General features: G+C 38.4%; 2 protein-coding genes across 5 annotated transcripts; both read left to right on the forward strand.

The window, feature by feature from the left end:
* The first annotated feature begins 8,065 nt into the window (after window positions 1-8,065).
* Window positions 8,066-120,126, forward strand: elfn1a (extracellular leucine-rich repeat and fibronectin type III domain containing 1a). Of its 4 annotated transcripts, none has more exons than XM_084408996.1 (4): window positions 8,066-8,522; window positions 10,885-11,020; window positions 74,019-74,082; window positions 115,483-120,126. In XM_084408996.1, exon 4 carries the CDS (start codon window positions 115,888-115,890, stop codon window positions 118,279-118,281), a length of 2,394 nt encoding a protein of 797 aa, XP_084265122.1. In that variant the 5' UTR covers window positions 8,066-8,522; window positions 10,885-11,020; window positions 74,019-74,082; window positions 115,483-115,887; the 3' UTR covers window positions 118,282-120,126. The 4 variants fall into 4 exon arrangements, with proteins under 4 accessions (XP_084265122.1, XP_084265121.1, XP_084265123.1 ...); XM_084408997.1 differs by lacking the exon at window positions 10,885-11,020 and adding an exon at window positions 30,463-30,521 and having other exon boundaries at window positions 8,094-8,522; XM_084408995.1 differs by lacking the exon at window positions 10,885-11,020 and having other exon boundaries at window positions 8,081-8,522.
* A 20,733-nt stretch (window positions 120,127-140,859) lies between these two features.
* LOC311288915 (uncharacterized protein) lies at window positions 140,860-142,532 on the forward strand. Its single transcript, XM_084406562.1, has 2 exons — window positions 140,860-140,979; window positions 141,154-142,532. The coding sequence occupies exons 1-2, from the start codon at window positions 140,922-140,924 to the stop codon at window positions 142,464-142,466; spliced, it is 1,371 nt and encodes a 456-aa protein (XP_084262688.1). The 5' UTR covers window positions 140,860-140,921; the 3' UTR covers window positions 142,467-142,532.
* The last annotated feature ends 1,647 nt before the right edge of the window (window positions 142,533-144,179 follow it).

Genomic DNA, 144,179 nt, shown 5'->3' on the forward strand with positions numbered 1-144,179 from the left:
CGAGGTATCGCACACCGGACGCGCATTTTCTCAGTTTATGGCCAGCAATATTGTTATGTTTAAGGAGATTATGGAATTAAGATAATGTCTGTACTATGTTATGATTGTACTGTACAATTAAATACAATCATTGCAAACTAAAGTCTGCAGTCTGAACACTTTACCTCAGAGCGTCCGTTAACTGAATGAATTGAGAATATCTCCTGAAAATCCGATAACATCAGCAGTTTTCATCCACGCAGTTGATTTCTGTAAATGAATGTAAAACTAAATGTATATTGCTGGACTTGAAGTCAGTATATACATTAACGACGATTTGAGACAAATATGAGACGAAAATGTAAATGGCGCTCTGCGGCGCGGCAGGATTTTGAACAAGGTCCTGAGCCGTTGCTGGGCGCCGCGGACAGACGCCGAATGGTGCCGCCGGTTTGCACTGCGTTGAGATTTTATGCAACATGAACTTTTCTGAATGCTGTTGGTGACACAGTGGGTCTCAGCAAAGCTTCTGTGTCTGTTTTTGTTTTAAAAAGTGTCTTATTTTACCCAGAATGCACTGCAGTGTAGTCCTACTTAAGACAGTCAGGGCCCTATTTTAACGATCTGAAACGCAAGTGTCAAGCGCAAAGCACAAGTAACTTTGTGGGCGGGTCTTGGGCGCTGTTGCTATTTTCCCGGCGGGATAAACGATTCTTGCGCCCGGCGCAAATCTAAAAGGGGTTGGTCTGAAGTAGCTCATTATTCATAGGTGTGGTTTGGGCGTAATGTGAAATAAACCAATCAGAGCGACATCTCACATTCCCTTTAAGAGCAGGCGCGCTTGTTCTAAAGCGGATTCCTATTATAACGGCGGGTTTGCCAGCCGCACGCGAGGAGCGGTTCACAGCCGAGGAGACCGACGTTCTCATCAGGGACGTTGGGGATGGAGAAACACACCCAAATTAACTTCGGTTAAACAGGCGTATGATAATTTGGGTAAATGTGTAAGCTAGATGTATGCTTTTATAATAAAATGTCTATCTATCTATCTATCTATCTATCTATTGTAATAATGTATGATTTGCAAAAATGATAACTGCTGCATCTGTGTGTAGATGAGAGAATCAAAGTGTATGCTCGTTGTGCACACGCTACATTGATTAAGGCCAAGCATGCGCCCTTAAAATAGCATATGAATAACATGCGCAACGCGCCACTGACTTTAAACAGTTTTTTTTCGGTCAGTGGCGCAATTGTTTTCTAAACCTGTAAAATAGCATGAGGGAACGTTTGCGCCGGAACACGCCTCCTCTTTGCGCTGAACCGCCCCCGGGAGCACAAGTGTATTTCTTAGTTAACCGACGTGCGTCTGTGGAGGGAAAAGTCCGCTTTGCGTGGGTGCAAAATAGGAATGATACATGCGTCGGTGTACAAAGTCAATTGCGCTGGGTGCAAGATAGGGCCCTCAGAGTCTTAAGTGCTTTGTGCAACGGTCTGATTTACATGTCTATCTGAAGTCTGACTATCCAACGCATTCTCATCCTAGGGCGTCATATACTGACGCTTTTGACATTTCGTCTACATCGAACGTACATGGCACCCTTTAGCATCAATATGACACGCACAGAGCTTTGTTCGGTTATGGGTAGGTTTTGGTCTGGTGTTAGGGTTAGACCGCTAGGAGGCACAGATATAGCAGAGAAGAAGACCTTTTTTTCTTTTTTTTTTAATAGATCTTATAAAGTGTGTTTGTTTGAGAATGAGAAGATAAGTGCTCGCAGAAGAGATGCTATTTCTTGAAGGTTGTGAGAGGAGGTTTGGATGCTCAACCAACAATGCTTTCCAGTAACCGGTTTCTAGAAACTGTGTTTATTTCTACATACGTTTAATTTTTATTAAAGGTTGAAAGCACCAATTTACCAAAGAGATGTGTACTTAACTGTCTCAAAGGAAGCACAGTCTGTGGCAAACTCGTCCGGTGTCACTGCATATTCAGATCTATGCAAATGTAACTCCTACGTAATGAACCGCTGTTACCTCACAGAGTGAACTCGGCATGTTTATGTAAATTATGGTTCATCACACACCTCAAAAGATGCTATGATTTCTTTCCAATTGTTAGAATTAAATATAGTTGTTAAAAAACTCTTAAAGTTTAAGGCATGATAACCCAATGTCATTCTTTCCACTGGCTCGTGCTGTATAATTGTTAGTAAAAGCCTTGATTATTTTTTATTTTTTTTTATGCTGTTACATCATTCTTGCTGTGCTTTTACAATTCTGCTGATGTCGAGGAATGCGGCACGACTGAAACTCACAGGGAACGTTACATATTCACCAACTTACATTGCCGCTTAACATTTATGCAGGCTGTCATACTGTTGCATTATTCATGAGACTTTTAAATCCAGAGGGAGGAGCAAGACAAAACACTTATCAAAGACAATCCACCTTTTTTTTCCTCACACTTTTGCAGAGTGAGATGGCGGGAGATGCACATATACAGTTCGACACACTCACTTAAACAGACACCATTCATTCATGGAATGTAATTCTCATATTTTAAACACAGTAATCCTCTAAACATGGATTTGCATAATGCAATTCTGACAATAATAGCTGAGAATTAAAAAAGAAATGGAATAATAACAATTACATTTCACTTTCAAATTGAAAGTCCCATGCATTTTCCAGTAGCGACGTATGGAAATATTAGAGGTGCCCTACAAAGAAACATCATGGAAGGCCCATATGGCATGAAAATCTGTAATCAATGAGCACTTCACACCACCAACGGCAGTCATCCACATCTGCTGTGAAGGAAAAATGTTGAGTCACTTAAACAAATGGACTACCATTGCTACTACGACACTTAAATCACGCATTTGAATAAACCTGGACCTAATAGTATCTCATCTTTCTGACATTTCCCAAGCACTAGGAGGACAGCTGCAGGCATCTGTCCTACTGTCCAGATGTTAAGATGGATCTGCCACGTTCAAGGGTGGCAGATGCTCCATTATATCGACTGCCACTAAACATTTCCTCTTCTGAATTATAACTAGCCTCCTCTTTCTCCTCGCCATCTAATAGGCTTAGCAAATAAATGGAGGATTTGAATAAATCACAACCAATAACTCACCTCACAGCCTGTCTTCTCCTCTCCCCAAAACCCATTTACAGACATTAGAGTCTGCTCTCTATAATATTGACAGCTATTAAAATATTTAGCCTTAGTTTAGACAGCTCAGCGCAAATATAATAAAATCCCATATCCATACTTTGTAGACTGATTGTAGGTGAATGGACAATTTGCAGAGTGTCTGTGTGCATCTTCTCCCCACCACACTGGCTTCACATTTAATCAGTCAGATTTTGTCATTCTGTTTTGCAATCACTGCAGCTCGGATTCAGGCGGAATAGTTGCTTTGTGATATGCGCATGCCTTAAAATGCCTCATTTTATTTTTCGATTGTAGAATACATGTTTAACCAATTGTGCTTGATTTTTGATAAAAACCAGTGAGAAGCACTACCATGTGAGCCCTGAACTGATATTTTCAGTATTATAATTTTTTTACCATTGAACGATTATAATACAAGAAATATTGGTTCCATTTATGGATCTTGCACTTTTTTTTCCGGCTGATGCAACTGAAACATTGTTACTAACCACTCTGACATAGATTCCTGTACTATTCAGTGGTGCCACATAAAAAATAAAAATAAAAATACATATATATGTATATATATATATATATATATATATATATATATATATATATTCAGTATATATAAATATGTATACTGCACAGTGTAGTTTGATTAAAGAATGAATAAGTTACTTTTTAGCGAATAAAAAGATTCAGTGCCATCAGAATTGTCCAACTCTTGAACAAATGACTCTTGTGAGCTCATAAAATAGTTGCCCAATTCCCGATCTAATAAGTTGATTCTTTTTAGTGAATCCAACAGCCTACTGCGAGTCTTAAAGTCAGCATGAAATAAAAGTTGCAATGTTTTTTTGTGATGCGTTTTTTTTCCTCCCTACTATGATGCATATCCAAGTGGCTTCTCGAACAAGACAAAATGTAGTATGGGACTTGATTTTGTCCATGGGGGACTGATTGGATGGTTGTGGTTTGTTATTGGTCGATCTTGTGAGTGACAGGTTGTTCCGCCCTCACACCAGTAAACGCGTCTTCAGAGAAGAGATGTCGCTGCAAGAGAGATTGCTGTTATGCAACTGCTATGAAGCAAAGGTTGAGGATAGTGATGAGTCGCTCATGAACATTCATTTGGTCATTGCGTCTGTCACGTGACAAATGAACGAAAGACTCGGAAGGTAAAGTAATTATTTATGTTCCCTGTAAATTATTTTTGACTGCATTGTAATGATTTCATAATTCAGAATATGATCAAGATTGCGTAGGTGGATGTGTTCGGGTGCCTGTTAAAAGTATTATATTTAAAGCCCCTGAAATGACTCGAAAAAAGATTCGTTCATTTTGATGAACGAGATCAAACGAGAGTCAGTAAAATGATCCGAACTTCCCATCACTAGTTGAGGATCCAAATGCAGTTTATTAGGGCAATACAGAATCATAATCCATAAAACAGACAATAGGTCAAAACCACAGGGCAAGCAATCCAGAATCCAAGACACAGGCTAAATCCAGGGAAACAGGCAGAAGATCAAGACCATAACATAGGAACCAGAGTGAAGCGCTGAGAATTGCTGTGCAACACAGACAAGACTGAGTGAATGAAAACAGAGCTTATAAAGGCAAACCCAAGTGAGTTAAATCACACACAGGTGGAATTAATCAGACCATAATGAGTCCAGGCAATGGGTTATGGGAAATGTAGTTCATGATGCCCTCTGGTTGCGATCATGGGCCCTCCAGCTGGTGGATGTGACAGGAAGCTATTTTGATAAAATATTATGAGGGCACATTAATTTAAGATGTACATTGACAAATCATTTATAATAAATACTGCAATATTCCATAAAAAACAAAAATAGTCCATTTTGATTTCATGGTGACTTCAAATAATGTAGTTACCGGCTGGTTGTTCATAAGTAATAAAAAAAAAAACGTTTTTATTTTTAATATTTATTCAAAATAAAATTATATAAAAATAATTTAATTATTGTATTTGTGGCCTCATTAAAAAATATGTAGACACCTTTTGCAAGAATTGTTAAAAAAAATATAAAAAAAATATATAATAATAATAGTATTCACTTATTGAAAATATTTATTTCTTCTGTTTATAGTGATGATTCTTTTAATGTTTTTAAGCAATTGGAATCATTAAGAGGAATAAGAACTAGGAACAGACTCATTAAATATGATTCCCATCACATCATTGTATGGTATTTAGGGACTTAGGGACGATTTACATGACACCGTTTAAACTAAAACCGTAAAACTTTATGCGCTTTGGCCGTTCATTTACACGACGACAACAACAACATTTGGGTGCCTGAAAACACAAACTTTTGAAAACATGTTTCAAAGTGCAAGTTTTTGAAAACGTGCTCTGTGTGTATTAAAAAAAAAAAATCTCTGAAGATGATGACGTCACGCACATGCGTATTACACGTTCAGTCTATAGTGTTTCATTGCCATCGAATGGCCTGACAGCAGAATACAGCGTTTTTAGTCGAACACACGGATCCATGTGAATGGTGATCGTTTTGACAATGGTGTCGTCAGTAAGCGGCAAACTCAGAATCGTAATCCACATATCAGGCAAAAGGTCAAACACACGGGCAAACAATTCAAATGAGCAACCGGGCAGAAAACACATGAAAAAGGGTATAATCCGAAAAATAGGCAGAGAATCAAAAACAAAGACACAGGGAACTAGGATAACGCTCAGAAATGCAGTGTGACAAGACTTCACAACGAGAAAATGAACACATAGGTTTAAAAAGGCAAACATAAATGGGGTAATGATGGACAGGTGGCAGTAATCAGAACGTGATCAGTCCAGGCAATGGGAAATGCAGGATATATAGTGGTGCCCTCTGGTGGCTATCACAGGCACTCTTGCTCATTGGCAAGTTTTACTTGCACTTAATACTATCAAATTAACTAGCATATACAGACCAATAGGTATTTAGCAGTAGAACTCTTCCTTTCATTATTAATTAGCTGGAATTCGTTAGAACGGATACAAATTACAGCCCTGTCCACCCTCCTAACTTAAACATAGCTTCAACTAGTATTAGTTTGAGAAAGCTAGTATACTTTTAAATAAAGTGAAAATGTGTGACACAAGACGAGCACAGACTCCCTACGACATTTGCTGTGTTGCATAATACTTACGAGGGATCAATTTACACCCCTTGTCTCAGCCCCCGTTTGATTCTGTGAGATTGACTGCTATACCTACAACAGGAATAGCAAGCATTTAACCTAACCTCGTCACATGAGCCTGCCCACTCTAATGAGCAGTCAGCGCTGACAGCCCCAGCCCTGCAGCTGTGCGGACGGCTGATCCTCCGCAGGAACACACACAAAAGCACGGCCACTCTGTAGGTAATGCACCAGATCACCAGCGTCTCTCTACAGATGGATGCCCACTCAGTGCATGCGTACTTCTTTGTGAGTGCTGCAGAGAGCTTGGGAGCTTCAGCCTCACAATGCATCCATCCTGTGCCAGACACTTAGGCAGCAGCCCACAGCTCCCTCCTGCCCTCTTCTTCAAGTACAGCCCCCCCCAGAGAGTCAAGGCTACAAAGTATGAAGAATGGCTGTCAATCGTATGCCTCAAAAGGTTTACCAACCTTAAATTGTGACTGAGTGCATTTGGAGGATGTGGTGGATTGGTGCTGTTCCTAAGAGTGCAGAAAGTAAATATGAAATGATGTTTCTCATTCTTTTCCCTATACGATTACGACAAGAAATTGTAAAATTGCATTTTACAGTAGTATGTGTGGACACGGGATCTGAATTGCTAAGGAATTTAGTGATTATATTTCTGTTTTCTGTTAACGATTCTGGTTCAATAACAGTTCCATTAATGATTGTTTAGCACTTTGAAGAAATACAATTAAAAACAATTCTTATTACATGCCCTTAGCAGTCTGTTGAAAAAGGATAGCTAACAGAGATACATTGAATAGATAAAAAAATATTTTTTTACAGATTTTTAATGGCATTTCCTAAAATTCAATAATTGGTCCTAACTACATATTAAATTTGTCCATTCATTCACAAATGTGTAGGCTATTCATTCACCCATGTGTATCTTTAATTGAACAATTGAATCATATTAATCGGTCAATTTAGGTGCACTGATGACAGTGGTGTCACGAGACTGAAGTACAACAGTTCATAACAGTAATCGGGCAACTGATCTGAGTCAGATTAACTTAATAAACACTGAGTCATAAGGGTTCATATGACTCGTTTATTCATTTATGCAGGAGTCGAAATCCTGGTATGTTTTATTCAAATACATTATAACGAACTGCATCACTCTTTCAGTATTTGTACCATACTTGCGCTATAGCCTATTTGATTCACTAAAATGACCGTCTTGTAAGAGTCCATTTTTGGCACTGCGCTGTTTTTGATTCACTAAAAAGAACTAGGTCTTATTCAGAGTCAATTCGCGAAATCGGGCGAGATTTGTTTAGTAGTTAGATTTCTTTAGATGTGTTTAGTAGTGGTAAAGCGCCGTTAAAAAGTAGTGCGTGCGGTGCTCTAGTAATGCAAAATCTTCAGCTGAACCGAATGACGGTTCGAGTATTATTAATTTTTAAAATGTGTTCCTGCACAACAGGTATTGTGGTAGCTATACTTTGCAAGATAGTAAATAGTTTATATTCCTGCCTCGATCAGCAGCCTAAATAATTTAGTGTTTGCCAAAGGTTTATTCTACATAGTCTACTATATTTTGCTCCACGTGTTGCTTATAGAATTACAAATTCGAAAATAACTCGCAATTTTTAAATGCTTTCTGCGTACAGTGATGTGTTAAAATCTCAGATCAGTTCTCTCACGTGGCACACAGCCGTTCAGTGTCGAACCCACACCATTTATAGCCTCGCAGTAACCTACAATCTTATTATGAGATTTAACTTTGCCCCAACTGGACTTGTGGATGAGCAGTGCTCTAGTCCCGCTCCTCAACTCAACTCAACTAATAAATGACTGGAAATAGTTGTAAGGCGCTGTCGCTCGCGTTATGACAGACAAAACAACTCTGCCATGTCTCTGTCTGTGCGGAATACATAAAGGCTCTGCCTTGAATTAATCACTCGCTCTTTAGTGGATCTTTGAGGATAGCGCTTGACGCAGTGAGGAGCTGCAGCTCTTTGTATTCCGAGGCCAAGAGGAACCTTGTGTGTGTGTGTGTGTGTTTTGTTTTTTTTGTTTGCTGTTTGCTTTTTTTTTCTTTGCTTTTTTTTTTTTTTTTGCCCCCGTCCGATATCTACTGGCTCTTAGAAAATGTCAAGGGGATACATGGTGACATAGGGACCCCGGTTTGGTTACGGAGAGACTCTCGCTTCGCTCTGCGAAAAAGGTGAGTGAGAAATGCTTTGGAATGTCGCATCTACGTCGCTTCTAACGTTGGTTTTGTTGGACTAGAAATGAAACGAGTGCAAGTGTAGGCTGTGACATGTAAGTTATACGTGTGGCTTTTGTACACCCGCGTATTTGCAACAAATGCCTCGGTGTGACTTGTCTAACTTATAAATGCATCGTCGAATGTGTTGAGTTTGACAGCGCGCCTTACCAGACTCGAAATGAACATGAATTCGCTTCGTTTTGCACTAAGGCGTGATTGTATATCGACGTTCAAATGTGCACGCGAGTTGTGAGCGGGTTTCTTTTGGAGTCATTTAGTATTCTGCATGGAATAATTTGACATGTATACTGACATGATGAGGTCATATATGGAATTCTAAGCTACATTAACCAAGGAAACACTATATTAATGTTAGTTGATGGGTTGTTGAACTCTAAAGCGTCTCACTTAGAGATGTTTCAGGACTAACATCTCCAGAATGTCGCCAAATGTTTCAGGACCTCGGACAGCAGACAGGTTTAGTTTGCCGCTAGAGTTCGCCTTTAGCCATAAAAATGACAACTGATTGCCCCTTTCAGCCCTCAGTCGCTAGATTTTATTGAATCGCGTGTGTATATGCTATTTGTACATGGCAAATACGCTTATCGCAGCTAATCGTATCCGTTTACACCAACAGAGCTCCGAAAGTTTCCCAGTCTAGTAGTGTTCATCTATTTCCAGAATGGTTATAACCATGAAAGTGTGCTGCTTACTGTATATCTAAAATACAATTGGTTTACCAGTTGTGTGTAGAGTTCCTGTTGAATGAAAAAGCCGTGCATGAGATTCTCTCTGAGGACTGCACGTTAAGATTGCTAAATTAAGAAATCATTTGAAGCTAGTAGTCTAATAAATTATTCAGAGACATTATAATTGAGTTGAGATTGAATATATGACGCAGACATACTTTGGAGTAAGTCAGAATTCAAAGAATTATATGGAGTAGATGCAGTGATTTCATAAAACTTTGAGATCAAGAAAAATAACACTTTACAAACATACTCTGTTTAAAGAAAAGTGCTAAAGGGGTTTAAAAAGAAAAGACATGAAAAATGACCAAACCCAATCTGTTTTATATGACTGTATACTGAGGAGTATCAGTGCAAATGCCTAGTTATCTGTGAAATGTAAGTGTCGCATGCTTTAAACTGTGAAATATGTGCATCCAATTGGAAATGCGTTTTATTCACCTTGACTGACATAACTGTACAGTTACATGAACTTTGAAACTCACTCTCAGAAATAGAGTCACCGACTGACACAGTTCATAAGAAAAGAGCTTAGTCTGGCATGTTACTGTCAGAGCAGTGTATTGTAAGAACTCGATCAGCAAACAGAGCAACGGTGTCTCAGCTTGTAAGTAAAGCACCTTTCCCCTTTAAAAGACGCAAATGCATTTAGCAGGACAAAAATGCACATTTGGAATGAAAGATTTTGTATTTTGAGACTGATAAATGACTCTCCGAGGTCTCAAAACCCAAAAGATAGGATTTTAATAGATTTTTCAAATGCTAAGTGCAAATTAACTAAATAATTTTGGTCTTACAGAGCTGTTTTATTTTGACTATAACAGGTTGCCTATCCTGCAAAGTATTGTTGTTGCCTAAAATAATCAATGTTATTCAACTGAAGCAGGCTTTTTCAACCTTTATAGACCCAGGGACCCCTTATCCAGATTTTGAGCCAGACCCCCAAAATAACAAAAATATATATATTTTCTAGTAACAATATATATATAACTGCTCTAAATGCCATGAACATGTAATTTTTATATGTTTGAAATATCTTACTCAAAGACCCTCTGGAGTACATTCAGGGTACCCGATTGAAAACCCTGTGTCGGAATGATTATTCATATTTTTATTATTTTGGATCTTTGTGCATGTTGGTATCATTGCTGAAATATCATTCACTACAACCTGTACATAGATGACCGATGGTGAATCACACTCTTTAGGCTACATCAGACACACTGAGAATCTCCACCCTCACTTTAATTAATTGGTAAAAGGCAAATCTAAATCATTCTGGATCCAAAAATCAAATCTAAATAATTCGTCAGGAGGAATTACTCAAGAGCTGCGCCTAACCATAACCTAACGTTCAACAAAGAGTTGCGTTGTTCAAAAAACAAAAACAAAAACATAATTTGCTAGATGTGTGCATCTGTCTCTTTCTCTCTCTCTCTCTCTCTCTCTCTCTCTCTCTCTCTCTCTCTCTCTCTCTCTCTCTCTCTCTCTCTCTCTCTCTCTCTCTCTCCATCTCTCTTATCTTGATTATGCAGCTTGAAGATTGAGTCAGCTGTTTTGTATGCAAGGTGTCTGAGCCAGGCTCTTTGTGGAGGAGAGAGCAATCGTGCCGCGGATACAGAGAAAGAGAGAGAGAGAGAGATGGATAGACAGAACGATAGACAGAGTGAGCGGAAGATGGCAAGATGGGGGTGAAAGAAAACGGTATGTCTATATGTGCGGTGTTGGATTAGCACTCTCACATTAATATCATATTATCTGGCTTTATAAAAAGCATCCTTTATGCCTGCAACACTCACATATGGCATAACGAATGATAAATTATAGCCACCCCAATGTTCTCACTTAATACATAGAGTCATAAAACACAAGTGCAATTGTTGGTGATATGTGAGGTAGAAGGCTTTTACAGCCCCACTGAGTGTGTTTATAATGGATAAAGACAGTTCTGAACCGATCATTCTGAGAGATGAGTGCCGTGATCCAGAGTACAGAGGAGAATAAAAGAGAATATTTACATATATAAGGCAGAAGCAGACATTTATAGCAGTCAAAACTATGAGATATTTGAAATTATAGCTTATTCATTATTATAATGTTGGTTTCTTTCTGTGTCTATTATAGCTGCGGTATAAATGTAGTATTGTAAGTAAGCTAATAAAATAACTACTGAAATAGTTTCCTTGCTTTGGCTGTTAAGATGTTAATAACTAGAATATAACAAGTATAACTCTTAATCAGAACGGTTTCACTTTTTCAAGTTTGGGGTTGGAAAGATTTTATGTTTTTGAAAAAAGTCCTTTTTGCTCACCAGTGCTGAATTTATTTGATAACAAATACAGTTAAAATAGTAATATTGTGAAATATTATTACTTAAATATATATATATATATATATATATATATATCTTTGTTAATATATTTTAACATTTAATATATTGCTGTAAAGCTGAATTTCCAATGGCTATTACTCCAGTCTTCAGTGTCACATGATTCTTCAGAAATCATTCTAATATGCTGATTTGCGGCTCAAGAAACATTCATTTTTATCAATGTTGAAAACAGTTGTGCTGCTTAATATTTTTGTGCAAACCAGCATCATACATTTTTTTTTCATGATTCTTTGATGAATAGAAAGTTTAAAAGAACAGCATTTATTTGAAATAGAAAAATAAAACTCTCCACTGTCGCTTTTTATATATATATATATATATATATATATATAGTAATATAGATCTCTTACGCTGCTGATGTTGATTATTGCTGCTGCTGCATAAATAAACACATAAATCCCATAGTAGATCTAGGCAGGTGGAGCTGGGGGAGGTGGAGGGTTTCAGAGGACCCCTGAAACCTCACTGCAGGACTAGCTTACAGCAAACAACAAACTTTATATAAAAGTTGAGCAAGCAATCTCATTGGCTGCAGATTCATTATTCCAGATTACCTTAATACATAAAACATTCATCTGATTAATTTTAGACATGCACGCTTTATTCATAACTTAAGATACCAATTTTACTTGTAGCTGTATTTTAGGAAAGCTACAGGTATAGGCACTTATACATAGCTGAGATTATACATACAAAAGTATCTATAAACACAGTGGATAGACCTCTTGGTATCATGCAGGAATGTGACGTGACTATATGAGACTGGAAGGGCCCTATTTTTATTCATACGCCAGTATCCTAGAACTGAGGCGGAGGAGGTTGAATAGGAAAGGAGGGGCTGTCCGTGGTCCTGAACACCCATGAGAGGCTGTTGGACTGAAGTGGCATATTGGGCTTTGATTTGTTGTGATATGAAGTATGTACTTTTGATAGACGTTTCTTGTTTACACATTGAGACGGCAGCCTTTTGATTTTAAATTGATGGGGATGTTGTAAGCCTGTGGCGATGTCCCTTGCGCTTCAATGCACATTAGCAGCTGGATATGTCTTGTAGCAAACAAAGGTTTTACTATACCTGAATGCTTGAGGGCCTTCAATACAGTGACATGGAGATTCAAGACTAGGTCTGTTTTTGAAGCTTTTTTCTTCACTTTTCTTATCCCGAGCACAATACCTCTTGGCAGCAATGCACTGCCGTGTTGGGAGGGACTGACTGGGAGCTGACAGCAAGTGTTAAGCCTTGGGACAGCTTAAAATTGACAAGTAATTAAAATTTAAAGCAAATGTTCAGAAAGGGGAAATGGAGGTTTCAGTGAGCATCCGGTGGCATCTACAACGTGTTAAATAAGTGACTGGAACTTGCAGATAAGGTTGAATTACAAAGCTGATGTCCTTACATCCTTTGCCCTTGAGTGCTGTTTTATTTCAATTTAGCAAAGCAAAGATTGCACAGTTGTTGCGATTGTATCTCTTGGAAAGCACACAAATGGCATTAACAGCTTCACCTTGAATCAGCAGCTCGTATGAGTCATTAACCGCATGGCTAGCGATTACCGAGCGGTATGGGCCATTCCAACCCTGCAAGCACCATGGCAAAGTTTGCTTTGGAGATTGCAACTCTAACACAGAAGATGTCACTGTCAGTCACAGCTGTCTTTAATACTAATTATGCTCTCAAAGCTATTAGGATAAGATAATATTGACTAAGTGGGACCAGTGTTTTGGAACTGTCGGTGAAACAGATGGTCCCTTTAAAGAACCTATGTGAAGTTAGTGAAGGCTACAGTTCTGGACAGTACATGCAAATTAGTTTTGCAATAGATCTGGAATCTTGCTTACAGCATAAACTGGATGCAATTAAGTCCAAACAGTATTTAATATAACTAAATCGATGTGGCTATGGCATGGGTCAATGGGGCTTATTTTTTGTCTAATCTATTAATTGATTCAAAAATACAAAATGCAATTCATACATGCAATGACTTGAAAACAATTGTTCTGCGATTATTAAAATATGTATATTTGAATACAAAATGACACACGCACGCTCGCAAGCACACGCACACACGCACACACACACACAGACACACACACACACACAGTTATATACATATGTATATAAATATATATATATATATATTGTTTATTTTATTTATTTATGTTTTTTCCTTAGTCTCATTGAAATGCCTGTTCTCATGTTATACAGTGTATGTTTGTATGTATGTGTATCATGTACCAAGAGCTCCTGTAAAAACCATAACAGATTCCTCGTGTGTTTGCGCACACTTGGCAAATAAAACTCAGTCTGATATCAGAAGTAGGTAAACTGTAAACATATATATAAACAAAATAATATATTTAAAAGCCTCATTAACAGAGTGACATTCTTAAAAAAGGGAACTTTTTTAAAAATATTGTGGTATGAAATTATTTATTTGAAATAGAAATGTCATGTGGTGCAACCTATACATACAGCAAAAATAAAAATTAAAAATAAACAGGAAATTATATTATCATAGAGACAATTTATTTATTTATTTATTTATTTATAGTGTCCAGTCGCATGTATTCAAAGTGTAATGAAAATACGCTATTGCTACTTGAAACGTTTTCCATCTTTAGCACTTACATATCATTGACCCATACACTGAGACCAGTCTGAAGTATCTCTTTTCATTAATGTCTATTGCTAGAAATTACCGTGCGGTTTGCTGTCGGCACTCTTATTATGGACAAATCCTTTAGTGATCAGGCATCACGTCCAGGAGCATAAGGGATATTGAACATTTCCAATATCCCCCCCCACCCCTTCGTCGTTGTCATCCCTCCTGCGAAGTAATTAGAGGTCTGGATACAGACTAGCATGGCTGTATACCTGCAAAATCCATTAAAGCTGGTGATACATAACAGGTTTGTCAATGCTCACTTCAGAGGTTCTTTTATTGATTGAGTTTTTGAGCAGCCAGCCACTCTCCTCAAAGAGTTCTCTCTCTCTTGCTGTCATTTTCTCATGTGTGCTTGACTGATGAATATGCACACAGAGCAGGTATCAATCAGATTGCCATGCTTTTAGGCGTTATAAGATCAGTGAAACCATAAACCATTGGTGTATCGATAAAATGTGTGATTCATGCAAAGCAAAAGTTGTGCTTTTGGGGACATAAAGGTAATTTTGTCAAAAATACAAACTTTTACATACATGCTGCTCACTTATTATTTTAGGACAGTTTGTGCAGAATACAGTGTAATCAGACTTCAGCCATTAAAAAGGTTATAAGCCTTCATGTCAACTACCAGTCATTAGAGTATTAGTAGACTGTCTGCTTAATATCTGCTAACTCTTGATTTTGATGCTCCACAACAGGCATTCTACTGACTATAAGTAACTTTGCAACTACATGTCAACTTATTACTAACATGAACCCTAACCTAACAGTCTACTACATATACTATATACTACAATATAGTATAGTGTGTGTATATATACTACAAACGTAAAAATAAATAAAAAAATAAGAAGTTTCTTATGCTCACCAAGGCTACGTTTGTTTAATCAAAAATACATAAAGATTATTTAATCAAATGAAACCATAATATTTGAAATATTATTACAATTTAAAATAACTGTTTCCTATTTTAATATACAGTATGTTAAAATTAAATTTATTCCTGAAATGGCAAAGCTGAATTTTTTGCTGCTTAATTTGAGCTTTTTAATAATAGCTTTTATTTGAAATATAAATATTTTGTAACAGCATCAACTTATTCCCTCTTTGCTGAATAAAAGTATTAATAATAAAAAAAGAAAATCGTACTTAACCCAAATCTTTTGAATGGTATCACGTTTTCCATAAAAATATTAACAAAAACTTTGTTTTCAACATTAATAATAAGAAATATTTCTAAAATCCTTTTAGAATGACGAACAAACTTTAGTCAGGGTTCCATCACAGTGTCATTGTATTTAACAGGATCAATATTCTTGATCACTCTGCATGTCAAGCAAGAGCTGACGCTTGCATATACTTCACACACTCACTGTAAAATTGCTTCCTATTGAAAGAAATGTCCATATAGCAATCACTCTAATTAGTTCACATGGAAACTCAAGGCCTGTGCAATGACTCCAAAGCCAAAGCCAATATAATACTTGTGCAGCAGTCCAAATACACTGCATAAGAGTATTTCAGGGTAGACTCTCAATATAAAGCCTGAGTCCAGTAGTGTGCTCTTGTAAATTCCATGTGCAGTTCTTAATAATGCTTTTGGCTGGACGGAAAAGCATAGTGTCCTCAGCTGGTCCCTCACTGAGATATACAAGGGCTTTCATACTCTTGTCATGATCAATACTTTCTAGTTCTACTTTATATCAAATCTTTTTGTAAATGAACGACACGCTGGCTCACTGTGAATGCTGGGTTTTTAGTTTGGTGACAGAAGCCATGGACTGTGAATTTAGTAGTAAAATGCATAGTTAAAAAACTGAATGTGTGTGTTTGTAAACTGCAATATAATAATGGAAATAATGATAGTTTTGATGGTGATGATGATAGAGTTTCAGAAGTAAAACTCCCATCTCAGTCATTTTCTTCATAGAAATTATATATCACTATTATTATTAATTACATATCAGCATCATTGCTAATAAAAATAAAAAAGTGTAGGCGAAATCAAGTCTGTCTTCTTACATTCTTAAACAACTCATATATTTATATATGTATTGTATTTGTCATGTGGCGAAATCAGAGACTATCCAAATGCAGGTTGGATCCAAAATGTTAGTAGGTTTATTAAATGAACCATCAAATACAAACAATTCAAAAGCTGCAAAACAAAACCGTGAGTAAACAAAACCGCGAGTAAACAAAATTGCGAGTAAACAAAACTGAGTGCACCAACATGACAGCTATAGAAAGACCTGACAAACAACATGGGAAACACAAGGGCTATAGATACAGACAAACTAACAAGATAACAGGGTAATGACACACACCTGTGGATACAATCAAGGGGAACCAAAAGGACTACAAAACTAGACATAGGAAACAGGAAACTAGAAATACATTTACAACATAAAAGTCCAAACAAACAGGGGACATGTAACATAACTGAATATTTTACACTAATAATCAATTACTGTATGTCAGTACACGCTAATAAAAAATATTTTTGAAGTAAATAAAACATTATTTGCATATGTTTCTACTTCAAAATGTCATGTTTAAATTGAATGTGTGACTTGCTGTTTGTTTGTAATTAGTTAAGATATTTACTAGCAATTTCTGAGTGAAAACTGTATCTATGCCATTTTTTCAGTGTAGTTTAATATTTTACAGTCATTTTGATTGTATATGTTAATCAGACTACTTTGTTAGCTGTGTATTTCATTCTCCTGTAAAAAAAAAAAAAACATTAAGTACTTGGACTTTGTATCGTTTTCAAATACTTTACACTTTATTTTGACAGTCCCTTTTGAACAATCTGTTGGCTATACGTAACTTTGCAACTACATTAGCAACTACACATTCTTATTAGAGTATTAGACTGCCAGCTTAATATCTGCTAACTCTTTATTGTGATGGTCCTCCAACAGACTGGACTATATTGACTGTAAGTAACTCTGCAACTTATTCAAACCCTACCTGTATACTGATACTCTACTTGCACTCTAATGAGAGTTATTAGACATGTAGGTGCAATGTTACTTATAGTCAACAAAATGTGTTAAAGGGACCATCAAAATAAAGTGAAACCAAGTTTAAAATGTCATGACTTATTTCAGAGCTGCATTGTTTATTTCATGACTAGAACTATGTATTAAGCAATAGTTTGAAATCTCGAATACTTCTGGAATCAAGACGGCTGGAAACATGGTCTGTCACTTTGCACTCCATTTGAAAATGAAAAAATTGCACCGGTTCGTTTATCACGTTTCAAGATTTGACTCATTGCCTAGTGGGACAGAATAGGATGAGATATTAGAAATGTGTTGAGAAAGAAAGTAGAAATAAATTGAGAAACAGGTGCATGGAAACAGCCAAACTGCCATCTGCTAGAAAATGCTTTTGGCCTCTGGAAGGAAAAATCAAAACAAAAAAAAACTCAAAACTGTCTCATACTTGCAGATCTGATTAATGTCTTCGTCTGCTCACCAAAGACAATTCAAACAGATTGGGATATTGTGTAAAATGGGATGTCTCTCAGGAAATCAAATGGGAAGCAAAGGTAATATCATTCATCGTGTGGTGCTGCTGTACATATGGCTGTAGAGGAGGAAAAAGCTGTGAAAGCAAACACCATGTCTGTCTTTGTGTCAAGTGTGTCACTGTTTACCCTCTCCTGGGGAAAAGCTCATTTATAATCTGACTGTGTGGCTTGTTCATCACAGTAAATAATAGGCTACTTCATGCCCACATGACAATTCAAAGAGTCCACTCTTCAGGTTTCCCTCAGTTCCATCCTGCCCCCCAATTGAATCTGCAGGGCAATTTATCCGTGTGTAGAGCCGTATCACGTACGGACAGAGCGCCTTCCTTTTTTATTTCTGACAGACTTATCTTGTTCATGGGGAGAAGTATACGAGAGGATATTTTCCTCTGACAGCATCACAAAGGAAAGAGTCGGGCAGGTCATCGGTCCGTATTCAAGCACGCCGGTAGCGTGAACTATGCACTCTATACAAACAGCGGATATCAAATATTTTCCATCCTTTTGAGACGTCTTGTTGTTTTCTTTTGTCAGCGGCCACCAAGACATTTACACAAAACTTGAACTTCAAATACAAAGCTGGTGGCATAAATGTGTTATGTTGGTCAGTTGGAAGAACGTGTTTCTATAACGTATGCAAATAAATTAGCCTACAAATAAATAAAAAAAATACAGTTAATATAGCCTATGTAGAATTGATTAAATATGCCTCTTCATGGATGAGCATTTTACCAGTTTCTGAATTAAAATGGATTTTGATTATTTTTGTTGTTTAATTCCGTTTGGAAAATTGTCATGGGGTGTTATTCCTTAAACGTAACGATATTTAGGAATTCACTTTTATAAACGTAATAAAAAAAATATAAAAAAAACCTTCAACTGAATGGATAGTTCACTCAAAAATGAAAATCTGGTCATAATTTACTCGCCTTCATGTTGGTCCACACCTGTATGAATTTCCTTCTTCTGTGCGGGGAAACCATGCACCATAAACACAATGATCACATTTGTATGAACTTTGTTTTAAACTATCTGTAAAAAAATTATATGATCAATAAGTTATGACAACATATGTTTTTACATTGCTTTAACATTGCTAATAAGTTATACAAATTCAGCTCATTTTTAAGTCAGTTTAATGTAATTTAAGTTGCAATGACTTAAACATCCAAGTTGATTATACTTAAAAATTTTAAGGCTGCAACTTTTTCTTTTTTACAGTGTAGATATTTTCCTAGATTGTTTTTGAGAACCTCTTGACACAGTTGAAATGACAGACCCACATTTCTCATGTAACTTATCAATGCCATTTCCTCCAATAAATAAATAAATACAAAATACAAAATCAGCACTGTGGAATGTTTAAAGTCTGAGGAAACATTTTCAATAAGACTCTTGCAACCATCTGTCCATTTACTGGTTCAAAGAAATAGCTTTGATACTTAACAGGGAGGAAGATTTTCAGGGCTGTCTGTAGAGTTCTCTAGCAGACATGTGGAGCATTGTTGATGCTGAATGTGACCAAGCGCTTAACAAGAACCTGTTACTAATATGCTATTAATATGACAAAGCCAAAAGGACAGAGATTCTATGACCAGTCTCTTGCTAATGTGCAACATTGATCCCTGCTTTTCCGGAATACCATTAAGGACTCCTTTAGTTGTTCAAAGTTCAGGAGATAATTAAGTAAACTGTCTTTTAAACTCTACTGACTGCATATTGCACCAGCTGCCAAGATGGGTTTTAATGCATCAGATTTTAAGGGCCTCTAAGCATTTCTGCCACGATGGACCATAAATTTCACTTTTGGCTGGCAGAGGCTTACCTCAGAGCAAGCATCTGTCCATAATTAAGGGCTGGGGATTGTTTTATATCATTTATCTAATGCCTAGTTAAGAGGTCACATGATTAAAGAGCACTACTTTCATTAGAAATCTTTGGGAAATCAACTGATATTCCCTTGCAGTGTGGAGATAAAGAGCACAGTTGCCATAGAAACTGTCTCTGAAGTTGCCGGAAAACATACAGTCCTAGCGTCTACTTATTAAAAATGTGCCAATATTCACACAGTTTGTTGGCTACGCTGTATGCTAACGCTCCAATTAGACTATCTCGCTGCTCAGCGGATGGGACCTCTGTTTGCTCAGACCTCTTTTAGCGTTAATTTCATTCAGAGGTTTACATGCATCTGTATATAATTACAGTGCATACATCACTCTTGAAAGATTCAAGTTCCATATTCATTGAAAAATTTGTTGTTAGCTTGATTTAAGCCTGCTGGTTTGACAATCTGCTTTAGTATTACATCCAGATTTTTACAGACACTCAGGGACTCTTTGAAGTGGAGGCAGACCTCTTAATTGCATTAATGATTTGGAGTTTATTGGAGACTCAGGAGATGTAACTGAGATTTCTATCTATCTATCTATCTATCTATCTATCTATCTATCTATCTATCTATCTATCTATCTATCTATCTATCTATCTATCTATCTGTGCTTATATTTATATCTTTTTTCAATTTAAAAAATATACACATATTTAATTACTTTCATCACAACTCTCTCATATTATCCCTAGGCCATCTTTTTTTTGTTGAGCTCTGAGAAAGAAATGAGGTGTATTTGACAAGGTAAGAGTATAGAGCTACAAAATGAACCAGATATCACCGTTCAGATAATTTGATCTTGGAAGAATTTGATGAAAGATGTTGGAGTTTATATCTTGGCAAATCTAATCACAGTGTCATTGTTGCTATCTCTTTTGAAACTCCGGAGGACACATGTCTGAGAAAAATCAGAAGAGAAATCTCACAAGAAGGTGATTTGAGCATTTAATCTCATTGTTGTCTAGCAGAAACAATTGGGATATTATTTGGCGATTTTTCTTTTTCCTGTGGTCTTTTCTTGGATCCGTTTTGGGAATAGGTGAGACGAAACGGCAAAAAGCTACAGATTATTTTGCAGCCTTTTAAAAAGTGTTTGTCACTTGTTGTTTTGCCTTGAGTGGTTCCAGCCATGTAGACCTCTGCCTAGTCATTTCCACAAAAGCGGCCAATCCGATGATGATGGATTGCAGCCTAATGAAGGTGGACGTAGCATTGGGCTTTCAGGGCAGCAACTTCACACAGCAACACCTACTGAATTAAATCAATTTAACTCAGTATATTTGTGTGCCCTTAGCAATAAATTCGATCTCACTGCATGCCAAGCTTAAAGAAAGCCTTTTTACGACATTCCCAATTCAGATTACACTGTGACATTCATTCAACCGCCTTTTCTTCCCCCGTCTGTTCACATGCTTTGCCAAAGTCCAGGTGGATTTCAGTAATTACGTTGGCATGTCGATCCGAAATGATCAAAACCCATCCCTCGTTTTCACGTGAAAACGTTCTTGCCAAATGAGGCGATAATACGCGAGTCCTTAACGGCAGCCTTGCCCGTGTTGTATGAAGATGATTTGCAGGCCTGCGGTTTTAATGATTATTATCCAGGCCCGACAGCTGGTAGAAACAGTGGTGCCTCCCCAGCTGCAGCGCGTGAGACTGATGCTCCACCTGTTGTCTCCTTACCCACATGGCCACTGCTTCTCATTAAACAGCGCCGGCTTTCACAGCCAATCAGAATGACCCGCTGATTACCTATTGTGAAGGCGGGAAAAGACTGGAAGAGAGAGATACTGTAAAAGAGAGAGAGAGAGAAAAGGGGAGCACGAAAAGCACTTTCTCACCATGGGATTGTAGATTGTAGCGCGCGTGAGGTGTTATCCTGAAGATAAATATGGATATTCACGGAAGCACTGCGTACCAATTACAGCTTCTCACTTCAGCGCTGGACCACCTGAGCCAGAAAGCAGTAAGAGAGTTAAAGACGTGAGAACGATCTCCTCTGGGTTCTGCTTGAGTAGAAAAGCAGGAAAAAAGTAGAACGTGATCAGGCTGTGCTGTGGGTATTTACCTCCATCTGATCCTATCACTTTTACACAGCCATGGAGTAAGTGTACACGCTGTTAAAATGTCCTATAGATTTAAAGCAGCGCAGAGAAGCACACTCCAGTTTTACAGAGCTATCAGATGCAAGTAAAGAAGGATATTCCAGCCTAATGTTGTCTTTTTTGTGCTTGTGTGTGTGTGTGTTCTTGAATACTACAGTAAATGTTCAAGCCATTCTCAAATGAGGCTTTTAAAGTCTAGATCGATTAGTAATGAAATATTTAACATGCAGGGTTATAAAAGGCAATCAATGAAATGCGCAAATGATGAAAACTCAGGGGTGGTTTGATGCTCTATTTTTCCATTTGTATTTTTTTTCTGGCATCTAAAAATGTAAAGAAGAAATTAGTCTGTAAATAAAGGCTCTCAATTTTGGACTGGATTGAAGAAAAGCAAGTAAAGAGGTTACTGTTGGCCTTAAATGGGAAGGCTATGCCATGGCCAAAAGCGTTGTCTTTCTTAAAAGGGCTTTGGATTTTTGTGGATCATTGCTCTAATTCTCCTTTTCTTGTTGATATTTCCCTCATAAATGCATGCAAACAGCTGTCAGCAAATGTTCTCTGCTGTATGTTAGCTTCAACATTTTGTGCTTGTACAGAAAAACAAATTGTACAACCATTTTGAGTCTTCACAAACATAAATTTGGCACTCGCATCTTGGCACTTTCTGCAAATAGGGTACAAATGGTGTACAAATCGTCCAATTTTTTTTTTTTTTAAGGTTACCTCTCCCACCTCATCAGAGGTCTTGGCCTTCTCATCTGAATCCAGTGATGATCATACAACAGTGTCATTTTTACACAATCTATTGAACTGATATTCAATTGTTACAGTAAAAATATATTAATATTTATAATTTTTCTTTCATTTATTGCAAAATATAAAGTTTATGATTTACAACAAATCAGCATTAGATCCCAAGCTAGCTTAATTTAGACTAAATTAAAATTTTTTTCTATCTCGTTTCCTCATTGTGGAAAGGGTAATTTGCTTACAAACATGCTGCAGTTTGCCCACACTTACCTTCCCAGTAAGAAATTCAATGCATTGTCTATTCTCCCCACCCCCAACAAACCCAGACCTTTTCCTTCCTTCATTCGAATTTCCTAAATGTAATAACCAAATCTAAAAATCCCTCCAAGGATGTGCTCGGGTAATCGGCAAGACAATAACAGAAGTGCTGTCCTTCCTGCGGCAAACCAAACCCAATCTTATTTGATTAACATTACATAATTCATCAGATTAGCTATGATTAATGACCTTTGAATTAATAAATCCACTCAGTTCATACGCTGTCAACCTTGTTTGTTATGAGTGTGACTTTTATTGCTCCTCTCCACCCATGAGAGTGAAGCATGCTCGTGAAAATACAGTAAAGCGCTGAGGCTCTTAAGGCACCCAGCTGCTTAAAACGACGAGGGCTGGGCACATTAATCATGTTATAAAAAGGCAGAAAATCCAATTAATTCTATTTGATATTCCAATAAGATCTGGGTCTGATTAAAAACTCTAATCTCTTCTGACCACCATATAAATCTACATTACCCACATTCAAAACAGTAGGGAATATCTCCCTGAGTGGAAAAGAGACTTTATTTATTTTTTATCCAAACAACTGTATCCCTAACTGTCTGATCATATTTTCACGGTTAAATGCTTATCTCTGGTGGTTCGCGTTTTTTTCCTGTGTACTTTTAATTAGGGCGGTTGTGTCTTTCACCTCTCATTACTCACATTGCTCCAGAAACCGCCAATGCAATGAGCCTTGGTAGAGCCAATGCTGGTTTCATCGTATTACATTTACATTTACATTTAGTATATACATATATATATATTAAATATATAAACATGCAATCCTGACTCTGCCTCTCTGTATCCCAACATAAAGCGGTGTGTCTCAGTGTGGGAATGTTCTGAAAAGAGCATGGCGAAAGCAGGTCTCATCTCATCAGCAGAGAAAAGTCCTGGTTAAATATGCAAGAAGCCTTTCTGCTAGATATTCCCTCAGGAGATGGACCAGAAGCTGCTCCATCTAACCCGTGAAGAAGAGGAAGGGTGCTCTGAAGGATACACTGTCCCTTGTCGCACATATCTTACACATCACCTCTGTTTACACCAAATCGGCTGGTCACAAAATTAAGCTGTGTTGAGTGACGTATAAAACTTTAATCACATACTCAGTAATTGACGTTTTCCTCCTCAATTTCTTCTTCACTCTCCCATCGGACTATTACCATTTAATCACAAATTCATCTGAGAAATGTAATTCTCTATAGATTGAAATATAAATATGGCCTTAAAAATGGGCTACGACAGTCTGAGTCAGGCTAAAGCATATGAAGAGATGTTTCTGCCATGAACCAGTTCAGTATTCACAGATTTCAGTTTTGATTTTACTACTTGCTTTTAGTTAGAACATTTTTTTCTTTTTGAAGTGGAAATCGATACAGTACACTGCGCACACCAGGACATCATTAATACACTGGAAATGTTAATTCACAACATTACATCTTGCATTGACACAAATGCATTAAGCCCGGCGGGAGAGAAAACAATCCAGTGCAACTAAAAGGCGAAACACTAAAGTGTAGAATATTTGCGAACACACCGAGTCCAACAGTTTGTATCACGCCTTTTTGCGCATTCCAGACTATTAGTCTTTATTAGTGGTTGGGATTTTTCAGTGGCTCGTTATGCCAGTAGGTGGCAACAAACGACTGTATTTATGAATGAGTCATTTGAATCATTCATTCAACCAATTTGTTAAAAAATGCTTTTTATATCAGAGCCATAGCCTTGCGGACATTGCTCCGATATCAATGCAGTAGCGTTTCAGGGGGCCTGAGTTTGAGTCCTGGCTCGAGGCCCTTTCCTGATCTGTTTCCTGTCATCTGTACACTGCTCTATATAGGCAAAAACAGCAAACATATAACATATAAAAAAATATATATATATATTATTATTATATATTCAGAAACAATATAAATGACAGGTTTCATAAGTAAGCCACTGAATCATTTACTCAACCGAAATGTTCAAAAGCACCAAATCTATCTATCTATCTATACACAACACTGCTGTAAAGAGCATGCTGTAGATATATATATATACTGTATATATGCTGCTCTTTTCAACAGTGATATTGTGCAATTTTTGGTCACAAAAATTGGATTTGGTGCAGACCTCAACATTTAAAAATCTACATCCGTCGTGTTACGTTATCATCATTCTGCAAGGCACATCTGTTGTATATAACAAAATATAAGAAAGCCAGACAGTTCTCCATGGCTCCATGTCCTTGCCGGTGTATATTTTGCTTGTATATGTGTGTGTGAACAACACATTTTGGCAGCAGGTGCATAGTTCTAGTGTAAGACGCTGGCAGTGGGCCCTGAGGATACTGCTGCCTTTGTCATGCCCATGTTTGCGCTGGACTGCATCTGCGTTCACTCCTCTCGGGCTCTGAACAGCTCATGCCGTAGCAGATCTCTGCTCTGCTCAGTGGTAATATTAACAGTTAGTGTGTAAGACAATAAAATGCAGATTGCTTTGACCTCTGGAGTTGATCTCTCTTGCTTGGTCTGTTTGTATCATGGGGGGGAAACAGGCATGAATGGAAGCTCTATTGCCTGGAGAACCGGTTGTCTTTGCTGATACAGAATAATTAACTCAAAGTCAAAACATTGCTTTACATGACATCATGTAAGACAGATGTCCTATGACCCCTGGAAGGAATTTTGGAAAGCACAGATATCAAAGGGAAAGTCAAAAGACCATGGCTGTGGAAATCAGTATATGGCTTCCTCTCTGCTTTACTTCTGCTTCAGTGAGCCTGGGGATATTTAACAGTGCCACGGCTCATTGGATTTGACAATTTTTACATGCTGTAATTTTGGAGTTTTGGTGCAAAGAGGAGCAAAGGCACTTTTGAGAGCTGTTTAAGAATTTAAGACATTTGTGCGTGTATTATTTCTCATCTGCAGACTTGATTTTCTGTTGACTTGGTTTTCATGTTGTAGTGGAGACTGGTGCTTGTTCTCTCACAGGAATATAAAATGTAAAAAGTCCAATTACAAAAGTCCATGCTTATCTAGCATGTACGTCGGCTTTAAACATCTAGTTCATTTCATCTTCAAAACAAAATAAGTACCCCAAACTTTTGAACAGTAGTGTAAATTATAATATTTTTGCTGTATAGCTATCGGGTAACAAGTGAACACAATAAAGACACACTGGTGTTCATTAAGAAAAGAGTATTTTTCTTGTTATTTGTTTTATTGTCACATAATCGTCCCCCTCCCCCAATTTTTTTTGTCTTTTGGAGTATGTTTTATGTTCACATTTTTGCTTTTTCTTAAATTGTTTTGTTTCAAAATTGTTTCAAGTTTGAAATGAGTCTGAAATGCTATCATAGGTTGTTTAATGTGACAACTTACCCCCTAGCCCAATACGCCTAACAAAAGAGGAACGTGTTCAGTGCCTTTTTCCCCCCCCTGGACGATAACAATGGAAATGTTCAACAGCTTTTTTTGTAGCTATGACTTTAAAGTAAGTGCAGATACAGATATTGATGCATATATGCTGGAGTAAAAGTGTTCATCAGGACTGGTGTGTTGTGTTTTCTGCATCAGCTGATCAGGGAACTGAGTCTCAGCAGAGGCTGGAGAGGAGCCAGCAGCAGGTGAGAAACCCCAGTAAACCACCTGCTCGGCCCACGACTGATGACAGTAATGGAGAGATACAGTACGCACATGACTCATCTAATGGCATTCGACTGAATGCGTCCAAAGCCAGAAACAAATACGCTTGTTGTCTTGTCTTTTGGAGGGATTCATTTACGAATCCTCCCCGAATGGTTTCAGTTCTTTTGAGTCATTCTCAGTTTCCCGATTTACATGCCAAAGAGCTATTGGTATGTTTTCTCGGGGGTGATCTCTGGCAGGTTAGAACAATTAGGGAGTGAATATAGGGGTATTAAACACAGTTCTGCTCATCACTGCTTGTTATTAGTAATCTCAACCCTGGCTCATGTGGATGATTATGTTACATAATACCTGTTGTTATTGCCTGCTCTAAGTGTGTTTGATTAAATTGCTGTGGGTGTAGACGTGTGTGTGTGTGTGTGGGGGGGGGGGGGGGGGGGGGGGGGGGTATGTGTGCCTTGCAGTTGCCATGCAGCAGCGCGGAGCTGAAAGCAGTAAGCTCTCTCCTGCTCTCATTTGAATTACCTGTCCACATTGATTAGAGGGACTACGCACGAATGGGATCTTAGATTTTCTAGCCTTCAGAATTAAGATAAGCCTCTCTGTGGCCGTGCGAGTTACACCCAGTTGACCCTCCTTCAGAGTGGCACATCTGCTGCTGTGGGGCCTTTAGACTCACAAATCACCAAGGGTCTCGCACTGTTTGACTAACTAGCACCGCGCCTGTTGTTTTCCCCATTTCTCTCTACCTCGTGCACTCAACCGTTTCTTTCCAACCACTGCTGCCTCAAATCCTCACCTGCTTCACAGCATCCCTCATTGCTAGCATCCCTGCACTGGAAAAAACAAATAAAATAAATACAGTGCTGGACAGAATTATTTGCCCCCTTGGTAAATATGATCAAAGATGGCTGTAAAAATAAATCTGCATTGTTAATCCTTTTGATATTTTAATAAAAAAAATCTAACCTTTCATTGAAGTAAAAGAATTGAAAGTGGGGGGGAAATCACATTATGAAATAAATGTTTTTCTCCAAAACACATTGGGAACAATTATTTGCCCCCTTTTATTAAATACTTTTTGCAACCTCCTTTTTCCAAGAGTCTTCTCCTATAATGCCTGATGAGTTTGGAGAACACCTGACAAGAGATCAGAGACCATTCCTTCATACAGAATCTCTCCAGATCCTTCAGATTCCCAGATCCATGCTGCTTCTTCTCTTCAGTTCAGCCCACTCATTTTCTATAGGGTTCAGATCAGGGACTGGGATGGCCATTGCAGATGCTTGGTTTTGTGCTCAGTGACCCATTTTTGTTTTGATTTTGATGTTTGTTTTTGGATCACTTGTCCTGTTGGAATATCCAAACATGGCCCGTTATAAGATTTCTAGCACAGGCTGTCAGGTTTTGATTTTTTTATCTGTTGGTATTTGATCGAATCCATGATGCCATGTATCTGAACAAGATGTCCAGGACCTCTGGCAGAAAATTAGGCCCACAGCATTAAAGATACAGCAGAGTATTTCATTTTACACATGGGGTACTTTTTTATCCCTGTATGAACCAAACCCATATTAAGTGTTTGCTGCCAAAAAGCTCTTTTTTGTTTTTGTTTAATCTGACCATAGAACCCGTCTCGTTTGAATTTCCAGTAGTGTCAGTTACTTTTCAAACGTTCTATGGCCATAATATAATTAGAAATGTATCTTGAGCATCAAATCATCATATTAGACTGATTTCTGAAGGATCATGTGACACTGAAGACTGGAGTAAAGATGCTGAAAATTCAGCTTTGCATCACAGGAATAAATTACATTATAAAATAAAATATTTTCAAATAGGAAACAGTTTTTTTTTTTTTTTTCTAATATTTCACAATATCATGGAGAACATTTGGAGACTTACAAAAATAAAATAAAATAAAATAAAAATAAATTCAAATTATTACAGACTGCAAACTGTGTATCCTGACCTACTGCATTACTGTCTGGTATAAACCGTTCCACCTCAAACAGAAGGGCCCTGCAGCCAGTTGTAAAAATGACCAAGTCCATTACTATTTTCTGGCTATTATGGACACCTACATAGAGAGGTGTAAAAGGATGGCTAGCGGCATCAGGAAAGATTCGTCTCACTCGTCCCATTGTATGTTCACACTCCCACCATCTGAAATGAGGCAAAGGATAATCCAGTCCAGAATAAGCAGGCAATGGAAGAGACTTTCAGAGCTAAATGATAGTTAGCATTTAAATGCAGCTGATTTGCAATTAAAGCTAACGTGTATAATCTCTTTAATGTTAAAATACTTTCTCAACATACAGAGACAAGAATAAGTAAGCCATTTTAAGAAGATTTTAAGAGTACTAAGAGAAGCTAAGAAAATACGAGCCCGATCTCACGGGAAAACGTACAAATTCTACGAGGTGGCTTATTCGTACGAATTCATACGACCTGACTCGTACGAATTAGTAAGATTTTTGCAAAATCGTACATATTTTACGAATTGGCCAATTCGTATGAATTCATACGAATGACCTACCCCTGACCCCGCCCCTAAACCTACCCATCACGTGGGTTTAGACAAATCGTACAAATTCGTACGAGTGAGGTCGTACGAATTAGTACGAATTAGCCAACTTTTTATCATTCGTACGAATTGGTCGTGAGATAGCGTTGGAAAATACACATCTTGACCAGCTCAACTCAGCAACATTGCCCCAACCAATGGCGTGAGGTTTGGGCAGGACTATCTGTTTGGCTAACCAATAGCAAATGGGGTAAGTATTTTGCAACCTTAGAAACTTGTTTGAAAAATGTTCCTATATATATATATATATATATATATATATATATATATATATATATATATATATATATATATATATATATACAGTATTCACTGTTCAAAAAGTTTGGGGTCAGTATGATTTTTTTCATGTTTTTGAAAGAGGTCTCTTATACTCACAACGCTGCATTTATTGGATCAAAAATATACAGTAAAACAGTAAAATAACTGTTTTCTATTTGAATATATGTTCAAAAAATATCATTTATTCCTGTGAGGGCAAAGCTGAATTTTCAGCATCATTACTCCAGTCTTCAGTGTCACAAGATCCTTCATAAATGCGCGTCAATTTCGCTCTGGACGCGTGAATGGATTCAAAATGTTCAAGCGTCCAAATAGACGCGGTAGACGTGAATTTGACACGCTATTCGCATTTGGTGTGAACACACAGTAATATTATGATTTTATTATGTACTCCAGTCAGTGTACTTTGTGTTTTTGTTATTTGTAATTTTAGTTAGTCCTTTCCTGTTTCCTGTCCCATGTTAGGCCCTGTCCCAAATGGCACCCTAAGCACTTGTGGTCTTCCTACAAGGCTGCGTTCCAGTCCATTTTTAGACACGCTCTTGCAAACTTCCCTAACCACTTCCCCTCGGGGAAAATCTCTGCCGCCATTTTGAAGTGCGTTCCACTTCGTGAAGTGGGCGAGGGAAGTTTATATGGACAGACCCTCGCTCCCTCGATTTTGACAGAGGGAGCGAGTCTACTTCATATGTATACTTCAGGCACCTATATGTCCCACAATGCAGTAGTGGGCACTCGTGCAACGTAAGCAATCAGCCTGTCTGGATTTACTATGTTTTTGCCTTGTGCCTGCATTTACTTTTGTCTTTTGTTGCGTTTGGATCCAACTGCCCCTCGTTTCTGAAACAGCTCGCATTACAGATTTGCTCCTCAAGAAACATTTCATACTATTATCAATCTAAAAACAAAACAGCTGTGCAGCATAATATTTTTTGTGTAAACCGTTTTAACAGTGTAAACCTTTTTTTTCATTTTTTTTTTTCAGGAATATTATAGACACCAAAACTTTGAATGGCAGTGTATACTACTGTTCAAAAGTATGAGGTCAGTAAGACTTGTTTTTTTAAAGAAATTTATATTTTTAATTAGTAAGTATGCATTAAATTGATCAAAAGTGAGAGTGAAGAGAGAGTTTTGTTTCAAATAAAATCAGTTCTTTTGAACTTTTTGTTAATTCATATTCTATTTCTGTTCAGAACGATTAAACTTGATTTCGTTTTTGTTTATGTTCCTGTTAAAATTGTGTTCGTTTCCGTTCCTCGTTCCTGACGTAAACTGCTATTTCTTTCAAATGTTGTGTGGTTTTTCCCCATTCATGACAATCTCTTAGTGACTAGCAGTTTAGCACCACATTTCCGATTTCATAACAATGATTCCCCACTGGAAGACAATGAACATGCATGTGACACTATAGGCCGATGACAGGAAGTGCCTAGCTGTTGTAATTCGCATTCAGTCAGGAAGTGAGGAGTCAGTAGTGCTATTGTTCTTCCTCCTCTCGTCTTCCTGCTTGTCGGTGTCCTGCAGTGGCCACTTCTTCTGCTATTATTCTCCGTTTATAAGCCATTCATTCCCACAGGGGTTGCGTTGAAGAGCTTTATTGTCTGCTTTCAAACTTGGCACAGTAAAATTAAAGTGTCTTCTTAAAGTGGGTTTGTTTCCGTACTTATCGTTTCTTAATCCCTGGGTAATCGTTTTCTTACCGCCAATCCCATGAGCCTGGCGGCCCTAGACACTTCGCTTTGGTGGCTCCTCGGATGCTCCAGACCGTCCTAGAGTAGGATGGGCATATGTTTCTATTAGAATCGGGAGGGTTGGCCAGCTTGTCCGTGTTTCTTTCGCAGGGTGACCGTAAATCCCTGAGGAATACACAGTGATTCATGGGGTCTGAGAATAACAGCTTCTTAATTGGATTCATTTAGTCCTGATCACCGTCCTCATTAGCACCATTTGTGCGTAGCGATGTCGACTCATTCTTTTATTGCCTTTCACTGCCTCTTCCCTTCCCTCCGGAAATGTACAATTATCTTTCGTAAATGAATTCTCGCCTTACGCCGAAGCACGGCGGACCACGAATGCGCCGCCCTCTCTTGGTTCGCCGTATCATTGCAACTGGCGACATGCACACACATGCAGGCTTTATCTCTCCTTCGCATGCACATACATCTAGGTCAGGAGGAGGTTCGAGACATATGGCTCTTCTCATGTTCGCCTGCCTCTAATCCCCGTAATCCATTATTTGTCATGCTCGATGTGCAGGGTACGTATTGGAAGTTCAGGAGGAAAAGAGGATCAGGGCAGGTCTGAGAACAGAGCTAGGGGCCTCAGCAGCTGGCGTTATCTGATCAGAGGCGACAGAAACTTTTGCATGTACCTGCATCCCTGAGGCTGCCGCTGCTCCTCTCTTCATGCGGAACATACATCTGCCAGCGCTCGCCATGATGCACTTGTGCTGTTCTATTAAAAGCTGTCATGAGCCGTGACTTCTCCATGTCAGTCATGACTCTATAAATGCACGTGTGTTGGGCGAAATGTCATAGCTGTATTAGGGCTGTCAAGCAGTTACTAATGTGTTTATATGTCATTTATGAAACTGAATTAATTGCATTTATATTTGTAAGACTTTACAGTGCTATTCAGTTTGTGCAACATGAAATATCATTAATAAAAATGCATTTTTACAGCATGAATTAATCTTGGTGAATATTAATTTCTTCATGCACCAAGTAATATATATTTTTTAACATTTTTAACATTAAATGAAGTTTATATATTATAAACAAACATGAATTAGCAATGAACAATATTTTAAATTAGCATTAACCGATAGTGATGGGAGTTCAACAGTTCACCCCAGAATGAAAAGTTCTGCCAACATTTACTCATGACATTTACATGTCGTTTCTAGTCTTGCATTCTTCTGTGGAACATAAAACAAGATATTTTGAAGAATGTTGATAACCAAACAGTTTTAGTTCCCATTGACTTCCATTGTATTTTGTAGTCTATATAATGGAAGTTGGTTCCCAAACTGTTTGGTAACCAACATTCTTCAAAATATCTTGTTTTATGTTTCACAGATAAAATAGAAAGTAATAACAGTTTGGAACAAAAAGAGTGTAAGAAAGCAATGACAGATGTTTTTTTTTTGTTTTTTTGGGGGTTGAGTGTTAGTTAGATACTTATTGAAAAGTGTTACTAATACAGTATACTAATAGTTGAGGAAAGCCCTCTAATGAATATCATTTAAAGATAATACACTGTGGAAGAAGAAAAAAGCATTGCATTGACAGAAGCAATCTGAGGTCGACATTCACAGTTCACTCAGCGGCTTATTTCGCTCATGCAAGACCAACTCTTATCTGCTTCAATGGATAGATACTGAAATCTCAAAAACTGTTTGCCATATTCACATTTAAATAACATATTTCAAATTTGACATGAACTGTTCCATAAATGTTGTCTTAAGCTCTTTTATAGGTTGGTCCAGCTAATGTGCATGTGCAGTCCCAAATGCGTATCTCTGGACACCATAGTGACACGATGATTTTAGCAATTACAGAATGTTTTTTTTTTTTTTTTCTGGTGGCGTTGAGAGATGCGTTTTCTGGATGGCGTTTTTTTTTCACGTTGAGAGAGCTCAACGTGATACAAAGAAAAACATGCAGGTAGAAAAAAACACATGTGCTGCAAATACTCACAATGCAAACAAATGCAGAAACACGCTACAAATAGCACAGACCACAATGGAAATGTTTCAAGGGTACCCCAACAAGTGACGAATGCTTATTGGTCAATGTCTACTCATCAGTGGTGTTTTTTTACATTCTGATTGTATGCGTTGTGAGTATTTGCAGCACTTTTCTGTATTTGGTTGCGTTGTGAGTATTTTTCTATTTGCATGTGTTTTCTTCAGTTGCAGCGCTTTAAGCTCTCTCAGCCACCGTACTTTTTCTTTAAAAAGGCAGGACTTCTTATTCTTATTATATTTCTTTCATTGTTGGGCAATGTTAACTTGCAGACTTAGGTCTTAGGCTGTTCTCTTTTATATTGTATAACAGTATGCAGTATTTTTTTCTCAATACTTTGTTAAGAGAACATTTTCAGTTTGTACCCTGTGTGAATGGTTTCTGCTCTTGCTAAGTCTAAGCTGCAAAAAATTATTTTGTAGAATTTAAATACAGGGCATGTTTAATTGTGTTGATTTTTTAAATAATTATTTTTATTTAATAATAATATAACAATGTAAATTATTTAATATTAATAATATTAAAAATAAATATTTTTATTTTGTAGAAATTGCATTAAATTGACCATTTTTATATCAAGTATCAGTATTTGACTTGTATTTCAATAGATTGTGAGACGTCTTGAAAAAGTGAGCAGTGAGGAAATTACAGTCATGTACCGGCATCAGTTCTTTTAAATTAGATATTGATTCGTATATCTAGAATACATCATTGAAATGGTTTCCTGTGTGTTATAGATGATAATATGAGGGCATGCGCTGATGATGTGTGAGGTTTTGTGTGATTTGCACAGTGCAGTGTGAAGCTGCGGGGAGATGAGCTCTGTGTGGGTAGCTAAAACACCCTGCGACTGTCCGCGCTGGTACAGACTCATGTCAGCGCGCTTGTAGAGGAGTTCCTGTCTGACTTTGTGGCCCAGTTGTCACAGTAGGGTTTGTGCCCTATGCTGTTTACACCAAGAAAATTGAGAAAGAGGAGGGGTAGTCTGCACACCGTACACAAATAAGACCATAACTCAGTCGACTCGCACTCCGGGCTCTTTCCATCCATGCATGATTCAACAACTGCTGGATCCACGTCACCAATCAAGACTGGAGTCGCGATCGCTCTTTGAGGGCATTACACTGATGGACGCATGTCAGGCGGTGCATATCAGTGGCGTGACATACGGGGATAATTTGCTGTCTTACATCCCAGCTGCTTAATGGATTCAAAAGGCAGGAGTCTAACTGGCAGAACAGAGAGATATTTCTGTCTATGCCCGTCTCCTTCTGTGGTTTACCTGTCAAACCAAGGCTATACGCAGCTCTCGCTACAATACAGAGGGGAGGTCGTTCAGAATGGCTATGTTCACACAGCAGCAAAATATGGTTGTCAGTCCTGTTTTACCAGCCTAAAATACAGTTACATTCGCACATAGTTTAGTTCTAAGTCTAACCCAGAGTGACGTGCCTTTATGTAACCAAACTGACTTCCTTGAATCTCCAGGGGTGAGATGAGGTTGTGCTTCGTCTGAAGCTTTTAGATCCAGCCGCTGTTTTCCACCAGAGCTGCTCCTGTCACTTTTGTGGTCTGAGCACGAACCAAATGATGCACTCTGCAATTCAAAACTGCTGGTGGTTAATTAAGATTTGATTTGACTCATTTATTAAATAACATCCTGTCAACTGATAAGACTTTCCAGTGTTGTGGATGTCGCCATCTTAGATATTTACCTCTGTTGTTATGGTTACAGCAGTGGCAGAGATTTTTTTTCACTACGTGGGTGCAAACTATAAATAACAGTCAAAACACTATGTAAAACTGTGAATATAATACAATGATATAGAACAGATTTTATAGACCCCGTTTCAGCGCTGAGCTCGTTGTGTTCTGTCTTCCGGTTTGTATTTCCACAGCATGAAGGTATCTTGCGGATTTATGAATGAGCCGCTATTTTTTTTTTCTGACATTAGTTATGATATCCGCTTCATACATTACAGTGCTCATGATAACTTTTGTTAACTCTACAATAAGTAAATCCACTGCAGCAAATTACTCTCCGACAGCGAAGCCATAGAAATATATAGAGCTACCACAAAAATCTCAATAGATGGCTGTGCTTGTTTCTCTGGCGCATTAAGGTCTATATCACACAATACAAGAGTTTGCTGTTTAAAAAAAAGGGTGTAGGCCTACATGTACAATAAAATGGTATAGTATAAAACACTTGTTTTTTATTTGTTTAGCAATGTTTTTTTGTGTTTTTTTTTTTTTGTAACAAAAACTAGAAGTACCCATTGATTAAAATAACCAACTAAAATATTTAAATGTTTAAGAACTTTTAAGAGCTGAATGTTCTTCAAGGTTCTCTCTCTTTTTAAACAATGAATTTACATGACATTTCCTGTTGTTTGAGATTTAATGGATAAGGATATATACTCATTTAAAAATACCAATGGCATTTTAAAATTGTATTAATTTACATGACTTTTCCAGGTCTAGAATTAACACTTTTAATATTAGGCCAACTCATATATATTTAGGGGTGTAGCAATACATGTATTCTTCCCGAACCGTCATGGTACCGACGTCACGGTTTGGTGCATGCAGTCAGACGGTGAATACAATCGATCACAGGCGATCCACACTCCAATCCAAAAGGGGGTGCATGCGTTAATGCAACGCTGTTTGCTAACCGCCACAACAGGAAAAGCGCAGAAGAACAGACGATCTATGCATAGACAGAGCCCGTCTATGGAGAGCCTGCCCACTCCCTATTAAAGCGGGGCTCAGTAGTTTCGGGATTTCTTTGCTGTATTCTCGCTTTTTGCTCGCAGGTTTCTCTCTAGAGCTCCCCCCACAGCTTCGGAATAGATATTTGACAATACTGTTGTAAAAACTCGTTGTAAAAACTCGTTGGCGATTCTCAGACACCAGAGGCTATCAGATCAACGACATCAAAGCAGATGGGACATTCTTTAAAACGTCTTCTTCATTCGGGTTCGAACAGCGTGAGGGAGCGCAATAATGACAGCATTTTAGCAGATTTCTTTTGGCCGTAAAGCAGTTGTTTACATCGCGAGACCTGATATCACGCGATACTTCCTGACGCGGTGGCCGGTGGCCGCCCCAAAGTTGCAAGTGCGAATTTTCCGCTCACGGGCACCAGGGGGGTGCGAAACCACCACCATTCAACCCGAAATAAGTAATATAACCATTCCAATGACTCCGAAGCTGTTCAGTTAAGGTAAAAAAAGTTACTTAGTTCACCTTTAAGTCCTATTGTACCGAATTTTGGTTGTAGTTCCACCAGAGTTCCACTGGAGGCGATCGCCCATGAGTGCAGAATGAATGGGAGTCTATGGGGCTAGACGGCTAAATTTGTCTCTTTCACCCGATTGCCGTTGAGAAATCTCAGATTCGATTGTAGGTTTTGCAAGTTCAACATGGGTTATAGGTCGAAAGTTGAATGAACGAGTACTTATGTCCTTTCGATTTCTTACAGGTTGAGTTGTTGTTGCCCATAACACGCTAGCATTCTGCTAATGAACGCTGATTGGTCAGTGAAGGACTGATTACGACCAGAGATACCACTTGATGGCATTGTGGCATCCGAAGCGGGACCAGAAACAAACAAAACAAAAACTCTTCTAGCACGTGTATTTACCTGTGTCAGATGTGTTGTCGATGCCTCGACAGAAAAGAAAGTGCAGAGCACGAAAGCACCAAAGTGACTGAAGGATTGCCGTAAAGCAGTATCTCTGGTCGTACGATGTGTATGATGTCATTGACACTTTAAAAGACTTTTTAAAGCAAATAAGTGACTAAAAAAATCGAACACCCAGCAATGTGTAATTTCTTTGCATCTCCTTTCGAATACAATATTCAAATTACTAGACAAAAAATTATATCCTGAGAAAAGTGGATTTTGATGGGTATACTGCCATAGACCTCCATTCATTCTGCACTCGTCCTGTGAGCGCCCTCATATGGAATCAAAGTGGAACTGCAACCATTTCAGAAGCCGGAAGTGTACTGAGAGTGAAACTTCTCGCCTTATTAGACATTCTCTGGCATAGATATGTTTACTTGTAATCTCTCAACCAGTGTTTCAAACGCGGAAAGACATCAATAAAACAGCTTGAGAATAATATCTCATGTAGCATTACATTTACCTTTCACTAGAGAAATGAACTCTAAAGGGGAGCATTTCTCTAAATATATGTACTCAAGACAGGGCATGTTTAATTGTGTGGATTTTTTAAATAATTATTTTTATTTAATAATAATATAACAAGATCAATTATTTGATATGAATAATATTAAAAATAAATATTTTTATTTTGTAGTAATTGCATTACATTGACCATTTAACATTTTTATATCAAGTATCAGTATTTGACTTGTATTTCAATAGATTGTGAGACGTCTTGAAAAAGTGAGCAGTGAGGAAATTACAGTCATGTACCGGCATCAGTTCTTTTAAATTAGATTATGATTCGTATATCTAGAATACATAATTGGAATGGTTTCCTGTGTGTTATAGATGATAATATGAGGGCATGCGCTGATGATGTGTGAGGTTTTGTGTGATTTGCACAGTGCAGTGTGAAGCTGCGGGGAGATGAGCTCTGTGTGGGTAGCTAAAACACCCTGCGACTGTCCGCGCTGGTACAGACTCATGTCAGCGCGCTTGTAGAGGAGTTCCTGTCTGACTGTGTGGCCCAGTTGTCACAGTAGGGTTTGTGCCCTATGCTGTTTACACCAAGAAAATTGAGGACGAGGAGGGGTAGTCTGTACACCGTACACAAATAAGACCATAACTCAGTCGACTCGCACTCCGGGCTCTTTCCATCCATGCATGATTCAACAACTGCTGGATCCACGTCGCCCATCAAAACTGGTTTGGTGCATGCAGTCAGACGGTGAATACAATCGGTCACAGGCGATCCACACTCCAATCCAGAAGGGTGTGCATGCGTTAATGCAACGCTGTTTGCTAGGGCTGTGTATTGGCAAGAATCTGGCGATACGATACGTATCACGATACATGGGTCACGATTCAATATATTGCAATATATTTCGATACTGTGCATAAGGCGATATATTGGGATTTTTTTAAAGTAGGACTATAATTTTAGAAAAAATAATATTTAAAAAAAGACATGATGTGCATAAAAGTCAAAGAAGTTTACTTTAGGTTAACAATTCAGTTCACAGAAAATCAGACTGCCAGTTTGGTATTGTGGTTCACAGGTTCTTAGTGAGCAAATTTTTATATTTCTCAAGTAGGCCATACTAAAAGAAAATACATAGCCCCTGTCACAATACAAAACAACAACGTGAACTGGACGAAAATGAATGAAAGTGAACAAAATGAATGTGTCATATAAGCCTATTGAAATCAAGTTTTTATGTGATAAAAGATTTTAAAAGAACTGGACGCGCGAATGAGGCAAATTAACGTCTGCCGCGCTAAACGCCTCATTCGCGCCACAGGACCTCCAGACGCGCGTAAACGCGTCTTTGCATTAACTTAACATTGAAATCACTCGCGCCAGACACTCTATTCGCGTTTGGTGTGAACGCAGCTTCACGGTGCGCGTCCACTACAGCGGCAAAACTACGCTCGGTGCCGCTGGCAACGCTGTAACGTCTCCGCTTTGGGGTGTGTCTGTTACGAGTGTGTTTGTTTTTTTCAACACACGGACAGTATAATAATCATCATGCACGCGATTACATTTAGAAATAGACAAGCTTTGTTTCCAAATGCACCAAGCAAAGATCCTTTCAATTTTATAAACCCAGCCAATATAATAACAATAAACACATCCAAAATAAAATCTTTAACATATATAAACAACTGCAAAGCGTCTAATTTGTAAACAAAATGATTTACGCACTAAATCCATCATAAACTGCCGACCGCGTTTTTCGGTCTGAACTGCCCAACCTTTTGACGCTCTCAGTCGCTCTCAACGCTTTCTCCGGTCCGCTGTCAATCCCAAAATGCACTGCTGAGCGTGAAGCTCGACTTCCATGGAATGAATTGAAAACGCTTGCTCCGCTCGCTCCGTGGCCGTGCCAGTGGACACGCACCGTTCGGCGAGCCTTTTAAACAACATAAACGTGAACCACCGTCTTACCATGAATATTTTTGGACGTAAAAAAAATCAATTAAAAAAAAAAAAAAATCGATATTGCGTTTTTGAAAATCGATACAGTATTGCAAAATAAAATATCGCGATACTCATGTGTATCGATTTTTTCTTACACCCCTACTGTTTGCTAACCGCCACAACAGGAAAAGCGCAGAAGAACAGACGATCTATGCATAGATATGTTTACTTGTAATCTCTCAACCAGTGTTTCAAATGCGGAAAGACATCAATAAAACAGCTTGAGAATAATATCTCATGTAGCATTACATTTACCTTTCACTAGAGAAATGAACTCTAAAGGGGAACATTTCGCTAAATATATGCACTATATTGGCTTATATAATCATTATATATATATTACCTGTTAGTAATGTCTTAATTATCTTAATTATTTTGTATATATATATATATAGCCTATATAATTTTTAATTAAAGTCATGAAAACAAGTTATGACAGGAACTGTGTAAATGATTAGATTTCAAAAATGAATTGGAGAAGTTAATGCAAAACCTGCTGTATGTGCAATTTACGTTTTTTTTTTTTTTTGAGTGTTGATTATGTCTAAAAATAATTAGCAACTGAATTTAATAGTTTGAGTTCTGATGTTAATTGTAACCTTTAATATTAAAGTGATGTGCAAGAAAGAGCTCCCTATATATAGTTTACTGCATTAGCTGAGATAGATTTGTTTTGTCCTTAAAACATTTTTAATTATAATTGAATTTATTTAATAACAGAGAAGCAATTTTTTCAGTAATCACTGTTTAATAAATTTTGTGTTTAGTTTTCTCCCCCCTGCTGTACCGAACCGTGACTTCAATACCGAGGTTTGTACCGAATAGTCATGTTTGTGTACCGTCACACCCCTAATATACAGGCTTTCCAATATCGTTTGAACCCTGTTTCTTGAAATACATAAAACTGTTGTTTTAAAGCTTGTTTTATGCAGGGTTCAGAATATTTTTTGTATGTTACGATAGTCAATGTGTCAGATTATGCGATTTTGACTCCTCAATTCTTGTCGTGTTTAGGACAAGAAACTTGTCAGGCTATACATTGCTCCCGACCAATCATCGTCTCTTTTTCATTTTGCCATGTTTGAAAGCTCTGTATGGAAGAGCTTCTGTGCTCCTACTGGTTAACATTACAGATTTAACGGAACCCGTTGTGGTGGACCAGTAAAAAAAGAAAGTGTACTAGTCTTTCTTTCATGACGTCATGAAGCGTCAGAGATGCGCCAATGGTTATTGTCCACTATGACACATTAGACGAGATGAAACGATTGATTCTTGTGTTCCGACACCCATTGTCTTTTACGAATGACACTCTATGCCAAACAGATCATGCCAAAATCGGGCTGATATCTTAGTCTGAACCTGGCATTATTTTAAATCATTTTAAGTAATCTTGAGTCCCCCTAATGGCCCCTCCGGTTGATAACCACTGGTTTAAGGGACATTTCAGTTGGTAAATTAGCTAAACACCAGCTTGGCCAGGTTGGGAAATCAGTTTAGTTGGTTTAAGCAGTTTTTTTTTTTTTTTGCAGGGGAAGTTCCACTATAGAGTTACAGGCATTATTTACTGCTAACACAAGAATATAAAAGTGTTGTATGAACAGGATCGTTTGAGAGTCACACCTGTTAGTAAATACAGTTGTCAATCCCAAACACTTTGATTGTGTGAACATAGCCAATTATCCGAGCCTCATTAAATGAACACCCAAACAATAGATAATTAGCTATTTTCTCTTAAGATCTTGTGTATTGTGTAACTAATTACATTTCAAATCAACAGGATGATTAGAGTGTTGCTCGTGATGCCTGGCAGGTGTGACTAAAGGAAGGGGGAACCATGGTGACTTTGAGAGTTTGAAAGTCTTTGTTTTGGAAGAAACAGCTGAGCTGACAAATCTTTTCTTCGTTCATACCGTGATGTTGCTGTAGGACTTATCAGTTGAAAAGAGAGATGTCCTTTGTTGTTCTCCAAACGTTTCCCTACGTTACATCACATTTATACTACTGTGCCCAATGAAAGGGAAGCGGCCCATAACACACAGAGAGGCAGGGACAACCAATCAAATTGTCTAAAATACTATTCCATATATATATATATATTGGAAGTGTCAAAAGCTATACTTTATCCCCCGGTTTCACAGACAAGGCTTAAGCCTAGTTCCAGAATAAAATGCATATTTAAGCTGTTTTAACTGAAAGCAAATTGCACTGATATATCTTAAAATATGTCAGTGCCATTGTTTTTGTCTTAAGATGCACATCAGTAATGTTTTTTAAAGGCTATGAAACCAGGTCTATGACTGTTTACTTGATTAAAATTATATTTAAATTGAGTCATGCACTCATTTTATATGTTCAGGACAACAGTAGAAGAAATCCATTTCAACCAAGCATTAACAAAGATCACTTTGAGGGGAGATTTTGAGCATCATTAGTTGTGTACATTTCAGACTTATTTACTGACTGAAGGCATAGGAAACTAATTAAGTGAAAGACACTGAACGGGCACTCATTAGGCAAGCTATCCATTTGTGCGTGCAAGCGTCCTGCTGGCTCCTACTGGAATAGGCCATTTGCGGATTCATTGTTCTAATGAAGTTGGCAAAAGCCACCCGGTGCCAGTATATTGACAAATCACTGTCAAGCTCCCACCAAGTGAGACATTTTCAAGACAAACAGTAAAAAGTCAAGCATATTCATTACTGAATAGTGATAAATGACAATATGTGACCATTAGATGATAGTTGTTATAGTTTACCAAAAAAAAAAAAAAAAAAACAGGAGAAAGAATTTAGACATTTAGTGTCATGGCCGGCTCGCGAGCCGTGACAAAGGAGACAACACGTTGGATAATGATCAAAAGGAATAACATTTATTAAAGTAAGAATAATTAAATGTGAAAAAATACGAGACGAAAACAAACAACTGAATCAGGTACGCAAACTGCACGAGGATGAGAGAGCGCGCCCTGTCACAGCCGAAGAGAATTACTTTAATTGCCTGCATCAGCTCCAATGCAGGTGTAACTCCTCAGTTACTCCTTAATGCATTTGCATTGCAAAACAAAATGTCAGTCCAAGTGCCAAATAAGAAATATAGGATAATGTATTTCATACTTTTTAGGTGTTGTAATGAAATTCAGACATTGTGACTTAAGTGTGTGGCAATATCCAAATACTGTACACTATACCGTTCAAAAGTTTGGGGTCAGTAAGACGTTTTTGAAATAAGTCTCTTATGCGTACCAATGCTGCATTTATTTGATTAAAGACACCGTAAAAACAGCAATACTACTGTGAAATATTATTACAGTTTAATTTGAATTTGAATTCTTGGTATGATTTTTATGTTGTGGGCATAATTGGATTTAAACAATTCCTCTAAAATCACACTATGGAATGAATGAATGAATGAATGATGAATTAATGAATGAGGTAAAAACAGTAAACCTTTAATATTAATACTTCTCACACATTACAACAAAAATAAACATGAGAACAAATTATTTTTAAATCTGTATTTACCAACTGTATTTTTAACAATTTGTTTTAAAATAATATGAAAATTATAAACGGTATAGTAACTTTTTTAAAATTTAAAATATATATATATTTTTTTTTTATGTTTTCGTTTCATTCTTGTGTTTTCCTAAAGCTCAAACCGTAGAGCATGGTGCTAGAAACACCAAAATCATGTGTTCGATTCCCAGCAAAATTAACATGCTTGTTTTTACCAACTGATAAAAATGTACGCCTTCAATGCAGCCGTCTCAGGTTACGACTGTAACCCTCGTTCCCTGAGAAGGGTACAAATTGGGGAACGCCTTCAGCGTGATGCGTCTGAAGCCTGTATGGAACTAGTCCAATCTCGATTGGTGTTGCGTCATTACGTCACTCGTGACGTCGCATGTGATGGTAATGTGGAAGCTATAAAAGGACGCCGGATCACAACAGCGTCAGCTTCTGATAGGTCGAAGCAAGTCGTTCTCAGGAGCGCAGGAAGTTTGGCCGAGGGACGCAGTGTCTCGTTCCCTGAGGGTTACAGTCGTAACCCGAGACGTTCCCTTTCGAGGGAACTCGCGCTGCGTTGAGAATCGACAAATTGGGGAACGAAATGCCCACTGCGCCACACTGACTAGTACCCGCCCTGGTGTGAAGCAATCTGGCACACTCAAGACGAGAGAACTTGTGAACCCGTTGTAGAGGGCAGATCCAGACTATAATGTTTTATGAAGGTGTGTGGGGAGGCCCAGCCGGCGGCATCACAGACCTCTTGAAAGGAGACCCCTGCTAGCAGGGCTTTAGAGGATGCCACTCCTCTAGTTGAGTGGGCTCTCATCAGGAGAGGCAAAGGCAAATTGCGCGCCTCGTAAGCTGAAGAAATGGCCTCTACTATACATCTGCTAATAGTTTGTTTAGAGGCAGGGGAACCCCTCTTGGGTGACCCAAAACACACAAGCAGCTGGTCCGACTTCCTCCAGACCGAGGACCTGTGTACATACTGTAGGCCTACAGAGTTGGACTGGGCATAATATTTTTAGCTTAGCTTGATCAGCCGACACATGCGGTGGAGGATGGAATGCCTGCAAGATTACAGACCGTGCTACATTTGTAGGCACCTTAGACACATAGCCAGGTCTAGGGTGGAGAAAGGCTCTCATTATGCCAGGAGCGAACTCGAGGCAAGAGGGAGCAACAGATAGCGCCTACAGGTCCCCGACTCTTTTTAGGGACATGATAGCTATCAGGAAGGCTACCTTCAGTGTTACATATTTCTCGGACACCTCGTCCAAAGGTTTGAAGAGTGCCAGGGATAACCCTTCAAGAACCACTGCCAGGTCCCACGTGGGGACCCTGGTCTGGACGACAGGCCTAATCCTTCTAGCTCCATGAAGGAAACGTACTACAAGTGAGTGTTTCCCCAAAGTGCCCACCACTAGAGGTGTGTGGAAGGCAGCTATGGCCACCACATAGACCGACTCTGGAGGTACTCCAGCACTGAAGCCACTGGGCAGTTAACTGGGTCCAACTGATGTTCTCTGCACCATAAAGAGAATACATTCCATTTTAATGCATACAGTTTCCTCGTGGAGGGGGCTCTAGGGTTTAAGATGGTCTCAACAACCTCAGTTGAGAGACCAGCATTTACACAGGGGCCAGACCCATAGCTTCCACAGCTCCGGCCGAGGGTGATATATTGTGCCCCAGGCCTGAGACAGAAGGTCCCTCCTGACGGGGATTTGCCACAGAGGGCCTACTAGGAGAGCTATTATGTCTAAAAAACATACTCGGGCCGGCCAATACGGGGCTACTAGGAGCAAGCTGATCCCGTGCCGCCGGACCCTCTCTATAACCAGAGCTCTCAGGGATGATGCAAGGTCGGGTGAAAGATATGATGCGAGAGTCACCCGCGGCATCATCCCATAACCATTTTATTTCGAGCCCACAATGGCTCTGTGTTGTTTGTCTCCCAGACAAACAACACAGAGCGAGAGTGTGTCACCCTCGCTCAAATAGCGCGGGCAAGGGGACACGCACTTTCTGAACTGTTTCTCTTTATTCGCCATAATAATATAAGAGTGAGTGCTTAGACAGACAACACCAAATAAGACAATACAGTCACACAGAACGCTTGCTGTAGACCAGAAAGCTGACACTGTTGTGATCCAGCGTCCTTTTATAGCTTCCGCATCACTGTCACATGTGACGTCATGAGTGACGTAATGACGCAACACCAATCAAGATTGGACTAGTTCCATACAGACTTCAGACGCATCACGCTGAAGGCGTTCCCCAATGTGTCGATTCTCGACGCAGCGCGAGTTCCCTCGAAAGGGAACTACATTTCTTTGGATAAAAGTGTCTGCCGTATGCATTAATGTAAATTTAAATACCCTCGGGGGGTGGTTAAGAAACTGATATAAAAAATACATCACTTTTTTATTTTGGGTCAGTGCAGCTGCGTTTAACCATGAAACTGAACCGCGAACATTAAAATCATCAGACATTTTGTACACGCATTCCACTTTTCAGGCATGTGTATTACCCTAATTGAGAAATTGTCACAAAATGTATATATATACATCTCCTAGGTTAACCAGTATTTCCAACAACTCGATTTTACTGTTACTGTTACTATTTTAGTATTTTTAAAATGTAATTTATTCCTGTGATGACAAAGCTGAATTTTCAGCATCATTACTCCAGTCTTCTACGTGTTGACCCACAATTTATTTTCAGAATGATGAATAGAAATAGAAATTTGAAAAATTTATTTTATAACAATGGAAAAGTCTTTACTGTCACTTTGATCTGTTGAATGCACTCTTGCTGAATAAAAGTGTTAATTGCCTTTTAAAAAAAAATTAATGACCTGCTTTTTTTTTTACGGTGGTTTACTTTTGGGGCCAATGTATACAAGTTGATAGTAGTCTGAGAAAAGGCACTTTATTTCAGATAAGGACTATATGCGGTGTTATATTACACGTAATTTTCTAAATATCAGTTAACACTGTTTGAACAACAAAAAATAAAAAGGCCCAAAATGTATTTCTGCTCCCCATGACATCTAGCAGTTGACTGGAGATAATGATATGGCATGAGAGGCCCAGCTAGTATAATATACAAGTACTGTAGTTTGTCTAGGGGAAAACACTAGCCAGGGCGTCTGTCCGCGATAAGATCTGTTCGTATGATGGAAATTGATCTGGGAGTCAGTCCAAACAAGATGTATTTCTGTATGTGTGTGTGTGTGTGTGTGTGTGTGTGTGTGTGTGTGTGTGTATGGGGGGGGGTATCCCTATAAAGACACTTTTTGTAATGTCTGGTGAATGTTTTGCTCATCTTCTACAATATCTCTATATGAATTACTTTAATTTGAGGGATTTCTCCCCAAAAAACGATTGATTTATGTGATTATATGTTGTGTTGAGGCCAAGACCGTATGGACTTGTCTCGACTACAACACAGTGTGATTAATTTTATGCATTAATCAGCATTTCATGTAATTAATTAGGTTCAATTTTGAATCGATTGACAGTGCTAGTTATTTCATGTACAATGAGTAGCACCTCCTCATCAAATCCCTGAGTTCAAAGGCATTCTGGAGGACAAAGTTTCTGAGTTCATTTGCTGATGCCATTTGAAAGGCTCTCTTATAAAATGGATGAATCAATAGTGGGATTAAATCCTTAGAGCTGGACCAAGAGGGAATGAAACTGAGGGAAAGAGAGACAGATCTTTCACTGTGATCTTGCATCACAAGCAGTCTCACCAGCACTCAAGCCTTATTTAAAGCCATTGTGCTGGAGACATAACACCATATTTCATAGCAACCACACATGATAATGCACTACATGGGTCTGAAACAGGTTCAAGTCTGTGGTGATTTTATGGAGTGTTGGAGATGCGGGGTATCTGTCACCCTGAGCTCACGTGTGATGTGGAACAGCATGAACGTGGAAACATTGAACGCCGTTCTTTGAGAGTCGCACTCAGGTGCACACAATATCTGCCACGGCGTGCACGGGTTCGATGAATAATACATTTGGTTCAAAGGAAAACATTTGGATTACTCAAGAGCAAAGACAAATACCTTTTAAGTTCCATTTGATATGACTTGCTCTGGTAAATTATTCATTCTCTGAGGGGGAGGATTCGTGACGAACCTGACATATGTTGCGTTCAAACTACACGTCTGAGGTTGGCCTGTGACTTTTTATGCCACTATAAGTACCTTTGACATACTCTAGGTTTTGGATGTTTAATCCAATCTGCAAGACTGTGGTGTTTGTGTGCATTTAACAGTAATTTAACTAGGGTGACCAGAAGTCCCGAAAAATTTGTGACAGTCCCGAAATCTAAGCTGTTGTCCCGAATCCTGAATCTGGCCCTAAATGTCCCAAAAATTATACTGAAGCAAAATCTTGAGTAGTTATTGTCTGATGAAACATTAAAAACTGTCCATGGAGGTTGAGTCGTCCTGCAGCCAGCCCCCGCCGGCTGCTCATTGGCTGCAACATCTTTTTTGTTTCTTTTTTTGAAGTTCTACAAAGATACCATAGGCGCGAATTTAGATATGCAGTGATAAGCGAGCGCAAGTTGCAGCAGCCGCGAGGACAGTGAATGTGCAGGCAGCCAGTCGTAAAGGAGTGACTGATTGGTCGCGGTGTGGTGAACAATTGAGTCCAATTGAAGAGATGAGTCCGAGCTTAGGACCCAAGCAATCCGATTGGTTCAAAGCACGTTTTATGGGTAATCGCTTTAGTGCCTGGTTACAAATCATACAAAATCACTTTATTATAGAAGACGTTTGTACTACGTTATAACGAGTCATTAATGTATTTTTTAACTTATACGTTTCATATACTAGTATTTAACCAAAGCTATAGATTGTGAAATTAAACATTTCTCGTTGTGTGTTTTTTAGTTAGCTTAGATGAACGTTATCCGATGATCGTGCTATGAGCTTTACCTGAGCTTATACTGCACTGATACTGCCTTACCGTATTCACAGCAATTCGTAATGCAATTATAATTATGTCATTATTTTTTATCGTAATAATCAGCGCAATATGTTACAAGTACACTTTTTTTTATTAAAAGAACCATAAAATAATGTATATTTGTGTATATTACTATTTTTCTTATTAACAGTTTAGACATTTAAATAAATGACAGAATGCTATGTTTTGTGGGTACTTAGTATAAATATTAATTGTTTGTCTAGCCTTGACTAAAGAACAGTATAATAAATTATGGAATCACAAATCTTAATGTAATCAATCAAACCCCTTAATTCATATAATATTTTTTTATTTTAAATAAATAACATTTTTAAGTATGTTTTGTGATGAAGTTATTTTTATTAAGCAATAGGGCATAATATACTTTTTTTATTACAAGCATGTCATTTGTGTACTAATGCATATGATTTATGCCATAATTAATTCTTAAAACAGAACATCATACAGTACAATAACATTTAATGTAATAAAATGAGTGAACCAAAACTTATATACAAATTTTATTAAATTACACAATACAATACATAATGAATTCAACTGAATTATGAGATGTAATATATTACATTTTTATTAACACAAAATTTGTTTGTTTTTTGTGTTAAATGTGTTATTGATTTCTTTCAAGACAACATACTCTGAAATACTTCCCATCCCATACATGAAAAAAATACATGCCGTGTTGGTGATATCATATTTGATATATATTAAAATATTCTTACATAGGCTATATAAAATAAAATGACACAACCCTGTCTCTTTTTGTTAAATTTCAGTTTTATTGATCAATAATTGCCATTATAAAAGTATAAGTAGCCTAAAAGGTATAAGAAGCTATACAAGTCAAGAAATAAAGTAAGTTAAACGATTCAGTCAAACATAAGTCAGCAGGCTACAACGTTAAAGATAAATAGCCTAAATAATTTAACATTATATAAAGTTATGAAACTAAACTTTGCCCTCAGCCAAAACCATTTGCCAGGGAACAAATGATAGATTAATTAGATCAAAGATCGTCCGTTAGATATAGCCTACACAAGACGAATTATATCTCATGTTTAACCACTAGACTAGAGACGTCAGCCAGCGGCAAATGTCAGCAGCACTAGCCGAGGTAAGGCTGTTCCAGGCGGGATACATGAGCGCTGAGCGCCCGGTGATCGCTTGGATCTCACAACTCCGAAAAACATCAGATAAAAATTTTAAATAGGCGCTATCTGTATAAACAAACAACATATTTGAGATTCAAACAACTACATTCTCGACTGAAAAACTCTTAAAACTACATTTCGTGACAAAATAACAGTAGTATTTTTAAATTTCGCTGTCTTTCTCCTCTGCTATTGACGCAACTTGAGATTATAGCAGCGGGATTTAGCATTCTACATAAAGCTACCACATAATAACACTAAAACAGCTCACGTTAGCTACAAGTTATCGAGAGAACAGATTTAGATCAGGCATAGGCTACTACTGACATACTAATGGGGTCCTAAGCTCAGACTCATCTCTTCAATCGGAATCAATTGTTCACCACAGCGGCACTGTGTGCAAAAAAAAATACTTCGGCCTAATGTCTGATGTCAGGTGACACAAAGCAAATCATCTACACAGTTATTTTGTTTTCTTATTTAATGACAGACAATTTTGTTGTAATAATAATTTTGGCATAATGCTTATTAGCGTTGTAAAAAATAAACGTTGGTTTAACTTAAAAAAAGTAAGTTATGGTTGCCTTAAAATTTGGAATTCATTTAAAAAAAATTTTTTGTTAATACAGAGAAGGAGATTGGTTTAATCAACAGAATTTCAAAATATTATGTTATCGGAACCACATTAATTATCTAAGTTGATTTGACAAAAGAAAAAAAGTTGTGATAACAAATCATGAAAATATTTTTTTACAGTGTTGCCTGAAAAGTCTGATTTACGCACTGTTACAACAGTCATTGTTTTGTTTTTTTGTTTTTTTTCACAATGACATTTGAGTTCATGATTTTAATGTTGTTGTTTTTTGTGGCGGACTAAAGACTAATGACAGACTGTTGATCTTTAAAAAAAAAAAAAAAAAGTTTGGTTCAGGTTTGCAATTCATTATCTTTTATTATAGGTTATGTAGTCTAATATAGTAGGCCTACCTACATTTTACATACTGTACATTATAATGCTGTGATGCCTGTATTCACTTGTAGCATTTAAAATTATTTTATTTATTTGACATATATTTAGATAAATAGCGTAGAATTTTAAGGTCTGCCATCTGTCTGGGGTCTGTAATTTTTTTTTTTTTTTTTATGTTATCCTGGTTTAAAAATAAAATAAATAAAAACTTGTAACTGCCAGTGTTTGATAAATGGCAGTGAGAAGATATGACTGTCTAATGACATGTAACTGCCTAAATGTCTTTTTGATAAGCAGGGGGCTTTTGGATGAATATTACACATGTGACTCTGTGCAACATCTGTCCTACCAGCTTTGAAGAAAAGCACATTTGCTGTGAAATAAGCTCCTTTCATTCACACTCACAGATGCGCCATGTTTCAGCGCCCCTCACCACATCACATAACTAACATGGTAAATGAATAAGCCATTTATGTGACTTTGGCTGACGACTGTTCATTCAGTCGAAGTAATCTTACAGTTTAGATTCGTGTAATGAATCACATTGATAACACTAGGCTCAGAATTACAGAACCTCAAAATCTCATCTGGCGAATGGATTGGACCTTGGCCTCCTCCAAACAGCCTCAGCTCATCAATCTGTCCTGAAACATTGATTGGCACATCATTGCTGTGAGATAGTTGGAGCAGTGGATGTGATTGACACTGCGGGACTCCCTATTGGGCGCCAGCTCTGTTGGCATAGTCACCCTTTTCTAATGAGGAGGACCCGGTGTAGATGCACGTAAACAATACAGCGAGTGGAGAGAGCAGAGCAATGTGCTGTCAACAAGCAAAATATATAGACTAGTGTTATTTGTTAGGGGAAAAGCTATGCTGCTTTATAGCAATTGAAAAACAAATGTGGCGTCTTGGCTGATGTTTCTAGACTCATTTCCTGTCTCTCTAATTATGATTGTTTCAAAAAGCAAATATAAGATTTTAATCACCTACCTGTTTAATCGCACTTCAGAGTAGCATTACGGTTTGCTAGCAGCGCTTTTGCTTTTGTTTATGCTTTTTACAGCCTTAGGTTTGATGGTAATGTGCTTGAAAAGGGATTCAATTTTCCACTCAGAAATATTTAATGGATCAAGTTTAATCATGTCAGGTTATTCATTTAAAGAAACCACCTCAGAGGGAGTGTTTCCATTTCTCTTCAGTCACTCCTTAGATGCATTCGTCCTGACATACTGTAGGCTTAATCGACGAACGTTAATTGCTCTTCCTCCTTCTGATATTCTGAAAAATGATATTCATTGTGCCACAATCTATTTCAAGTGATTTAAATGATTCAAATGAGAGGAAGTAGCGTAATAGACTGATTGCTGCCAGCAATTATGTTTTATTAAGTCAAACGGAAAATGCACTGGTGAGAGTCACTGTGCTAGAAATACATACATTTTTATCTGGGAATCATTACCCTGAATTTTATGTAAAAAAAAAAAAAAAAAAAAAACTGCATGTTGTTCCAAACCTGTGTGGCTTTCTTTCTTCTGTTGAACACAAAATGAGAAATGTATTGGTTGTTCAGTTATTTGCAATGGTGACTGAAGATTTTTAGCTTCAAAATGGATGCTAATTTAAGTCAAGTCAAGTCACCTTCATGTATATAGCGCTTTTAACAATATAGACTGTTTCAAAGCAGCTTTGCTGTGATAATAGGAAATTAAAGTAACAGAGATTGTTTTGGCTTTACAGCAGCTCTAAAATAAACTTATTGTCCAGCTAAAGTTAGTTTTGATTGATTCACTTCCGTCGCAACGATCATTAGTTATTAACTTAGGGGCCGCTAACACGACACCGTTCTAACAGAAAACCCTTAATGCGATCTGGCTGCTCATTTGCACAATACAGTGCCTGATGGCCTGAGAAGGCAAACCATGAAATAGGATCCTAGATACAAGCCTTGAAAAAATTATAATACAGAATTTTTTTATCGCTTCCGCGTAGCCACGTGAACCGTAATTATCCCGACAACGTTTTATCTGTACAGAGGTAAAGGGAAGGGAAGGGAAGGAGGCCTTCACAGGGGAGGGACTAGTTGACACTTCAGGACTGCGTTGTCGTCGTGTCCAGGCGCAGGTCCTTCATCAGATCCGGATACGGCCTGGATCCGGCGGACTGCGATAAACCTCTGGATAAACAGAGAGACTATTTTGTAGACTTTATCATTTGTTCATCCGTATTATATCTGCTTTTTATTTAGTTGAACATCAATAAAAAAAAATTATTTAGTTTTTTGTATGTCCTAATTCGGGGAACAGACACAGTCTCTATATGATGATATCTTGGTGAAAGAGTTTCTATGTGATGGGATTTATCTGACCTCAGTGATGTGAGACAGCTAGCAGACGGTCGGTTTAGCCAGTCTGTCTGCTTCCTGACCTGAGCCCCAATTCATGTTTGAGCTCTAAAACTATGTGCCATATTACTAGAGAGAAGAGCAGCACCATCCCAGGAGGGATGAATACCATCTCTTTTCAACAGGTCAGGTCTGCCCCAAAAACGTTTCCAATTGTCTATGAATTCTATATTATTTTGCGGACACCACTTAGACAGCCAGCCATTGAGAGAGGACAATCTACTAAGTATCTCATCACTCCTGCGAACAGGAAGGGGGCCAGAGCAAATTACAGTGCCTGTTCACACACCTCTTTAACGTTAATTTTGGTGATCTCCGACTGGCGTAGTCGAACATCATTAGTGCCGACATGAATAATAATCTTAGAGAATTTACGATTAGCTTTAGCCAGCACTTTTAAATTTGCTTTGATGTCAGGCACTCTGGCTCCCAGCAAACATGTGACTATGGTGGCTGGTGTCTCTATTTTCACGTTCCGTGTAATAGAATCGCCAATAACTAGGGCAGATTCAACATGATTCTCAGTGGGTGTTTCACTGAGTGGGGAGAACCCGTTTAATGTTGTAATTGGAACGGAAGAGCTGTGTTTTGTCCCGCGACTACAGCGTCTCACGGTCACCCAATTGCCCTGCTGCACAGGCTCTTCAGCCGGAACCGAACAATGTACAGAGTTCACTAAGCTAGTCGCATCCAAAGCAGTATCTAAAGCCCTTGCACTCTTTACTATCCTTGATTAAAGTTTGGATGCGTGTCTATAGTTCTGAAATCTTCTCCGTCAGCCTCTCCCTGCATTTATCACATGTAAATCCTTCATTGCTGACAGAGAATGCTATACCATACATGTGACATGAAGTGCAAGTGACAATAACAGGAGAAGACATTACTCACCGTGCTTGTTGACTGATCCTACTTACCTTAGTTGTTTGATAGAGTCGTAAAAGGTGCAAGAGAAAAAAAGACGGCAAGCACGGATGGCAGGTTAACAGGCTAGCGTGATACTAGCGTGTTGTGCTAGCGATAATGATTAAGATTAAAGCGATGTCAGATTAATGTGATAGGCAATATTAGACAATATCTAATATATGTTGATAAACAAGTTAAATGTAGCAAATAAGAACAGCAAGGAATGATAGTAAATAGACATTCAAAACAGAAAGCTATACAGAGCTACAGACACAAACCAGCAGCAAGGCAGACAGGAGCAATCGATCAAGGCCTCGATTGCTTGTGATTAATTGAACTCAATAGATTCATTCAAAAGATCCGACTCAAAAAAAAAGATTAATTCAACTTCTCTCATAATTTCTCATGAAGAAGATGTCAAGATATAGTTAATAATGTAAATAGCACACAAATATTTGAAATATAGTGCACAAGTCTTAAATCCTGTTCACATCAAGGATGAAAACTATAACCATAAAGATTGAAATATAGAGGAGCCAACATCAAGATTATAATGATGGATACATTTCAGAGCGATTTATTAAAAGATTATTAAAAGATAAAAACATTGACAGCCAATCAGATTCCAGCCGGCAGCTATGGCATAAATGCAGCGTGTGCATATAATAAACAATGTATTGGTGTAGACACTAGTATAGTTTTCATAATTATCTTTCTTGGCATGAACGGGCCTTTTTGGATATGTATTTATGGTGCTGTTTTGTCACTGTCATTGTGGCCAGGGTGTTCAAAAATTCACCTTTTATGTTCCACAGAAGAAATAAAGGTCTGGAACAACATGAAGGTCAGTAAATTAATTATAATGTTTGAGTGAAGTATTGCTTTACTGCAGTGAAACACTCATTTTAGTACTCATTTAGAGCTTGAAGAGCATAAAATGTTACAATAAATTCTCAGTGAACAGCCTCTTTCCACAGTATATAATTTATCTGGTTTTGGATGATTAGTTTAAACAGAGCTGAACTTCAATTTACATTTAAATAAATCTCACGATTCTAATTCATTTCAAGCGGGACGTGTCTGTTGGAGTCTGTTTTATATGCACAGACGTGTGTGAGGTCTGCAGCGGTGCTTGTTTCAACACTGCTGTATGTGCGGCATGCATGTCTGATGGCAGACCGCCTTGCTGAGCTCTCTGTTGCTGAATGTTTGGCTGCGTGTCAGCATTGTGGCTTTATCTGATCCACAAGTGCATTACTAGTTCCTCTAAGTCCCTTTAATGAATCAACTGTGGCAAGACCCATCAATACCCAGACGTTGACTAATGCCCTGAGTGCAAACACTCCGCAAGTGAATCTTTCCATTATTGAGTGTTCTCCAAGTAAACGGCCAAACCAGACTGCATGAGACCTGCATGCAATTATCTCAATATCGATTGAGGAATGCCATCACACTTGGGTGTTTTCTGCTTTTTTAAGGAACATATTTAATTTGAGTCTGGAATTGCATGCTCTCTAAGGACAATATGCAAAGCTAAAGCAATCTTTATGTCTGCCCAAGGAATTGTGATTCTTTCTCACTGTGGATGACACTGGATTCCTTGTACTTGCCAAAGTTGAGTCTCTTAGACTGTGATATGACCTGTGACAGACAATTTTTGGATCAGCTGTGCTGAGATTCAGAGAAAATGGAGTGTGAAAATTGAAATCAAATCAATCAAAATTCAATCAAAAAACCTCTAAAATAAGTTGGTGTAGGTACGCGGTTTTGCCTGTTTAGGGCAGTATTAAAGACCCCATGAAATCCAATTTTCCAATCCTGTTAGTCCATTTCGATCATCTATATCAGTGGTTCTCAACCTTTTTGACTCAAAGGCCCTCCACCCATATAAGCTATGAAATTCCCAGTATTTCTGCTGTAATTATGACAATACATTTCTCATTTCTGCTGCTTATTTTCAGACGTTTTTATTAACAGAATCGCTATGTTGATATATTTAAGGAGTTAGCCATCATTTTATGTTTCCAGAAAGTTCAAGACCTGCATGTTCTTCAATAAGAGTAATAGTTATTGAGAGTATGATTGCAGTTTACACAATTAGATTATTATTATTATTTTTTTTTGTTTGCATTTAGAGTTAGATTATTTGTTATTTATTATTTGTAAGGTTTCTGTGTTCTTGTTAATATTTGGAAAAAGTGATATTAATTTAAACTGGTACACCACCACAATTGCTTATTATACTTAGAAATTACACACTTCACTTTTAAATTCACCATGATATCAAAATGAAAGTTTTTAGCTTTTAGTATGAATATGTTAGCCTTACTGTTAAGCTGTGCTCAAAAACAATGAGCAAATTCGCATTTAGAAGATGTAAGCATTCAAAACTTGCAGTCTCTCACTTGGATGGATGAATCTCCAAAATGGATCAATGATTTTGATGACATCACACTCTACTTCAGCTTCTCCTTAGATTTTCTGTCCAATCAAATGCTCTCTAGAATCTAAAGTGTCCCATCCCCTACACTATAAATAGACGCTGAAGCTGCGGCTAAACTTGTTCACACATTTACAATTTTCTACATGATGAATGGCACATAGGGCTAGGTAACGATTCAGACAAATAATGCTTTCCATTGGGCGAATGAAGTCTGGTTTCAGCTGTGAAGCTGTGAAATAAAATAAACACTATTGGCTATTTTAAAAAAGGGGAGGAGCTGTTCGATATGCCCCGCCCTGTCTTCCTGTTTCAATGGAAATTAAAGGGACACTAGGTAACTTTTTAACCTTAACTGAACAGCTTCGGAGTCAGTGGAATGGTTATATTACTCATTTCGGGTTGAATGGTGGTGGTTTCGCACCCCCCTGGTGCCCGAGAGCGGAAAAAACTCACTTGCAACTTTGGGACGCGGGTCGGTGTCAGGAAGTATCGCATGATATCAGGTCTCGCGATGTAACGAATTGCTTGACGGCACTGCACACGTACACGCCCCTATTCAAACACCGGCGGGCTAGCTATAAGCAAAGGGCAACGATAGATTGAGTTATGGCTGAGGCTGAGCCTGTAAAAAAGAAGCAGAAAGCTAGGAAATCTTTGTCGGAGGACCAACGAAAGAGGAAACGGGAGACTGACCGAGCAAGAAGTCAGACTCGAGTAAATATATCGGACTGGCTTTTTCAGAATGGGGAGAACTGAGAGAAACAGAAGCCTGCAAAACGGATGCTGATCCTGCTGTTGCACTTGTAAGTTAAGTATCTTTGGAATAAACTGTGTTTAATATTTAAATTTCAAGTAATTGCGACCTCAGGATGTTTGCTATTGTCTGTAAAGGTTTTTATTATGATCGCTGTCTGTTAGGGGCTTACTAGTAACATTACGCTAGATACTATAACTTTGATGTTAGGCATTGTCATTAGCAAACACGTTTGATTTCTGTAGTTGTGTGGCCGTTCCTCTGTCGGTTTTATTTGTGTAACTTACACTTTTATTTTATGTCACTAAGTCAACGCGTCTGATAGTAGGCAATATCAGACGCGCAAAATGTTGCACATATCATGATCGAGCTAGAAAAAACGTTCTGATGTTTTCTTAGACAAGCAAAGGTAAACCATCATTCTACCAGATGAACTTATAGACCTTGCTAATATAACTTTAGACAAATATTAGCCTCCGATATATATATATTTTTTATGCTCATGCCCATTCTCCCAAAAACAAACAAACAAACACGAAAGCAGTAGTTCGCCTCGTTCATATCGTTCGTTCCCGGTAAAAATACTAGTATGCATGACAACACAATAAATAAAAAAATCGCCATCAGTTGGAAAGAAAGTATTGCTTTACTTGCCTCGGTAGACATAACTGGTTTTGAAATAGCCGGTTCCTCTGCTCAGCTAGGTTGACAGCTGATCAGCTGGGTTGCTCGTGGCGAGGGGGGAGGGACAACAGTTCGTTTTTACGACAGAGTGTTTGAAAGCATTATACTACCAGACACTAGGGGGAGCTCGTAGAGAAAAAACACTCAGACTTGCATAATGCCCCTTTAAGTCAACGCTTTAAAAAATGCTGCACATTTCAAGGCACTTCAGTGGGCCTTTAAGTGTTACATATGAGTGTTAATTGTTGACGGTGAAAGTTATTCACACTGGATTATTGTTAATTAACTCCAAAACTTTATTCCTCCTGATTGTAAATGCTGATTTCTAACAATGCCATTATGAATATGAACATTTATGGTGCTGTGTCTGCTAACATATCCTGTGGGAACTAAAAGGGTGAGGGGAAAGCATACAGTGGTGCATGTAAGAGCGTGATATGTGACCATGTGTGATTACTGAGGTTTCCATCAGTCGTTTAGCTGCACAGGCACAATGTGCTTTGACGGAAACAGGCTCACGAGGGGTTTAATGAGCACCCAGCGGATGAGATTCAACACTGGCAAATTGATTTTCCGCATTTATCCGCGTTTAAATGGGCAGGAATTAAAGCATGAAAGAGCTGAGAGATAGTGCTCTCAGAGCCGTAACCTTAGAGATGGAGCATGGGAGAGAGCTGCCTGGTGCGCTTACAGGGCAACAGCATGTACGCCACACATTACGGAAGGTGAGAGGGAGCTTGTTAAGCACACGCTGAAACGCCTTGCTTGGCTGTTTCTCTCCCATCATGCCTCCTGCAGGGCAGAGAGAAAGCATTCTCCTTGCTGAACACAAGCCCGATGATGGGCCGTGCCTGTAAACCCGGCCAGGGCAATGTCCTCTCCCCATGAACACGTCTTAGGTGAGCTACTGTGGATGACCCTGCGCATGTCAAAGCTCAGTTTTGATAGATTTTAATGGAAGCGGCTGCTCCGTTGCGCTGTTAAACCTGTTTAAACTTCCCGTCATGCTGGATTCCCCAAATAAATGCTTTTAATTTGCAATCTGTACTTGTTTTGTTTGGACTGCATCCGATCGTTTGCTCCTCGCTGAGAAGCATGATAAACATTTAGAGGGCATCTGTATGCAAACTGATGCTGAGAAACTTGATCTGCAGGCCTCCTATCCTGCATGCTGGCCTCCGACACACGCCTTCTAAAGGCAGTTCACCCAAAAATGAAATTTTGGTTATTTTCGCACCCTTATGTCATTCCAAATCTGACTTTTCTTTAATCTCTCTCTCTCTCTCTCTCTCTCTCTCTCTCTCTCTCTCTCTCTCTCTCTCTCTCTCTCTCTCTCTCTCTCTCTCTCTCTCTCTCTCTCTCTCTCTCTCTCAAAAAAAAGTGTATTGACAAAAAAGTTGTTTTCAAAATATTTTTTTATATTAACACTTTCCCCGCCAGTGTTTTTGATAATTTTCACAAAACGTTCATGGCCCCCAGAATCTTTTGTTGTATGAATATCTGAACATGCAAAACAGAGCCTCTGCTTTAAAACAACAACAACAACAACAACAACAACAAAACGTTTTATTCAAGCTTCATGCATTCTTTTTTATCAAAAAAGTGGGAAAGTAAAAAAATAAATAATAATATTACTAAACATAAACAAAAAGCTGAGAAAATCAAAGACTACAACGTGCATAAGCAATGCTTTTATCTCTTCTTTCTGCTACTTTTGTGCCTGTTTTGTTTTGATCCAGAGATTCTCTTTCAGAAGTTTCGTAATAGCGCCCCCGTATACCGTACAACAGGAAAAACACGGATAACCAGAAAGTTCTGTCAATGCTGGGGAAAGAGTTAATAATATAATATAATATAATATAATATAATATAATATAATATAATATAATATAATATAATATAATATAATATAATATAATATAATATAATATAAATATATATATATATATATATATATATATATATATATATTTCCATTATGTTATTAACATTATATTAATATTGATATTTTAAATAATAAAAAATGTAGGTGAACCATTCCTTCATTCATGTTCTTGTGTTGTCTTTTTACAGATAGTAGGCTACTGCTTGCTAGGACCCTGTATGTTTTACAATCACTCCCTTCAATCACACCCTCATAAATTGCGTTTGATTGACAAGATGAACTGCAGTGTTAATCGTAAATTCATCAATGGCATGACAAAGTCTTTTGTTGATGGCGGTAAGCTCCATTTGTCAGCTGAGAGAAGAAAAATGTTTGAAATGTGCTTTGCTCCATCACCTTGCGCAGAAGTTGATATGAAATGTCAGCGCTAATTCATTCTGGTTGGCTAAAATACGCTTTATTGTTCTCCGAAGTTGAAAATTGTGCACTAGAATCGGATAGAGTAGGGATGTTCAGATCTTATCATGTAAAAAGATGGACTCAGCAGCCCAGTGTTATTCAATAGAGCTCCAGTGGTCTTTCTCATTGTCTGTGGAATTACCTCAGCTGAATTAGAGTCCAGACACACTAATGGCCCTGATGACAATACTTATCCCACATCTATTCCTGCCAGTACTCGCCAACTGATTGGACACGCCACAGGCCTTCATTTCATTCCCAGCCAGAGATTATCGCAGCGATTGATCCAGAGCAGTGCAACACGAACAGACGCATTAAGGATTCCAAACCCTCATTCCTCGGTCAAAGGCTGAGGCGCGATGCCTCTGTTGACTGATAGCGTTATGTAGGAGTGCAGAAAATGCAGTCTTTTTCCCTCTGAGAATAGCTTCAGAATATAGACGACATAATGCATTGAAATGAGAGCAGAGCCAAAAATGAACACTTGCAAACCACCAGATGCAATGGAAATGTACTTTGGTGAGTAAATTAAATCAGTTTGGCAGGGAACTAGATCTATCTATCTATCTATCTATCTATCTATCTATCTATCTATCTATCTATCTATCTATCTATCTATCTATCTATCTATCTATCTATCTATCTATCTATCTATAAATGCTGTTCTTATGAACTATCTATTAACCGAATAATTCTGGGAAAACGGCATCGTGATTTCCACAAAAATAAAAAGCAGTACAACTGTTTTCAACATTGACAATAATGCGAAATATTTTTTTGAGCAGCAAATCAGCATATTATAATGATTTCTGAAGGATCATGTGACACTGAAGACTGGAGATATGATGCTGAAAATTACAGGAATAAGTACATTTAAAAAAAAAAAATGCATTTTAAATATCTATAACATTTGACAATATTACGGTTTTACTGTAATTTTGATCAAATAAATGCAACCTTGTGAGGATAAGAGACATCTTTCAAAAACCTAAAAAAATTGACTGACTCAAATATTTAAAAGGCAGTGTATTTAACTGGTTTATTAACTTATTTGTTAATTTATAAATACATTTTTTTTAAACATGCAAAATTAATTTCAGTTTTTAAAATTTTATTCGCTATTGGAAGGTGTGGCTAAATTTAACTTAAGACCTTGAATAAGTGATTGTGGCTAAATTTAACAGCAGCAGTGACTCATGTATACAAACAACTAAAAAAACTATCTATTTTTGGCTAAGAGGCTACTAAGAGCAAGTTCATTGTTCCTGGATTCTTGCGCTGTGAGAAATTCCCTTAGCAAAGCAGGCTCCTTAAGGAATCGGGATAATTAGTTCCACTTTTGTCTTCTATTTCCTGATTAGACTCCAAAATGCTGCACTTCTCTCTTTCAGGACCGTAAGGGAGACTACGGAGGAAATTAATCTTCCACGTAAATAGAAAAATATGATATGAGTCCATGTTTAATTAATAGCTAGCCGAACATCAAGAGTTGTTTTGATCTAAAATTAGATATACCAGCACGCTCGCACATTTATTAGGGAACTGTTGATCTTTTAATCCTCGGTAAGAGTGTCTGGTTTTAGTGTGCATCGTCTTATCAAAACAGTGAATTTGAAAAAACAAAAACAAAGCATATGCTGCTTTCGTTATGACTTGAAATGTTTAACAAGGGGCTTTTGGTTTCTGAATAACTTGCCTTTGATGTTTTTGAGCTCAAAGGTTTATCGATCTGCAGGCTAACACTCCACAGCCTATACTATGTATACCTTTGTGTCATAGATAAATACTCTCTCACAGTGACATACAGTAGCATGCTTTGGGAGCATTCACCCATAGCCAGTTGAATGTCCTTGCGGTCATGTCTAATGAATCGCCTCCTGAAAGAATCCCTTTATACATTAACTATGAGCGAGCAGTCTTGTCTTTGCCATGCTCCAGAAAACAATCCCAGATTACTTATTTATCATGAACTTAATACATTTCATAGCTCTATATGCTCTGAAAAGAAGATGCTCACAGCCATAGCCGAAGCTGAAGCCAAGAAACGCTTTTGATGAATGGACCCGTCCATCCTTCCACCCTACATACTCAGTATAATAACTAATTACTGTCTGTGTCACTCAAGATATCTTCCATAGATTAAGCACAAAAGTCATTACAGCACTTTAGTTAGCTCTATAAGAGCTCTGTCGTTGTATAATACTTGAGAGAAAGAATAGGAGGGTCGTACATTAATCTCATTTTCACAAAGCTGTAATTCGGGCCATCCTTTGGAATATATTACAATTTCGACGCAAATCTTCCCCATAAAAGCAGCCTGAAAAATGAATAATTTCCCTTGAGCAAAGATCACCACAAAACCAAAATCATACTTCCTCTGCATTCCAAAACACAACGCTTGCTCTTTCTTTACACAGACGTGAACATCTTGCACTCCTTTAAAGTGGCTGTGACAAAAGAACGCAATGCTTCTGCTTCAAGCTTCCAACGCAAAACTGTAATGTGCTTTTATAGGGCAGACGCTAAGCGTACATCTTTTAAGTGGTTCTGCGTTGAGTTTGACATTTGTAATATTGACAAGTGGAGGCGTTAACTTTACATAATGGAGAACCTGAACTACCTTATGGAATGACAAACTTTAAGACAAAATGGATGTTTCACGTGTATGTAGGCTAAATGACCGTTTGTTTTATATCGGAAGTATACGTGGATGATGGTGAGTCAAAATGTGTTGGAAACACAAAAATTGTGGAGTGCAGCTTAAAACTAATGTGCAACAGAGTAATGGCACCTGAAAATCTAAAAATGGCAGAAAAGAAATACAAAAGGAAAAACTGTTTGAAAATTGCTTTGGGTAACAAAATGTAACAATGAAAGCTGACTTAAAGAAGCAGTTAGTGCAGGTGTTGATATAATCATTCTTTTCATTTATTCTCATGTGTACTCCAGGCTATTTTGTCTCTTACAGCAGAAATAATCTTCAGATGTTCCTGTTTCTCTTTGAAATTATGTTGTATATATTACGTTTAGGAAAACTGCCAGAGCAGTTTTTTTTTTTTTTTTTTTTTTTTTTTATCACGCCTGTGTTTTATTCAGCTTATAACAACTTCCCAGATTTTCTGCAATGCATCAAAATGTCAGACATAGATCAAAAGCCATCTGTATTCTTTATGGGCTGTGATGACTCAATTAGCATTGTGGATTTTCGAAAACCTGGTGAGTCAACCTGGAAAATAGCCCATCCTAAGACGCCATTTTCAATAATCAAATGTGTACATCTGCTGTGAGTAATACTTTGAGGCTGATGAACTACAAATAACAAGAGAGGAAATCCATTGCAGCATATGGCTGTACATCCTGCATGATACATCACAATTAAGCTAATGCTCCGTCCGGCTCTCAGAGGCCAATTAGAATATCCAGAGCATGATGTCAGACATCATTGGTATTTTGAGACAGATTACACTATGCTAAAACATTCCTCCTCACTCTTATTAGAACATATGACCACTTCTGTTTGTAGTCAGGTTCCATTTTCAACAGTAATTCCTAAACTCGTACAGATGGATGGTTATGACTCTGAGCCAAAGCATGATGCAATGATCTTACTCTCGTGTAATCAGACCCCAGCAAGAGGTCTGGTCCACATTGCTGCCTATTCTGGCCAAGAACGGCACATTTAGACAGGAAGAATTTGTCTGAGTGAAATGTAAAGTTGCCAGTCAGGGTTTGTTTAGTTTTGTTTTAAGTGCTGTTTAGTGGAAGGCTATTTCTGAAATAGATTTGACCACAATATAGAGCTGAGCGATTTGGCAAAAAAAAAAAAAAAAACATTTCTACATTTCTAAAGATCTACATTTAGCACAATATTAATTTCATACCATTAATGGGGAAAAAACGCATTCTACATGTTTGTTAGACCTCAAGAATCAATCTAAACAATAACTGGGTTGTTTAAGTAAACTCCACAGAATAAGCTAGCTTTTAATTTAGGGCCCCATAAAATCATTCTCAGATTTTGAACAGTATGCTGTAATATGGGAATAGCATTTTATATATACTGTGTATATATATATATATATATATATATAAACTTGATGTCCTTTGTTGAATTATTCAGATCTTCTGCTACAATGAATCATTCTTGTGTATATAATAATCATTGATTTAGTGTGAGTATTTTATGGTGGAATTCTCTGAGAAAATGCCCCAGTATGTTGCCCTCTCTGAACTTGTGTTGTCTTTGTGCCAAAACTGAGGGTAATGTAAAGGCATCCATCAGCCCTGCCTAAAAAAAAAAAAAAAATCAATTCAGAGAGGCAGTTCTGTAGCAAATAGCAGATTTTACGCTTTTATTTTTGGTCTGAGTGTTTTTGGAGGTCCAACAGTTCAAGCTTTACTCTCTCCTCATCTCACTAGGGGGAAATGAACAGTGTGTCTTTTGCTTTTCTTCCTCCAGGCCTAACAGAGACAGAGTCACTCAGATGTGAAATCACGTTTACAGAGGTCTCTTTTCTTTCTTTTATTTTCGCCTTCTCTGTCTCCTACTGCTGCCAGTCCACACCACGAGGAAGTGTGCAATGTAATCAAACTGCCTTTTATTATAATTCTCTTGATGGCTTTTTGTGTGCACGATCCCACGAGTGTGGGATTGATGTCTCTCTGAGTGACAACACAATATCACAATGCCTTTTTTTTTCTTTTCCAATTAAAGTCACATTTATTATGTGGTCAAAATATTTCCTGTGATACTCGATCACTGTCATATACAAATTGCTTCTTTTAGCCTCTCTTACTGTGGCGTTCTCCCTCCAGATCTGCAGCGTGGAGGTTGGCTTCAAAGAAGCCACAGTCAAACGCAGGCTCGTGCATCAGTAGATACCACCGTGAAGCATTAAAGGGATTCTCATAAATGCTCAAGAGATAAACCGCGTGACTTTTCCGTCTTAAAATAACCTGAAAATCAGCATTAGGGGCAGCCACTAGAGGAAGCCCCATCAGTCCTCGCCAACGGCATCCTTTCATTCAAACCCCCTCCCATCATCCTCTGACACTTGCACACACTGTGCGGCTTCAAAGACTCAACCCTTCTTATTCTCTCTCCTCTTGGTTCTCATGGTCAAGAATTTGCTCTCTTTTCACCTTTCTTTAGCTATGTTGTTGCTGGTCCATTTATTTGTATTATGTTGTATTGTATTTATTTGTTTTGTAAACCCACTATTTACAAACCAAAAATAGAAAAATAATCAAATTGAGAACTTCATTGTTGATGAAATAAGGAATAATTCTAGCTAAGGGGTTAATTTTACAACAGTAGCTGATTGAATGTAGGGCTACATTTATCCCTCTTGTAACAGAAGTACAAAATAAATAAATGCATGGACATGAAATATTTAGTATTTAGTAAATATTTTGAAATTATTTGATGATATTTTATCTTACTTGTAAATAGCATCAGTTTCAATTAAGAAGCTTCATTGGAAAAGCAATCTGCCCAGCAACAAGACAAATGCTACAACAACATTGCAACATAAATGTATAAATTATTAGTGATCTGTTATCTGTTACTTTTCTATTTGCCTTATTTTTAACGTGGCCATTTCTAAGTAGAATGTGCAATTCTTTATTTATTTATTATTTTAAGTTATTATCGTATTCATAAACACTGGTTTGTACCGCAAATATTTGTACCGTTTACTTGTAGTTATTTCCCAATAGCGGCTAATGAATAAGTCTCACACATTCACAGGATATACCTCCACATTGAAAAATACAGTGGATACTAGCTAACATATTTAGCTACAATCATTGTTTAATTTCAATTTCTAATTTATCTCTATTTTCTTACTCGGCTCTTTCTCTGTTATGCTGTTTTGTTATTCATACAAGCGGTGGTTTAAGTTTTCTTGTTTTAACAATCATACAGAACATGTTTTTGTATTTAAAAGCTTGAGATGCAGGGCAGTATAGAGTAAAAAATATGCTAGTTCTTGAGACACAGTTTTATAAATTGAACTGCTTTTAACTACTTAGCTTTTTTAGTTTTTAGAACACCGTCATGTGCGAGATGCTGAAAAGACAAGACCACGTTTATGAAGGAAAAACGACTGCTCTAAGGCCCTGTTTACACCTGGTATTAAGATGCGTTTTGGTCGATCGGATTACAAGTGGACGATGCTAAATACAGGTGTAAATGGGGTCTAAAACATTTTGAGCTTGTTCACGTTTGACCACTTCCAGAGGTAGTCGAAAATACATTCAACCGGATTGCTTTCATAATGTAAAAGCTAATGTGGTCGAAATCGAATACATTCAAACAGCAACAAAAGACCGCCTTCTACTGACTTAATGCGTAAACATTATGGGAAGTGCACTAGACAGGGATTTAAACTTTGTCGGCTGAAGAACCAAGTTTGTTTGAAGATGATAAACATACCAATCACAATGTTCTCTCACCATTCCTGATTTCTAACACGCACTCACTGCATTCGGCATGATCTTGTGGCGGTCAGAGCAAAAAAAAAAAGCTGATGCTCTCCGTGTGTTTTCCTGTCATTTCCAGTCTCGTTCATATGTAAAGTGTGTGAGCTTGTTTTGTCCATTAGATCGAAATATATGGGAAAAAAACATTTGAAAGTGGACAAAAGAGATGGATTAAAACACCAGGTGTAAACAGGAATGTGTCTCCCTCGTCCACTTGTGATCCGATCGACCAAAACGCATCGTAATACCAGGTGTAAACAGGCCCTATTGGTGCGGTCACATTTACCGTTATTCAACGAAACCTTGAGGGCGAAATCCAGTCATTCCAACAGGAATCCACGCAATTGGGAGTTTTGTGTGAGGATGAAAAAGTTTTCCAAGCAGATTTTGCTCCTGTTCAAGTTGCTAAAGGGAATTTGCCTCACTGACCAACAGAAAGCTGCTTGATTTGAAAATGACTTTTGTCATACATCTGTTGACCATGGACCTTTTCTTGCACACAATATTTTGCTGAAATTATGCCAATGTGACCGCAGCATTAGCCAGTTAGTTGTTCCATGTTGCTATGTAAAGGTCCAAAGACAATAGACAACAATATTTGACAGCAGATTGACCAGTAATATGATCAAATATTCCAGATAAAACACATAATAACAAGGTTTTTTTTTTTTTTTTTATGACAGAACCACAAAGATCTCTAGATAAAATTATCTGCATTAGAATAATCAAATAAACCATATGTACCATTTCTACTTTTTTTTGCCTTTACAGAAAAGCATTATTTTTCTGGTGATTACTGAGTTGTACTGAGAGTAAGATAATTATTTAATATATTAATTAATATGTGCAATACATTACTATATGCAAACAGACAGTCTGTATATTTCATAAAAACCACATGCAGAGTTCAACATCACTGGAATGAGCAGTCAAAACAGCCCAGCTGACAGTGGATTTCCTCTCTGTTATTTGGGTTTGCCGGGCTTCTTTTTAGAACAAATACACTGACACACACTGACAATAAAAATGTTTTGTCAGTTCGCTCCAAACAAATACGCCCTTCATATTTTTCCTCTCTTTTTCTTCTTGTGTTCATAGTTTTCCTCATTCTTCTTTAGCCCCATGCTCTTTTTACCTTGAAACAAGGCCCTGTTTGATCTGTGAGGATGAATAGAATTTTACAGTACAGACCAATACAGTTTTTTTTTTTTTTTTACATACAATTCTGCATCTACCCAGGGAGTTCCAGACTTTAGCAACAGCTCCAAAGGTCAGGAGCACCAGGATTCCGAGGATAATGAGATTATATTGAAATCATCCAAAAGCCTGTGAGTAATGCTTATGCACCAGGGAAAATCCCTTTAAGAGGTTTCTGTACAGTTGGCATCAGTGCTAAGTCATAAATGTAAAGAAACAAATCATTTAGCTCTGTATCTTTGTGGGACGGGAGTTTTTGTGCAATTGCATAGATAACATGCCATTAATAAACATTTCTATTAACAGTATTGATGAATGAAATCAATGGCCATTGTCTGCAGTAAACACATCCTTACTCTCCTAATGAAGGAGATCAGTTCAAATATTTAACCCGAGGGCGATCCCATTTTGCATTTCAAAGACCCAGGTCTCTGAAGTCGTGCATTGGCCATGTTGTTGTTTTTTATCTGAAGCAGCTGCGGCAAAGCTAAAGTGGACCATGGCGGGGCTATTTTTTCCCACATACGCATGTGTAGCCTCCTTCCCTTGTCAGCAGCTGAACAGAGGCTATCAATCAGAGCTGAGCGGCAGTAGGATGCACGGGCTGCTGCGGCGCTCATGGTTAGTGTGCCGGTGATATGCTCCTCAGGACCATATGGGGTCTGATCTCCTGTGAGCACCGGCCCATCCAACGGCTCTCCCTGTCATGCTTCCATCATATATAGGTCAGGGTCTTCTCACAACTGCACATGAGGCAAACGTTTAAGATGGCCATGAAGTGGCTTTCGTTTTGGAAATGGTTTGAGATGGATTAAATTAAGCCAGGAGTAGGCCTTAATATAGAATAGTTAGTCGTGGCTTAAAAAATGGCTTTCTGAAAGAAAGTTTAAGTAGGCTACAGATTACAAACACTTAATTAACAAATAATCAAGATTAATTTAAAACTAACTGTACTATTCTGAATAAGTATATATATATATATATATATATACACACACACACACACACACACACACATACATACATATACATATATAGCTTCACAATAACACAATAACAAGCTTCACAAAACATTTCAAGAAAATAGCACAAAATAGAAAGTAAAAAAAAAAAAAAAAAAAAAAAAAAAATAGTGTGCAAATTTCCATTTCAACCATCAGGGCAATTAAGAAGTTTCCCAAACCGGAAATGTTACAAATCTACCTGGAAGAGAATGCGTGTCTATATTGTCTTAATGCAAGGCAAGGAGGATATGAAATTAAGGTTCCCTATTGAAAACATAAGAGGAAAGTGTATCAACATGGACCTGGGAATCTGAAGGATCTGGAGAGATTCTGTATGGAGGAGTGCTCTTTGATCTCTTGTCAGGTGTTCTCCAAACTCATCAGGCATTATAGGAGAAAACTCAGGAGGTTGTAAAAAGTATTGAATAAATGGGTGCCATTAATTGTAGCCAACGTATATTACAGAAAAACTTTTCATAATTTTTGTGTATTGCCAAGTGTGCCAATAATTCTGGCCACGACTCTATGCATCTAAGTAATACATGTGTCTTTTTGAAACACAATATTAATCTGAAGTTAAAACCATGACAGAGAAAGCAGATTTCTGTTAATCTGGTTTAAAAGGCCATTTTAGTCTAGGACTAGGCTTAATCTTATTCCGGGAAACCGCCCCTTAAAGTTCAAACAAACATATTATTGTTTTTATTATTTTTATTATTATTATTTTTCTCATACTGTACATTGCTGCAGCACCTCTTTTCACCCTCTGCGTGAAATGCTCTGTTTTAGTACCTGTCTCTTTAAAGCCCGCTTTTATGAAAAGCGCAGTCTGTTGTGATTGGTCAACCGCTTGGAGTGTACGACAGAAATGTAACATCCCTCAACACTGGTTTTCAGGTCCCAAGGCTTCATGAGCAGCTGTAAACATATTATATCTATGGTAACGGCGTCTCTATTGAAAGTCCATGCAACAGGTTTACTAGACAAAGCTACAGTGGGTACGGAAAGTATTCAGACCCCCTTACATTTTTCACTCTTTGTTATATTGCAGCCATTTGCTAAAATCATGTAAGTTCTTTTTTTTTTTCTCATTATTGTACACACAGCACCCCATTTTGACAGAAAAACACAGAATTGTTGACATTTTTGCACATTTATTAAAAAAGAAAAACTGAAATATCACATGGTCCTAAGTATTCAGACCCTTTGCTCAGTATTTAGTAGAAGCACCCTTTTGATCTAATACAGCCATGAGTCTTTTTGGGAAAGATGCAACAAGTTTTTCACACCTGGATTTGGGTATCCTCTGCCATTCCTTAATGCAGATCCTCTCCAGTTCTGTCAGGATGGATGGTAAACATTGGTGGACAGCCATTTTCAGGCCTCTCCAGAGATGCTCAATTGGGTTTAAGTCAGGGCTCTGGCTGGGCCATTCAAGAACAGTCACAGAGTTGTTGTGAAGCCACTCCTTCGTTATTTTAGCTGTGTGCTTAGGGTCATTGTCTTGTTGGAAGGTGAACCTTCGGCCCAGTCTGAGGTCCAGAGCACTCTGGAGAAGGTTTTCGTCCAGGATATCCCTGTACTTGGCCGCATTCATCTTTCCCTCGGTTGCAACCAGTCGTCCTGTCCCTGCAGCTGAAAAACACCCCCACAGCATGATGCTGCCACCACCATGCTTCACTGTTGAGACTGTATTGGACAGGTGATGAGCAGTGCCTGGTTTTCTCCACACATACCGCTTAGAATTAAGGCCAAAAAGTTCTATCTTGGTCTCATCAGACCAGAGAATCTTATTTATCACCATCTTGGAGTCCTTCAGGAGTGTTTTCATGTGTCTTGCACTGAGTAGAGGCTTCCGTCGGGCCACTCTGCCATAAAGCCCCGACTGGTGGATGGCTGCAGTGATGGTTGACTTACTACATCTTTCTCCCATCTCCCGACTCCATCTCTGGAGCTCAGCCACAGTGATCTTAGGGTTCTTCTTTACCTCTCTCACCAAGGCTCTTCTCCCCCAATAGCTCAGTTTGGCCGGACGGTCAGCTCTAGGAAGGGTTCTGGTCGTCCCAAACGTCTTCCATTTAAGGATTATGGAGGCCACTGTGCTCTTAGGAACCTTAAGTGCATCAGAATTTTTTTTGTAACCTTGGCCAGGTCTGTGCCTTGCCACAATTCTGTCTCTGAGCTCTTCAGGCAGTTCCTTTGACCTCATGATTCTCATTTGCTCTGACATGCACTGTGAGCTGTAAGGTCTTATATAGACAGGTGTGTGGCTTTCCTAATCAAGTCCAATCAGTATAATCAAACACAGCTGGACTCAAATGAAGGTGTAGAACCATCTCAAGGATGATCAGAAGAAATGGACAGCACCTGAGTTAAATATATGAGTGTCACAGCAAAGGGTCTGAATACTTAGGACCATGTGATATTTCAGTTTTTCTTTTTTTAATAAATGTGCAAAAATGTCAACAATTCTGTGTTTTTCTGTCAATATGGGGTGCTGTGTGTACAATAATGAGGAAAAAAAAAAAGAACTTAAATGATTTTAGCAAATGGCTGCAATATAACAAAGAGTGAAAAATTTAAGGGGGTCTGAATACTTTCCGTACCCACTGTAAATCACTTACCCAACTGTTGTTGAAGTGTGGCCAGTAGGCGGGCATTATGCAGATGTGTAACATGGTGATGTAGCTAAATCACGGAAATAATAACAGGACTACAAACAAACCGTTTCAGGCAAGTGTTTTCTGTTGAAGGGATTAACTCTACTTGCAAAAACAGCTATATTACACATTAAAGGAAATGTTAAATAAATACAAACTTTAATTAATTAAACCACACATTATATTCCGTACAGTTTTGCACACATAGCTGTGCTACAGGTGTAGAAGTCACATTTGGAGCTGCTCTTGGTCCCTGCATGGAATGGCATGGATGGTGGGGTTGTTGAGAGAGGCCACAGTTTGGGTTAAAGGTAGCATACGCCAGGGCAGCTGCAAAATCTGCCCTGCCAAGGACGCAGTGCTTCCAAAGCCTGCTCTGTGCCATTAAATGGGTCATTGACCAGCTAAATGGACTCATTATGATGAGTAACTAAAAGAATAGCACCCAAATCCATGAACCCCGTCTCTGCGGAGCTCTGGGTTCCGCTGCTTTTGGGGTTTCACAGGCTTTTGCTACATGACAGCTGCCTGAGACTTCTTTCAAGGGAATGCAAATGACACACTGACCAGCTAATTATACCACATCAACAGTGCTTTATTGACAGTTGCAGTGCTCGAGATATCCATGGGAAACTTTATTTTTTTCCGGGTTCGGTATATACTGGCGTAATCCTGAGATCTCTTTTTTTTTTAGAGGAGTCTTGTGTGAATGCTACAGTAGCAGGCTTAATATAAGCAAATGAAAGCTGATCATAGGCGAAAGAGACATTAAAATACAGAAACACTTTAAAATAACTAGGCCTATATGTTTTCACGTATTTACAATTATAATAGTAGTGATTATAATAGTGATTATTTTTTGCAAGTGATTGTATAGTGTAACAAAAGCTAGTGGCTAATCACAATTGCCAGTGTTAAACCTTTAAAAGGTCAATGGGAAGTTCATTTTAAACAATTTTAGTTCCCTTGCACTGTTTGATATGAATTTGTGAAGTGCTAGTGAACATGAGTCAACAAGTCAGCTATTAAAGATAAAAAAAAAGTGCTAATAAAAAGCAACACAAACATAATTTGTAATGCTAATTAGTGGAGTGTTAGTGTTAGAGGACTTTTCCAAATTCCAATGGTCATTCCATTGTGAAATATTTGTACATTTTAGCATACTTTTCAAAAGAGTACTTATTATGGAAATAACATACTTTAAAAGCATATACTGTGGTGCAAACTGAATGTAATGTTTTTGGACACTTAACTGCATTTTAATTTCAAATAAATTATAATGTATTATTGTTTAAATTTATATAAAATAATATTTTGACAATCTTTGTCATTTCATAATCTCTTCATAATTAGTCTTTGAATTATATAAACTATAGTACTTACTTAAATGTCATTTCTATTGAAACTTGTACCGTGCAAGTACACTTACCCCCGGTTTCACAGACCAGGTTTAAGCTAGTCCCAGACTAAAATGAATGTTTGAGCTGTTTTAACTGAAAGCAACTTGCACTGGCAGTAATGTTTTTTCATTTCTTTCAAAGGCATGTTTATAAAAGCTACACAATTGTCCTAATTAAACTAAGGCCTTCTAGTCCGATTTTACTCAGCTATTGTGGAAAGCATTCTGACATTGTCTATCAGTGTGTGGTAAGGCATTGCTGACTTCCTAACAACAACAAAAAATGAACGCATCCTCACTAAAACCTCAAAGGTCACAAATACAGATCTCCCCTCAGCTGAATCCATGAACTTCCAACACACCACCACACATACTAAAAAGACCCATCTGACCCAGAACATAACTTTCAGCTGCTCCCCTCAGGCAGATGCCCGAGACTACCAACAGGCGAAACATCCTGGTTAAAAACAGCTTCAGTCTAACAGCTGTCAGACTCCCCAGTAAACATTCATAGAGTAACTCTATTAATCCTCAGGTAAACGCTATATGTTCCTTGTTTACTTTGCACATCAGAAGTGTCGTAGCCTATTCCATAGAAGGAAATCACATGCATCTAACTATCTATCAGATTATGTACCGGTATAGATTTTTTTCTTACAGTTTTTTAAGTTTAAAGTCACCATGAAATCAAAATGGACAATTTATATATTTTATGGAATATTGCAGTGTATTTTTGTTTTGTTTTTTATAAATAATTTACCCATTTACATCATGATTTTTAAATTCATTGTCTTTAATCAAAATAACTTCCCCTCCCTCTCACAGTGACATCTCTTCTCTGATGATGTGTTTACAACCTGTCACTCACATGACATCACAGCAATAGCAAACCACAACCAATCAATTCCCAATGGACAAAATCAAGTCCTGCCCTACATTTATTCTTGTTCGAGCAGCTGTTTCACTTGGATGTACGTCAGGCTAGGGAAGAAAAGACTATCACAATTTCCGTTGCATGCCAACTTTCATCTAATATTTCGATCTTTTTGAATAGTTTTCATTTTAGTTAACAATAACAACACTGAGTAATGCATCCTTGCACATTAGCAGACTGTCTGTTGTAGGTTTTAAAGCTGTACCTAAATTGTACTTGTACTCAGGCTTCTCATACTTTCTCGTATGTTCAAAAGTCATCTTCCTGTAGACTGTTTTTCCATTTCCACAATTAATTGTCTTTATGTTGGGATTTTTACATTGATATGCCGAACATTCATTAGCACTCTGTGTGGATGCTCACAGAAAAAGGCGTACTGAATTAATGGTGTGTTAATAATCGCTAACTCATTAGTGTCATCTTATTTGCATAGCATATCATTGCATCTTTTGAGCAGTGAATATTAATTTCTAAAGGCATGAAGTATTGCATGATATAAATAGAGGAATTATCCATGGGTAAAACACTCATCACGAAAAAAGTGAAAGCGCTGAAAAGAGCTGCCATTAATATTTTTTGTCTCATGTGCTTCTTTTTAGGCAAGTCAGGAGAAGTATTATTCATTTATTTTTTTGGCAGTTTAAAAAGATTAGTAAATGGCTTTGAACAATGAAAGTCCATCTCACATTTTGCGTTTTTGTGTTGATGTCTAAGGCAAAGTCATTGCTCTTATACATTCTAATGCACAAAGTGACGTCTTTTCTGTCTCTTTTTTTCCCACAGGGACTGGCCAGCTACCAGTGGTGGATCTCAGACATGCATGCGATCACTAGACAGTTTAACCAGGGTAAGTCAATTTTGGAATGGCTCCATGACCTGAATAGTGGCACTGCGAGAGCCTGCTCTAAAGCCCCAGTGTCCTCCTCTCTGATTGGATCTGCCCCTTTTTAAATCAGCACTGTGAGCGTTAAGACTTCACATTCAGTTATTGCTCTGATGTTTATAGAGGCTCTCAGGCACTGAATGAATGAATACCCATATTTGAAGAGTGATAACAGCTTATTTTAGTTTGTTTCTCCTTGTTAGTTTGTTTTTCCTTCATTTCTAGTTTTGTCAGTTGATAAAATGTAATCAAATTTGTTGCATGAAACTGAGTAAATAATCTTGGTAATTGCATATCAGTGTTTGCCTATAGAAAATTTTTCAAGAGACTATCATTGGTAGACATTACATTATTGTGGCAGATGAGTACAGCATGGAATAGAAATTATTTTAAAAAGTGTCTTTTGGAGTCAATTTGATGGTAGTTAATTTGCTAACATTCCCAGTAAAAAAAAAAGAAAAAAAAAAATGTTTTAAAAACGTATTTTCTTGGTCCATTGTAGCCGATAGCCGACTCGAATGGGAACATCAATTTAAATCTTCTCTGAACTAGTAACAAAAAAAATAAAAAAATAAAATAATAATAATTCAGGTAAAAATGCTGCATTAGCAATGTATAAATAATGTTTTTTTAACTAGTATTATTAAAGACCAGATAACATTGAAATAATGTTTTATTAACATTACTGGAAGAACATTTGTTCATAATTTAGAATCTAAAGTTCTGAAAACATCCCCTGTTAGCTGGGTCTATCAGTCCCCTAAAGTCCACCGCAATCAATTTTGCAAGTTTGTTGTTTATTCCAAGACTAGGGGTTGTTCACAAAGATGAGTTTCTGCATTAATTCTGTGCTATTAAAAAAAAAACAAAAAAAAAATTGTAATTGTAATTCATACAACTGTTTTTCAGTGTAATGGACCACTGACTCTATAGCCGCTTTCCGACCGGAGGAACCTTTTCACAGTTCCTAGAACTATTGGCTAAAGTACCCGGATGTCGGCGTGTTCGCACCGCAGGAACTAGGAACGATTTTAGTTCTAGGAACTCCATTTGGAGGAACTAATTTAGGTCCTACTTCAGAGTAGGGTCTAAACCAGCACTATAGGAACTACCCGTGACGTTAGTGTACGCTGATTGACCGAACGCACGCGGAGCACCAGCACCCGCCATTTTTAAAACAGCTAAAATGTAAACACACAGATTATAGCCTATATATTTACTCCAGAAACTAACTATACAAACATGGAAAGCAGTGATAGATGGGTCTCTATACTTTTATGCTGAAGAGAAAATCCAACGCAACTTTGAGGGGACCAAGCCAAACATGATTATGTTTATCTGCCTAGCTAGCAACACTGGACATCAACCACATGGCATAGGCTAATAACCTTTTTTTCATATACTGTCTACTTTCTATAACAGTTCTATCTAATAACATATTAAACAGTACTGTTAGACAGATCGCTAACTAATAAACACAGAGAATGCGAGCATTGTTTGCTCTGGCGTTCTCAGCGCCGCCAAAATAAAGGTCCTTCGCTCCGTCAAAATAAAAGTCACCGTGCTTGCGTCACTCCCTTACCCCTCCTTCCAGTTCCTATGGCCACTTGGCCAGTGCGAACGCAAACAGCAAAACTGAGTTTGGGGGAAAGTAGTTCTTAGAACTGTTTAGAAGTGGACAGTTCCTAGAACTAAGTTCCTGTAACTACTTGGTCGGAAAGCGGCTTATAAGACACTACATTTCAGTTCAGCTTTGAAACCTTTGTAAAATTCATTATTACAAAATGTACATATGGGGCAGGGTTGATTAATTAATTGAACATCATTAATTGTTTCAAATTAATGTGTTGAATCGGCAACCGTAATCATTTCATTTATTTAGACTGGTTAGAAGAACAATTGATGATAATGACTTTTTACAAGCCCTCCCTTAGATCCAGTCACAGACTGGTCAATTGGTCAAAGAAAATTAAGTAAACACACAAATATAATGTGTCATTATTTTAAAACATAATATGGTATTTCAAAGCCACATAGAGGATACTGAAACTCTATTTTCATTCATGTTTTGAATCATCTTTGTCAGTTAGACTTTAATTATCATCACAGCTGACAGCCTCTGCCCTCTTCTAGAGATTGATGACATGGACGTCTACAGAAACCGTTATGACAGCTTAATTTTAGTAAGAACGGCCCAATCCTTTGATGTGTTCTTATAAATCACATTAAGTGGCAAATATGAAAGATCTTAAATATTTGATCATAGTGAATAGCCCAGACAGTTTAATTTGCTTAGTTCTTATGGATATTTCTCTAGACACCATGCACTGTTCCACCTCTGTCTGAGGCTATTCACTGACAGCAGCAACCACGTGTGTTGACTTCTTGCACGAATCTGTCGGTTTAGTCTTGGTGCATTCATTCTAGTTCACACTGGCTGATGCAACCCAGACTGTCAGTGGGGCAATGCCAAAGAGATTAGATGCTGCTTTACTCTGCTTGTCTTCACAGGGGAGAGAACTGAGCTTAGAAAATCCTCCAAATATGCACCAATTCATTAACATCCATGCATTCTCTTTACTGATTATCCATTCTCGGGTGACGGGACAATTCATTAACACGAAACCTGTATGAATGAGAACAATATAAATACTTGAAAGAATATTTCAGGTTCAGTACAAGTTTAGCTCAATCTACAGCATTCATTCGACAGAAGTCGGAATTGTGTTTTTTCGTATACGAAATATATTCGAAATATATACGAATAAATTTGTATATCGAATGCTGTTGTTTTAGAGTAGTATGTCATTTCTGCAACACTAGCGGAATTACAAAAATACAGCAAACGCCCTTTTCTTGCGTTGCGACTCCCCCAACTCAAACATCACAAACACAGCTCTTACGGGTGCTTCTGAAGGCATGTCTCGACAGGTAGCTAAAATTAGCTACTTAAATTAGCTAAGGTTTAAAATATTAGGAATATTTGGTAACACTTTAGAATATGTTCCGTCATTAATCAATAACTACACAGGAACAAATGAGTAACGCATTATTAACACTCCAGAAACTACTATTAACTAACAAGAGACTCTAATAACGAATTAGTAAGTAATAGCACTCAGCTGAATGTGGTAGTTCACTATTATTATTATTTTTTTTAAACCTCCCAGAGGACTATAACTACTACAGCTTCATGAATAATGCATAATGTATAATATAAGGTAATGGTAACCCACTAGTAATGACTCAAGTATTACTACATCCTTCTAAAGGAACTACTCAAAATTTAGATCAGTATTCTAAAGTGAAAAGCATGATAACTCCCTAATATTGACTGAAGACATTGTAAGCTTTTGAGGTTTTTGTAAGGTTTTGGATAGTAATGACTCAAGTGTTACTACATCCTTCTAAAGGAACTACTAATTATTTGGATCAGAATTCTAAAGTAAAGATCATGGTAACACACTAGTAATGACTCAAGTGTTACCAAATCCATCGGAAAGAATTACTATTCAAAATCTAACAAAAATCGCAAAAGTTTACAATGATTTCAGTAATTACTAGAGAGTTATCAAGTTTTTCACTTTGGGAGATGGGATGGGAGAGAGCCTTCAGAGGTTGTATGCAGACAGCTTGATTTGATGGACAGATTTTCCTTATACTGAAAGGCATTTGTGAGGGGAATTTCTGAGGCAGATATTCAAAATGTACTGTCTGTCTGGAATCCTGTTTATCGAGCCCCAGGTTCAATCCAAATATACATAATATTTTCTAGTGGTAAAAATAAATTATTTGGTCATGTATTCAATAATTTATGAATTCTAGTCCTATAAACAATGTAAACTGAACAATATCTGGCATTGGAACTCATTAGTTCTCTCCTGAACCTTGTGTTTGCTGCTATATGGATGTCTCAGACTAGACTGGACTGCCTCCTCCTCCTAAACAAAAGGGATTCACATTTATTGTTTTGCCATTCCATATGCACAAAGGACATAATGTCTTTAATGACTGTTGTTATTATGCATTATCCAACACCTACCTACCTATCTACTGTCTGTCTGTCTATCAGAACTAGCAACAACATTTGTGGAGAAACAAAGAGGCAGCATGATTTTGGAATATAAAACAGTTTAATAAACAAATTTTAGACACAATTTTGCCAGTTACTTTGTCTGTTTTTGCTCTGCCAACAAAATAGCAGAACTGTTTTAACACAGAGCAACCCACAGTACAGAGTTTTGCTACTAAATGTTTAATTGTTTTTAAACAAATCAGTTGAATGAATGATTCAATAACTCAACCAAAAAGATGTTCCTGAACATAACTTTGATTAATGATTCAGTGACTGTTTCTAGCGTTTTGGTATGAATTGGTTAAATGAATGATTCAAATCCCTCACTTATGAAGACACCTGGGTGACCTGCAGAAAGAATCACCAAAAACTCCCCACCACTAATGCACAGACTGACAATTTGCTACATTGCTTGGTAACTGCCGGTTCTCCTAATGAGCATATTACTTGGGGGACGAATCATTTATTCAGATTTTGAGGACTGTTTAACTATATAGTGAACTGATGCCTTTTTTTGATGTTGCTGTTGTTCCAATAATCTGCTCAAAGGCAAGGCCTGTGATTTTTACCACGGCTAAGGGGATTCATATCATGCCCCAAAACACCCTGTGGTAAAATCACTGTAACACACGGCCTTTTGTAGCTTATTGCTTTAATAGACATCTCCTCTGAAGCTTTCTAGCTCTCAAGATGCATTTCTCCTGAGTAATTCAGAACATCATCAATATTCTTCCTTGCCTCTTGGGCTCTCGCTCACTATCACTTTCACATTGAGTAAGCGAAACTCCAGACTGTTTCACATCATATCATTCTGCTTTCTATGCACAACACTGTTTTTGGTGTGGAATGATTTGGAACATAAAGAGTGTTTGCGTGTTGTGTGACTTTTTAAAACCCCTGAAGCCTAACATCTCCAGAATAGGTAAATATATTTCTGTTGCGCCGCTAATGTTATTCATCTCAACGAATCAGTCGGACGCATTTCTTAAATGTCATCATTTTTATTTCCAGCTGAGAAGAGGCATCCCTCCCACAGCCATGGCCATTAGCTCTGCCATACAATCATTTCATCTATGTGGGGCATGAAAAAGAGGTACAACGTGCTGCATCAGCTTAAAGCAATTGTTCATCTCTAATGACTTACATTTAGAAAACTCTCTGCAATGCAAGCTGAAAGTAGAGAGGATTAATAAAAGCCAATTGCATCTCCAAAACCGGCACGGATGTGATAGCTTATCATCTCGCATGCAATTTCAACTTCCTCTACCGAACAGAGCCTATTTAAAGCAAGTCTCCCAATGAACCCCTATGATAAGAGTTGAACTATAATGTTTATTTATTATTATTATTATTATTATTATTATGTATTTATAATAAACTAAACACTATGGTTGGCAGACCTTCACCATAACAGGATGGTATTGATATTATAAACAATGTATTTGTAGCCGATTCGACTTTGTTACATAATAGAGGGTATGCACATGATGTCACAGTGGGCAGAGTTTTGTTTCTACAAAATATTCTGAAACAATCAGAATATCCATTGATGTCCTCATCACTTTAATTTCGCCAGCATTTCCTGTCTTGAAGTACAAACAGGCATCAAGTCAAATGTATGTTACATATTACTTCACAATACACATCGCTTCCAAGGGGCTTTACAGAAAATCATAATGTCAAAAAAATGTAAGGGCTGTGTGATATGATGAGATATAAAAATTATATTAGTAATCATCCAGATTCCCCAGTGAATGAATGCAATTCATACATTTTACTTCAAGAAACTATATTGCACAGTGAAAATTACATGTATTCTCTTTATAAAAAATTTTTTTTTTAGTTTACATTTTCATAGATTTTTACTTTACATTGTAAATTAACCAGAATTATTACTTTGAAAAGTATTTTTTACCTTTCTGTAATTATTAACATTAGCTTAGTTAATGTAAATAACTTAGTTAGTAAATTAGTAAGTTATAAGGATCACTGTCGAGTCCAACTGCCTTTAATTTAAGCAGATAATTGTGTGTTTTACTCTCGTTTTTGCAGCTTCCCCTACTCAAGCCAGTCATGTTGCAGGATGTTTTGCCACTTAGTCCAGCTGAGGGGACATGTCCCGGCAGGAAAGTGGCATCAATGCACACCCTCTGTTGATGAATTTTGCAACGTTGTTACTGTTATTGAACTGAAGCAACATTGATCTGACATAAAATGAATAACAACACCATTGTCTTTTGTAGAGCTGCTTATAGCTGAATTTAACATTTCATAATTGATGAGTTTTTCAGTTATTGAACTGAACTGAATCAACACTGAGATTACTTGAGCTGAATAATGACACAATTGTCTTTGAAGACTTCACTTTGAAGACGTATCACTGTAAAGCTTCTTTGAAACTATTTGTATTGCAAAAGCACTATATGAATAAAGGTGACTTGACTTGACAAAATGGGAAAATTAAAAGAAATATAATCTAGTGTGATGATTAATGCAGGAGCTTCTTTCCCAATAAATTATAAGGCAAATCATACCTTTTACTCAAAATCGTAATAGTATACACATTGGCCATAATTTAATAGGTACTTCAAGAAACTACTGTATATCACACAGTAAAAATTACATGTATTCTCTTTTAAAATACAATTTGATTTTTAATTTATATTGTAAATTAACCATAATTATTACTTTGAAAAGTCTATTTACTTTTCTGTAATTATAAACTTTTTTTTCTGCAGCAGCTGATAAACAGTGAGTACTGCTATACCTAGAGGACACATGAGTGTATCCACACATAAATGCGTTTTTATAGAGGTCACTGAGGCATGGCAATGACCTTGTGATTTATTTGAGGTTTATTAAGTGCATCAATCCTTTTCACCTGTCAGAGAGAGAGAGGTAGGAGAAACATTTTACCAACAAGCAGTGCTTAGAGTATGTGACCAGTAATGGTTCTTGTAGACCATGCATCATAAGTGTTTTTTTTTTTTTTTTGTCATAAACAACCAAATGCTCCATCAAAACCAACTGTCACAACAGAACATCTCCATCAAAACAGACCATGAATTGCACTATGTGTAGACATACACAATATATATATATATATATATATATATATATATATATATATATATATATATATATATATATATATATATATATATATATATATATATATATATATTAGTGCTGTCAGTTAAACCCGTTATTAACGGCGTTAACACAAACCCATTTTAACGGCGTAAATTTTTTTTGCGCGAGATTAACGTTCTTTTTGGCCTAGCAAACTTTGTAGTTTTTTTCACATGCTGTTGCAACAACTAGTAACGTTAGAAAAACTACAACACCACACCAGATCTAGCTAGACCGGAAACAAAACAACAGGCACGCCGCACACACTTGTTTGAGCCAGGGGGCCAATGTTTCGTAAAAAAACTGAAGCTTCCCCGGGCGCCGCCATTGATTAGCAGACCCCCACCTGCTGTTAGCATTCCATTGACTCCCATTCATTTTGGCGTCACTTTGACAGCGAATAACTTTACATCTGAGGCGTTTAAGACTCCATTTGTCCATTATTTATTTCTAAAGAAACACGAAAATGTATAAAAGGCTCCATTACCTTGTATCTTACGTTATGGCCCCGTAGAAGAAGTTTTTGTAAAAATAGGCTAACGAGTGCGTCATAACCACGCGACTCTCTGTCGCACAGTAGAGAAATTACCGTATGGACAGGAGGAGAAGCTTGTGGGCAATCAGGGGGACGTGGAGGCAAAATGACAAAATAATTAATCAGAGTACTTAGCAAAAGTTGCTCCTCCTCCTAGCTCATGGACAGCTCCTACTCACACTCTCCGTCTCTGCAAGTTTCGGAAGGGAATGATTCAGATTTCTCTTGGCACAGATACTAGAAGACAGACAGGTTGCTCACGTCACATCTACGTCGTCAAGCTCAGTTTGAGTCTGCGCAGTACAGTCAGCCATCAGGAAGTGAGTGCTTCTAATTGACTTCACTTTTCTCCGTTGAATCCAATGGGGTCGCTGTGTCCATTTCTTTTACTGTCTATGGTTTGGGCTTGTGAGCCGGCCAAAGAGTAGTAGGCTAAAGGGGGTCGCACACCGGACGAGAAGCGCAGCACCGCGTCTTTAAAATTCGAACACATTATTCTCTATCAGTCTACACACACCGGCGGCGCCATTCGGCGTCTATCCGCGGCGCCCAGCTACGGCTCAGGACCTTGTTCAAAATCCTGCCGCGCCATTGGCCACAGAGCGCCATTTACATAGTTTTATATTAAATTTACATTTATTTGTCTCAAATCGTCGTTAATGTATATACTGACTTCACCCTGTGCTGCAATATACATTTAGTTTTACATTCATTTACAGAAATCAACTGCGTGGATGAAAACTGCTGATGTTATCGGATTTTCAGGAGATATTCTCAATTCATTCAGTTAACGGACGCTCTGAGGTAAAGTGTTCAGACTGCAGACTTAGCAACGATTGTATTTAATTATACAGTACAATCATAACATATTACAGACATTATCTTAATTCCATGATGTCCTTAAACATAACAAAATTGCTGGCCATAAACTGAGAAAGTGCACGTCCAGTGTGCGATACCTCGAGTTGTCCTAGACGGGACGCGGCGTTGCGCTTCTCGTCCGGTGTGCGACCCCCTTAACGCTACGTTTTGAGTGGATGGCGAGCGCGAGACGCCGAAATGGATGCTAATAAGATTCTGAATGGAAAGTTTACTTTTAAAAAGTTGCCAAATGGTTCCATTGACAAGACCAAAGTGATCTGTGTGTTTTGTCGTTGTGAACTGAGCTATCGTCGCAGCACGTCCAGTCTGAAATACCACTTGACGCGAATGCAAATTCTCTGATGTGATTATTTGCTCCAAGTGTGAATGTTAGTATGAAATTGAACACTACAGTATATGCCAATGTTGTTTTCAAAAAAAAACATATGCACAAAGCAAGCCGATCCACTTTTCCATGTTGATAAGAGCATTAAAATGAGAAAAAAATAAATAATGGGACAAAAATAAATCAAGGGACATTTAGAATAGATAAAAATGTGCGATTAATTGCGATTAACTGCGAGTTAACTATGACATTAATGCGATATATATATAAAATGAAACTGCTACACAGTCCCTGTAGTTTCCAGCATGCTTTACTGTTGAGTGTCTAATGCCTTGATCCTCAGACTTATTTGAATGGATTACTGTAGTAGATCTGAGATCAGCCTTTAAAACACTTCTTGTTTTTTTTTTTTTTTTTTTTTTTAACAAATCTAGACATTTAGAGTTCATCACAAAGCAAAGCTTTTATTTAACTCCTATTGCATTGCATTCAGAAATTAATACACACTTTGCAGAGAGGGAAGTCAACCATTGTGGAGACCGGAGCTCTCACGTGGGCCGGTTCCCCGGCAACAGCCATTTCCAAATGGTCCAAATGAACTGTGCACCGGCGGAAGAGCTAGAGGCATGACATGGCAGAGCAGACATATTAGTTTTTACTTGTCAAGTTACAGCTCTGGAAACCACAGATTCATGCACCACTAGCTCAAAAGACTATAAACAGTCATTGAGGAGGCAACACAAATTCTTAAGAAACATGGGTATATAAACTTATATACCCATTATATGGGTATATAATGTATCTAAATGGGATGATTCAATATAATTTCACTAGTATTGACAGCATTTAAAACCATTTGAAGTTTATAGAATATTGAATTCATGGAATTAATAAGTTGATTTTATTTAGTTTTTTATCATCATATTTTTATGATGCCAGTGTCATCATATTTATTTAATGCATGTGCCTTACTTTTGATATTATAACTGTCTCATTCTGTTCTCTAATTTCTGTTACTGTATTCAGCTTTTGAAGTTTTCAACTTGTGAATGTAACTGTACAATATGAAACCTGAAGTACAACATGTTACTTCCTGGATAAACATCTTTGTTGATCCTGGAACAACATTCCAATCAACTAATCAGATTTTAGGAACAAGTTTACAGTTTATGTCAAGTTTAGGCTTATAAACAGGGTTAAGCTGTATTCACACTACAAGTGACTTTGTAGCTGCGTGTCGCCAGTGGCTGGCGGTGAGGTCACTAGTGGGTGTTCCCACTATGGTTGCCTAGTAATGTTTGTGAATGACATTCACGGATGTTACTCCATGTTGTAGACAACTAATCAGTTTTCTTGCTGCTACAAACAAATATTTTAAAAGGAAAAGTCTACATATAAATGGGATCAGTACAATAAATGCCTTTTATTAAAGATGAACGAGAAACATCGAGTGCTCTCTGCCATTGCGAATATTTATTTATTTGCGGTCTGTCTGGGCTCCTGTCACCAACGGTCACTGGCGCTCTTGTTGCCAGCTCTCCATTGAAATGAATAGGATTGTGTCGCTCTGTCGCTGCTTCTGTGAACATTCTGTGTTATTCACCTATCATTTCACTCTGATTTTAGGGATAAGTTATAGGTAGGGTTAGGGTTTAGGTTTAGGGTTCAGGGGTAAAGAATTAAATTTTTGGACAGGAATGTTGTTCCAGGATCACCAACATTTTTAACTTGGCAAAATCAGGACATGCGTATACAGCATTTCCTGCTTACACTGTGACTTTATTTGTGAAAGCTGTATATTGTATTGCCCATTACATCTGTATGGCAGGATAAACAAAGATCCCAATGAGATGCTGATCATCCCAATGTAAGAGTCAAACGGCTGCTTTACTGCTCTATTAATAATTAGAGTAATTAGAGCTTGCTTGTTAATCGAGGCTCACTCGGGCCGAGAGAGGTAATGATGAAGAAAATAAATGTGAGTCGAGGCTGAGAGGCAGCTGTCACATGTTCATTACAGTGAGTGTGACTTCTCTCACTGCCGATGCTGATGAGCACATGGAGCCCTTCCATAGACACTGAGCTCTCATCTGTGTCCTCTCATCATAGCCTGCAAGGAATCTACGCCTGCTGAACTCCACAAGAAGTTTGATGTTTGTTTAATTCATATTTTGGATTATTAATAATGCTTTTAACTGTATATGTAGAAGCAATTCTGTGGTAAAATGTGGAAAGAATTGTGCATATAGTCTGTTCAGGCCTACTTTCCCTCTTCCATTCTCATTTGCTGAGCAAAAATCATGACATATACAGTATACAGGAAGATTTGTCTCAGTGTGACCGTTGAATGCTCTGTCTTCTTCCCAAGTAAAGTGATTGAGTGAAACAGGGCAGTTCTACCAGAAAGACTCAGGAGGAAAAATACAGTAACAAGTATACATTTATGAACAGCCCAGCAAGCAATATTATGATATAAAGTTCTTTGGCGTAGGCCCCGTCCGTAGCGCGCAACCCGAGGGTACGGAATCTGCATTTCCTGCCTGAAGACGAAGGCAGGGGCGCAGCTAACCCCTTGGGAGGTATGGGAAGGGACCATCCTGGTGGTGGTGGGGAGGATGGAGGGGAAGGAACCATCCTGGTGGTGGTGGGGAGGATGGAGGGGAATGTAGGCCTCAGCATCTGCGAACTCAGATGTGTAAGTACCGATCTTTTATACTACAAGTATTAGAACATGATTGGATAGATGAGAAAGAAGTGACGTAACAATTGAGTCTTCCTGGCAGAACTTACGCAAAAGCTTTCATTTCTAGGATTTCAGTTTTAGGGAGGCTTAACCTCCTGAGCATTAGCTGATGTGGCTCAGGGGAGTATTTCTTGCTTTACAGTAAGTGCAATAGGTCATAAATTCGAATATTCTCAGTCAAGCAAGATTTGGTAAATAAACATTAATATTGCATCTGTTTGTCAGGAGATGTATATCGGTATCAACGGCATATTTGGCTGTATTTTATATTGTGATTTCATATGAACGGAAAGCCCTCTGAAAGGGAAATAACCACAGAAGTCACTGCTTTCACTGCTTTCAGAGTCGTCACATTTATTTATATAGCACTTTTTACAATACAGATTGTTTCAAAGCAGCTTTACAGAGCAAAAAAAGTTTGTTTCCAGAAGAAAATAGCATCACAGTACAGCTTAAGTAAGTTCAGTGATGTTTTAAAAAAAGTTGTTAAGTTAATTTATATAATACACTGGACAAAATTATAAACGCAAAACTTTTGTTTTTGCCCCCATTTTTCATGAGCTGAACTCAATGAAAGTACATTGACTTTTTCTATGTAAACAAAAGGCCTATTTCTCTCAAATATTGTTCGCAAATCTGTCTAAATCTGTGTTAGTGAGCACTTCTCCTTTGCCGAGATAATCCATCAACCTCACAGGTGTGGCATATCAAGATGCTGATTAGACAGCATGATTATTGCACAGGTGTGCCTTAGGTAGGCCACAATAAAAGGCCACTCTAAAATGTGCAGTTTTATCACACAGTACAATGCCACAGATGTCACAAGTTTTGAGGGAGTGTGCAATTGGCATGCTGACTGCAGGAATGTCCACCAGAGCTGTTGCCCGTGAATTGAATGTTCATTTCTCTACCATAAGCCGTTTCCAAAGGTGTTTCCGAGAATTTGGCAGTACATCCAACCGGCCCCACAACCGCAGACCACGTGTAACCACACCAGCCCAGGACCTCTACATCCAGCATCTTCACCTCCAAGAATCGTCTGAGACCAGCCACCCGGACAGCTGCTGCAACAATCAGTTTGCATAACCAAAGAATTTCTGCACCATCTGTAAGAAACCGTCTCAGGGAAGCTCATCTGCATGCTTGTCATCCTCATCGGGGTCTCAACCTGACTGCAGTTCGTCGTCGTAACCGACTTGAGTGGGCAAATGCTCACATTCGATGGCGCCTGGTACTTTGGAGAGGTGTTCTCTTCAAGGATGAATCCCGGTTTTCACTGTACAGGGCAGATGGCAGACAGCGTGTATGGTGTCGTGTGGGTGAGTGGTTTGCTGATGTCAACGTTGTGGATCGAGTGGCCCATGGTGGCGGAGGGGTTATGACATGGACAGGCGTATGTTATGGACAACGAACACAGGTGCATTTTATTGATGCCATTTTGAATACACAGAGATACCGTGACGAGATCCTGAGGCCCATTGTTGTGCCATTCATCCACGACCATCACCTCATGTTGCAGCATGATAATGCACGGCCCCATGTTGCAAGGATCTGTACACAATTCCTGGAAGCTGAAAACATCGCTGTTCTTGCATGGCCAGCATACTCACCGGACATGTCACCCATTGAGCATGTTTGGGATACTCAGGATCGGCGTATACGACAGCGTGTTCCAGGTCCTGCCAATATCCAGCAACTTCGCACAGCCATTGAAGAGGAGTGGACCAACATTCCACAGGCCACAATCAACAACCTGATCAACTCTATGCGAAGGAGATGTGTTGCACTGCGTGAGGCAAATGGTGGTTCACACCAGATACTGACTGGTTTTCGGACCCCCCCGGACCCCCTCAACACAGTAAAACTGCACATTTTAGAGTGGCCTTTTATTGTGGCCAGCCTAAGGCACACCTGTGCAATAATCATGCTGTCTAATCAGCATCTTGATATGCCACACCTGTGAGGTGGATGGATTATCTCGGCAAAGGAGAAGTGCTCACTAACACTGATTTAGACAGATTTGTGAACAATATTTGAGAGAAATAGGCCTTTTGTGTACATAGAAAAAGTCTTAGATCTTTGAGTTCAGCTCATGAAAAATGGGGGCAAAAACAAAAGTGTTGCGTTTATAATTTTGTTCAATGTATATAGCCGCTCTGGAGTAAATTGTGATGTCATCATACAGCTCAGTTCTTGTATAATTGTGTCAGTGCAGGCATATCAATATTATTGTTGAATATTAAATTAAATGTTAAATTTAATGTCCCCCCCCAGAGAAAGATCATCTAACCATATAATAAGAGTACTGACAGATGAGATAATCAAAGATTTTTGGGGAGGCCCAGATGAAAGAAGCGTTTATGTTAAATGTGTAAATTCTCTAGCAACAGCAAACAGTTACCCAAAAAAACTATAAAAAAAAAAAGTAAAAAAAAAATCTGTTTACAAGCAAGTATTCCTGATTAAGCCTCCCATTTGCAACTGGTTGATCAAACGGGTAGCCCCACCCCAACCACATGCCATTGATTGAGCCCCTGTTGATGTGGTGAACAGAGCAATGTTTTGAAAGCGCCAAAAGACAGTGTTTACACTTTTCAGGAAATCAGTGTATACTAATGGCTTAATTATAAATCTCTGTAAATAAAGACATCATGAAATGGCTTAGTGCAATTATCAAATCGCAAAGGCTGGGATTTAAAGGTGCAGTTAGTGATTTCTGAGAAACACTGTTGATATTTTATCATAGCTGAAGCAAAGCAAAATAATGCTTCACGAAAAACAAAATGATGACGAAGGAACAACATCACAATTTTTATCAGAAAAATCAAAATTAGATTATATAGCCCTAACTACACACGCAAGATGCTATTTTAGTCACAGAAGGATATCTGCTTCAACTGCTTCAGCTTTCAGTTGCAAATAGATGCAAATTTAGAGGCAAGTATATGCTGATAAACACTGTAGTCTCAGGACAATGTGATGGTTTAAAGCTGAAGAGAGCACCCTGTCTTAGGCTGTAAGCACAACAACGGTTTAAACCAGAGGCCACACCTCTAAAGAGGGATGTCTGACCATCTGCCATTGCTTTTTGTTGTAATTTAGGTATAAAGCGGTATATCAGATATTGCTTTTGCTTACAATATGAATTAACTCTCTTTAATACATCAATTGGTGATTTTATAAAGTCCGCTCCTGTATCTACAGAGTATGGTTGGCCATTGCCTGCATGCTGAGACTTGAGTACAAACACTAAGAGGCAAAGTAGACAGACTTAAGCCATTCACACCATAATCCTATGTAATCCTTAAAGGGCCAGGTAACTTCTTTGGCCCAGGTACTTAACATGCCGTCTATAAGAACATATTGAGAAAAGGGTTACTACAAAGGTCAGGTGGCCTTAAAGGGACAGTTCTCCCTAAGAATAAAAAAATCAGTGGTTTGTTCACCTTTGACATTCCGAACTTGTTTTAATTTGTTTACTTTTGTACAAATAAAGAAAGTAATTGGGGGTCCATTTTGGTTTGGGGGGGTCCATAATTTTATATATATATTTGTTTTTGTTTTTGTTTTTTTGACATTGGTGAATATTTACTAAATAAAAACTCTGTCATCATTTACTTACCATCATGTCATTCCAAAGTCTAAACCTGTATAACTTGCGTTTAATATTCTCTCATCACTTTGAAAAGTCTTTGTCAACATTGTGAAGGTTAAAAAAAAAAAAAAAATCATAAAGAGACTATTTAAAAAAAAAAAAAAAAACATTGTGATAACCTTATTGCTATTTTGTTTTATTCTTATTAAACCGCTTAATTCATATTTAGGATTTCAGATGTATGGGTGAACTATCGCTTTAAGATGTTCCAGTTAGACTAAAGAGTTGAAAAGGTGAGGAATATTTACACAGAATTCCTTAGTAACATAATTGCTTTATAAATAAAACCAGCTCTTAGTATCCACATCAAACTCATGTTATACTCTGAGGAAACATGCTTTGTCAAACTATTATTTATTCATGCAGCATGCTTTTTTATGTGCTCTTGAAAGGGTCTGGTGCAGCACTACAGGTTTTTAGCTGAATGGACTCGCAGGCCGCGTTCTGTGGATGCGGATTAGAAGATGGAATGCTTTTTGGCGTCTCGGGCTTCGAGTACTCTCTCAGGCATGAGATGCAGTAGTAATGGCTGCATAATGCCTACGGTGATCTCAGTGATGACATGAGATAGAGAGGTGTGAGAAAAGGGACGCTTTGTGTGAAGTGTGGAAAGTGCCATCTAGTGGCATTAAAGGCCAGCTCTTTCATCTTGCTTGGCACATCATCATAGCTTGCCTTTATAGCTTGAAAGGACTTTCTCTCATGCATTTGTCAAAAAATAGCACTGCCATTAGATAGCTCGTACTTAGCAATGCTGAATTTGTAAATTTGTAAACTAAAAAGGCAGTTAGAAAGATTTCAGATCTGAGACTTGTCAAACTTTTACTTATTTTATACTTACGTTTAACTTCTATCTATCTATCTATCTATCTATCTATCTATCTATCTATCTATCTATCTATCTATCTATCTATCTATCTATCTATCTATCTATCTATCTATCTATCTATCTATCTATCTATCTATCTATCTATCATCACTAGTTGTGCAGTTTTATTTTGGCCTAAATATTAAATCCCACAATTCCATCAAAAATTCTATCCCGTTCCTTATATTTTGTGTCTTGTGGCTAAAATGACCAACTAAGACCAACATTTGAGGACTTTAAATGTTTGCTGCAACTACTGTAAGGATTTAGAAGAACTCAAAGGAAACACAGTGTCAAGAGCCAATGAACTGAGTGTGATAGTTTCAGTAAGATTGATTAGATGTTGTCATCTGATATGGAGTCCTCATCATCTTAGAGTCGCTGACTGTTTCTGAAGAAAAGAGGTTGAGACCTAAAATAATTATTTACAGACTTTAAAGAGACTGTCACACAAGCTTAACTGATCTCTCATAAAGATGTCAAGATAAATTGCCCTCATAAGATTTGAAACTCAAATGTCTGTGCAGTAAAGCGATTTGAGAAATTTAGTTTACTGTAATTGCCATAAACACAAAATTACCCCTAAACCTAACAATTTAGAATAAACAGCTAAGAATTCTTCTAATATTGTGGTGTCTTTGTTGCCGTCTGTTCTACAGTAACAATATTTGATTTTCGCAGTAGCAAGGGCATTCACACTGACAAAACAACTGAAAGTCATTCTGTTTCAATGAGAGCTGTCGACTGCAGCGACATGAGTGACACTGATCATTGCAACAAATTTTAACTTCATGCAGCTGAGAAGTGACAACTACCAATGAGAGAGCAGACGGTAAAGCCAGGTTATCCACCTTCTGATAGGATTGGATACAGTAGAAAATCTTTTTTTCTTTTTTTTCTCTCATTTAAACAATGAAATTGAACCGAAAGTTTTAGGATTTTAATGATTTTAAAATGATAAAAGGCACTGTAAATAATTTTCCTGTAAAATTATAGTAAAGAGCTGGCAGCAGGGACGCCAGCAGTTTACCGTTATTTTTACGGTATTCATTCATAAAATGCCTTTACGGTAGTAGTCTGTAAACCAGAAAAACTGTATATTTCTGTATTTCTATAATTTACAGTAAAGAGCTGGCAGCAAAGACGCCAGCAATATACTGTCATTTTATGGTATCCATACTGTAAGATGACTTTACAGTAGTAGTCTGTAAACCAGAAATACAGTATATTTCTATAGTCACTATTGATAAAAATATTGATTGCAATTAACTTTATTATTCTCAGGGCTATAGACAATTGCTTAAGAAATGCATTATTGTGGATATTATGCAAAATAAGCAATAAAAACATCAAAGAGCAATGTCAATGTCAACATGAATAAAAAAATAAAATAAAAAACCCTGTTGGACGACGTTGAGAAGAGATTTCTAGTACCAAACAGAAACAGTTTGCTTTAGACTATGGCAATAAACTTAAATTCATAAGTTGCTCTTCAGAGACTGCCCCTAACCCTTACCAAACGTGAATGACATAACCTACAGTTTACTTTTTATTTTATTAAAGACATAAGTTTGAACACTTACCAAATTCTTGTCATAAGTGATTTATCTTACCTACAGTAACTTAAGCTTTACCTTGAATAACACAATGGGTCTAAGAAAAGGACCAAGGCAACAAACAGAAGAATGAACTTTCCATGAAAATTCTGATATTTCAAATGGTATCAGAGCCCTGGTCAGAAGCACTAGTTTAAAGTAGAGAATGTTTTAGAAATTTTTTTTTAAGTGATTATATATAGTACATGGCAAACGATACTTATCAATAACATTGCACACACTTTTAAATGTAACAGAAAATGAACTGTTTAGTAGATGACCATAAGTAGCCACTTAGATGGCTTCCAAGTACGGGTTTGGAATGACATGAGGTTGAGTAATTAATGACAGAATTTTTACTTTTGAGTGAACTATCCATTTAAGGAAATAAATGAGGGTGTAGGTTTGTTACTGCAGATAAAACAACTAAATATCATCCTAACAGAAACAGGGGGCCAAGACATGACAGTTTAGCTGTGTGAAAAAGGAAGTGATTTTCCAGTTAGCCAGAGAGGAGTGAAAAATTATGTGATTGAGTGCGTGTCTGTAAACTATGGGTGTATTTTGTATGCTACTGGAAACATGCATGTGAATTTGCATGTGCCTCACAAATGCATAGATGGTACTGCATGTGTGTGCACACATTTTGCAAAAGTACATGACTCTGATCTTACAAAATCGTAAATACATTTAAATCAATTTAAGGGTTCCTATAAAAGAAAACCAAACCACTTTTGCAATAGTAGGCTACCTCTTTATAATATTGTTCCAGCTGTTCCAGGCAGGTCCAAGTAGTTCCGGGCATCTTGAGCATTTGACCATTAAGTTCCATATCACGCCACCAAATGATTTCAGTTATCTCACAGGTCCTTAGGGCCTAGAATAGCAAAATAACCAAAACCCACAACAATTTGATCAAGCAAATAAATATAACTAACAACAGGATAAAAATTACAAACTTTTTTCATGTTTTATCATCTATGGAACGCATGCTCTCTTTCTCCCGCTCTTTATCCCATACAAATGCACAAAGATATAGTGCAGGCACACACTTGCACATAGACCACTTTATCAATAAAATCATTTTTAAAATTAAAAAGCGTAATGTACCATTTCTCAGTTGCATAGTAAAGTCGCTGTTCTTGAAGCACTTCTCTGTTAGCTCTAATGACGTTTTGAATTAGCAAGGCTTGGTATCTGATAATAAGAAATAGGACAAAAACCTGACAAATGTCTCACTGTAAAAAATTTCTAACCCTCCCAAATCAAAAATTTCAAGTGACCGATAACATCTAATTTTTTCAATTGGCCCAAGTGAAATTCTGTAAATTTCAATTGGCCCAAGTGAAAATCTGTACATTTGATTCTATAATTTACAGAATTTCATTTGGGCCAATTGAAAAATTTAGATGTTATCGGTCACTTGAAATTTTTGATTTGGGAGGGTTAGAATTTTTTTACAGTGCTTGAAATACAACATCTGTACAATGCCTTGAGGTGTGGTCACCGAGGAGGAATAACTGACGACGAGCCGTTGAATTGCACTTTGAGTCATGGCTGCCTGCATTACAACCTTGGATGTGTATTATTTTTCAAATAATTCAGCAGCCCGTCGTCGATTATTCCCAAACCTAGAGTTATAATCTGATGGAGAACACTGACTAGTGAAATGCCTCACCCGAGAACGGTCTAACGTTATGTGCTTGCAAACACGCGATTCGCGCCAAGTAACGTAAGTACAGTCGATAAAGGCAAAGATGAATGCAACATTGTAAAATAACAACAAAGAAATAAACTTACCTTGAACAATTTCTTTCTTTAGTAGACGCAGACGGTAAGAGTTTTGAAGAGATGCCGTTGACCGCTTTCAGCAGACGAGAGCTCGTGCCTCGTGCCGTGTTGAAGTTAGCCCCGCCCCCATGGTTTGCTTTTGAAAACAAACCGGTTTACTGTTAAATGCTGTAAATTTACTGCAAGTGCTTAATTTAACCACCATTAGCTGTAAATTTAGACGATTTAGTTGTTTATTGAAATAAAAGTATTTTACTGTTGGAATGTAAAGATAAATATGGCTTTAATTTTATAGCAATTTTTTACAGTAATATATACAAAAAAGAAAGGTTATGCAATTTTGGTCTCAGTGTTTTTAAGTGATTGTTGTGTGAAGTTTCGTGAACCAGTGCAATTCTGCACATCTTATCTTCTATAATTAAAAAAGATATTAACAATGGGGTCCAGACATCTGAGACCATGCTGACAATCCATAACTTACATAAAAGGTAGAAATATTAAGATTAATATTATGTAGTCTAGTATGCCTACTAGTAGCCAACAACAAAAACTTGAGATATGACTATTTTTTTCTTGAATTCTTAAAGTAATTATGTGAAAATAACTGCTATTTTGTGTACATCCAATTTGATCCTGGAACTGAACAAAGTTTTAGGTTTTTAAAAAGGTTATGACATAAAAATTCTGAGAAATATGTACGTTTCAGGAGACAAGTAGAAACCTATATTAGCAGCCAACAGCATATAGACTCGATGGCCTCCAGCGGTTTGAAGGCTGTCAGTGTGAACCGTTGCTTAATGCAGCTGAACTGTTTCGCGGGAACCAGGTATTTCAAACAGTTCTTCGATTCTCCGTGCCTCTTTCATTAGGTGGTTTGTAATGCGAGAGCGCACGTGACAGTGAGAGCAGCGTGTTAGTTATGCGAGTAGACGAAGTGCCTGTGGAGGTAATAGCGTGAGCTCAGCTGGGCAGGAATGGCGACCGAGGTCTCCCGGGGAAGCGAGGAGGCAATGGACAGCTGCAGTCTGCGAGGGGGGCTGGCTGACTCACATCTCTGCAGGAAGAGGGAACCTGGGGATGGCTGCGGGGCGGTGGAGGCGAGGAGGAGGTGGGCTGCATTGGCCAAGGTGCCCTGTCAGGGGCCTACTGATAGAAATGACTTAGACCTTAAAGATGATTTCCCACAGAAGGAAGATTTGCCACATTTCAGACTTAATGAATAGGATGAGCATTGCAAATTACATATTCACCAGGCTCCTCCCGGCTTTGAACACGTTTCCCTCCTCACGCCATGTCTGATTCTAAAAACATCAATAAGCAACAGCAATAAAAATGCAAATTCAAAGTTTCTAGTGCAGCCATTATCAAAATGTGTTGTTTCTTCCTTGATGTTTTGCTCAGCACTTTAAGGACAATAAGGTTCAATAACATGTCCTGAATCCTAATTGGTATGATACAGAAATCATCTTTCAATCTTTACAAGAAGAGTGCCACAAACACTTTGTTCCTGTTGCTGTCCTGATGTTCCATAACTCTCGACTTTCAGTCGCAATCGCTTCTCCAGCTCGGTCGCTGCCCTCCAGAATTATGCCATGTCAAATGATTTCATCTCAAAAAGCGAGGGGGAAAAAAACAACCTTATTTTCCAAAACAGCCATCTGGCAGGACAGCTCTCAATGTTTCTATCCACCTCCATCCAATTTCCCATTCCGGTCTCCACTCCACAGTCACTACGTCGCTGCGGATAGATCACACATGCAGGAGCTGGAATATTCTGACAGGCCCAATGTCCTCGCTGCCGCCGAATTCTCTGCGTGATTGATTCCATTTCTCCATCCAACATCCTCTCCCCCTCCCCGAAGCTTTCGCCTCATTCCTCCACTCGCTGCTGTCATTTGCTATTCATATTTCCTGTGCTCTGGGAAACTGTCTTTTCGCTTATTTCTTAAATTAAAGTGAAATAGATCATATATGTACTCAAGGTGTTGGCATTTTCAACCTCTTGTTTAGCTGCGTTTTCCTTTCCACTGGGTTGTTTTAAAAATGTAATTTAAAAATGTGACCAAATGGCTGGGTTAGTCCATATGTGACCCAAATTTGGGTTAAAACAACCCAGCAGTGTGTGGGTGGTGCAAAGTGGAAGCGGATTAGAGTTGATTTTCTTGCTTTGACTTATTTTAGAGCTATTTTCATTCGCGAAAAAGATACACAAACTAACTCGACAAATTATGTCTGCTTGATAGTAACTCTCGGTTTATAGAAGCATTGTATAAAATGCAATATCTCTTTTGCAATCATGCTGTTGTTCTAAATATCAGCATGGGCGTGATAACCCCGCATTTGGCGCCATATTAATATTCAGCACAACAGCGCTCTTGTTTGTGATATTGCTTGAATGCGCATATACTTTCATGATGGAAGCCAGGCTGCCAAAAATGGCTCATGTAGTTGAGGTTTGACTGGTAAAAAAGATGAGCACTGCAGAATTTCAAATAAAGCGTCATGAATTAGTTTAGCTGTGGGCTCTTATGTTAATGCATCCTCAACTCTTTATGTCATAGTTCTGAAACCATCATCTCTTTAGTCTTGACATGACAGATGGAGAGAAGGCTGTGAGGTTGTACGGCATCCCACAGCTTACTTACAAACACCGTACAGAAACACCTCTGCAGAGGATCAAGGCCAATTCATTTAGAGAACACTATATTCTGTGTTGTAAGTATGTATCCATGAATATTGTGGACACAGAACATTTTTCATTGAATAACAGGATGTCACGGGTAAATAGTTGTTAATGGAGTTGGATGTGTTGGATTCTTTAGAGAACAGTTTTCTATAATGAAGTGCCTTGTTCTTTTTCACAAGATTTCAAGATACAGAGTGCAGAAAATATCTGTATTAATTCAATCAGATTTTGTGACTGGCAGCCCTTTCTAAATGTTTTCTTTTGGTTCCATTCTGATGTTCCAAAAAAATTAATATATATATATATATATATATATATATATATATGAGAGGGCTGGATATATATATATATATATATATATATATATATATATGTATATATATATATATAAATTTGCTCTTTTCCGAAACTTTGTAAGATAGGCCGGATTCTAAGGCAGCATTCCAATTCACTCCGTTCTGATGTTCTGTTTTGATGACAAAGTTTCTGGACATAGAGCTATTGTTTTCTTTTATTTCTCATCAAACAACAATTCCACATAGGCACTTGTATACTACATTTCTATTGTCATCCAGTCTGCGATGACATTTTCTCGAGTTTTCTTGTGAACACTCTGTCTGTTTGATGCTGTTATTTGTTGTGATGGTGATTTGAGGTTAATCTCTGTGGGGGTGAAGAGCATGCTAGCAATATGCTCGGCTCCAAATAACCAGATGTTATGCCCAGAACCCATTATGAGTTCACTTGGTAATAATGAGGCTTTGCAATAGGTTTCCATGGCAGCAGCACAATGCCCTTGCTTTCTGTTCTGTTGTGTCATGTTTACATAAGAGGGATTCCTTATGCAGGTTATTCAGTCTTAGGCTTTTTTAAAGTATTTGTCCAGTAGGCTATTGTGTCCTGCTGTAAGAGGTTCCACTCGTATGATCCCTTTAGGTTGCACTGCCTGTATGTCCTGTACATCCAACAGTTTGGCAACCAGCACATATCATAATTTAGAGTAGAGTACATTCATCTTGTCTAAACTATCTATACCATTATAAACCAATACAGGAATACAGTACTCATAACAAAAGTAGGGAACATTTTTGCCGTTTTTGTCCTACTTTCTTCTTTCTTCTTCTTTCTTTATCAGGATTTTGTTACAAAAGGTCAGAAGAAATTCTGTCATCATTTCCTCACCCTCATGTTGTTTAAAACCTGTATGCTGTTTTCCCCCCACAAGTCTCTTATGCTCAACTAGGCTGCGTTTATTTGATCAAAAATACAGTAAAAACAATAATATTGTGCAATATTATTACAATTTAAAATGCTGTATTTTCAGCATCAATGCTCCAGTCTTCAGTCACATGATCCTCCAGAAATCATTCTAATATAATGATTTGCTGCTCAAGAAGCAGTTATTATTATTATCAATGTTGAAAACAGTTCTACTGCTTAATATTTTTGTGGAAACCGTGATTCATTTTTTGAGGAATAGAAAGATCAAAAGAACACAATTTGTCTAAAATTAAAAAAAGTGACTGTACAAAGAATTCTATTTCTATTTAATGCATTCTTGCTGAATAAAAGTATTCAGTTCTTTCAAAACAAAATAAACCCCAACTACTGAACAGTAGTGTATATAGCCGTAATCCCCCCAAAAACTGTTGTTGTCCTGTGTGAATATTCTTCAAAGGCATCCAGTCATTTTTGTTTAAATGAAAACAGAATGTAAAATTTTTCGGTGAACTATCCTTTTAAGAAAATCTTAACCATTTTCTGTGCCCTCTTTTATTATGCGTTTTTCGATTCACTAGCTTTTGTTCGTTGGATGACAAAAATTAAACAGCATCCAAATGGTGCACAGGGCCACATTAACCTATCAAACTGTGTCTCATCTTCTTTCCATCTCTGTTTTTCCATCTTCTGAGCTGGCTGATTATGTGCTGTAAGGCTTCCATATCCTGAGTCAGCAGTAGGAAAGGAGTCAGCTCCCATCCTTCTGCCTGCAGCTGCTCCACGCAAAGGCCACAGCACCGAGCGAACGAATTGATGGTCTGGAAAATTGCATTAAAACCTGCAGGTCTTATTCTTCTGTCCATCACGTACATTTCATGTGCTGAATCAAATTAGTCCAGTTATATATTGACACCAGTTCTATGGAGAAACAGGTGCTTTACAACCTGATTATTGTCATATCCTTAAGTTTAATTACATGCTGGGATGGAAATGGGCCTTGGATGTTTTGTTCTCTCGGCTGCATTCAAGCATTGTAGGGCTCACGAGTCTTTGTATTGGATATATCCTGAACATAAATGATAGTGTACCTGCTTGAGTTGCTTAAAGGAGAAGTGTAACATTTCTACACCACTAGTGTGTAGATGTTGTTGCTGGGCTGACTGAGATGGTCACACAAACAGAGCAATGTTTTAATGGTGCCACAGGTTTTGTACTCTTTGATTTACTTATAGTTGTCTTTGCATAGCAAGTGAATAAGAAGTACAGTATGTTAACAAAATGACATACTTCACATTTAAAGATTCTTGGTCTGGATGGCATCTGTCATTTTCTGATCCCATTCTTCCCTCCCTCTTTACTGTCCATCCATTGTTGCAGTAAACTGTAAAATTGTGTATTTCATTAATTTGATATTCAAATATTCCTCCTTCCCTCTAAATTAAACCCTAGAGGTTTTCTTCAGTTTACGTAGGCCAGTTGTCTGGAGAGCAGACTTATACAGCATACAGTCCTCCAATTTTAATTTTAAAAGTGTACGTTTAGCCTTGAATAAACAAGTACAATCACACAGCTGTGACGGGTAGCTTGTGTAAACACAACGCTAATTGATGGGCACTAAATCAAACACACGAGAAAACTAAGTCACAGGGGAAACACAATGAAACCTATAACTATATGTCAACAGCACCTAATGTCATAAAAGGTTTTCCTCAAGGTGCCACGAAATAGCATGTTAAGCATGTATCATACATAACAATATGGCACTTAAAATCTTGGTTTAAAAAATATATGTCCCATGCAATGTGTTATATTGAATATTTGCAAAAAATAATAATTATATTTTCTTTGAACTTATTGACCAATCAAATACACAATATCTAGTGATCTGTTCTTGAGGCATTTGATTTTAGCGCTTAGTAATGTGCTCCGAGAAAATCCCTATGCATATCTAAATATTCAGAACTTGTGAAAGAAACTGAAATTGACAGAAACGACAAGGTCACATTTAAAAGAGTCATCCGTTCATCTGTGTCACCTTCAGTTTATATTTGCAGGTGACGCCAATGGCCATGAGGAAATAATAGGCTTTGTCTCACAAACAACTGAATCCGAAGTACCCAGAATCGTCAAAATGCTGCTCACTTATCAGCAAGGAAACGTTAGATAAATATAATTAGTGTGCAGCACCCCAAGGCTGTCCGTGCTCTTGACTGAGGCATTGGGACGAACCTGAAAACCGGACCTGAAATTGCTTCTCCGCAGTCATATGGAAAAGTCCAGCTCCCTTCACACGGAGAGGTCTGGCCAGGGTAAGACCAGTGACACTCAATTCCAGCCAGTCCTTCTCTGGTAATTAACGTACAGCGCTAATACCATCTGATACAAATGAAGCACGACTCCTGCCTCCTCATAATTCTCTCTCACTCGAAAGTAATTCAAGGTTTCAATGTGCCCGAATGTCCTCCTCTCCCACGAGAGCTGGCTCCATTACAACTGAATTGTTTCAGCACCTCTGAGCCACTTCTGTGCAATTCTTTTATGTTTTCCTGTGACACACGTATGAATTCTAAATGACCTCAAATATGCAGTAGGGGGGACGACCTCAGAGGGGATCAAACACCTTCAGAAGGCCACCGAAGGAAGGCGAAAGGAAACAAGGGTGGAGCTGGAAATATGAGGGAAATGACAAGGAGGAAAAGGGGTACCTGGATATTTGGAGGGTGGAAAGAGGGATGAAAGAGGGAGGCAACAACAGGGAGGAACTGCGGTTAAGCTTGTGTGGAATTCAAAGGTGAATTAAGAATTAATGAATTAGATGTAACAAAGTATGTAACTGTGATATGGATTTGAATTTAAAAAAGTAGAATCAAAATGCAATACTGTATATTACATTTATAAGTAGGGGTGAATTCAGATTGATTGGGACACTTTAAAGGCATGTATTTTCAGATCTTTATATTATGTTTCTGGAGGCTAGCTTTTAATTTAGATTTTTGCATCAAAAAAGTTCAAATATTTGTAGAAATCATCTTTTTCCATCCTCATCTTCACTTTCTTGTCTCAAACACTTCATTTCAAGGGGCGTTGCATCTTTCAGAAACAAAATTAATCCTTTTTATTGGTGAATTTCATTGCACCATATAACATATAGAGGAAAATTGTGATGTTATGAATGGGGCAATTTCAAATCATGACATTTCAGAAGGGTGGAGAACAAAAACTTAAACTAGAGAGTTAGCTTTGAGGTATAAATCTTGCAGTAGGTTTACAACCTTGTATATGTGCAACTGTCAAGGAAAGTTTGACATTTCATGACCCCTTTAAATTGTAACTTTTTCCCAACCCTACTATAGTTAAACAGACAGTTCTGCTGACAGTTCTTGGGTGGTGAGATTGTTACAGTAGTCAGTGAATCTGCGTCCTCCATGAAGCGTGAAGGTCCAACCAACTGCACTTTGCTCAGAGTGATGTGAGTGAATTTCTGCTCCGATCAGTCTAACAGGATTTCCACCAGCAATCATCATTACACACATGGCATTATACAATACTGCTTTGAATAGCCATTATACAGGTATGTGTAAAATTCAGTTAATGCAGATCTAGAACTTTTAAAGATCATTATGGAACATGATCCGATGTTTCTCCTGAGATTCCGTAGGAAAAATAAAAGTATAAACAAATAAGACTACCTCAGAGTTTATGCAGGAATCATAGAGATGAATTTACTACCTTTTACTACCTTTTTTACTACCTCCACAATATTTTTTACTACCAACACGACATCAAGCAGCAGCCCTTTTTTTGGGGGTGTGGGAGGGGTATGCAAAGCACCACTTACTACTTACTATAAGGTATAAGTGTGACACTGTCACACCCATCATACATATTAGTTTTATCCTTGCCACACGCAAAACTTTTGGCTATATCGGAGTCAGTGAACATGTTTTCGAACAATTCCCCAATGCCCTCATTCGAATTATATGAATGATGGTTGGCTGCGATGTTCAGGCACCAGAGAACCTCAGCCCTGAGGGCTGATGTTTGTGACGGTAAGGTCTGCTGTCTGGCTATCGCTGCCGTGATGGTGCTGGTGGCACTGGTTTACGACAGTTAACCTCAAATTAGGGCTGGGCGATATGGACCAAAAGTCATATCCCGATATATTTAGGATGAATATCGATATACGATATATATCCCGATATTTTTTCCGCAAACTGAGGGCAAATGTTCAGTCAAAGTCAAAGCCAAATATGACATGTCACAAGTAGTTTTATTGAAACCAGCTATTTCAGTGACCAGTTGCAAAATCAAATTAATAAATAATAAACAGGTTTCTTCACCTTAGGGCTGCACGATTATGACAAAAATCATAATTGCTGATTATTCCCTTGGAATTGGAATTGTGATTTATTAATTATGATTATCAAAGTTTACATTGAATATATATAAACAAATTTTGTGTAAACATGTTATAATATATATATATATATACATACACACACACATATACATATACTATACATATATATACACATATATATATATATATATATATATATATATATATATATATATATATATATATATATATAAACACACACAAGTACTGTCCCCCTTTACTTAACATAAATTGTAAGAATATGACTAATAGTAAACTAGTATTAATAAATAAACATTAGGCCTATGCTAAATCTATTAAATAGCAGTCCCAAACTAGTTTTTGTTAATATAATGCTGGTATGAGCCACTACAGTCATTTAAAAATATAAAAAATAACAAAGAAAAATAAATTGGTATTTTGGGGTTAATATGGAAACGACAGTTGCCATGGTGAATACACAATATTAACAATAACTGTTAATGAACCATGGAAACTGCTCCTGGTGAATAGAATGAAAATCATACCTGCATTACTTTTAATTCGTGTAATTTACAACGTAACGGCGTTGCATGCTCGTAGTTTCTTTTGCACTTTATATACAGTGACGCATTTGCGCGTTCAATTGAAGAGTGTGCGCTACGAGGATAACGGCTGACAGGACAAGAAAGTCCGTTTTTCTGAGGTGAAAGACTTTATTTCAGCGTACACTTATGTCACTGCCTAGTAGTTCCTATTGTGCTGGGTTTTCTGAAGTAGTCATGATTCGCCTCTCATAACATAACGCTCTAAACACGCACGCAGAGTGGAAAAGGAGGGGCGGGGACGCGGGGAGCAAGGATCACAGCGCAAGTTTGAACTATATCGATATATGCGATATGGTCTAATTCCATATCGCATTTCAAAAATATATCGAAAAATGGAAACTCATATATTGAGGTGGTGATGAAAAATTTACCGCCAAGCTAAGGTACCAGCTTGAACCGCCCAACATCGCGTGACGTCATTCCGTTCACTCAGGTCCGACCTTTCTTTTCCCTGTCTTTGGGTCCGACTCAAAATAAAAATAAATTCATGGAAGTTTAGTAAGGGAATAGGCCTGCACACATAAGTTACCCTAATTGAAAACCATATAGACCCAGTTAGATGGGGCTTCGAAAATTTACTACCTCGTCAGATGACGTTTAGGGTAGAGTGGGGGAAAACGCCCCCCTGGGGTAAAACGCCCCCCACCTGTTTTTCCCAAAATAACCACTAAAAGTAGTCAATATAGGTTTTTACTGTTGCTATGCACTACGTTGATAACGGGGATATACAAATCTCTATGGATAAGCTGACACCAGCGACACATTTGAAGAGAAGAGGATTACATGGTAAATGCTATAATTTTCAGATATTAGTAAATAAGTGTTTAAGAGAATATTGTTCTGCAGGATATCACAGTGATGTATGATAGATGAATAGTGAAGTCTGTAGTTTGAGATCATATATTATTTATAAGGAATATAATTATATTTTAAAAATTAAACATTATTTAAAAAAACTCATAGCTTGTGGGGTAAAACGCCCCCTACGCCGAGGGGTAAAACGCCCCCCCCTGGGGGCATAGTTTCTCTATCATAATTACTATAATAAAATATTTCTGTCTATCAAATCCTTTGTTTTACACTTAATGCAGTATAACTAGGTGGTAAAATCTAAATATTTGAACAAAACATGAAAAAAATACCTCAAGTGAGCATTAACTAGCTAGCTTGCTAGCACAGTTAGCTCACTGATGGAAGGTAGTTAATTTTGCCTATTTTGAACATTTCTGAAATAAATATTAATATATATACATGTTGATACATTACTTGCCTTTTACCTTTAGAGATTAAAAACTATTGTCTGTTAATTTTGCTGTTTATCTATGAAGCAAACTGGTTGGTAAGAAAGGGGGCATTTTACCCCACCTTGGGGGGCGTTTTACCCCACCGCTGGGGCAAAACGCCCCCTTTGTACAAAAATATTTTCAGTGGAAATACTAATTAATTATGAAGGCTGAGCAATTTTAATATTTGGTGAATAACTCCTGCCATAGTCACTCAAAACCGGGATGGCAATTCTAGTCACATTTATGTTTTGTTTCACTGTAATGTCACATTTTCCTTAAGGGGGGCGTTTTCCCCCACTCTACCCTACTACTTTTTACTACTTTTTACTGGCCTTAATTTGGCATAATTTAATTTACTACCTTTTACTACCTTTTACAACCCCGCGGAAACCCTGTACCTGCGATTTTACACTATACTGTATGTGTTCGTATATGGCAACAGTTGTCTTAAAGGGGTGGTATAATGCCCTTTTCACAAGATGTAAAATAAGTCTTTGATGTCCCTTCAGTGTGTATATGAAGTTTTAGCTCAAAATACCCCACTGATATTTTAATATGGCATGTTAAAATTATCACTTTTTGAGGGTGAGCAAAAAACGCACTGTTTTTGTGTGTGTCCCTTTAAATGCAAATGAGCTGCTGCTCCCGGAACAGAGGGCGGAGCTTCAACAGCTTCCACTCACACAGACATGCACTGAAAATTTCAAAAACGTTCAGCCTTTTATGTTCAAACCGGAGTCAGACAAAGATAGAGAGACTCAAGAAGTGACAACATGTAGACAACATTTCTGAATGGTTAGTTGACGAATTGATGTAGCTAGTTATCTTCTAGTCATTAGCATATTCTGTCTTGATAATCTATAAATCGTGTTCTGGGGGCGGGGTTTATGTAAATGTTAGGGTCACCAACCCGGGAGGAATGTTGTGTAGTCCCTACCAGCCGTTTGTTGTAGTCCTTAAAAAGTGATTTCTTTAAAAGAAAATATCTCCCTTTGCTTTGAACTTTGAGCGTTGTTACTTTGTAGATGTTGTTTATGCTCAAACAGCAACATTACACACTAACTAAAGTTGGAAAAGTGAAATCATAATCAACCACCCCTTTAAAGTCTGCCTTCATTCTTCTCAGTCTGCAATCAAGTCAGAGATTTCAAAATGAACTAAAATATTTCTTCCCGGACAATTGGTTTTCAGGGTAATTTACTGTAATTTACAGGGTAATTTATTACAATAGGCTTACTAATAAAATAAAATTCAAAAATTTCTTCATCAGTCTCTCTAGCTCTTATTTACCATTCAGTTATGAAACGAGAAATTACATTTTAAAAGTCTTCACATATACAAGGAAGTGATGACTTTGTCGGCGATTGGCTCTTATTTAGAAGGTATTTAGAATATTTAGAATCTCTTTCTTATTCCGCCATTTTGAGCGTTGCACTTTTCCCCATTCAAAACAATACGAGTGACACGTCTTGTGTTATTCTATAGTCTTTGGTTCCAGTCTGACTGGTGAAAAGCTGTGTTTTATTCACAATAAAATATGGCTATGAGCGCTTTACCCAACAGTTCTATCTATGTATCACTACACAACACCCCTAGCAACCACTCTTAGCAACATAAACATGTTCTCACTGATATTGTTCATAGAAGCTTATAGAGTATTGTCAGAGATAGAGTAAGTGAGTGTACCTGCATTTACAGAAGATATAGCATTTTCCTTCAGGTCAGTCCTATATTCGTAATGAAAAATCTGCTGCGATTGTCCTTCGAACAGTTAAGGGATTTTACCATGCCCTGACACGCTAGTCATTGTCTGTTGTGTCTTGCTTCTCCGTGTTCACAACAAGTTTCAGTCCTTTCAATATAAAAATCTTTTCAATTGACTGACTCACTCATAAAGACGGTCTTTGTCGCCATCCAATGACAAAATAATGTACCTTCAGTTGCTGTTCACGGTCAGGGACTATTTTTTCCTGTGGAAGGAAGGCTTTAGGTGATTTTACTTCATGAAAGTTGCATTGATTTTATTGGCTTTAATATTTGTATTGTGTGGTAACCGTTTTATAAAAGCAAAAGGGTACTGGTGGCTAGTGCTTCAGCCGTGACTTATTCACGATACAGCACAGCCTCGAGTACCTTATTGTTTACTTTGAATAAAAATACTATACACCTATTTTCTACATGAATAATAATCAGAAATGTTTCTTGAGCATCAAATCATCATATTATAATGATTTCTGAAGGACCATGTGACACTGAAGACTGGAGTAATGATGCCTTTGCATCATAGGAATGAATCACATTTCATAGTTATTTAAACAGAAAAAAATGATATTTAAATGACAGTAATAATTCACGATATTACCATTTTTACTGTATTTCTAATCAAACAAAAGCAGTCTCGGTGTGCATAAGATAGTTCTTTCAAAAACTTTAAACCTTTAGAATGGTAGTGTAAATCAAAATCTGAGAAATGTTTCATATTGAAATCTTGATTTGAATCTTGACTTGATTGCAAACTTAGCTCAAGTCCCTTCCTTTAATTGCATTGCAGTCTAGGAGAAACGACTGAGATATTAAAGAAATCTCTCCTTTCTTTTCATTTTCATTTTCATTTTCATTTTCTTTCCTAATGAAATTATACCACACAATTTCAAATGGCCAGAACAAGGAACATTTCACAAGTGCTTAATGTGTGGTAAAAACCTTTGAGTTCATCTACTGCCGTCTCATTAGGTTTTGCACAGGAAACAACAGAAAAAGCCATCACTGCTCTGCATGCTCGCCAGTGCGAAATGTCACCCAGACCAGGGAGCAGCTGTGCGCTCCCAGAGGAGGCTCCGTCTGGCTTGAAGACCCTGACTGTTCTGGCCTATAGCACACATGGCCTCTGCTGGACCATGGAGACTCAGGCTATTAATGAGGAATGGACAGAGGAGAAAGCAGAGCTAAGAAGGTTCCCTACAGACACTATTACCATTTGTTTATGTAGCTCATTTAAGTGTGGAGTACAGGCTTCCTCAACAACACATGCCTCATGTTGTTAATGGAATCATTTATATTAATATTTGCAAGAGATTCAGTATGTTTTTAAGGAGCTTAGGGCCAAATGCAAGCAAAAACACGAATAATTATTTATTTATTTTTTATAAATGATGGCTTATGCAGATCAGGTTTTTTTTTTTTTTTTTTTTTTTCTTCATTGCAAACACTTCAGTGTTGACTCTAACAAGTTATGTGGCTCATCTGTAATGAATGCAGACACTTTGCAGTAAAATCAGTCTAACTGGAGTGAGTCAGGCTGGACAAACAGCATGTTTATGTTATATTACTGAGCCCAGTCTCTATTGGTTTAACCAGAACTTACCTAGAGACCTAAAGGCCTCCGCATCCTGCTGGCTGAGGTTATGCACGCTCTTGGCCTTTGCCATTTTGTTGCTTTAAAGGTCACAGACTTGGGAGAATGGACCGCAGGATGGAGTCTGTTTTCTTATGCCCATTAAAGCCATCAGTCATCCTACTTCACATTTTTCCACTGATGGATTTCTCATATTCATTTCATGGACATTTGAGTTTGGTAGGTAAAGTTTTTGTAAAGGATAGAGTAAAGTGCCGATATAATTTGCCTCTGTTCTCTTTTCATGCTCAGTTGGAGACTAAGCTGCGGAGGAACTGTATTGCTTTAAGATCATCCCGGTATTCCTGATTGAGCCCTCCACTAGTCATTTTTTTTCCCTAGATATCCTAAATTACCTAAAATGGTAATGGTAAAAATAACGATGATGATGAAGAGGAGGGGACGAAGGTGTGAGCAATGATTCCAGTGTCGCAGTTTGGTGGTGTTTAATCCCAATGGATATAGTTGTGAGTCTGACTTACTGTGGAGCCTTTGATACATATATATTTTTTTGTAGATATCTGTATTGATTACTCATAAGATGTGGTCTGATTTTATTAGTCACAATTATACATTGTGTTAGTAAACAAACACAATTTGACTAGTAAGACATAAACAGTTGTACTTTATAACAATTTTGTTGAAGACTGTTATGAACTCCCCTGTCTAAGGTAGAGAAGGAACAGAAAAAAAAAAAAAACTATTAGTTCTCAGAGCCCCTGTCTTCCGTCCCAGCACTTATTCAATAACAAAAACCATTTGGCAAAAATATTTCTTTAGGGAACATAGGAAACCAGTACAAAAGAAAACTAAAGATCTTTACATGGAAGCTTTTACCTTCAGGAAAAAAAAATCAGTTCAGGAGATGAGATTGGAAGTGTGGGTCGCACAGGTGTCCTGCCTTTTAAATAAAGTCACACAAAGCCTTGCTGACAAATATGTTAAAATACAAATATGATTTGTTAGAATGAATCATGCGTAGGGTGGTTATTGCTCTGTTGCAGGACAGTATATGGGATTTTATGGAACAATACAGGACACGTGTGTGAGAGATAAATGTACTACTATTATACTATTTAAATATTGATTTACATTAGTTAGAAGGCCTATTTACCATCATGTTGGATGATAACGTTTTAAAGCTTTGTTAATTGTGACCAGCTCTGTGACTCAGTTTGCCCAGGTTTGAGTGATACAGTGGAATTTACTTTACAGGACCTAGTAGCTAAAAATTTAAGATTAATCGCATCTAACATAAAAGTGTGTTTATATTATATTTATTTATGTATATTTATATGTGTGTGTGTGTGTGTGTGTGTTTTGTGTCTGTGTGTATGTATATTTATAATATAAACACACACATATATTATATAAACACAAACTTTTATGTTAGACGCGATTAATAAATTTGACAGCACTAATACTAATACAAATTTCCTTAAGTAACGACCTGTTTATTTTCTTTTGTTTCATTTTACCGGATTCAATGCATCTTGAACTTGCTTTTTTTATTTTATTTTTTTTATCTGACAGGATTGATCAGGATGTTCTTATCCAGTATGTGTCTAGATGAAGTCATGGCTGGTGTAGCTGTATTTCACGAGTTTTGATGAGATCCACACTGGTTCCTTTACTTCGTCCAGTCGTCATCAGCGGAAAAAATCCTTCTCTACGAATGCGTTGGTAATTTACCCGCTCTACTGTAGCTAGATCATGATTGCATTTTTTGTATTATATTTCTTATTGTGATATTGTGATTTCAGGGAAGCTTAAGTCTTGTGGGATGTGGCACAAAGCTCCCAATTTTGGGACTGTCCCACAAAATGGGCAGCCAGTCACCCTAATTATGCCTCCATCCCAAAAGCGTTCATATGACCTTATAAGTACATTACAGAGCAGCACAAAGATTTGTTTGGGTGTTATTAGTTTAGTCAAATTGTGTTTGTGTATAATCGTTTGTCAAATTAAAATCTGGACAGATTTTATGAGTAATCAATACAGAAATCCAGATATTTTCAAAGGGTTCACAAACGCATTCTTTCCACTCATAATTCCCAATGGTAAGACAGTTGCATAAACTTAGCCACTATGTTAAGACATGTGTCTTAAGAACTAGATTGACCAACTAGCAGTAAAACAAGATCAGCCTTACTTTTTCGATTTAAATGAAACTGTGTTACTTTTTTTTGTAACTGATTTTAAAAAGTTATAACTAATCGTCAAAAAAAAGATGACTAACTTGCAAGACTGATCTAAGCAGTTTATGCAACTGGCAACAGAGGACACACACATTATATGGTTTTGGTGATTGTGCTTTTGATATTTGGAGATTGCAGGAATTCAGATTCATATATAGTCTAAACCCGTTTATGTGAGAGATTGGCCCATGTGTTTTTCTTTGGTTTGATGCGTTTTATAAGCAGTACAACTTTAAAGATACTTTTGTTCTTATGAGCATCAGTGGGAGTCTGGAAGAATTATGAATTCCATAGTTTATAATTATAAGCGCCAGTGATTAATCAGAATGTGCAATATTCGAAGTAGGTTTGTCATTCTCTGAATCAGTTTTTTATAAAAAATCTGAATTTTATAAATTCATTATTTACTCACCCTCATGTCCCTCTAAACATGCATTTTACAGAATTCGCTAACACTTTATTTTGATGGTCCACTTTAGATATGTTATTAACTCTTTCCCTGCCAACGTTTTCTTTTTTGGCTGAACTATCCCTTTAAGACCGTAAGTGATTTTTTTTCTCCCTGTCCCCCATTCTTCCTGTTTGTATGGGAGGCATCTGTTCTGAGAGACTCAGGATCCATATCAAAAACTGTTCCAACCCAAACTATGGTCATGTCACTGCATAGCACCATTACTGATGTGAGAAGCTCTGGCCACATCCAGACAGGTTTTTCAGGCCAACCAATTTCACATCCATCCAATAGCTGATGCCAAGCAGCTCTCAACACATGGCTGTCCGTGCCCCTCCTCAGGCACCCCTGAAAACAAAGTGAATTTCTCTAACCCTGCCTGCCAGCAGCCACTAATGGCATATGCAGAGCGAGAGTCATTAATATGTGTGGATGAACATGCAGAACAGAGCGATGAGAGGGCACAAATTTGTGGGTAGGGAAGCAGTAATGATTGGCACAATGTTTGAGTTTAGGATAGAAATGTGCATTGTTGGTAAACCAAAGTTAATTCCAAACTCAAACCCAGCCGACACTGAATAACAATTTCATATAATCCCTCCCTTAGGCCTCATTCTGATGTCAAGATTTCACTCCCACTGGCTCTCTGAAATGGATCAAAAATTAATTGATTCAAACATGCTGTTTTAGGCACTCGATGACGTCCACTATGGTTTCACTATGGTTTCACTACAAATGGCTGTCTCCTCAAACAGTGCCCATTTAAGGGTATGGGGGGCGATTTTGGACACAGACAAAGTTTAAGTCCGGCATCAACAAAGGCACAGGGAAGAGACAGATGAAACATTAAACCAAATATATACACAATTATCTCTGGTATTTTCCATTATAACATGTGTATTTATTATCTCACTGGTCAGCATATAGTAAGTAGCCTTTAGCATTGCATATAAATATATTTTTGCCTCATATGGTGATCAGAATCCCTGTCTGTAGTTATTTCAAACACTCTCTGCATTGTGTCTGAAAGTGTCTTTTGAGCTGAATTCTTTTTTTAAATGGCTTAAATGTTAAGGTCAGCTGGTAGCTTTGTATGAAAACATAGGAAATGAACAGAGGTGTTGAACCTCTCATGACTCAGGTAAACTCCGCCTTTGTTCATGACCATTCCTCAAGACCCAGTTGGCCTGCTTTGGACAAAGGAATTCGGCAGGCCAAAACCCCCTGGCCGTTGGCCCCGAGAAAGCCCTGATCAGGCCCGATCAAGCCCCGGAAGTGACAGTGGAAACGAAACTGGCCCTGGCAGGCACTAGCACGCTCGCTTTTGGCCCGACAGTGGAAACACGGCTATTGCTATTGTTAAGTGTTAATGACCCAACTTTAAGTGTTCAACTTACATTGCTGATTATACAAGCTCTACATTGAAGATTGTCCGCACAGCTGAGATGATGTGGGTGAGAAACGCAAGTGTGGATATCTCCATTGCTACATATGTTGCTTATGTTGTCATTAACAATTCAAAAACAGTCATGTCGAATTCGCTTTAGTTTCTATAAGCCTCTGGGTGCTACTTCATTAGTTTCAGGGTGGTTGGCACGAATTGCAGCTTGTATGTGAAGACTCTAAATTAACTCTAAATGAAATGAATAGGCCATCACAGATGTGTTTATAATATGCTTTGTGAATGCATTGCCCTCTAGGTTCACTTTATTTTAACTTTTATGCTACTCCAAAATTTGGCCGTTACAGTTTACTACAAGACTAATGTAATGCAGCTGCACTAGGAGAGTTTGTGGACAGGAATTTTCCTCCAGCTATTACCATGTATGGAACAAGGGCAACTGAAGTCATGTGATCCACAACTAGTCGACAAAGAGCCAATAGAGCAATTGGGGCAGAAGGCTTTGATCAAACTGCACATACATATGTTTTTCAAATCAAAACTTTAGGATTAACTGTTTGCATTCAATTATTGTGTAAGAAATGAAATCTGATCTGTTTGTTCAGAGAGTGTTGCTAAAATCTGGTGTATCTACGTCAGATGTTAAAGAAATGATGAACACCAGTATTCAAAAGTTTGGGTCTTTTTTTAAGAAATTAATACCTTTATTTTGTAAGGACACATTACATTGAACAAAAGTGGCAGTATAGCATTGATAAAGTTGCAATTAATTCTATTTCAAATAAATGCTCTTTTGAACCTCCTATTCATGTATGTAAAAAACAAGACAAACAAAAAACAATGTTTTCCACACAAATATTAAGCAGCACAACTGTTTTCAACAATGATAGTAAAATATTAAATATATATTGAGTACCGAATCAGCATATTGCAAAAATTTCTGAAGGATCATGTGACACTGAATGTTTGTAAAAATCATGTGGCGAATTTTCTGATTTCATGTTTTTGTGCTCATCAGACTACAAACAGATTTGAGTCTGACACACCAAAACAAACACCATAGGTGCTACACAGGAAACCAGGGACAAAGGTTTATTTTGGGAATAAAAGAAAACCCTTGTGCAATGTTTTCAAATTACAGAACAATGCATCCTATGCTAAAAGTTAGTGAGTGCACATCTGCCTTGTCCTGTTGCTAGTCATTTTAATGTCTGACTTCATTAACGTAGACAACAGCTTGCAGGTCTGAAAAAAAGACAAATCAAACAGAGAAAGGTCAACTGACTAAGAAGATGACCTCTGACCTTCAAGTGTCATTGATGGATCTAGTCGATTGGTGCTGTGGCCACCATTACCATGAGCTGTCATTCTGATCTCCATTCACCAATATATCCACCTGCTAAGGTTCCTGCCTCTGCACCTGTCCGTGACACTGGGGGATCTCGTGTCAGCAGCTGCCATTCTGGACAGCAGGATATCTGTTTGCACAGGGCAGCTGAAAGCAGGCAGCGGCACGGCCTGAGGATTAAACCATCCAGAAAGCAGTGTGGCATGATGAAGCTGTCTATCAGCCCATCGCCTGCCTGTCCTGTCACTGTCCTAACAGTCGGCAGAGAAAAATATGGGCTGTGAGCAGGCGAGGTGGGTGCGTGCCGTGGTACTCATGAACACACACACACCTCAGAGCAGAAGTGCTGAGCTTCAGCAAATAATAGGAGCTCTCTGGGGGACGGCTTATGTTTTTTGAAACTTTCCAATTACATCACCCTCCCCGAATGTTAATATACTATTTTACAGAGGCCTGGTTGCTTTTCACAAATCTAAGAGTGTGAACACCATGAAAATATATCCACAAATATCTTTGTAATGGGGTTGCGTGAAATTTCTCACCGACATATTCTAGAATTTTGAATTTAAAACCACACGAGGAGTATTTGATTGCGTTGTGGCAGTTTAGTGGCAGGAAAAAAGTTGTTAAAAGAAATGGGATATGATTATGTTTGCTTCGGTTCATGGACATTGCTAAATTAAAATTAGGGCTAACTATCAATAAAATAACACAAAATAAATTGAATTAAAATTACTTACAGCAATATATTTTAGTGACTGCAAGTTATATTTATTAAGTGACTGAAAGTTTTGCATTTAAATTTCTATGATGGTATGAAAATGATTATTCTGGAATTTATGAACAGGTAAATTCATGTTTGAATGTTACATTTGTACCACTTTGTTTTAAATGTATATTTGTTTGCAGATTATGAAAATGATCTCTCTCAGTCTGATGAAACTGGAAGTATTTCTCAAAAACAAATGACTTCAGTGTTACTTTGTTTGTCATGAATGTAATTTTTTCAGTGGCAGACAGAGAATCTTGCAAGTCTCAAAGGGAAAATGCGGGTGTATTTGTCATGTGTAAATGCATATTTCTATAAATAACCACATGCAGTCTTTTTCTTTGTGAAACACGCACGCACACACACACACACACAAATGAAACTTTTGTTTCTTAAATCCTAAAACCCATATTTTCAATGTGTTCTCAGACCTTTGGATCTCTCTAAATGCTTAGTTGAGACTCTGATTAAAATAGATTTCATCAGATGCATGACATGTAATTTGTGGTTTACACCAGCGCCATGTGGTTTACACCATCTTAACTCATAGACAATCTAACACATCAATTAGGAGGAACCCAGGCAAAGTCCAGTGAAATCCCAGCTTTGATCCACTGCCTTCCATAGGGAGTTTTATGAACCGTGTCCATCTACAGTATGCTTCTTTCCTCTTCAGTGAAAGCATGCCCTTCTTGCATAATTCACTAATATATGGCTTGTGTAAAATCAGTGTGCTCCCTCTCTTCCAGTCATTGTGGCTTCCACAGGGCAAAAAGCTGCTGAAGTTACGGCTTACGGCGGACCAATCAGACAGTGTAATTAGAATGAGTTTTTAGTGCAGTTGAAATCACTGTAAAGAACTCAATATTGTGCAAGTCTTTACTCATAATTCCTCCATCTAGCGAAGAGGTTTAAGGAGCTTGCACCAGCTTTAAGGATACAGAGTGCAATAATGAATGAATGAAACTTTCATTTTGTGCTGCCATTGTTGTGTTCTTTTTTTAACACAGTTTTATCCATATTATATGGATAATGTAGGTAGCATGCACATTACCTGACATTGCTGTGATAGGGGACAAAGTGGTCATTAGTTACAGGACAATATATTGAGTGTTAGGAGAAGGAGTGCAGCGGAAAGAAAAGCCTTTACTTTCAAACCCGTTCCCATCCTCTATTAACTCACAAAATGATTTGCGATACAGCCAACATTGCTTACAGCTGTCTCAATGTAGTTTCAAAGACTGCCAGGGATGACTGTGAACTGAAGCTCCCTCTTGCCTCTGCCACCCAGGGAACGTACCTTCTCTCTGTGAGGGCAGTGTCTTTCAAAGAAATACTATTCCCATGTGATTTCCTTCTGTCTCCATAGCTGGGTATTTCATTTAAAAAATAAATGAGTATCAAGAAAAAGCTTGAGAAAACTTTAGAGGCAAAGCAGCTTGTGAAATACAGAATTTCTCTCACCCACAGTGTTATTTTTTTTTTATATGATGAAATTATTTAGTAATTGATTATGTGTATTTTTTGCCCAAATCTAGTAAAATTTTTAAAATTTTTGAAAAACTGGTCTCAAGAACGACTGGTTGTTTTCACGTGAACATTTTAAAGGACAAAGTGAAATTGATTTGTTTCATCCCCCAAATATTGGTTCTGCGCATTTTGATGGTTTCAGAGTTAATGGAGGGAGACCAGGGACACTTTTGTTTTCTTTTATCTGTCAGGTGGAAATTGGCCAATAATAGCAGTATGTCACAGGAACTGAAGGGAAGGAAAATTGTGTGCAAAATAAATTGATGGTCAACTAGCAAAGTTAATTTATCTTCCATAGGTCCACGGACATATGAGTGAGGCGTCAGGGAAATAAATACAATGGGATGATTTGAATTATTCCTTTGAGCTGTATTAGGTTGCACACTCTTGTATAGTATGAAACGTCTTCACTGCTGCCCCATGTTGAACTGTATTTCGAATATTGCTTTTCTAATTTAAAGACTTTGTGAGCGTCAGTCAATGCTTTCTTTTTCTTTTCTTTTTCTTATCCAGGGTGTACCTCTGGGCCCATAAATGAGACTAAAATGGTGGAAGAGAAGAAAAGACAAGAGGATGAAAGCCATCAACAATGCTCTACCCTGGGGAAATAAGCACAGGCCATTTTGAATTGGTGAAACACTAAGACCCAGCTCTAGCACTCCACTAGCGTGAAGACTTCTCCATTGGAGACTTAACCTGTAAAGGAATAAGCTATGGTCAGCGGGTTTAATAAGGGGCTGATATATCAGTGCAGAAACACCCAACTCATGTGAAATAATTCTCTGGACCAGAGACTGAACATTTTTGTCCCTTGGCTAAAGGGAAAGGGTTTATTACCCTGCTCAAATACTGTGAGGCTCCATCCGGCCTAGTTCAAACTCAAGTGTTACCCCAAGCTGCTACCAACTGGCATCGCTCATGGCTTCCAGGAGGGCATCAGGAGCTTGTAATGGAGGCATGGTGAAGAGTGCCTTCTTCTGGTCTGTGGCCATAATCTTTCTGACTCACATAGGTGGAGTGAGGGGGGATTGCTGGCTCATAGAGGGCGAAAAGGGCTTTGTATGGCTGGCCATTTGCAGCCAAAACCAGCCACCCTATGAGGCCATCCCTCAGCATATCAACAGCACCATAGTGGACCTTCGGTTGAATGAAAACAAGATCAAGAGCATCCACTACTCTGCCCTTAGCCGCTTTACCAACCTCACATACCTGAATCTGACCAAGAATGAGATTAATTACATTGAGGATGGGGCTTTTTCAGCCCAGTTCAATTTGCAGGTTCTCCAGTTGGGCTTCAATAAGTTGCGTAACTTGACTGAAGGGATTCTCAGGGGTTTGGGCAAGCTGCAGTACCTCTACCTCCAGGCCAACCTGATTGAGACTGTAACACCCAATGCCTTTTGGGAGTGCCCAAACATAGAAAACATTGACCTTTCCATGAACCGCATCCAGGTGCTAGATGGGTCCACCTTTACCAGCCTGACTAAGCTGACCACCTGTGAACTCTACACCAACCCTTTCAACTGCTCCTGTGAGCTCTTGGGGTTTGTTAAGTGGCTCTCTGTCTTTCCCAACAGGACAAGTGAACGGATGGTGTGCGATTCTCCTGTAGGAGTCTCGGGCTACAGTCTACTAAGCCAGAATCCGAACAATCCCACATACCGGAATGCTCTGCATATACTGTCCACTGTGTGCACGGAGGACTACGTGACTCCGTACATCCCTGTGCCTCCCGAGACCACTACTTTCCCTCCGGACTCAACACCGTGTGGGCTAGAAGACTGTCCCTCAGGGACCGAGCCGGAGGAAATCAGCATCAGTCCCACTTACATAGACTTGGATGTGAAACCAGTCATGAAACTCAAGCAAGTGTCTCACACAAATGCAGTAATCACTGTTCAGATCCCTTACCCCTACAAGAAGATGTACATCCTTGTCCTGTACAACAACAGCTTTTTCACTGACATACAGAATCTGAAGCGACAGAAGGAGGACATTGAACTGAAAAACCTGAAACCAAACACTGATTATACCTACTGTGTGGCTTCCATAAGAAACTCGTTGCGTTTCAATCATACTTGTCTGACACTGTCCACTGGGCCTAGGAATGGAAAAGAGCGAGTAGTTAATAATGCAACAGCCACTCACTACATAATGACTATCTTAGGATGTCTTTTCAGTATGGTAATTGTTTTAGGGATTGTGTATTATTGCCTGCGAAAAAAGAGACAACAGGATGAAAAGCACAAAAAGGCAGGTAGTTTAAAGAAGAACATAATTGAGCTTAAATACGGTGGTGAACTGGAGGGCGGAACAATATCCAGGATGTCTCAAAAGCAAATGATGGCTGGGGAAAGCATGACCCGCATGCCATATCTACCCTCCGGCAGTGAAATGGAGCAATACAAACTACAAGACATCAGTGAAACTCCGAAAATGGCCAAAGGGAATTACATGGAAGTGAGAACAGGGGAGCACCAAGATCGAAGGGAATGTGAGATGTCCATGCCTGGCAACAGCCAAGGCTCGGTTGCCGAAATCTCAACAATCGCGAAGGAGGTGGACAAGGTCAACCAGATTATTAACAATTGCATAGATGCTCTCAAATCAGAGTCAACCTCCTTCCAAGGGGTGAAATCTGGTGCTGTGTCAACAGCTGAACCTCAGTTGGTACTGATCTCAGAGCAGCCTCAGAGCAAGTCTGGCTTCCTGTCACCTGTCTACAAGGACAGCTACCACCACTCTTTACAAAGACATCACGGATCAGATGCTTCTCCAAAGCGTCCGAGTACAGCCACTGGTGGTCCGATGCGGAGCCCGAGGCCTTACCGTTCAGAGGCCTCGTACAAGTCAGAGTCCAAGTACATAGAGAAGACTTCACCCACAGGGGAGACTATCCTGACCATCACACCCGCAGCTGCAATACTAAGGGCAGAGGCAGAGAAGATCCGTCAGTATAGCGAGCATCGGCACTCCTACCCAGACTCCCACCAAATTGAGGAGCTGGAAGGACCGGACAGCCGGAAAACCTCCATCTTGGAGCCCCTTACGCGGCCTCGGGCCAGAGACTTGGCTTACTCACAGCTCTCTCCCCAGTACCACAATCTCAGTTACTCATCTAGTCCCGAGTACTACTGCAAACCATCGCACAGCATCTGGGAGCGCTTTAAACTCCATCGCAAGCGACACAAAGATGATGAGTACATGGCTGCGGGCCACGCTCTGAGGAAAAAAGTGCAGTTTGCTAAGGATGAAGACCTGCATGACATTCTAGATTACTGGAAGGGAGTGTCGGCCCAACATAAATCTTAATCTACTTAAGTGTTTGTCTGTGTCTTTTCCATTTCCGATGGACCACAAAGAACAGGACCAGAATGAATCCTTAATCTTGTGAAATCACATTCTAACGGATAAATATTACACTTCTGTGAATTTCAACTTAGGGAAAGAGGTTTGTGTACCAAAATTAAAAGATGTTACTTAAAGCAACAAGAGGAGAATATATTGCAAATATATATATATATTTAAAAAAAAGAAAAAATTATATATATATATATATATATATATATATATGTTGAAATAGATTTTTAGTATTTGATTACCGCATGGCCAAGTCCTGTGACAGTGGATTTGCTGTTGTGTACTGTGAGACTAAAAGAACCCAACAGTGACAGACATCTTCTGAAATCTTAGTATTTCTTCTGCAGGACCACTGTAATTTATGGACCTTTTTTCTCCCAATATTTGAGTTTGTTCTAAATACAATTGAACTATGTACAGATACTGTTTCTATATTTGCAACGTTTGCTGTTAAAAAAAAAAAAAAAAAAAAAAAAAAAAACAATGATGTGTATGATTCAGGTTTAGACCATGGATTTCGGAGTTAGCTCCAGTGATATTATCTGTCTTTAAATGAATGTTTACCGTCCTGATGGATAAACATTGCACTGGTCAATGAAATGGCATATTTTCCTTTAGGCCACAGTTTACGCTACCCTGCTTTGCCAATTTTCTTTTTAATCCATGCCACTGATCAGACCACACAATATTACACAAAGGCTTATTTTATGTTACATTTGTGTATCATAACCACAATGTAAATCCGTTTGGTTGGGATGGTGTAGAGAAAACATCTGCATACAAGACTGCAGTGTCAAAGTGGAAGAAAATGAAAAGCATTGGAGAAGTAGAACATTTTGATACACATTCAGTAGTTATGTTTGGTTTGTTTACCAGTGAATCGCTCCACAAAACATGCACTTCTGCTTTTTACCTTACGATGCCTAATAGTAGTGAGGGGTTATCTGATCGTGAACCAAAGTGCTTGGGTGGCAGCTCATCACACATTTTTCTGCAGATGTTTCCACCAGTCTCGAGCCAACAGCCCTATGGATGAATGTATTACATACATTAAGCAGCCTTTTCAGCTGTAATTTCTTTGTAATTTTTTACAACCACATAATCCCCATTTTTCATGCTGTATGCTGTGTTTTGATATTCATACTTCTTTTCAGTTTCATGCATTTGTCATTTCTGTCAAAAATATTTAATCAATCAGAAAAAAAAAAATGTTAAGTTTTGTTTTAGGCTTTCTTACTGTTTGGCGGGTAAAAATGCTTTTGTAAATGTCGAATGCCACTGCACGGACCTTGTGATGATCAGCGCTGATCCGGAAGGTGAGGCATGTGAGAAAGACTAAATTACCCAGCTGAACTGTTGCCACTGGAGTTGTACATCAGCTATTTAGAGAAGTACAGGAAGTAACTGGGTTGTCCAATTTTCTTTATTTCAACCGCCTTAAACTTCTGGAACTATCTGTATAACTGTATTGTTTTGTTTTTTTCTTTAAGTGTTGATGTTTTTGAAAAGTCTTCATCTGTTGTATTTTTTTTTTTTTAAGACAATACATTTCAGTAGATTTTGAGAGCTGTCAGGTTTATAGGTAATCTAGCAAGTAACTTACATGTTTTTATATTGCATAGTGTAGCACTCCTGTATCTCATTCAATTTAGAAATGTTGGAAAATCTGTGAACGGAGAGCATCATATACAAACAAGAGCACAATGAGTGTTATTTTGTATTTCTTAAAAAATATGTTACCTGCTTTCAGACAAAGTACTGTGAAATAAAGGAAAGGGGGCACCCATACTGTCAAGATCCTCATGATAAATTTTCTTTGGAGTCCTCTGTACACCCCCCCCCCCCCCCCCCTCCCCCCTTCCCCCTTCGCAAACTCAACACACTCACACACTCACACAAAAATAACTAAATAAATAAAATACAAATAAAATAAAATAATAAATATTCACAAGGGCTGTTGATTGATTTGAAATCATCTAAATCAAATTAATAATTGTATGAAGTGCTGATCATATTACAATATTTGCTGAGAAAAGCCCTTCAAATAAAGATAATTCAAAGACATGATAGTATTGTGGCAAATGAAAGCATTGAAAAGACATTACAAGCCTGTCACTGACTAAAGTACACCTAAAGTACAGACCACAGTGAACATTTTTTGCAATTGAACCAGTTTATTACACAAGAGCATTCACACGAAATGTTACCTATAACCAGTTTATCTCCTGACAAAGAGGAAAAGATAATACATAACAAACTTTAACTGGTAATTATTCAGATTGTTTCCTGCTCTGTGGGAAAGTGTGGTTTGGCGACTCAAGAATTTACATACAGGTCGAAGACATGATTAACTGACACGTTTATTTTTATTTTTTTATTGCATTATTGGTTTATATAATTAAACACACTAAATTAGCATGTTATTATTAACAGCCTTAACACTGACATTTCAAAGGCCCTGAGACGTGATAGTTATCACTGAGTTTTAGCAGCAGCATTTCCCTTTTTATTCTTGGTTCACTTGACTAACTCATTCAAAGGGTCCTGAGTGACACCATATCGAACTAAAGGAAAACCTCTGTTTTAATGAACTTGGGGTGCTAAAACGTCTGGGTTACGACTGTAACCTCTCTTTGACACTGCGTCAGTGACGCTATGGGGAATACCCTCCTTGTCAACAGGTGTCTGAAAAGCTGTCACAATCACTGCAATCGATATTGACTGGCAACAGCCTATGACATCACTACTAGTATGACCCGAAAGTATAAAAGGCGCACCTAGAGAACGTGTCATTCACTTATCTTCTGAAGGGACTATTCAGCAGGCATCCCCGAGGCATGGCAAACGACGCAGTGTCTCGTTCCCTGTTCTCAGGGAATAGAAGTTACAGTCGTAACCTAGACGTTCCCTTTCCAAAGGGAACTCACACTGCGTCGATGACGCTATGGGGAACGATATATACTGTAATGCCACCACACTGAGGGGAGTGCATGCCAATTATGGCTTGTGACAGAAATGTCAGAAACGCCAGGGGGTCTGAAAGGAGTCCTGTCCAGTCACTTTCTGAGGGGAACATAAAGTCAACCCTTTATGGTCAACCTGGTCAAATTTACTGACCTAGTCTTGCCAAGTCTGTTTCCTAAACAGAGTCTCTCGCAAAATACAATAGGGAAAAACTGCAATTAAAGGCAGTAGGTCACTCAGTAGTACATAGTGCTTCAAAGCTCTGTGGAGGCTGGGCACTCTAAAGGACCCTAATGAGAGAGGGCGCCTCTAACAGGGAGGCCTCGTGAGAGTCCTTCGACCTTCCGGACTTAAGGAGTTAAGTATTCAAACAGAGCGATCCTCAGATAGAATCTGGAACACTATGCTCAACCTGATAAGTATTGACCAGGCTCTGGGCTAAAATCAGGGAGGCTTCATGGGGCCTGCAATGTGATAATTAATGCCTTTGCAATGCTAAGCTTCCAACTCGTAGGGGAGCCGCCTTCAAGGAGGCCTGTTAAGGCCTAACTACTTGATGGCAAGGATGTTAGCAGAGCTAGCCTTCAGAAGCCTAGGTGCTCTCACAGACATTTCTATGGGCCCTGGTAATACTTATTTAACATTTCCAACAGGCAGTGTACTCAGCAGAAGTGTTATCGACCCTTTAAAGCAAGGAGAGTACAATCTTGCACTACCGGAGTATTGAGGAGGCCTACTGTAAGGCCTACAGCTTTGAATGTCACAGGCATCAGCCCGAGCAGTGCTTTGGCTCTAAGGGAGTATACTTAACCATCTCAAATGGGAGGGACTAACTAATCTGTCTCTACCTGAGCCTGGGTGGTAAAAAGTGATTACATATGAGCTATAGGTAGTCAAGTACTCTAATTAATGATCCTAACAAGGGGATGTATCATGGTCGAGGCCTATTATCATGTAATTTTACAAGACAGATTTTATATTCTCTACTAAACCCAAGGGAATGGTGGCCTAAGTAAGTGGCCAACGGCATTCGACCTTATGACTTGAATTATTATATTCAATGGGGCTCAGAAGAAAAATCCATTTTAACTTAAGGCCTTGCTGCCAGCTACTACACTCGATGCTGTAAAGGGCGAAGGCCTGAGCACACTGCTTCTTACTCTCAGGAGAGAAAGACCTGACAACATCCATAGATATCTGCATGGGAGGCTTTTTGAAGGTAGCCTGCTACCTACAGTATGCTGCTATCTACCCTGTTACACCACTGGCATTTACACCTAATGCAAAAGACGGGCCTTGGCCAGACGACTCTTGTAGTAAGTGGAGGCTAGTACTAGGAAAAACAAGATTTACAGGAATAAAATCTCCTGATGGTCTAAGGAACCTACACTCAGATACTGAGAGGCTCAAGGTGAGAATGCTTAACCCCCTGAGGTCGGGTGACGCGCGGGCGCGTCAACTCGATGTTTACTAAATGTTTCTATTAATATCTCCGCGATTGTGCAGCACACATAAATGGTTCTGATTTTGCCGTAATCGATAGATTCTCAGCTTCAACGTCCTTATTCTCGCGAAATCGTACGTGACTCACACAGGGAGCAAGAGGGAAGACAAGATGCCTGTCTGCATTTTGTGTGAAACTAACCAATAGATGCGGTTGAAATCCCTAAGTACCCTCCCATCTCCTCACAGTGATGAAAATACAAAGCTGACATGGAGAGAGAAAGAGTAGAAAAGTCCGCGAAAGAAAAAGACCGCGAAAAAAACATGGCAAAAACATATATAAAGAAGAGGAAAAGTAAGAAGAAGACGATGAGAGATAATGGCGAAGACATTGGTATTGAAAGACGTACTTGCGGTGGTTTTGGAGAGCAGCGACGAGGATGAACGAGTTTCCGAGCCTGATGGATTTTCTTCTGATGTAACTTTAGATGATGAGGATTATGATCACAGAAGAGATCCAGTTGAAGACGGGTAAGCATATTTATTTTATAAAAACCTTGTTCGCATGGTGCACTTTGTGCTAGACTAACTGTGACCATCTTGGCTAAAATAAGCTGCGCTGTACGTTACTGCTTTGTGTATCTGAACTTTGACAAATTGACTGTGCCTTTAGCAAAGTGTTTACTTTATGTAAAAGTTATTTTCTTGTGTAAAACTGAGGTAACATACACTTACAAATAGTAACGTTGTAGGCATGTAGGCTGTTTTTGGTGGTCTACTTTTGATAACTAATGTAATATTTCTTCACCTCAATTCACAATTTGAATAACATTATCTCTTGTAGTGATGAATCAATATGTTTTGGCCAAATTGATAATGCAAGTCCTAACTTATTTGTTTTTGTGTTTTTTTCAGAGAGGATTCACAGCTACCAGGGCCCAGTGTAACACAGGCAGCCTGCCTGCCACCAGTCACCAGGTCACCACCAGCCCTTACACAGCAACCATCATCACCAACCCGGCCAGCCAAGAGGTCCCGTACCCCCCCCCCCCCCCCCCAGCATCAACCAGCACTATTTCTAATATCTAATATATAGTTCAGCTTTGGTTTGAAAAAAAAAATGTTGCAAAGTTGACAAGAAAACATGACAATTTTTACATTTTGTGAATATTGTTAGTAGTGAGCTTTTTTCACAAAGTAAACGTTTTGCTTGAAAGAAAGACCTGTTGTAATGCTACTTTTTCATTTGCACACATCCCATAAAGCTTGATATGTAGTAGGAAGTTATTTTAGTCCTATTTTATCTCAGTCCCTCTAACATTTGGTGAGGGTAGAGTCACAGACAAAACTTGTACTAAAAAACGATTTTTCAAAATGTCACTTTAGACAATTATTATTCATTAGCTACTATTTTATTCATATATTACACTACTTTTGTGACCCTAAGACTTTGGGGAACCCATATCAAGGGCCAAAATAATTCGTCCACATGAGTAATGTTATGTTTCCACAAGAGATTTGAAGAATTTCAAAAATCGGACTTATATTTTTCACCTTTTAGAGCCAAATTATCCCTCTCTCTCTCTTTAGACAATGCTCTAGGACAAGTGGTGAGCTCATCAGAGAAAGAGCTGGGTTTTCTCTGCACATTTTGATATAAAACACATGGGATTATGTTATGTAATTGCCTTTAAAAGGTGAATTTAATAAGATATGTAAAATCGAAGAAAAAGTGAAAAAATGCCCTTAGACCTCAGAGGGTTAACAGACCATCACCAAAAATCCTAGATACTAAGCCTAAGCCAGATATCGAGGCGGCCCCATGAGGGCCGACACACGAATATTATATGTCTGAAGTTCAGAGGAGAACTACTGCTCTTGTATAAGGTGGCTATCAAGGTGGCCCACCGAGAGCCAACACTTGATTTCGTAGTTCTATCTGGAGCTTGACAGAGCTCAGTTGAAAAACTCCCGATAGGTAGGAAGCCTTCTCACGCAGAAATGTCTGTTTGATGCTCGGATGAATGGTGGCCTGACTAGAAATGTTTCGTATAATAAGGAAAGTATCACTACCACACTCTTCACTACCACAGATTGGCACTACCCACTATAAGCCTGACAACTCTAAATCAGAGGAAACCTATGGGAAGGGTATGCATAGCCTACCTATATATGGGCACTTCAGGGTCCTATTTTTACTCCTATAAAAACCCTACCTAACACACTCCTTAATACTTTAACAGGGAACCGAGGTCTACTGTTCAACCTTACTAAAAAACTCTCGTAAAGGGATGAGACCTACAGAGGTCAACTTTCTGCCCATAGAGCGATGGCCTAAACGACATTCACAAAATGGAGCCTATCACCATAAAGAACTCGAAAGAGCGCACTTACTACCAAACCTGACGCCAGACCTATAGAAGGGTTCCAAATTGAAGTAATCACTCATCACAGGTCCAGCCTCAGGGCTGATGCAAGAAGCACCTGGGGTGTAAGAAGTGTGCAGATTCGAACCGCAGTGTTATGCAATATTTAATGCAGCCGAGCGTGCCTTCGACACTGGTGCATCGAGAAGAAAGGCTTTCCAAGTTCAACCACAGATGCCAATCCCTGGCCACCATCGAGTTCGATCACGGCGGCTGTTTGTTTGGTGGCCCGGAGAGCTGCGGTGCAGCTCATTTTCATTGCGTCAGGGGAAAGACCCCAACCTTGGTCCAAATATTTCAGCAGATCAGCGTGGTATGCTTGCAGCACAGCCATTGAATGAATGGCATCACCAGCCAGACCCGCCATCGCGTATGCCCTGCCATTTAAGCACAAAGTTTGTTTAAAAGGCAGGGCCAGAGCACTTAGTGTCGATGCCTCTCCAACCGCGAGATAGTTCGCAAACCTCTTGTCAGTTGAGGCATCGACACATACCCGTGTTCGCGCATCCCCTCAACATCAGCATAGTTTGCTCGCTGATGGCGATGGATGCACGCTGAACACGGGTTCTTCCATGCCTTTTCGATCATTGTATAGATCGGGCAGGAATGGGAGGCTCACGGGAGCTGGAGCATTATGGCTGGAAAGATACCGTTCGTAAAGTCTGCCACGAGCGGTCTCTTCCCTCACGCGGTCCTATGGCAGCAAAGCCTCGCTGAGGCACTCACAACACAAAACACTCACAACTCATCATAGTTGTGGATGTGAGGATGTGAGGATGTGAGGGTTCGGGTTGTAAATCCTCTTCACCCTCATCAGCCATCTCCTACTTTCTTGGGCTGCCAGCAGAGCACTCGCTTTCAGATCAGTGGATGTTAGTGACAACACATCCTCATCCGGCAGCCTCCGAGGGGCGTGAGAGATAAATAACTCTCTCAAACTCCTCGGAGAGTTCCCTCTGAAACCCCACGATTCTAGTCTCTGCTCTGCCTGGACCTGAATCGCCTGGCACATATGTCTGTCCCTCTTCCCTCGAGGAGAAGGCCAGACAAGAGCGGAGTTTTCTCAAGGGAAAAAACTCACAGTTGGCACAAGCAGTTCCCTCAAGAACTGATCGTGCTTGCTCTGAGCCCAAGCAGTAAACGCACAAGTTGTGTGTGTCATCAAGTGTCAATATCTTAGACACGAAATCCACACACTTCCTGAAGCATTTTTCACAAGCCATGATTACCTTTTGAAGTTTTCAGGTTGAAGCTTTACAAACAAAACAGTCCCTGAATACGAAAAGAGGATGACATATTATCTAGGGGCCCCTTTTTATACTTCCAGGTCGCACTAGTAGTGACGTCATAGGCTGTCTCCAGTCAATAGCGATAGCTGTGATTGGATAGCTTTTCACCGGTTCACGTGGAGAGCGTTCCCCATAGCGTCATCAACGCAGTGCGAGTTCCCTTTCGAAAGGGAACAGTATTGAGGATTCAGTAACTATATCCTTCATGTGTGACATTTCACCGTTCCTGTTGAGAAACTGATTATCAAGATTTAGGCTTTAGATTTATGAAAGGGCCACTTACAGTTTGGCAATATATTGTGAGATGTATGGTATCAGTTAAATATTCAAATTCTGGTTGTGGTATGACTGAATGCTGACTGAAAGTATTTATTTTTTATTCTGTTTCTCAAATAGTTCAGGCATTCTAATCTCAAGGCCAGAGGTTTCTTTGACAAATTCTCATATTTGCTCTAATAACTTTTTTTAATTTTTTTATTGATTTGTTTATTTAAGTGTCAAACACCATGGTGCCCAGCCCTCATGGGCTTATTAGACACTACAGTAATAATTTAACAATTATCTCCAGATAGCCACGTGACGTAACACAGAACCCAACCTAACATAACTAAACCATTAAAAATAAGTACACATACAAATAAAGATAGCTTGTCATATGGGATACAAAATACTTTGCTGCAGATACCATGCCTTTTCTATAAATTTTGCCAAACATCATTTTCAAACAGCCAGCACAAAATCTCCCCTTCATATTTCCAAAATATATCAGGATTTTAAACTGAATTGATTAAAAAAGAAAGTGTCTTAAATCACAGTATAAAGGACAATAAAAAAACAAAGTGAAATTCATCTTCCACAACCTGGAGATCACAGATCACAGAATAACAAATACTTCCTTTTGATAGATAGATCCTGGCATCTACAAATGGACGGCAAACAGTGAAAATTAGATCAAAATTTGAAACGCTGAATAGCCACATCAAATATATTTCAGAAAATAAATGACACTTTACCCCAAATCAAATACAGACTAACATTTGTGAGGTTTGAAGACAGCTTGTCAAACCAGAGACCCGAAGAGATTTCATTTTTCAAAGCCCAAAAATAATGAAAAATCAAAAATTGTAGCCTGTCAGTCACATCAGGCATCTCTTGCAGATACATGTAAAGCTGAAAGGGGGAAAAAATAATCAGATATCATGATTGCTTGGTGCTTATTCTGTGAATGGAAATGTCTGTAGATTATAATCTAATTAATAATAATAATTTGAGTACAGCTACATAATCCCCAATATCTAAATAATGTAACACTGATAACGTCTAAAATAATTAGAAGTTAATTTGATTATAATATGTGAAGTTTTTTCTTCACATGACATCCAAACGATTTTACCAACAGTCTTTGATTTAAACCTGGGTCTAATTATATTTAATACAGAGTGAATTAGGAATTATAATCTCCACTGTAAAAAAAATTAAAACCACAACATTCCCCAAAAATCAATAATTTCACTGCTCACACTAGAAGGATGCTTTTTTTTTTTTTTAGGATTTTTTTTGCTTTAGATGTCATTCGTTTTGGCACGTATGTAATGCGATACAGAAAAAAAAAAAAAAAAAAAAAAAAAAAAAAGAAACAAAGAAATCTCACCTGGCTGTCATAACCATATAACTTCACCTCCTACAGGATCTTGTTATTGCAGCAAGTCTCAGTGGAATTCTGTGCAGAGATTTAATTTCATTGACCAAAGGCTAAAGGCTGTGAGAGGTATTTAATCTAGTCGCGTTCAGTGGGCAGTTCAAGCACTCTGCTCCCATCACTGGATGTACAGTGAGCATTCAGAAACAGTGAGAGCTGTATGGCTGTTTTACTGCTGAATTAATTGAGGTACAACGTGTGTTTCAGCAATAGTTCTTTTTGGAGAAGTTTGTAAAGAGGTGATGCAGCCAGCTTTACAAAACCCCAGAGAGCTGCAGGAAGATATAAATGAGGCTGTGAGTGTTACCTTTCTGCCTCTTTTGGAGATAAACAAACATCAATCCATATTCTTACAAGCCTCAAGAATATTTGGCATGAGGTCAGGTTTATTGTGTGCTTTATAACTAAATTAATAGGTTGTACACCTTGGTAGAGGTAGAACAGATAGATATGATTTCAAAAATTCATTAAAATATGGCACATAAACGCCATTGATTGTTCTAAGTGTTTTAACTGATCAATACGTGCTAGTTTGAAGCAGAGTTGTGAATGAGATATGAGTTCTATAGCAGAGATGAAGATTTTCAGTCAAGAATGATTAAAGGGGTCATAACATGAAGAATCAAATTTCCCTTAGGTTTTTTTTTTTTTTTTTTTTTTTTTTTTTTGCTTGATTGCTTAATGCCACTGCATATGGAAATGAAAACTTTGAGCTGCTTCCGGATGTGTTTAGAGGCACTCTGATTATCCTTTTGAAGGATTCCAAGTTTCTTTTTTAGTAAGATTCCTGATAATTTCACTATGATTTTAATCATTGCACTTGGGTAAAAAGGTTGGATAGATGGATAGACTGACTAAAGTTTTGTCATTTACTCACATTCACGTGGTTCCAAACCTGTATGACGTTCTGTGGAACTTAAAAGAAGACACTGAAGATATAAAGACTGCTGCATATTTCATAGTCACATTTAACTTTTTAGAAGCTACAATGAAGTTGATTGATAAACTAATCAAATAGCAGAAGGATAGTGATGTTGTTAAATAATAGTGATGTTTTAATACCACTTTTAAAAAACCGTTGCAGTAAAATCTTTTTTTTTTTTTTTTTTATCTGTTTTTTTAAAGAGTAGTCAAATATTTAAAATATTTAAGCTGTTTTTAAACAGTTAAATGTAGGCTAAAGGCATCATTGTCATTTGTGTAAATGAATATTTAAGCATGCAAAACACTCAACTTTTAGGATTATTCTTATACAAATATCATAGACAGAAGGTCAAGTTGCAGTTGGATTTTCCGACAAATGCATAAAGTACACTAAAAAGTTAGATCTATTTAAATCAGGTTGGCTTTGCATAACCAGAGGTGTCAATTTGCCCTGTCCATCAGAGTTAGAGGTTTTTGTGACTTTGCCACTTGTTGGATAATCGTCTTACAGACTTTGAAATCTGAGCTCATCCTGACAATTCTTCCATCCTGAAGTCTTTTAATTGAACGTACCTCATGCATGCACAGCCTCCACTTTCATGTTAATGACTCTGCATAGTAGTTGATTGCAGAGGGCCCTGCACATCTGAATAATAATCATTTCATTAGAAAAGACTGTTAACATCAGGAGGTGTAGCAATTTGAATGCGACATTAAGGAATGTTTTTGTTGATTTTAATTTACAGTGTGAGACTGATACACCCGCTGTCAGTGGTGGGTCAATGACGAGAAAAGAAACAAAACAACTCAAAGTGACTTATGTGTACTTTTATATCTGATAGTTAAATGGAAAATATATGATGAATATATATATACATTACACATGAATTGTAGCCTGGGAAAACCCAGATAACTTCCGGCAAATTTAGATTTGCTCTGCAAGTAGTCTGGGCAAAGAGCTCATTCAAGCCTATTTCTAATCCGTCAAAATCGCGGCACCAATCAGAAACGTTGAGGTGGGCTTTACACGATGACGATCGCTCTGATTGGTTTTAGGTCTATCCAGTTGCGCCCAGAGGCATTTGAACGATGTCCGTTGGTGAAGCGCACCAACTTTTGAATGCATTATTATATTAAAATTGCAAACACATGAGGACAGTCTCCATGAAAGACCCACTGGCAGATGAACGTGCTACTACATTTCTCTCCGAAACGGTAGGAAATTAAATTAGATTTAATAGAGGATTTTAACTGTGACAAGATGATTGACAGGGCAGTTTACCTGACAGGATGCACGTGACAGATCCGTCCGATAAAGATGACGAACTAGTATGCCCCAAAGCTTGCCTACTTTTTTGCTACACATTCAAAAGTAAATACCTTTTCTTCACAAAAAAGAGTACTTTTATGGCGTAGTGTAACTTAGGCGAATTGGGACGCAGCATACGGCTTTACACGATGACGATGGCTCTGATTGGTTTTAGGTCTATCCAATTGCGCCCAGAGGCATTTGAGCGACGTCCGTTGGTGACGCCCCTTTGGAAATGAGTTATTAATGAAGCTTTGCCAGACCATAACTCAGTTACTACTGAGAATGGTCTGGTTTAAACCAGGCTACATGAATTGTGCATCAAGTACAGTGTGGCATAAAACCTAGTCCCCCATGATGCTTATTTATTTATTTATTTTTTAAATGGGACTGAGTCAATAACACACAATGAAGAGGCTGTTTTGAATGCTCTGTGGAGTGTTTTGAGCTTAGTCTAATGATTGCAAGCAGCAATTAAAAGTAAATTGTAGAGGGAACTATAAAGTGAGACAGTATTAGATCCACAATAGACCAAAGATAAAAGTTTTGTATAACCTTTAAACTGATTTATTTATTTATTTTATTTTTTTTAATTGGAAGATACTGAATAAAAATAAAAAAAGTACAAAATTTTTAATACTTAGAATCTGAAGAGACTTGAAACAGGACATCTCACAAAATAGTAATTTAATAGGAAACTCAAACACTTAAACACAACTAACATTTACGATGACTGGCATAACTGAACCAAACAGGAAGTATTTCTACACCAGGGAAATTAGCTAATTAAGGGACAACAGGGGCCCGTTCTTCGTACGTCGCTAACTCAGTTAGCTGGATTTGATTGTTGGTGATTTGGCATGATCTTGGATTGTTTGGTTCTTCGACGCTCATCCTGGACTTGCTGTCATAGCAACAGGTGTGCAAGCTTAAACCTGCTCGGGAGCAGGCTTATTTAATGTTAACAGGATTAGACTGCGGCTTCATAAGCGGAGCTGATATGGGAAGTCCAGCGCAGCGCGATAGTGCACTTTCTGAGATATATATTTTTTCTCGTGACTCGTGAGATTGTCGTTTACATTATTAATTTGTTGGAAACGCACATTTATTTTCGACTTGTCGGAGTCGGGCTTTAACTACAGCACAAACTGTTTGCATTGCTCTAAGATTATTTGCAAGTGGCTCTTTCCTTTACACTATTGGAGATGCGGAGAACTTGATGGAAAGTGCTGTCTGTCGTGTCATTCGGAGTTTACCTGGCGCTTTTAGGTTTAAAAAACAGTTTTAGTTTTTTTTTTTTTTTTGGCATTTCCAAGCCACTTAAGACCCAATGTTGTAAAGCAGTTTTTTTTAAACCAGTTTTTTTTTTTTTTTTTTTTGGCTATCATAATGTTTTATGAAGATCATGTAATCATGACCATGCCGATTACAGTATATGTCACTCAGGCTTCACTAACGTGATTGGTACCATAGACTATAGGCTAGACCATAGACTGCCATCAAGGCCTCAATGAAGGGGATTATGTGAACAGAAAGGGGGTTCACAATGTAAATGTGCAGCCCAGTTACTATTGTGATTCTTAATATTCCAGATTAGTAATATTATATCAAATAAAAAAAAGGCAGTTGACTAAAATCTTCCATATCACAAATGTGAAAGCAAAATGGCCAGGATCTGTGCATGACTTAAGAATTTTCAGAGATTCACATTTATGCACATTATTTGAAAGTGGTAAGAAAAGTTCCACAATTAAATATCAAGCTCACTTTATTACATGCACTTATGCTGATCCTAACAGAACTGCATTTTTTCATAGGTGATTATGACATGTTCCTGCCTGCAGACAGGTGTTTTATGACCCCATTCCCTGACCAGTTACAATGCAGCTCTAGCCAGGACAAGGGCACACAATGAAATTAACTTTGGCTAACTAAAAGGAAGATTTCAGTGTCCGAAAAGTCTGAGGGTTGCACACCTGACAGGGCCTGTGACATTGTTGCATGTGCCATATTACACAACATTGCCCCCCAAAAAAACACTTTTCATTAAATGTTTAATGAAAGACAAATATGCTTTGTTTCTTGAGTTTTATTTCAATTGTTCTTTGTAAAGAAAAGCCTGGTCAAGTGCCTGCAACAAGAGATATTAGACACATGCCTCATGCAACAAATAAAAAGGAAAAGTTGGCTATACACTGCCCACCTGTAGGCCTATGTCTCCTCTGTCTGTGCAGACTCTTCTGTAGGCCTTTCTGTAGATGTGGAATCCTGCAACTTATATTGCAGTCATAAAGCATACAAGTATAAATTAAGTAAAGTTATTTATGCACTTGCAGGTAGGCTAGTTCCTCCATATGACAGTTATCTGAGAGGGTTTATTCACTGTCCAGTGCAATGGAAACAAATGGACATTACAAAGTCTTATACTTTCTTTCCTTTGGACATATCCCCTTTTAAACCAGCGCATGAACGCGCAGTTATCTCAGATAACTCAATCCAGCGATACTAATCATAACCGGCAGGTGTGTTCGAAGAACCTAATATACTTTTTTTTTGCATATTTAATATTCATATAATAAAAAAAGTTTAATGCTTTCATCTAGTTACTGGACTTAGATTAACAATTCTACATGAAAAAATTGTGTGACCATTTATTTTATTTTTTATAAATCCAATAAATCATGAAATTAAAGAGTTAAAAGAAAATGATTATATAAATATACACAGAAAACAAAGAAAACGTGTCTAATTAACAAGACACAACTGCACTGAGGACTCTAATTCATCTGAGGACGCAGCCGTCTCCTGAGAGGTAGAAGTGAGCCATTCACTCACATTAAAGGGTTAGTTAACCCCAAAATGAAAATTACCCCATGATTTACTCACCCTCAAGCCATCCTAGGTGTATATGACATTCTTCTTTCAGACAAATACAATCTGAGTTATATTAAAAAAATGTCCTGGCTCTTCCAAGCTTTAAAATGGCAGTGAATGGTTGTTTCTGTTTTGAAGTCCATAAAAGTGCATCCATCCATGATAAAAGTCCTCCACACAGCTCATGGGGGTTAAAGCAACAACATGGAACTTTTCCTCTGCGGTCGCCCTACAGGTTGGAAGCGGAATTGTCCATTACCGCTGTCGTAAAATGATTTACGGTTACTGTCAACGCATTCTCATCCCCAAATCGTCACTTTCAAACATTCTTCAATATCCGACGCACAAAGCACCCTTAGCGTCAATATGAGACGCTTCGGTTATGGGTAGGTTTAGGTCTGTGGTAGGGTTATGCGTCTCATATGGACGCTAAAGGGTGCTTTGTGCGTCAGATATTGAAGAAATTTTGAAAGCGTCAGTATATGACGACTTGGGATGAGAACGGGCTGTTACTGTATATGAAGCATGCAGGTTTTTTTCATATGGGCAATGATAATATTATTAATCTTCCTCCTTTCATAATTTATACATGTTTAGTAGACTAAACATTTTAACTCAAACATTTGCGATTTGCATGTCAATTGCAATGCTCAAATCTGAACGAGAATGATAGCGATAGCATCCTAACCATCTAAAACTAGCATGTTAGTGTTTACTAGCTACCAGATTGATAATTCGCTCATCTACTAACGTTAGCTGATTCATGAAGATAAATGGAGGACCAGATAGTTTCCGTAACGTAGCCAGGCAGACAACAGATTAGAAAAACTAAAGATAGTATGCAAGCAATTTACTTACTAGTTCAACAGCATGACGGCCAAGTCAGCATCGGTCTGACGATAAGCTCACGCCAGCGAGCAAACGCTCGACCAATATTGATCCTCGTCCTGCCTTTCAGTTTATCACTCTCCCTTTTCCTCTTCCGACTCTACTCCGACAAAACCTTGGACTTCTTACGTTTCGCTGCTGCTTCAGCCATGACGAAAACAGACGCACGAAAACAAACGCGCTGGTTGGCCTGTCACGGCCGAATTTGAGGAAGTGGTGGGCGAAGTGACGTATGCCGTAAAGCAGTCGAATTTTGTAGTTCTTTTTGAGCTCTGGTTACTACCCGCACCCCGAAGTTACATAGTGCCAGTAAAAGCGATACAGACCCCGTCAGGCTCTGGCAGACGTGTCATTCAACCTATTGTAAGTCGATGTACCATCACAAGGGTCTTGGAAATATATTATGAAGGTTGAAAAACTACATGTTGTTACTTTAATAAAGGAATTCTGAAGCGAAGCGATGCATTCGTGTAAGAATAATATCCATATTTAAAACTTTATCGACTAAAATAACTAGCTTCCGGCAGACGACCGTAAGCATACTACGCAAGTCGACTTGCGCCACAAGAGTAACTTGTGACGCATGTATGACGTAGGATGTAGGAGTATCGTTTAGACGCCTCTCACGGTTCAAACAAACAAGGCTGGGCAACAAACTCAAGCTCCTCCGACATTTCTCTTTCAAATTTGTCGTTTTAGACTTCTAATTAGTGACTGGTTTTGTTTTGATCTATCCTCTGTGCTTCCGCATTCGTCATTACGTCAAGCGTCAGGTCAAGGGTCACTCTTCCACCGTAAATCGATGCATATGGCGGTCTGCCGGAAGCTAGTTATTTTAGTCGATAAAGTTTTAAATATGGATATTTTTCTTACACGAACGCATCGCTTAACTTCAGAAGGCTTTTATTAACCCCCATGAGCCTTGTGGAGGACTTTTATCATGGATGGATGCACTTCATGATGGACTTCAAAACAGAAACAACCATTCACTGACATTATAAAGCTTGGCAGAGCCAGGACATTCTAGGGACAGGTGTTGCGAATTAGCCTTGGCTATAGACACTATGATACTGACATGGGATTGCTTCGAGAAGATAATCTGTGTTCTCTGTATCTGTCCCTACCAAATAAACTATAAATAAAATAAATAATATAACTCTGATTGTATTCATCTGAAAGAAGAATGTCAAAAGCCAGCAATTACGCAACTGCAGTTCTTTCAACGCGCCAGTGTAGGAGAACAAACCACACGTTCATTCGTCAGAGGAAAAACAAGAACAAACGCTGCTTTACCGAAACTTCATCTGCCCTATCACCTCACCTGTCAAAGTAAAGGCACAGTTTCCTCATTCCGGTTACACATGCAAAATAAAAATACAGTTATAAAAACAGTTATTATGCAGCTGCAGTCAGAACGTCTGTAAGAGATGATCATCTCAGCATTTACGGATATACTGGATATTTTATTTTAGGACAAAAAAATAAATAAATATGGTAGTGCCATCAAAGATTATTCAGGGAAGTACTGATAAGGGTGCAAAGTGAGGTTTGAGGCTTTACAGAAAATAAGATAAAGCAGAAGCCCTTTGAAAGCATCCAAGCATCAATTTCACACCGTCTTTAATCTAGACAGACTGGATCTTTCTGAAGGAATAGTAGAAGAACTGAGGGAAAGTGGAAGAGAAAGAGCCCAGGGCAAGCCCAGACGTTTGGCAGGGGAAACGTGGCCCACACTCCAGAAGCCTTGACAGGACGCTGGAACACTGAGATGAATGTGCAGAATAGAGTACCGAATGGGTGATGGGTATGTTAGAATGACATTTAAAAAAAAAAAAAAAACACACATTTGTGTGACTGACCTTGGGCAGCCTCTACGTAATTTCTGCTGATGTCAGATTACTGCTGCACTCTTCCATACATATATTTAAATAATTTATTCTTACAGTGTATCCTCACAGAGCTCTTTTGATGGAGGAAATGACACATCCGAGTTGGCACATGCAAAGAACAGAATTCAAATTAAAAGCTAACATTTGAAAAGATTGAGTTAATTGAATTAAACTGCAAAAAAAGTTAAATGTAAAGGAATGGAAGAATCTAATTAAAATGAACAGAAGTTAATGATAAAACTAATCTCAGTACAAAAGAGGTTTAATGTGTACATTGTGATGCCAAGTGGTTCACACATACAGCATCTTTGATGGTTTGCTTTTCATTAGCACAGACGCACTGGCATTTCACAAATTGACAAAATTAGAAAACGTCTGGCACATGAAACAAACTAGGCTTCGTAATCAGAATCTTTCTGTTTAAATGAAAAATTTGGCTCAATTTCTCCTGTAGTTCTGCCAGCAGCCTTGACCTAGATCAGTGAAACGCTGTGATAACTGCACAGAAAGACAGTGACAGCTGCTTGGATGCTTGTTAGTGCCAGACCTCCAGACATTTTAAATTCAAGCATGTTGTAATCGGACTGTCTTTAGGAAGGTCTTTCATGCCTTTTCTCATTTGTTCTTCTGTTGGTTTGGATAAAGACCACATGAAGTGCTTGATAAGCACAGTTTTAATTCCGGTTTTCTTACAGGAAGTTGGGGTGGAACATAAACAGTTTGTCAGTTTTTGGAGTACATTGGGATGCAGTTGACCTCAAAGCTAATCATCTATTGAAACAACCTGGACGGATGGCCAGTTTATTCCAGAGCCAGAGCTAATCAACATGAATTAAAAGCCACAAAGCATCTTTAAAAGATCTGGTTGGTTTGAAACTTTAGCTTGTATGGTTAGTAGCTCAGTTTGAGTTATCAACTAGTAGTAGTGAGTAGTAGTGATAACTTAGCCTTCTCTTAGTTCTACCAGAAAGACTCGGGAAAATAGATATTTGAAACAAGCATGCATTTATTAGTGATCCAGCAAGCAATATATGCAATAAAGTATTTGGCGAAGGCCCCGTCCGTAACTCGCGATCCGAGGGTACGGATTCAGCATTTCCTGCCTGAAGATGAAGGCAGGGGCGCAGCCGACCCCCCGTGAGGTATTGGAAGGGACCATCCTGGTGGTGGTGGGGAGGTTGGAGGGGAAGGGACCATCCTGCGGTGATAGAGAAGATGGAGGGAAAAAACATCTTGGTGGTGGTGGGGTGGATGGTGGTGAGTGGAAGCGTTCAGCATCTGCGAACTCAGACAAGTGTAAGTACAGGTCCTTTATACTTCTAGTATTAGAACATGATTGGATAGATGAGAAGGTAATAAGTGATGCAACAATTGAGTTTTCCAGGCAGAACTTACGCTAAAGCTTCCATTGCTTTCTCAAACCGCTCTACTGGCTCCCATGCTGATGGCCTGGTGACTTCTAGTTATATTTATTTGTTTGATTTATTCTTTGTTTTCTTTCAGGCCAACCAACACCTTCAACTATTTATTAATAAAGATTGTATTTTTATACTTTTCTACGAACCTGTGTTTGTACATTTTATTGGGGCAGAGTTCCCCTTGCTCTGACACTTGCACTAACCAGCTAAGCTCAAGGGGTGGCGTAGTCAGTTGTACAATTAGGGGGCGCCACATCTTGGCCACATCATCCACATCATCATTAGTAGTATTGAGTTAGCTCAGGGTTTGTTTCCTTGTCTGTTTTTTTTTTTTTTTAAATGGCATTGTGTTTCTCAGTATTCAGCTCCACAGTTGAAGATGGATCCTTAGATCCTAAGATGGATCCTTAGAGTGATGTTGGAGAAAAAAAAGTCTGTAGACTTTTTTCTGTTTCTTAATCTAACATGCTCTTGTCCTAAATAATATGAGTTTATACAATCACCCTTTACATGGTTATTGCTATTTCTGATATTAGCAACAAAAAAATGTGATATTAGCTCTCCCCCTTTGCAGACTATCAAGTCGGTGTATCCAGTTCTAACGCTGTACAGTTTGCAGGTTACTTTCAGCTGGGATGATGTTGAAGGGTCCAGTTCTTTGTACGCCACCTTCAGCCAGGAAAATGCTGAGGGGTCCGGTTCTGTTAACACTACCTTCAGCCAGGACAATGCTGAGGGGTCCCGTTCTGTCAACGGCACCTTCAGCCAGGACAATGCTGAGGGGTCCAGTTCTTTGTACGCCACCTTCAGCCAGGACAATGCTGAGGGGTCCTGTTCTGTCAACAGCACCTTCAGCCAGGACAATGCTGAGGGGTCCAGTTCTTTATACGCCACCTTCAGCCAGGACAATGCTGAGGGGTCCCGTTCTGTCAATGCCACCTTCAGGCAGGACAATGCTGAGGGGTCCGGTTCTGTCAACGCCACCTTCAGCCAGGACAATACTGAGGGGTCCCGTTCTGTCAACGGCACCTTCAGCCAGGACAATGCTGAGGGGTCCAGTTCTTTGTACGCCACCTTCAGCCAGGACAATGCTGAGGGGTCCTGTTCTGTCAACAGCACCTTCAGCCAGGACAATGCTGAGGGGTCCAGTTCTTTATACGCCACCTTCAGCCAGGACAATGCTGAGGGGTCCTGTTCTGTCAACGCCACCTTCAGCCAGGACAATACTGAGGGGTCCCGTTCTGTCAACGCCACCTTCAGCCAGGACAATGCTGAGGGGTCCCGTTCTGTCAACGCCACCTTCAGCCAGGACAATGCTGAGGGGTCCCGTTCTGTCAACGCCACCTTCAGCCAGGACAATGCTGAGGGGTCCGGTTTTGTCAACGCCACCTTCAGCCAGGACAATGCTGAGGGGTCACGTTCTGTCAACGCCACCTTCAGCCAGGACAATGCTGAGGGGTCCGGTTCTGTCAACGCCACCTTCAGCCAGGACAATGCTGAGGGGTCCCGTTCTGTCAATGCCACCTTCAGGCAGGACAATGCTGAGGGGTCCGGTTCTGTCAACGCCACCTTCAGCCAGGACAATACTGAGGGGTCCCGTTCTGTCAACGGCACCTTCAGCCAGGACAATGCTGAGGGGTCCAGTTCTTTGTACGCCACCTTCAGCCAGGACAATGCTGAGGGGTCCTGTTCTGTCAACAGCACCTTCAGCCAGGACAATGCTGAGGGGTCCAGTTCTTTATACGCCACCTTCAGCCAGGACAATGCTGAGGGGTCCTGTTCTGTCAACGCCACCTTCAGCCAGGACAATACTGAGGGGTCCCGTTCTGTCAACGCCACCTTCAGCCAGGACAATGCTGAGGGGTCCCGTTCTGTCAACGCCACCTTCAGCCAGGACAATGCTGAGGGGTCCCGTTCTGTCAACGCCACCTTCAGCCAGGACAATGCTGAGGGGTCCGGTTTTGTCAACGCCACCTTCAGCCAGGACAATGCTGAGGGGTCCCGTTCTGTCAACGCCACCTTCAGCCAGGACATTGCTGAGGGGTCCGGTTCTGTTTTGGCCCCTGTCTATTTAACTTAACATGATTCAAGATTCTGTGTAACAAAGTAAAATGTTATGTCTATTGGAATGGGTTGCTTTGTTGGTTTTTGTTAACTTCATCTTGCTTTTAGATTTGCTAAGATTTTACAGCCACTTAGATTAGTTTGTAATGGCTTGTCATGTGGATAACAACCTGCCTTTTGAGGTCAGGTTTGGCCCAACAAATCTTCAGCTGTGAAGGTCAGTGAACATTGATTCTTCCCAGTTTAATTTCTTTGAAGACTATGATAGGAAATTATATTTTGCAGATACTGCGATATTCATAATGATTAAGGAGCCCTGCTGTCTTGCAGAAGCAGTTTGAAGGAATAGTTTGACCAACATTAATCTAGTTTACTCACCATTAATCTAGTTCAGTGCTCGCACACTCTCTGAGATATGGTTTCTATGTGTGCATATAGCTACATATAAAAGCCGCCTGAAAAACAGCACGCTAGTAACAAAAGTTCTTTTTCGCGACTTATATTGCTTTAACATGCAAAATTGTGTGAATTTTGGTCTTCGTGAGTATCTTCTAAACACAGTCGGTTATGTTTTTAATAAGCATAAAATGTGTATAATGAACACATGATCCGTGCACTAGCTTTTAAAGTGACGGCAGCCATGTCTGTCATTAATTTTGTTGTCAAAACAACAAAAGATAGCTTTAAGTTTGAGGAATCAGGATTAATAGCCTATTAATTTAATTTAGTCAAGACTAAAATACTACCCAGTGTTATTTTCCATTTGATTACTTGATTCATTTTCTGTGTTTCTGAATGCTATAGCATTAGACCTATTAAAAAACATTTCTCTTTATTGCTCTTTATTTGTATCTTTATTCTATTGTATTTATGTGTGCTACTTTTTTCATTTTAATAAAAAAAAAGAAAAAAGAATTAAATCAAGCTTTCTTGTGTTGTGTAAATTCTTAACAACAATATTACCCCATTGTAAAAATGCAATGAGCCCAAACATTTAGGTGAGATAAATGTAATACTTTTTTGGAAGAAAAAATCCATAAGAATCACCTAAGGGGGGATTTCCCTATTAAATTTCCTAATTAAACTAAGGCTTAATCCTGGCTTATTCTAAACCCTGTCTGTGAATCCAGGCCTAAGTAAGAGTGTGTGTTGGGCCTTCATTCATTGAAGGTCAATCACAAGAGATAGACATTAAAACTTTAGTTCTATGGGATATAACATCAGCTGTTATGCTAATTGATTAATTAATCATTGATCTCATTAATTAGCAGATCCGCCCCAATAATGAGTTAACGAGTCATCCAGGTGGTACAGATTTCTGTTTGGCTTTAAAAGACCTGGTTGTGTTGAAACTTTATTTGTATGCTTACATTGGTTTTCTTGGTGTCTCACTTTCTGTTACAGAATGGGTTTGAGCAAAATTACTGTTTTGGTGGTTCTTTATCTTCAATTGGTATGGCATGGTGAGTTATTTATTTTGCTTGTAGTAAATATACTTGTATGTATTTTTTTTCTCAGTTTTTGGCTCTGCAGGTAAAGATGGATCCTTGGATTTCTTTTTTTCTTTTTTTTATCTAATGTGCTCTACTTGGTTATTTTGTTATTAGCAAAAACTTTCTTTCTCTCCTTTTCTATAGACAATCAAGTTGGTGCATCCAGTTCTAACTCGGTCTATCTGCAGTACACTTTCAGCCAGGATGCTGCTGAGGGGTCTGGTTATGTGGCTGCCACCTTCAGCCAGGATGATGCTCAGGGTTCTGGTTCTGTGAATGCCACCTTCAGCCAGGATGATGCTGAGGGTTCCGGTTCTGTGAATGTCACCTTCAGCCAGGATGATGCTCAGGGTTCTGGTTCTGTGAATGCCACCTTCAGCCAGGATGATGCTGAGGGTTCCGGTTCTGTGAATGTCACCTTCAGCCAGGATGATGCTCAGGGTTCTGGTTCTGTGAATGCCACCTTCAGCCAGGATGATGCTGAGGGTTCCGGTTCTGTGAATGCCACCTTCAGCCAGGATGATGCTCAGGGTTCTGGTTCTGTGAATGCCACCTTCAGCCAGGATGATGCTGAGGGTTCTGGTTCTGTGAATGCCACCTTCAGCCAGGATGATGCTGAGGGTTCTGGTTCTGTGAATGCCACCTTCAGCCAGGATGATGCTGAGGGGTCTGGTTCTGTGAATGCCACCTTCAGCCAGGATGATGCTCCGGGTTCTGGTTCTGTGAATGCCACCTTCAGCCAGGATGATGCTGAGGGTTCTGGTTCTGTGAATGCCACCTTCAGCCAGGATGATGCTGAGGGGTCTGGTTCTGTGAATGCCACCTTCAGCCAGGATGATGCTGAGGGGTCTGGTTCTGTGAATGCCACCTTCAGCCAGGATGATGCTGAGGGGTCTGGTTCTGTGAATGCCACCTTCAGCCAGGATGATGCTGAGGGGTCTGGTTCTGTGAATGCCACCTTCAGCCAGGATGATGCTGAGGGGTCTGGTTCTGTGAATGCCACCTTCAGCCAGGATGATGCTGAGGGGTCTGGTTCTGTGAATGCCACCTTCAGCCAGGATGATGCTCAGGGTTCTGGTTCTGTGAATGCCACCTTCAGCCAGGATGATGCTGAGGGGTCTGGTTCTGTGAATGCCACCTTCAGCCAGGATGATGCTCAGGGTTCTGGTTCTGTGAATGCCACCTTCAGCCAGGATGATGCTGAGGGGTCTGGTTCTGTGAATGCCACCTTCAGCAAGGATGATGCAGGGGGTTCTGGTTCTGTGAATGCCACCTCCAGCCAGGATGATACTGATCGGTCCGGTTCTGTGAATGCCACCTTCAGCCAGGATGATGCTGAGGGGTCTGGTTATGTGTATCCCACCTTTAGCCAGGATGATGCTGGGGGGTCCAGTTATGTGTATCCCACCTTTAGCCAGGATGATGCTGGGGGGTCTGGTTCTTCAGCTGAATTCTGAATAGTTTGGCCAATATTAACAGGAGGTTTGTGACTGTCAAAGCACATTAAAAGATGATGATCATAAGTTTGTGTTCCTGTTTTCATTTTATTCAAGCCGTTTCGCTGTCAAATAGTCCTTCACAGTTGACCTCCACTGAATGAAGACCCAACAACACAGGCCTGCTGTATATTGTTGGGTCTTCATTCAGTTGAGGTCAATGAATCCCAAGATATAAATTCTAGATATGTGTGATAACAGATCTCAATTAGCAGATTTGCCTCAATTTAATGAGTCAAGGTGGTACAAATGGTTTTCAGATTGGCTTTAAAGGGGTCTTGACATGGATTTTTATTTTGATGGGTCACTTCAAGGTCACAGGGTTGTTTTTTTTTTTTTTAATGAAGTGGAAAATGATTTTCAACTTAACTCTTTGAAATGTTCTGTTTTTGAGGGGTGGTTCCTCTTAGGCTTGCCAATTATAATTTGTTAACATTGCATAGGAAACCGAAACAATTCACTTGCTTTTGTGTGTGACTCAAGAGTAAGTATTTTGAAGACATTTAATTTTATATAATCTTACTTTTAATCACTTGTGATGCAGCTGCTGTCAGCTCCAATATAGTTGGCTGCTTCATCTGTCAAGTTTATTTGCAGTTCGAACTCTATTACACAGTATAATGGCATATTATGCATCTTGTATACAAAATGCTCTCAAACATATAAACATCCGATGTCATACGGGACAGAAAATCATCCACTTGTTTTCGATGCTGAGATCCTTCTGAAGTCTGTACAAGGTTGCAAATAAGCTGTTTAAACTACGTGTCAAAACTAAGGTTCTTTCTTCCATTTGTCCTGTTGTCAACAGACTCAAATGCTTGGAGTGTCAAACAACATGTAATTGTATACTGTATCCAATGTAGACAGCATCAGTGATTATAATGGGTTCTATTTGCATTTGACGTGATGCTTACATTGCAGGCAAATGTCAGCCGTTAAGTGACAATGCCAGTGGGTGAGGCCTATGGGGCAATGATGTATAACTATGTAAATGTATTTGTGTGATATCACAGATCCTGCAATATCAAAATGAGCTGTTTTTGGAGACTGATTAAATAAATGCTTTGTTTATAATGAGGACATTTTAAGCTATGAAACTTGCAGGATGTTTTAATGGTACAAAGTCCTCTTATATGTCAAAAGATCATGGAAAATTAGATTTCTCATGTCATGACCCCCTTAAAGGCCAATTCACAAGGCCCCGACAGACACCGACCAATGGCGTCAGTCACAAGATTACAGTACATCACTTCAGAGATTTCAAGTTCCAACAAACGCAGATTCAGCATGTTAAATCTGCGAAAAACAAGAGCCGACCAACAACGACAGGAGTAACACACTGAACCGACAAAGTATTTATCGCATCTGGTGCAGTGTGAATTGGCCTTAAGAATAGAAACACAGGTAACACAGTGTTAAATTCTGGCCATTAGGCAGGTTGTTAATAAGTAAATCATTTCTTAAAAGCCTGGAGCAGGAGCAGTCCAAAGCGATTGCAGTTCTGTGCCTTTGGATGTTTTCAAGACAACACATTCCACTTGTCTAAATGAATCGTTGAATAAACAGCACCAGCACTGCATTTTTTAAATCATGCAGTGACACATGACTGCATTAACACTTCCTGATCTCCATCTATGAAAATTAATGAGTTGTTTCTAGCAAAACTTTCAA

Source organism: Rutilus rutilus (genome assembly GCF_951802725.1).
Source record: "Rutilus rutilus genome assembly, chromosome: 1".
In the NCBI taxonomy this organism is placed as follows: domain Eukaryota; kingdom Metazoa; phylum Chordata; class Actinopteri; order Cypriniformes; family Leuciscidae; genus Rutilus; species Rutilus rutilus.

What these genes read in the sequence shown, in the direction of transcription:
- elfn1a (XM_084408996.1), top strand. Translation starts at nt 115,888, where the DNA reads ATGGCTTCCAGGAGGGCATCAGGAGCTTGTAATGGAGGCATGGTGAAG.
- LOC311288915 (XM_084406562.1), top strand. Translation starts at nt 140,922, where the DNA reads ATGGGTTTGAGCAAAATTACTGTTTTGGTGGTTCTTTATCTTCAATTG. An exon ending in TCTTCAATTGGTATGGCATG is followed by an intron (nt 140,980 to 141,153) that starts GTGAGTTATTTA and finishes CCTTTTCTATAG; the next exon opens with ACAATCAAGTTGGTGCATCC.